Here is a 120,793-nt window from a genome sequence, read left to right on the forward strand (position 1 = left end):
GGTTAGTGAGTGGCAGGAACAGGAGAGGAGCTCATGGTGGGCTGGTAAGGATGTTCTGTTTCTTGAGATCTGCAGTTGAGCTACTGGTTACATGGATGTGTTTATCCGGTGAAATCTATCCAGCTGGCAATGTGTACCCTTATCATGTATACTTCTTCAATTTATTTTTTATTTTTTTAATTTGTATTTATTTATATAAGACACACAGAGAGAGAGCACAGGGAAGGGGCATGGGAAGAGGGAGAAGCGGACTCCCTGCTGAGCAGAAAGCCCGATGCAGGACTCGATACAAGGATCCTGAGATCATGACCTGACCTGAAGACAGATGCTTAACTGACTGAGCCACCCAGGTGACCCTAACTGTATACTTTTTAAAAATGCATAGTTTAATAAAAGGTTAGAAACACATTAGCCAACTTTGATCCAATTGTTTTGCCTCTTTAGGCTTGGTTTCCTTATCTATAAAATAAGGATAATGCAGCCTTTGTTACATTACTATTGCTCTACAGAGATTTAATAAAGGTGAATGTGGTAGTGAACTGCCCAAAAATGTTAGGTGCTTCATGAATTATGGCTGTCATTACTGTTACTATTTTTTGTTACTAATAATCTCTTTTTCTTAGATCTTTCTGAATGCCTGTGTTTTGTTTTGTTTTTTTTTTAACAATCTGGGGGAAATGTCATTATTCTTCAGCTGAGGAAGAAATTTTAAAAACATGCTTAAACAGGTCTTTCTGTGGGTTGAAGTTGTTTTGTGATAGGTGTCAAGTCCCCGCAGAAAATGAAAAATAGCTCCCTCTTTTGAAAATGCTCATTTTCTTTCTATGTTCTTCAAATCCCCTTTTCTAAGTCTACTCTGAGGGTAAAAACTTTGGGGTGAGAATGTCATACCACCTGGAAGAAATTTCCCCCTTGTCCTTTCTCCACACATTTAGAGAACGTGACCAAGAGCAGATTCTTCAATTCCTCAGGAACCAAGAACATGTTGTAATAAAGTTCATACCTCTTGGCCAGAATTTTCCCTCCCTTTCACGGGGCCGTGTGTCCTGAAAGGGTTTAGCCATGCAGACCATGCTCTACCATGGTCTAAACGCGATCTTCGGCCCCTGGAGAACTGCCCCATGCTTCACTGCTGGGAGAAGTCGAAAGCTTTTACACTGTGGATATTACATTTCATCAACTTAGAAAGTGTAATCCTGGAATTAGCCATTGGCGGCTGAAAAACAGACCAGCTGGTCACAGCTGAGGGTGATGGAAGGCCATGGAAGGAGGCCTGGGCTGCATCTCTGGGAGACCCAAGGAAGCATCCCTGCCAGACCAGCCCTTGCTCGGGAGGGATGCCACTGGTCGCGGATGCGCTGAGAGACAGAGCCAGGCAGGAGGCAGGGGCGGCCTCTGCAGGCCCCGGGATAGAGATGCCCGAATATTCTGCTGATACGCTTTGGCAGACGTGACTCCAGCGCTCAAGCAAGGTTAATGTGGTTTAGTCACAGAGTGAGAGAGGGTGGATGCTTCCCTGCCCCTCCGGGACACCAGCCGTCTTGCTCTTTCCTACAGAGATGTGACTCCAGAGGCCTCACCTTTGTGGCCTCAAGGAATTGTTCTGACAGTTCCAGGCTTTCCCTGCCAAGAGTGGGACAGATTAGCTCAGGAAGCACCTGTTTTTGAGGGCCAAGAGAAAGCAGAATTCTTTTTTTTTTAAAGATTTATTTATTTATTTATTTATTTATGAGCGAGAGAGAGGCAGAGACACGGGCAGAGGGAGAAGCAGGCTCCATGCAGGGAGCCCGACATGGGACTTGATCCCGGGACTCCAGCATCGCACCCTGTGCCAAAGGCAGACGCTAAACAGCTGAGCCACCCAGGGATCCCCAGAAACCAGAATTCTTATATCTTGTGGGTGGTAACAGCATTGCTGGAGGCTAACTGGACAGCATGAATGAAGTCCTTAAGAGTGTGGCCCTTCTGACCTTAGGAACTTAGGGGGAGTCTTGGCTAATGTGCAACGACATTTAGTGACATTTCAGTTCACTAAAGATTTGGTAAGTGCCTGGTAAGTGACCAAGCCCAACAGGTGCCAGGCACCCCGCTGAGACTTCATGCATTCTCTCACACACAGCTCAGGGGTCCCCATTTTACAGACAGGAACCCGCGGCCTTTGGCAGTTCATTAGCTGCCCCAAGTCACAGAGCTAATGAGTGGAGCTGGAGGGGAAGCCAGCGGATCTGACCTGAGAGTGTAAACCCGTGACCATTGGGTCTCTGAGACTCAGCACTGCAGGTGAGGCTGACCCAGCAAAGCCTATCCGTGCCCACTGTCACTGCGGGAAAAGTGCAGGGCACCCCAGGAACTCAGATATTCCCGCGAGTGTCGTCATCAGCCGGCCAGAAAGGAAATAGCCTGAATGTCTGACGATTAGGGTTTGGCTGATAGCATTATGTCCATACTTTGGAATACCGAGTAGCATGAAAATGAATGTTACAGGGCTGTGTTTACTGACACAGCAAGATGTTCCTGTCACATTATTAAAGGGAAAACGGTGATTACGGTAGAAGAAAAAAAATTAAAAATGTGTGTGTGTGTGTGTGTGTGTGTGTGTGTGTGTGTGTGTGTAGGCATAGAAACTACACATTACGAGTTATTTTCTCTGGGTTGGGGGATTATTCATAGTTTTTTTTTTTCTTTCCATCTCTGACCTTTCTGATTTGGGGGATGGTAATTAGCATGTTTTACACATCTAATTGGAATAACAAGCTATTTCCATTTGAGGGAAAAATAGCTGCTGCCTCTTCAGACACACAGATGGCTTGGTGGCACACAAGTGTCTTACTTCTTGTTTCTCACCAAAGGGAAAGGAGTTGCCTGCAGGTAAGGAAGGCTGGTCCGAGTATTTGTAGATCTGTGGTTCTCCAAGTGCGGCCTGTGGATCTTCTGCTTCCGAATCACCCAGGGCTGCTTATCAGTCACCCTGGGCTTCCTGGATTCCACTGTGATATTAAGTCACATTTATTGAACATGTATCATGTGCTGGCCACTGTTCTAAGTGCTTTATACTTAATAGCTCATTTTCTCCTCACAAACCCTAGGGTTTGTACATGATTGTACCCACTTCCCTGATGATAAGGCTGAGGCACAGAGGATTAACTGGCGTGGTCTCAGTTACAGAGGGGACACCAGACTCTGTCCTTGGCCCCAGGCCCCAACTCAAAGTCACTACCCTCAGAGTATAGGATCTCAGGAATCTGGATTTTTAATAAGCTGCTGAGGGATCTGTGTGCACAGTAAAGTGAAGTACTGCTGCTCTGAAGAATCTTTTTTTGTTAAAGATTTATTTATTTATTTTAGAGAGAGAAAGAGCAAGGAAGGGGCAGAGGGAGAGTCTCAAGCAGACTCCCTGCTGAGCACAAAGCCCAGTGCAGGGCTAGATCCCGTGATCCTGAGATCATGACCCAAGGTGAAACCAAGAGTTCAACACTTAACCCACTGTACCACCCAGGCACCCTGCTCTGAGGAGCCTTTTACCTCAGAACCACCTGCATTGTTTTGGATTAAGAAACAGCTGATCCGGGACACCTGGGTGGCTCAGCAGTTGAGCGTCTGCCTTCGGCTCAGGTTGTGATCCCGGAGTCCTGGGATCGAGTCCCATATCTGATTCCTCGAAGGAAGCCTGCTTCTCCCTCTGCCTGTGTCTCTGCCTCTCTCTCTCTCTCTCTCTCTCTCTGTGTGTGTGTGTCTTTCATAATAAATAGATAAATAAATCTTAAGAGAGAGAGAGAGAGAGAAACAGCTGATCCATTTACCCTACATCAGCCGTGAAAGGACTTTCTTTCCTTGAAGTCATTAGAACAAAAGTGTCAGTCAGAGGTTCTTGGCTAAGGGCGAGTCATCAAACATAAAAAGGAGATGAGCTTTAGCAACCCACTAGCCTAATCATCTGCCCTGCTTCCTCTCCTCTTTCCTTTCTTTGAGACACATCCTTATTTAGAATCCCACTTCTAAACTGTTGAGGAGTTGGGGTGTTCTCCCTGAAGTTAGGATGTGGAGGGGGCTGTGTAGGCAGGGCCCACCTGGACATCCTGCCTCTCTCTGGGACTCCGACACAACCTTGGAAACGCCATTTGGAAAGCCAGCGATGGCTGAAGAGCAGAGGCCAAGATTGCCCATGGGCCCTCAGCCTTGGCTTCCCAACTCCTACTTTTAAAGACCAACCTAGTGTTGCTTCTCGGGGTTGCCCTGATGTGTTAAAAGGCCCACTGGCTCAAATGGTGGTGGCAGAGCTCTGCAGAGTAGCTGTGTTCACGTATCAGGCCTCAGCTGAATGGCACAATTCCAGGGAAGCCATTCACATCATGTCAACAGAGTCGGCCTGCAGAAGTGGTTCGCATGTATTACAAAGTGGATAATGAAGCACCAAGGATCCGTCCCAGCTCCTCCATTTTGGAATCAAGGTGTTGGTGCTGGTGGCTGAGTTTCTCCCAGAGGAGCAATTCAGCATCAAGCAGTGGAAACTATGGCCTGAAATGCAAGTCTTCCCAACCTGAGGTGGTGAACCACAGCAATGACCCTTCCACTTAGCTATGTTGGCCTAGAGTGTGCTATGGAAGCTTCCATGCTGGACACAAGATCAGGGCACAGTAAAGAGGGGATGAGGAGATTCGGACCCTTTGCTTGGGGCTGGAGAAAGGGGCCTGAGGACCACTATTGAGCTAAGGTGTGCCATCACGGGTCCTGACTCGATAGAACCTGCCTGTCAGCACATTCACTGACCGTAAAGCCTCTGGTGCTCCCCTGGGCCCGCTGAGGTAGTTCACTTAGTCAGATTTTATTATTCTCATTTCACAGATTAGGAAGCTGAGGCTCAGAGCCTTGTTTGAGACCACATAGCTAGGAAGAGACAATGGCATGGGGACATTTGAACCTGGAGGTTTTCTCCCTTCTGTGTCAGCAAATGATGCCAGAGAACAAACATCCCTGGGCCAGATTAGGAGAGAGCAGAGAGGCGTTTTTCTCTGAGGAGGTGTAGGTTCCACATTTCCTGGAGGGTTTGCCCCACGTACAGCGTCTCTTGTCTGCACTGATGACCTGCACTGGGCCAAGAGTTCGTTATATCCCTCCCCTCCTCACGACCTGACTCAACTGCTCCAATTAACACAGAGAATGAAGGAATGAAAAAGAAAACACTCCTGAACATGAAAGAAATCACAGTCTTTCTCCAGAAATAAAGGCTTTTACAGGAGCAGGAAAAAAAAAACAAAAAACAAATAACAAAAAGCCCTGATCGTTCTTGGCAGCTTTTGAACAAATTAGTGTACTGGAAGAATGGATTAAAGAGTGAGGGGTGTGTCAGAGAGAAAGGAAATCGGCAAGCTCCCCAAGCGAGCCCTGCTTCCTGCGCTGTCTGGGAAGCCAAAGGGTAGTGGAGGCGTCCACTTGGGAAACATAGCCATTTCCTTTCTCATCCCAGCTGGAACCACACCACCCCAGGGGGACCTCTCGGAGTCCAGATCAGATTGGCCCTTCCGTCTTATGTGGTGTGCCAGGCCTCTGCACTTGACCTTTGTCACTCAGATTATACATGCAATTTCTTGCTCAGAACCTGCCTCCTGACTTTGAACTCCATTAGGGCAGGGACTGGGTCTGCCTTGTTCACCACTTGTATCTCCTGGGAAACTTTTGGTTGCAAAGAACAGAAGACCCGACCCAACCCAATCTCGATTAAGCAAAAAGGGACTTTTTTGTTTCTTGCCCAAGTTTAGAGTTGGCTTTGGGAAAGCCTGGATTCAGGGGTTCTGAGTTCAGATTTGATCTCTCAACCACTCTTTATTCCACTTCATTTGCCCCCTTGTGATAGTTTTACTTTCATGCTCCTTATGATGCTAGGATGGCTGTCACAACTCTGGCCTAAGATGTTTTCAGGGAGTAAGCCCCCCTTCCAGGTGACTAAAGTGGTATTCTCAGGATTAACTCTGATTGGCTTGGCTTGCGTAATATGCCCATCTGTGAATCAATCACTGTAGTCCAGAGAGCTTGGTGCTTTGTGATTGGTTAATACCACACGCATAGCTCATTGCCCACCCCAAAGCTGTTCCCTCTTCTTCCTTGCTAACAAAAACCCATCAGATTCCAAGCAGGTGGGCAAGATGCTCAGGAAAAGCGACCCCTCCTCCATCCAGATAACCAATTACAGTAATTCCGTCCTCCTGGCAGTGATTGGTTTAAAAGTGAGCACTGACCTAATTCTAGCAAATAGGACATGATGCCAAGTTGGAGGCTTCCAGGAGAAATCTTCCTTCCTCTGACAAGTCACATTTGTAGGGGGATAGCTTCTTTCCTGTCCTTCTAGCCTTTGGATATTGTCGTGATCAGGTGGGAAGTTTGGAGCTGCTACAGCCATCTTGCAACCATGAGGTGAGATATTGCTGATATACTGCGAATGGCAGGATGGAACACATCTGCTCTTGGCTTCTGTGGTGTTTCACTTCTGCTGGCCTGCACTGGTGACTTTTTGAAGGACTGTCCACAGGCTATTGGAGCTACTTTGCCTGCATGCACAGAGTACCAGATTGCCTGGGACTTCTGATCCTGCGGGGAGAGGGGGGGCAACCCATACCAATATCAGATGCAGAGGTGTGAAAGCCCAGCTCCTTGGCTTTGAATTGGGACAAATCCTGAGGCATGCTTTTTACTTCAGAGCTCCCTGAAGGACCAGGCTGAGGTTTGGACTTGCTTGAAATCAACCTTCATTTGGCATCTTTCTCCCTGTCCTGCCCTCCCTCCATCTCCCCACCAGATGCCCGTGGGAGCACTTCCGTAATCAATCGCTTGCACACAAATCGTTAGCTCCTTCTGGGGGACCTGTCGTATCACCAGGGCTTGCACATCACAGCTGCTCTGTAAATATTTGTTGCCTGAGTGAATGAATACATGAATGGATGAACAAGCTGGGGAAATCACAGGCAGGTGGAATCCGAACAGGTTATTATACTAATTACAGGCTGTCTACTTTTTTCCCTTTGCTCTGTGAAACAGGTTGGCCCCTTGGGGAATTTCCCCAAAGCTTTTGAAGCGGACAGGGTGTCTTCTTAACAGTCTCATGTGCTTCCTAATTGGGCAGTCCATTAGAAGGTGAGGTCATCTCCCTGGGGAAGAAGGAAAGGCCTTATCACTGAGGACGAGGGGCCCCGGGGGTGGGGACAAACCCTACCTCAACATCTGCAGTGTCTGTCTGTTACTGGAGCGGCTGTAGGGAATGACCATTCTGGAATGAATCAACTAAACCTTTGACCTGAACTCCAGTTTAATTCACTCTTTCCCCTCCATTAGCTAGTATAAGGGATGAGGGAGGCAGAAGGGGAGGGATAACATATTTTATTTTTATGGCATTTTTATTCCAAATGACCTGCTGGGTCAAACCCACTTTTCTTTCATGAATTATACATTAGAGGAATCTTTTTGTTTTTCTAATGGCTTGAGTTGAGTTCACCCTCTAGAAAGATTTTTAGACAAAATCAGGAATTTCAATTAAAGAGTTCACCTCTTGCCATATCAACTGACATGGTTTTGATTGGGTCATCCCATAAATGAATCTCCGTTAGAGTTTTCAAGCTTCCTAGGGTCTTCAAAATCATCCAGCCCCATCCCCTTACTTTATACATGGGAAGGCTAAGAACCCAGAGATGGGAAATGACATGCCCAAGTTCACACAGCCAATGCATAGCAATAGCTATTAAAAGACAGAAATGGTGATGTATTTTACTCTCTCTTTATTTCTAGCCCAGTATTCTTTTCTGCAAGTAAGCCTAGAGAAATAATATAGTTGCCATGGCTGCAGAACAAATTGCTCCGAAACCTGGTGGCATAAAGCAATCACTTGTTATGCTCATGGATTCTGTGGATTGGGAATTTGACAGAGCACAATGAGGATGGCTTCTTTCTGCTCCGTGGTGTCAGCTGGAAGAGCCAAAGGCTTATGGGTGGGTTCATCTAAAGTCTCACTCATTCAAACGAGTAGAGGGTAATGCTGTCTGTGGCCTGAGACCTGTTGTTGGCTAGAACATCCATACATGGCCTCTCCATGTGTTGTGGGCCTTCTTGCAAACATAGTGGGCTGGGTTCCAAAGGAAGAGTTGAGAGAGGGTGATGAGGGGAGCGGGGAGAGATACATGGATTGAGGAATTGGTGGAAATTGTGTCGCTTTTAATAGACCTGAAAGTCACTCTGTATTGCTTCTACAACATTCTATTGGTCAAAGCTTTACAAAGTCCACCTGGTTTTAAGAGGAGAGAGGATAGAACCCACATTTCAATGGAGGAGTGTCAGTTACATTGTGAGGTTGAAGGGAATATGTATTGGTACAGCCATCTTTGGAAAATTCACTCTGTTACAAGAGGGTTAAGGCTAGTACACATTAAGTTTTGCTGAATTGTTTACTTAGGATCTATCTTTTCTGCTCAATTATAATTTCCTAAAGGGCAAGATATGTGTCTGTCCCATTTGCTAATATATCTCAGTGTCCAGCACAGCTGCAACTGACTCAGGGTATGAACTTAGTACATTTTTGTTTGGAAAATAAGTGTCAAAGAGAAAGTATTTATTGGCTAAAAATAGACTCGTAGATTTCCTTTCTCCTCTTGTGACCTTTCCTTTTCATCAAGAACTTGAATACCAGCACCATCTTCTCTAGAGAGTTGATTGATTGACTGATTAATTTGTTCATTCATTTATTCATTCATGTTTGGGCCCCATGGAAGAGGTGCTTACCTAAGTCTTGAAGTGGTCAGAGAAGTTGTGCTGGAGGGAGTGATGGATGTAAGAGGAGACCTAGAGGATGAGCAAGAGGAAGCTCAGTGAAGAGGCAGGAGGAAAGGCACTCCAGACAGAGGGAACAGCCTATGCAAATTGGAGGCAAGTCATTTGGTGTGGCAGATAGGTAGAGTCTGAGAGAAGAATGGCAAAAGGTAAGTGAGGCTAGAGGGGCAAGCAGGACCTGAGTTTTGACCAGGCCTTCAGTGCCACCCCAAGGAGTCTGACTTACCCCTTAAGGACAGTAGGAAGCCACTAAGGAAGCAACCCAGTCAAATTTGTGTTTAGAAGGGCATATCTGCAGGGTGGGTGATGGATTGGAGTGGGACAATGTGGTAGGCTAGCTGGAGCATGGTTGGCAAAATCCTGATAGGAAAATGATGGAGACCACCGCCTCAGTGTGGATGGCGAGAAGTGGATGGATATTCCCAAGGAACCCTGATTGATGAAGTGGATGTGGGACTGGGAGAGGGACTGGGCCAGTTCTTGGTCTCTGGGTTAGGCAAGTGGGTAGGTGGCGGTACCTGGCCCCAAGCCATGAAACCCTAGGAAAGGAGTAGCCTTGAGGTGGGGCTTCGAGGAATTCAGTATTTGGGGGATGATGAGTCCAAGATGCCAGGGGGATCACCTGAGTGAAAGTTCCAGGAGGCACTTGAATCACAAAACCAAAACTCAGCAGAGTGGTCTGAGCCGTGAATCTGGACTGGGGACCGATGGAGAGATGGAAACTGAAGCCACAGGAGTACACGTGCTCGCGGCGGAAAAATGAGTGCAACAGAGGGGCAGAGAGCCATGGAGAAGGCAGCTTTCGAGAAGGAGGCAGTCAGTGGTACCCAGTCATCTGAGAAATCACGGAAGGAAAGGAACAACATTGTCCACAGGATTGAACAAAAAAGTCATTGGCAACTTTCACAAGGACAGTTCCCCTGAAAAAGACAGGAAGAAGCCAGATGACAGAGCCGTGGGATAAAGAGGTGAGGGTAATGAATTGAAAGCATGAATGAATAGCCTTCTGGTGAACTCCTGACTTGCCTCCTTCCAGGTCTGGTAATTCTGGAAACGCTGGGATGGATTTGTCAAATCACCTCCCAAAGAAGAGCAGCCAGGAAGGATCTTTTCCACTCAACTCTCACTGTCCCAGAAAATAACCTATGTGTGGGCTGTCCGCGGCATCCCTCCCTAGCAACCAGCATTTGTATTTAAATTCTTGGGGGAGGGGTGCTCTCATTTTTCAGCCATCAACGCAGTTCTGTGGTCACATCTGTTGTTTTTGTCTGCACAATAGCCATTTATCAGCATTTGGCTAATAGCATCCCAATCTGGGGAAGGCTGACCCCTTCTTGCTTCCACGGGTGGCACATGTCCCAAGCCCAATCAATAAGAGTCAGGCCTGAGATTTTTTGGGAACTACTGGGAAAGAAAAGCACTCTTTAGGCAGGAGGGGCTTTTACTTGGAGACAGCCTGCCAGCACAGAGGAAAGCAAATAAATCAGAGACACAGAGAGAAACACAATCTCAGTGACAATTCTTGGACTCCTGGATCCAGCCTCGCCTGAAGACATTTAATCCCTGGACTTTTCAGTTACCTGCGCCAGTAAATTCTCCCCATCTTTTTTTTTTTCCTTTTTTTTTTTTTTTTTTTGTTAGAAAGGGCTATAAGAGTTCTGGTGCTAGATGAGTGGTCCCAACAGGAGCAAACTGCCAGAAAGAAATGGGGGCTGTGGGATGGGGTTGGTGGAAGAGGTTTACTTGATTTTCTCTCAGGCATTTCACTGGACACTTCACTCACCACGTTGCTCCTGCTTTAGGAATCTCCCCCTCCTTTTTGCAGTCAGCCGCTTCATTGTTTGGACTTGTATTCCTACCTTTTTGTAAACCCATGGCTTCTCAGAAACATTACTGAAGTGCACGGATGCTGCGCTGGAGGCCCTCTCTCATCCCCAGAGGCAATACACATGCTTATTATTTTCCACAGGAGATGCTCCCAGAGAGCATGTTGGGGGATGGGGCATTTGCAGGGACTGCCTCGGTGCTCAGTGTCTGTGCCTCCAGTGACGTGCTGACAGCCCGTGCCCATTCCAGATCCCCCGCCCTCTGGCCCCACCACCCCCAGTGTACAACGGCCACTCCAACAGTGCAAACTCGTGTTCATTTGTTCAGAACACAAATTAATCATGCCAGGGAGATTCCCAGCTGCTGGACCACGTTTTGCTGTGTTAGCAATAAACATCCCTTCATCCTGTCAACACGACCCGAAGGAAAAACAGAGGTCCAGGAGGCCATGAGGGGACTCCATGGGTCACCCATGGCAGAGGGAGGAAATGACACATTCCAATTTCTTCCTCCTCCCTCCCCTATCAGCTGTGATCTTGGTTTCCTTTCTTTCTTTCTTTCTTTTTTTTCTTTTGAGTCTACTTCCTACCTAAAGGCTTCAGTTCCATGGATCACATTTTCTGTCCAGCCTCCAGTTTGAAGACTTGCCATTGGCAGGGACCCACAGCGTGACGTCTCCTGGAGGGTGGGGCTTGCACGCTGCAGTGCCAGGCTTCCCACACCCCACATGATTTCCTATCCCTGCTCATTCAGAACCATCAGGTTTAGGTGGGTTCCTCCCTCCTCCCTCTTCCCTCCTTTCTTTCCTTCCTCCCTCTGACTTACTCTACTTACCTCCTCTGGCCCCCTCCTTCCTCTCCCTGTCTCCATCTCCCTCCCGCCTCCTCTTCCTTGCTCATTTCTTCCTCCCCCTCATCCTCCTTCCCTCTTTCCCTCCCCCTATTTATTTTTCCTCCCTGTCCTCTTCTGTCTTTCCTTCTTTTCCTCCTTCTTCCTCCGCTTGCCTCCTCTCCCTACAACTTTCACCCTGTGGTTCTAATGAAACAAGAAGGAAGGAAATCATACTGAAAAGCAGCCAGGCTCAGCCAATAAATCCTCTAATGCTTGTAATAGTTTCATGTTCTTCACGTTCATCCTAGTTTAAGAGTTTAATCAACATCTTCGAAATACTTGTGATTTACTCTGTGAGCTTTAATTTGAGGCTTGGCAAGTCCCTCCCTTCCTCCTCCCTCCCTCCCTCCCTCCTCCCTCTCTCCCTTCCTTCCTTCCCTCTCTTATTTCATTTATTCAATAATGTTTTTTGAGGGCCTTTTCACATCAAGCCCTGGGCTGTTAGACATAGTAAATAGAAAAAAGGACATCATCTGTGCTCTGATGAGTTGACAGTCTAGTGTGAGAGACAGATTTTCACCATAGATCAGAAATGAATGTATTCTCATGACTTCAGTGAAAGCTCTGAATTTCCATGGGGATTTGGGCAGAGGGAGTGACTCTGACTATGGAGATGTGGAGGCTTCCTTGAGGAGCTGATTTGAAGGATGGCTTCTCTAGGCAGAAGAGGAATGACAATGCTAAGTAGAGGGATCAATATGCAAAGGCCCTGGGGTGAGAGGAAGCAAGGCACTTTCACAGATTTTGACAAAAATAGTGTGGCTGGGACAGAGAGTGGAAAAAAATGAGCCAGAGGTTGGCAGTTGGCAGATGTCTGTAGCTCTTACCTGGGGTGAGAGTTGGGGTCTTAACTTCAAAAGCAAGGGGATGTTATTGAAGAATTTCACTTGGAGATGGAGATGTCATAATCGGTTTGGCTGCTGGTGCAGTCAAGGTCGGGACAGAAGATTCTTTGGGTGAGCCTTCTGTAGCCTCAGGGGATCTAGGTAGGCTGGGAAGAAGCAGATTGAGTCAGATGCAGCATTAGTCTCAGGGCCTGGATTGGGGTCAGGTAACAGCTCTGGCTTCCCCAAAGGGAGATTATCCTGCCTGCAGACCTCCTGTGTGGGTCAGAGGACACTATCAGATGAGGAAGGTGGAGGAGCATAGCTAAGAACTGTGGACCTGGAGTCAGCCAGATCTGGCTTTGCTGTTTACCAGCTACGAGACCCTGCAGGTTTGTATCTTTGTGGAGACTGTTTTCTTCTCTGTAAAATGAGGATAATAATAATAATAAATGTGGGAGGGTTTTTTGTCTATCATCCCTTTCTCATGGTAATTAGGCAATTACCATTGCATGTGGTTCTGGTGGGACTGGCAATCGCTGTGTCCCATCTACCCATTGGACACATGATCCAGGCCCAACCAATCATTGAGCCCCATCTCCTTGTCCCCAGGGATTGGTCTAAGGGAGTGGCCCAAGTAGGGCCAATTGGAGACCTTCCATGGGATCTGATATGGGCTGTTGGAGGAGAAGAGTGTCTTGGTTTTAGAGTATGAGCTACAAGATGGGGCACCTGAGTGACTCAATCCGACTCTTGATTTCGGCTCAGGTTATGATCTCAGCATCATGAGATCACACCCTGTGTTGGGCTCTGCACTGGGTGTGGAGCCTGCTTAAGATTCTCTCTCTCCCTCTCTCTCTGGCCTTCACTCTCTTTCTACCCTCCTCTCTAAAAAAAAAAAAAAAATATATATATATATATATATATATATATATATAATAGTTCATATATATATGAACTATAAGAGCATAGACTTGAACTACTGGAGTTTAACTTTCCTGGGAAAAAAATCAGGGGGATGAGTAGGGGAGGGATAGAGGAGAATGAGAATAAGGCAGGGGAGAGGAGAATAAGAGAGAGAAAGAACTTTCATACCCTGGAGGCAACAGTTCCTGAAGCCTAAAACACCCTTTGCACTACTCAGTTAATGAACTCATCATAGCCCATTCTGGTTTAAGTCAATTTGAGTTGGGTTTTGTCACTCACAATGGGTGTGTTGTAACCAATGCACCATGTCACTGCAGCAAAAGCAAACGTAAAGTGCCTACTATGTAGAGTACTCAGTAATTACTAGCTAGGGTTTTTGTTTTGAGAGCAATTCATAGCTCTAAGATACATAACTAGAGTGTGTACTGCTTCCCCCTCTGGTGTGTGGTCTCATATTGTCCCATTTCATGTAAAGATCCTGTAGAAAAGCCTCAGTAGTGACCTGAGTTCTCCTTCTCCCTCTGAAATTTGTGACTCCTGTGTCCCTTGGGGCTTTCTTAGAATGACAGTGATAGCAACAAGAGAACACAATGTCCTGAAGGATATGACTATGTTTAGACCATTCACCTTCTACTTCATAGCAGCTTTTTCCCATGATCTTTCTTTTACAAAATATATTATCTGTTGCTGTATAATAAACCCCAAACTTTGTGGCTTAAAGCAAACAGATTTGTTATCTCATGGCTTCTGGGGGTAAAGGATGCAATGGAACAGCTTTGCTGGGTGGTTCTTCTCATGAAGCAGAAGTGAAAACATTGGCCAAGGCTGCTGTCATCTGAAGGCTTGAGTGGGGCTGGAGGATCCACTTAGAAGATGGCCTAGTCACATGGCTATTGGAAGAAGACTTTAGGTCCTGGCCACATGAACCTATCCACAGAGTTGCTTGAGTGTTCTTACGATATGGCCACTGGCTTCCCCCAGAGTGAGTGATCTAAGAGAGAGGAAGATGGAAGTAATATTTTTATGACCCCATCTTTGAAATCATGAACATCATTTCTGCAATATTCTGCTGATTATACAGGACAGCTCTATTCATTGTGGGAGAGAGTACATAAAGATGTGAATACTGGGAGGTAGGGGTCATTGGTGAAGGCTGTGGTGGTATTTTTTTTATAAGATTTTAAAATCTTAAAAAATTAAAAAAAAAAGATTTTATTTATTTATTCATGAGAGACACACAGAGAGAGGCAGAGACATAGGTAGAGGGAGAAGCAGGTGCCCTTCTGGGAACCTGATGTGGGACTTGATCCTAGGATCCCTGGATCACCACCTGAGCTGAAGGCAGGTGCTCAACCACTGAGCCACACAGGTGCCCCTGTGATGGTATTTTTAAGTGTCACTAAAGTTTCTTCTTAGTCTCATGGGAATTCTCTTCCTCAAGGAGGCCTTTGGATGCTCAAGATAATGTGGCATCTTCAAGGCACCAAAAATACCCCCTCCAACTTGTGCTTGAAAGGCCTTTTCTTCAGAGCTTGCAAAGAGTTCCTTAAACTAGTGAAACGACTAAACTAATTTGCTGGTCTGTAATTTCCTGGCACGTCTGGAGATTTCCTAATAAATACTAGCTTCAGGTTGGCAACCTGCCAGTGTTACAGCCTTCTCCTGAGTGACAAACAAGGGATGTGCAAAGCATCTTAGAGGGTTGGGAAGGTTGGTGCATTGCAGGGGTAGAGCACAGGACCTGGAGGCTGAATGTTTGGGTCTGAGAGCCGGCCCTGCCTCTTACCTACCATAATTCCTACTGTCCCTACCAATACCTATCATATTTCACACTTGCTTCTCTATGCCTCAGTTTCTCCTTCTGGGAAATGTGGCAACAACCCTGGTTTTCCATGAATCACATGGCTATGACTAGGTTCAAATGAGCTGCTGTAGCATTTCTAAGACGGAGGTCCATGGGACACTGGCACCATGGGCTGTTAGCCCCCAAAGGGGTTCTATGCTGAAGTGAGTATGGAGAACTGCACTGAGTAAAGTCCAGCTGTTTTCCACTTTCCACGACTACAGATAGGACCAGCTCCATGGCTGTGCGGCCAGAGCAGCCACACAGGACCCCTTGCTAAGAAGGACTCTGCACTTGGGGTTTCATGCCCTGCAGCTGCTGTCTTGAAACTCTTAATAATTTTATCTTTGAAGATGTGGGGTTTTTAAAAATATTATTTATTTATTTATTTGAGAGAGAGAGAGAGAGCAGAGCAAGCAGGAGAGAACATGAATCAGAGTGGAGGAGCAGCAGAGGGAAAGGCAGGCTCCACACTGAGCAGGGAGCCCAATGCAGGATTCGATCCCAGGATCCTAGGATCATGACCTGAGCTGAAGGCAGATGCGTAACCAACAGAGCCACCCAGGTGCCCCTGAAGAGATGTTTTGTAAGTGAAACTTGATGGGACAATAGAGCCTGTGCCAGGGGCTTGGCATCTCAGCTCACAAGTGTGCACCTCTCCTGCCTCCTTAGGGTGAGCTCTCACCTGCCAGCTTCCCTCCCCTGGCTCCCCTCTGCCCTGCCCAGAGACCATGTCACCAGGATACCCAGATCCCAGAGCTCAGAACAGCGACTGGTTTGCATTGGTGAGGGCATAGGAGGGAGGCCCCACTCTTTTTTTTTTTTTTTTTTAAACATTTGACTTATTTATTCATGAGAGACACAGAGAGAGAAGCAGAGACGTAGGCAGAGAGAGAAGCAGGCTCCATGCAGGGAGCCCAACCTGGGACTTGATCCTGGGTCTCCAGGATCACTCCCTGGGCTGAAGGCTAAACCGCTGAACCACCCGGGCTGCCCGGGAGTCCCCACTCTGTTGCCACCCTCTGCCCCCCTCCTCCCCCACAGGGGCCAGGGGCTGGAGTCAGTGCCTGTCCCATGGTGTCACAGGGCAGGGCAAGGCAGCAGCTATCCCAGTGCTGGGCTGGCAGCACCATGGCACGTTTAGCAGGCAGCTTGGTGGGGGTCTGTCACCTACTTCTGACCCAGGTACCAAGAAGGTTGGAATTCCTTGGGGTCACTCATCTGCTGTGGGTTGGAGCGCCATGGGAAGGGGAGATCCACTTCCCCACCACCAGCCAGTCCTTGCGTTGGGTCCCGCACATTGTGTAGCTGGTCCTGCCTGCGGAATTAGTCAGATCCTTTAATATAAGCGAGACGAAACTGTAGTGGGACAGGGTGCAGACCTGAGAGCTAGACTCTGGGTCTGGATCCTGGCTCCACTCCTTCCCGGCATTGTCACCTCGGCCCATTTGCGTCTCTGTTTCCTCATCTCTGAAATAATGATCATGTAATTCCTACTTCAGAGGTTGCTGTAAAGATGAAATGAGGATCCAAAGCATCTAGACTAGCTCCCCACCGCGTCGCGGATGTTAGCTGATATATTTAATGCTCGCTTTGTGAGGACAAAGGACTGCAGTGCTGTTGGGGCAGGAGCATCATCCGTAGCCTGCTGGGGTCCTGTGTACAGCACCGAGCGCACAGCACACTCCACGAACACTTGTTGAATGACTGAGTCCCCAAGATGGGCTTCCCACAGAGCACCCGCCCTGTCCCCTTTTATTCCAGAGAATCAGAAGCAATCAGTGGTCCAGCCTCAAAGGCCATAGAGACACAGCATCTTGTCCCCACTCATGCACAGTCTCCTGACAATGGGGGCAGAGCAGACACCCCAGAGACTCTCTCCGGGCCTCCTCTCTGGGCCCATCTATCCTGCTGGGAATAGCTTTCCTCGACCCCCCACAGGCCACGCCATAACTCACTCCACCTCCCTAGCTTCTCCGTCCTTAATTGGGCCAATCTGTCTGCCTGACACCCCGCTCTGGTTCGCTTTCTTCCCAAAGCTCTCTCTTGTCAGTTGACAGATTCTCAACTGTCTTGAGCGCATTTTTCAATTTGTGCTCTTCCAGTGATTTCCCAACCAGGTTTCTGCTCTTTTTAAAGCTACTTAATTTTATAATTTCTAAATGATTTTCCTCACTTGCCATGATTCTTCTCCACCCCCACTCCTTGGCTTTCTTCCCATGACTTTCATTTTCTTAGCCCCGAAGCCATGCAGGTGTGTGGGGCACCCTTGAAGGGAGCCTGATTTTTTTTTTCAGCTAGAGGGAGGATTACCGTCTTAATTGGGGGGTCCCACCAAAAGCTGGCCCTGAGATGGGTGCACTAGTTTATTTGGGAAGTGATCCAGGAAGCAGGAAAGAGGGGGAGTGAGGGGGAAGGGAGAGGACCTGAGAATATGCCTTATTTTTTGGTGATCCACTGGGTAATGTGCAGGGAACCGTGGACACGGAATGTACCCCCTGCATTGTCCCACGGGAGGGAGGGGACACTGACTGCCACTCCTGTCCCCGCATTGGAAAATTTGAGCTTCTGTCTATGCCTGTGCAACAAGTAGGCTCTCCTGGCTTTGGAGAAAAGCGTGGTTATAGTGCTAGAGCTTCAGTAATAGCTGTGGAACGTTCCATCAGAGCCACAGAAGTTTGCTACAGCCAGTGACATGTTCCAGACGCCCCGGAGTGGAGATTGTCACTTGGGGTGTGGACTTCTTCATTTCTTTATCTTCTTTTGAAGTCTCTGATTATTAAGGTGTTTTGCTGCCCTCAGGACAGGCTCCAGCCGGGGGGGGGGGTCCCTCCCAGAGGGAAGGCTGGGTCCCCTGTAAGAAAGGGACATTCAGCCAGGGAGTTCTATGGTGCGTTTCTGTCTCTGGAGATCCATTTATCAAGAGGCGGATGTTGATGTTTTCAAGTGAGACGAAGGAATCTTTCTCCCCGTGACTTCCAGGGCCCCTGACTGCCTTTGGGTGGTGTCTAAACTGCAAAATTAATGAAAGGCACGGGACTCCGTGTACTGACAAGTCCAAAGATGATGAAGCGCAAACATGAATTTGATCATCTTGCTCCAACCCATCTGACTCCTTCCATGTCCCTTAATGACGCCCTGGATGGATCCCAAATGTCTCTGCTCAATTTGGATACAGAAAGGTCCAGTTTAAATTTCTAGTCTCATCTCTGCCCCCCTGCCCTGCACAGGTTTGACTCAGCCTGAAGGGTTTGAAGAGAGAGCCTGGTCTGTCCCAAGGATCCCTCCTCCTCCTCCCCCTTCTCCACCCCTCCTCTCTGGTCAGGCAGCTCCCGAGAGCATCCCTGACCCTGTGGCTCAGCCCCGGGACAGCCTTCGCACAGAAGACACGGTGAAGACTGTTCCCTGGAGTTTGTGGCAGCCCTGTGTCCTGGGACAGGGGAAAGTGCTGGAGGAAAGAAACAGGTTTGTTTTCACTCAAGCAAAACTGCAGGAGTCCTCTCTCAGGAAACACTGGTTCTTCTGCAGGCCCGGTGAACTCCACATGACTCCATTTGTGACTTTTCTGAAGTGTGTCTGGGTGTATGTGGGCAGAGTGGGATGTGGGGGGCTTCTCCTCAATGCACAGTTTTCCAACATTGGAGAACCACCCTTGCTTGACATCCTCCTACTTCCCCTTCAGCCTCTGCCCCCAGAGGACCCTTCTGGGGTCCTGCCTGGGGGCTGCCTTCCTGGTTAAGACTCAAGCCTATGGGGTCCTCTTCGCCAAAGGAGATTCCCCCTTCGTCCCCCTTGGTGGTGGGAGGGTTGACTTTACCCTTTCTCCACCTCCCTGTCTCCAGTTCTTTCCCTACCCTTCTTGAATAGATCTGAAATTCCTTTTGTTCATGGCAGTCCAACCAGGAAATGAGGCCCCCAGCTCCCCTTGCAAGCACACTCTATCTCTATAAGCTACTCTCCTGGAGCATTGCTCCCTTGACTTCATGAAGGAGACACACTCCCCCTTCCAGAAATCACAGTCCTGCTTAGATTCCCTATGTCCGTTTGTACAAAGTAGAGAGAAGGAAGGAAGGAAGGAAGGAAGGAAGGAAGGAATGATGGCCAAGTTGGGCATCTTTTAATATGCCCAGATGCCCTCCTGGGCTCTTTCTGGCTCTCCCTAGGAAAGAGGTTCTTACCTTGGGCAGGGAAAAAGCCTTATTATTTATTTATTTTTAATGTTTGCTAATCTAGAAATGAAAGTTGGCATTTCTTTCTGTTCAAGATTATATTAACAGTGCCGATGACTTTGCCATACATTGAAGTCAGAGATATTTTCATATCACATTATAGGTGTCACAAATATTAGAAAATGACATTTGATGCTCATCTCTATTTAAAAATGACAGTAGTACTTAGACCTGCTGCTGGATCTTGTTTTTTTTTTTTTTTTTTAAATGTGTGAATAAAGGAGTACCAGTATTATATCGCACATTTGTTTAATATTTTGATAGCCATATAACTGTTTTTCTCTGTAATCTGATGTATTTTATTTTGTACGTTTAACTATTCTGAAAGGGACCATCACTTCAATGGATGCCACAGGAAAGCTCAGAAGCTCTGGTCTGGAATATATTCTTTGTGCCTAATGTCTAGCTTTGAGGCTTTGAATGCCAGAACTAACATATCCTTCTAGATAATATTCTACTCTGGCTTTCTTTTTAACCAGGATCCTGTTGTCCCCAATCAGAGCCAATAATAGCTAACATATTTTTAAGTCTTCTCTGTGCAGGCACAGTGCAAAGCGCTCTGCATGCATTAGCTCATTTAATTCTCATTTATTAAGGAGGCACAGAGAGGTTCAGTGACTTGCCCAAAGTAACACAGCTAATAAGTGGGGGAACTGGGATTTGAACCTGGACAGTCTGACCCCAGAACCCACATTCTTAAACCTGGAGAGTGTAAATGAGGTAAGAGATAGCTAGTTTCCCCAAACGCCCATGTTCTTGGCTTTAGTGTGGGGCCAGCTAGTTCACTATCACTGCAGTGGAGCCAAAAAAACCTTTTCAGCTCCCCAACTAAGAAATGAACATTGAATCACAGCGCCCCCTAGCTTACATAGCAATTCTGATTGCTCACTCGAGGGTCAAGCTGGTGCACAGAAATTTAAGACAAACCTTTATTAGGTACCCACAGTATGGCAAGCCCTACTGTCGGGCACTGGGGATAAAGAGCAGAATGGTTTCCACCTTCCAGGAATTCCTTCCAAGTCAGGAGAGCCAGAGCCAGAAGTTGTGTTGGAATAACGAGAGCTAAGATCTGGTGGAAGATGTGGATGCAGAGCCCCTGGGACCCTGTGGGGGGAAGGGATTTTCACAGGATCAGGAAAATGCTTCAGCTCTCCTCAGGCTCCCTACCCTGATGCCATGGTGAGCCCTCCTGCCTGGTCCCAGTGCCTTTGGCCCTTCCTCCAAAGTTTGGCGCTTGCAACTTACGTGTCTCCCTGCCTCTTCCCTCAGTATGCTCCCCTGTGGCTGCTTAGCTAATCTCAGAGCCTCATTCAAAGCCAGGGGCTAATAACTCCTGAATTTTTAACAAGAGTTCTCATGCTGTAAACCAGGGATCACAAACATGAACGGCTGAGGGTCAGGGAGATAATGTCAGTGAACTAAGCAGGCCAATATTTGCATGTTAAACATGCAGGAATATCCTTTACTCCCACAAAGACAGACTCTCCCCTATTTTTTTCTGAAACACATTGTCTTCCAGAATGATTTTTCTCTTTTCTTTTCACTTTTAATAAAAATCAAATACAGAAAAATATTTCTTCAGCAGAAGAAAAATGACAGTACATGGTGATAAAGGCTTACTTTCACATGGAAGACTAAAGGGGCTGGTGACTTAGGCTGCCCCAGAAGCAGGTTCTGAGAGTAGGATTTGAGAGCAGGTAGTTTATTTGGAAGATGACTCTGGGACATGTTGGGAGGGAACTGGGAACCAGGACAGAGAAGGGAAGGCAGCCAGTCAATAAAAGGGGCATTATGGAGTGAGTTCCCGCTCTGGACAGCTGGGACGCAACCTCTGGGAAAGGTGCCCTCCAGGTATCCCATCTAAAAATGGGAAACTGGGATATTTATACATCAACTCCTATCAGTTGTTGTTTGGGGTCTTTTGGAGGTAGTAGTGCTTTCACTCTCTAGCCCCTCTGGCTAGGCAGTTTTCAGAGGACCAGAGAAAGCTCTCAGGCAAAGAGACATAAGTTCTGGGACTTAGAAGTCAGGTCATTGGGCCCCAAATCAGCGAGACCCAAGGGTACAACAATGTGTGTGACAGGCATGGACCATGATGAACTGAAGCAGGCTAGCAGCCGAATGTTTCCAAGCAAGAATGTGGCCCAAGGTTGCCAGACCTTCTGATTTCTCAAGAAAAGCTGAACATTTCGATTTTTAGGTGAAACTTCTCAATTCTCAAAATGTTGACAACAAATCTAAAATTTTAAAAATCCACCGTAGGAATAAATCAAAGCATGCCTGTGGGCTGGATCTGGTTTACAAGTGGCCAGATTATGAAATCTGATCTATCTATCCTAAAGGTAGATCAGATCTTGGCTCCAGATGGTTTTTGCTCAAGGCAAGTTGTAAAGATGAATTCGGAGAAGGTAAAGTGGTTGTATTAGTTAGGGAGTAGAGCAAATTGATGTAGTAAGAGACTCCTCCAGTAGAGAATTTGTAACCAGACAGAAGTGTGTTTCTTTCTCATGCAACATGAGAAGTAGGTGGATGGTCCAGGACAGCTGGGTTGCATGAAGTTGTCCAGAGACCCAGGTTCCTTCTATCTTGTTGCTCAGTTCATTGTCTTCATCTATGTGGTCAGGGCCAGCTAACCAGCACCTTATTCACATTCTAGCTAGTAGGGAAGAGAAAAGAGAAGCCCAGTCAGTCTCAGTAAGTGCACAGTTCACTTCTTCTCACATCCCATTGGTGAGAACTTCACCACATGGTCATCTTTAAGGGATGCTCAGAAATGTAGTCTCTCTCATTGGCCATCTGTTCAGTGTACAGTTGGTGTGTTTGTGAGGATTGTATAATTATAGAATTAGAGGAGGGCTGATATTAGGGAACAGTGAGAAGCCTCTGCCACATTGAGGGGAGGATCTGGAAAAGAGATTGAACTTCAAGCCACATTGAGGCAGGATCTAACCGGGGGAGATTTTTTTCCCCACAGGAATGAGGAAAGTCTGGCTTTCCTCATTAGCTCTCTTTGTTTTGCATTGGTCAGTCATGAAACCTTAGAAGAAACCCTCTGAAACCTTAAGAGAAGATTAGCCCAACCTGGGAAAAGTCCGTTATAATGTGAAAGAAGCAAACATAATAAGCACCTACCAGATACAAGGGGCTTTCACATATGGGATCTCAGGTAATCTTCACAATTATCCTATGAAAACAGTATTATTATTATTTCCTCACTTTGCAGAAGAAAAACTGAGGACCAAAGAAGCAGGTTGACATTCAGGCTCTCTCACTAGGGTTAGAGCATGGGCACTGACCAATCAGAGCTGCCGTACAGATTTGTCCCATCTAAGAAGTAAAGGGCCTTGGCCAGGTTTTGAAATAAGGCCCATATGACTGCAAAGCTCACATTCTTTTCACTGCAATCTGATTTCCTTACACCAGCTGCTTCCCCAGAGACAGCAACAGCAAATCTACTGGGTTGTTGAGAGGGTAAACAAACCATGATGAATGAATCTCCTCTCCTAATATGAATGCCTTATTGTTGTTATTCCTCATGCCCTGACAGAGTATTTACAGCCTCTGCTGCTGCTCTGCTTCTATCTGGTGGATTAAGGAAACTCAGAACGCCAGGCCCCAGCAGAAAGTTACAACTGGGATTTGAGTTAATGAAGAGTTGAAGGTTCAGCAAGTGGCACTTGGCTTCACTATTAACCTGGACAAGGCCATTAACTCTCCTGTAATTAATTGGCTTCTTCCCTGACACCCTATTGCCAGAGAAATAGTCATATGGGTGTACCCCACAGTAAGCAAGCCTACCTATGAAAACAGACTTGGTGAAAAGAAAAGTAGAAGATAATCACTTAATTAACTACAAAAGATTTTGTTTTTGCAGAATGGGATTTCTGTATATCTAGTTTCCAAATAATATCGAAAGTCTGATTCTGGAAGAAGGGGAGGTTACAAAGATGCATTCGTTCCCTCCAGGTCCATCTGAGAATGTTCTGGAATAGATTAGATTTCTATTTCTAGATTTCTAAGAACTCTGTGATGATGTATAAGAGGGGACTTGTGAAATCTGAATTAGGTTGGGAGTGGTTTGTGGTGGATACATTCAGGGTAGCTGCCATGCCCTGCCTCTCCTCTGAGTATCTAGTCACTCACAACCCCACTGGAAGAAAGAGGTGAGTCTAAGCAACCATGCCTATACCATGTGACTCTCACACCCCACCCCTCACCACTAACTGGATCCCAGGTAAACTGAACTGGTATCAATCCATAGGCTCCAACCAACTTCTGCCTTTTAAAAATCTGAACTGAGAGACATACCCCTCCAGTTAGATAATGGTCAGTATTTGGACTAAGAACACAGAGAGGCTGGGCAGCCTGGGTGGCTCAGTGGTTTAGCACCTGCCTTCGGCCCAGGGCGTGATCCTGGAGACCCGCGATCAAGTCCCACGTCAGGCTCCCTGCATGGAGCCTGCTTCTCCTTCTGCCTGTGTCTCTTCCTTTCTCTCTCTCTCTCTCTCTGTGTCTCTCGTGAATAAATAAATAAAATCTTTAAAATAAAAAAAAGAACACGGAGAAGGAGGTTGAGGGACTCTCATGCCATGTTCACTTTCTTAAGAAAGGGGAACGAGAGTATGCAAGGCTGTAAAGGGAAAGGGGAAATGAGCTGACACCCAAGCAGCGGCAGGGCCTGGCTTCCTTAATTTCCTGTTGTTGGGTGTCTGTCCGTGGGATTACCTGTTGCAGCCTTAGAATGAGCATGTTCTCCAAGTTCCCACTCGGGGGATTCCAAACTGGTCCTAGCTTGTCCACCTTGGTCAGAGGTGGAGACCTGTTTTTATGCCACTGCCTGCTTTCAGTAGATCTAAAGGTCCCCATGGCCCCTCTGTCCTGAGAAGCTTTTGTCCTGGCCATTGGTTGGAGAAAGGGTGTTGTCCCTGGGACACATCCTTGCAAAGTGGATGATCAATAGGGTTTGGTGGTCTTTGTCAGATAAGGGAAATGCCTCGATGTCGACTCAAGGAACTCTCAGGTCTTTGGAGCAATGCTGGTAGAGGCTGTGATCTTCATTTCCCCACTGTGCTGCCCTGAGTAAAAGAGGCCTTTGCTGTGTTTCCTGATGGAATAAGCAGCTCAAGTGTGGCTGAGTTGGATTGGGAAGTGGAGGTAGGGAATGCAGTCCTCGGGATGCAGCAGGGATAAATCTGTTGTATACAGAAGGGCTGAGTGAACTGCAGTTAATGACTCGAATGTTAACCCACCCCACTAAGCTTGGGTGGATTTCTGTTACTTGCAACCAAATGTGGTGTGCAACATACAACGTGGTAGTCTGCCCATTGCTTGTCCCTCTCTTCCTTCCTGAATTTCTACAGGAAAAAGAAGCCCTATCTGGCTATCCAGGAGCCTTGGAAACACCATATCCAGATTTACTGCATGGCATCAGTAATCCATCAATCAATCAAAATCCATCATGCCTTGGGATTTAGCACTTGTCCTTGGTAAATTCATAGGTCTTTATAGACATAACTAACTTGCATTTCAATATTAAGTTTCTTATCAAGGGGGTTAGCTGTCCCCTTGACCTCTTTATCTGATCCCTTCCTCCTTTTATCTCTTCTGGTTGAGCAGCCTCTCTCGCCAGTCCTTGCCAGTCCTTTACCCTTCCGTTAACAGCATTCATTGCGTAGGCTTTGGTCGGTACTTGCTATGTGCCAGCCACTGTGGTAAATGATTTACAGAAAACATGCTGTTTAATTGTCACAAACCCCTAGGTGGTAGCTACTAATGATTATCCCCATTTTACAGATGGTGAAATTGAGAGGCTAGGTCACTGATCTGATTCCACTGCCTGAGAGTTTTACCACCTTGCTTTGTTGTCACTCTGGCTTCCCTGGAGTGATAGTGAAATTTCTTCCCTTTATTCTCAGTGGCTGAGGGGGAGAAGGCCCAGGTGTCCTGCCTGGCAGCAGGGCCCCCAGAACTTGGCTTTTCTCTTTCCTCCTTCCCAGCCAGCACAGCTGCCAACCTGGAACGTAGCCCTTTCCAAGAAAGCCCAGGAGAGAAGCCAAATGTTGACTCACCTGCCAGACACAGGGATACCGCAGCCAAGATGCCCCGGGGCCCAGGCAGGAGGATTGGCAGGGCAGGCCCATGGTGGGGCTCAGAGACGCAGCTTTATGGGGCCCTTCAAAGGGCCAGGCCCTCTTTCCTGACTGCTTTAAGTTCCAGCGGCTAAAGAGATCCAGATGGGCTCGTCCCCCTACCCCCCTGCTCCATCCTGCAGCCTTGGAAGTTTCTGAAAGAGACTGTCTCCTCCTCATTTCCATTTGGGTAGCAGAGAGGATTCCAGGAAAGCCCCCATGATTTTCTGCCCACACCTCCCACCCCGGTGTGCACTCCCCACAGGATCCCTAGGACTGAGAATGTAATGGATGACACCACCACAATTAGACCGAGTTACATGATACAGTTAAAAAGGAGGTAATCCTGGTGGTCCCATTCAATCACAAGGGCCCTTTAAAGGCAAAGTTTTCTCTGGCTGGTGGCAGGAGAGCACATGAGAGGCTCAAAGCTGGAAGGTTTGACCCACCCTTTCTGGCTTGGAGATGGAGGGACCCCAGTAGCAAGGGATGCAGGCAGCTTCTAGAAGGTAAGAGTGGCCATCGGCTCACAGCCAGCAGAGAACCAGGGACTTCAGGCCTACAACAGGAAGGAGTTGAATTCTCCCAATGACGAACATGAACTTGCAGGTGGATTCTTCCTTGGAGCCTCCGACAAGAACATGGTCCAATGGGCACTTCGACTTCAACGTTTTAGCCTGAGCAGCAAACCCAGCTGAGGTGCTCCTGGACCGAGACCTACAGAACTGTCTGGTGATGGTGTTGCTTCAAGCTGGTCAATTTGTGCTAATTTGTTACAAAACAATAGGAAACCAATACATGGGGGATACTTAATAGGCTTCTCAAACTTCACAAGGCTGGCTGTTCCCCCTCAGACCTGCTCTTCATAACCCTCCCCATCTGGTTGAGGGCAACTGGCTTCTTCTTGGCTCAGGCCCCAAATCTTAAGGTCTGCCTTGACTTCTCTCTTCTTGGAGACCCTATGTTGATCCATCAGCAAATTCTTTTGACTCTCTTTTCGTAAAGTATCCAGCCGTTGATGGTGCTTCACCACCCCGCCCCAGTGTGTTGTCTTTCCTCTCTGCCCTGGCAACGCCCAGGTTTATTGTAGCCATTGGGAGGGAGGGTGTTCCTGGGCTGTGACTGACTCCCCTCCTCCTCAGCTTCAGTGCCTCACCCCTTGGGGCAACTTGATGTGTTCAAATTCAGACACCAAGCCAAGGGTGGCAGAAGGGGAGACTTCTATGCTGAGGCCTAACAGGTAAAGGAGGGCAGGACTCAAACTCTGGCCACCCTGGCCTGACAGCTGGCTCTGACAGCTCCCCTATACGTTTCTGGGTAGAACACAGTTATCACCCCGGAGGAGTTCCCAAGCCTGCTTCAAAACCAATTATGCTCAGAAGTCATGCTGTGCACTATTTCCCAGGGATTGGGATTTTATTTATTGTTCAAAGTTTTGAGCCAAGAATGAAAAAATATTGTTGATGATGACTGAGGAATTCCCAGGAGGCCTAGAGGAACTTACAGGCAGCCAGTCTCCTGGAGGGGTTAAGATTCATAGCTGTCAAGTCAGCCAGAGTATGAGTCCAGCTCATCCTTTCTAGTTGGGTTTCTTGGGGCCTCAGTTTCAGTGACAATTAAATGAGATCAGTTTTCTTTCTGTTCAAACCTTTAGCACAGTACCTGGAATACAGTTAGTGCTTATTCAGTGGTGGCTATTATGCTGATATGTTGTCTAGAATTTATTTCTAAAGCTAAAGCATAGATAAGATGTTGCGTGTGCTTGCATGCGCGTGCAAGAATGCGTGTGTGCATGTGTGTGTTAGCTTTCATTGATATTGTAGGAGCAGTTAGCTAACATTTGAAAGATCACAGTCCCACAGTCCAGAGGAAGTTACCATAAGTGCTCCAATTATCTGTCTTAGCCTAGCACCCATGGGTGTGTTAATTAGCATAATGGATTTCTAACATGGTTTTTCATTGATGAAAATAATGACATTCAGGAAAAGTAGATGGCTAGAAAGGTTTATGGTGTATTTGCTTTGCCTGAACTTTGCAAATGAATCTAGCAAGACCAGTTGCTTGCTCTCTTGGAAAGGCACTGTGCTCGGACGTCCAACCAGTCCAGTGCCTGGTTGTTAAAAGGTTGATTTTATCACCTGCCTGAGTAGGTTAGCTAAATACTGCACTGACAGTACTGTCACATCTGCCTCAAATGAACTTTTCATGTGAGAGGCTGTTGAAGTGTCTAAAAGGACAGCTCCCTGAGATGTCCCCAGGCTCACAGAACGGGTCGAAGGGCTGTGTATGTGTCTGCTTGCTAATCACTATTTACTTTTTGGTGGAATTCAGGCTGAGATGGGCTCTGTTTGTATCACATCATCTGGTGAGGAGATCAGAGGAGCAAACCTGTAGCCTCCGTGGACTTCTGACTAGTGGAGCATGTGGACACCACCATCAAATAACTTGTAACTCGAATAGCCAAATTGCTTAGGATGGTTTGCAGTGATTGCTTTCAAATAAGTAAGAGAATTACAGTGGAATCAAGGAATAACTGGTTTCCTATAGCTTAGGAAAGACATGTTATAACAAGAAGTCAGAAAATTGTGAGAATAAACCTCTGTATAGAATGTCCTGGGGGTAGAATTCTGGTACTGTTTTAGATGCAGGTAAAACTTAAAAGAGGGTATGTGCATGTGTGTGTGCACGGGTGGGCACACACACGCATATACACACACAAGCACGTGTAGAATGGAGGAGCAGTTAGATGATAGGAAGTGAAGAAGGTGAGTGGAGAATTCTGGTACCATTTTTCTCCCAGGAAAAGGAAGGAAAAAAGCCATGGAACTTTCCAGAAATGGTTTAGCTAATTGAGATGAGCTAGCGTTTGAGCCTTAGACCAGGATTCCAATGCTGCTTCTTTTTCTTTCCAAGTGATTTTAGACAAGTTTCTTAACCTTGCTGAATCTGTTTCATTATTGACAAAATGAATAGAAGCATACTTTGAGTAGTAATTAAGGTGAATGGACTTGAAACCACTTAGCAAAATGAGGCACAGAGTGAGCTTCCAATAAATAGTTGCCTCCCTGGATAGTTAGAGCACCGGGGGTTGTGCACACAGTGTCTAGGTTACACCAGCCAACAGGCATATACATTTCTTACCTAGAACTTAAAACCTAGCTGTGATGATGAACTTCATGGAGGTGTCTCATGAGAATCCTCTGGAGTGTCTGTTAAAAATGCAGGTCCTAAGTGCCATTCAGGAGGTGTCAGGGAATCAGTGGGTAGGGCCAGGAACCTGATTTTCTTGAGGAGGGGGAGGGACAGAGGGAGAGGAAGACAGAGAATCCCCAACAGGCTCCACATCTAGTAGCAGAGCCCACTGCGAGGCTCAGTCTCATAACCCTGAGATCATGACCTGAGTAGAAATCAGGAGTCGAATGCTTAACCCACTGAACCACCCAGGCATGCAGGGGACCCAATTTTTATTTTTTATTTTTTATTTTTTAAAATTTATTTATTTATTTATGATAGTCACACACACAGAGAGAGAGAGAGAGAGAGAGAGGCAGAGACACAGGCAGAGGGAGAAGCAGGCTCCATGAACCGGGAGCTCGACGTGGGATTCGATCCTGGGTCTCTAGGATCGCGCCCTGGGCCAAAGGCAGGCGCCAAACCGCTGCGCCACCCAGGGATCCCGGGACCCAATTTTTAAAAAAGATTTTATTTATTTATTTGAGAGAGAGAAAGTGCAGGGAGGAGGGGCAGAGAGAGAAGAGAGAAGCAGACTTCCCAGGGAAGTCTCCCCAGGAGGGAACTGGACATAGGGCTCATCCTAGGACCCCACAATCATGACCTGAGCCAAGGGCAGACGCTTAGCTAACTGAGTCACCCAGGTGCCCCCGCAGAAACTCGACCTTGTGAAGCTCCCCAGGTGACTCTGATGGGCAGCCAAGTGGGGGAAATACACACCCACAAATTCTCTACTATAGCCTCGGGTTTGAAAAAGGCTCCTTAGTCATATGTCTGACTTGACTGCACCCACATTTGTGGGAGGCACTGCCTACTGCATAGCCTGAGCCACTCCATTGCAATGGGGGCAGGAGAGTTACCCCTTGTTTTGCTTATTTTATAGGCAGTGCTCATCTATCATTATCAGAAACTTCAAAGACCTTGCTGAGCTTGAAATTGACAGGCTATAACTTGCATTACGCAGTCTTCAGTGGCTAAACCCTCTAAACCTGAGTAATGCCCTTCTCTTCAGATCAGGGACTAAGAATGATGAAAATCTAGTCGATGCTGCTATTGTTTGGATGAGATTTTAGACTAATATTTCCTGCTCTCCTCCCCTCCTTAAAATCATGTGTTGTGTCTTCATTTGCCTAAAAAATAATTCCTACTCATTGTAGGAAATGGAGGTAATACAGCTTTGGCACAGAATAGAGTGTGAAAAGATCCTGGGGATAACCATCATGAATGTCTTTGCTGTATTTCCTTCTAGCCTTTTCTCAAGGTATATGAATACAGTGTTATTTTCTCCCCCACAAACTTGAGATAGCATTTGTGTGCTGATTTTTGACCTGCCTTTCTCATGTTTTGTTTTTTTTTTAAAGATTTATTTATTTATTTATTTATTTATTTATTTATTTATTTTAGAAGAAGAGAGAAAGAGAGCAACTGAGGGGAGGGGAAAAGGGAGAGAGTCTTCAAGCAGGTTCTCTGCTGAGTGTGGAACCTGACGAGGGACTTGATCTCACAACCCTTGAGATCACTACCTGAGTGGTGACCAAGAGTCTGGTGCTTAGCCAACTGAGCCACCCAGGTGCCCCTCATATTATAACAGGTTTTAAAGTAAAAAAGTTAGTGATATTGTTTCATGCCAGTAAATAATCCCCTACCACAGTGGTTTTCACAAAGGGGTCCCGCAAAAGCCTCAGGGTTCTTAGGAAGTGCTTAGTGGTCACCTGATGTGGGGAGGAGGTTGGGGTGCTGGAGGGAACAGCTAAATAGATGGGGCTCCAGCCCCAGAACCCAGTTTTAGTTAAGGCAGCTCCCTGGTTTCTGTCTATCACTGGAGGAGCCATGTAGGTTTGCATCACAAAAAGATTTGGAGGCTTAAAAACTGTGAAAAGCACTGCCCTAAAATCATAACAAAACACTTTCAAAAATCTGGCTTCTGGGATCCCTGGGTGGCGCAGCGGTTTAGCGCCTGCCTTTGGCCCAGGGCGTGATCCTGGAGACCCGGGATTGAATCCCATGTCAGGCTCCTGGTGCATGGAGCCTGCATCTCCCTCTGCCTGTGTCTCTGCCTCTCTCTCTCTCTCTGTGTGACTATCATAAATAAATAAAAATCAAAAAAAAAATCTGGCTTCTTTCCTTCCTTTTAAAAAATTTAAATGAAAATGATTCCTTAAAAATTAGAAAACAAATATTTGCTAATTGTTCTTAAAAGCCCAAGTTTTTATTATGTGCTTTTTAAAAAGTAAACAAACGATATATCCAGTACAAGTTTGGTGAAAAACCCATTCTCATATATTCCTACCCCTAAATATCTAAGGAACTCAGTACTGCCCAACTCCAGGGGGCTCTATTCACAAAGAATACCCAGATAAGAGGCACATCTCATTCCAGACTCTTCTGTCAGTATGAATTGCCTTGAGTTGAGGTACTATGGAAACCAACCCTGGGACTAGGATTTGAGTACAAATGGGTTTTTTGTTTTTTTGTTTTTTGGGAAGGTAATGTATCCTACTTTGTGCCTGGTTTATCTGGGACTTGGGGGGTTCCTAGGATGAACGAACTGGTCACTGTATGGTGGGAGGTAATGCCAGGGAGCACTGATCAAGCAAGGAGGAAATGAGATGAGCCAGGAAGAGCAGCTGATAAATAGGTTAGCTCTGTGGACAGCTAGGACTCAGGCCTTTTTGGGACCTGTAGGGAGCACTATCAAACACCCATGAGAGGTATCCCACTTGGGGGGCTTTTCTCCACCAACATGAGTCCCTCACTGGCTGATACTGGGAGTGCTAATTCTGACTTGGGCCTGCCCACCTCCCGAAGGCTTGGAAAGGCCTGGGCAGGAAGGCAAAGGCACAGGAATGCCAAGGAACAGGGGCAGAGCAGCAGAGCATCTGTTATGAGACTATTTCTGTGCATATATTTTTTAAAAGCAATAATAAGATCACTTCATTGTTGATTTACTGGCACCTTGATTTATGTAAGGTGTCTAAAGGAAAGCCATTATACGCCACAAATCTAATAATGCAGTCACTTCAAGGGACCAGGCTTGGAACTGCCCTTAGGTTGGTATCCCAAGGCTCAACATGTAAATAACCAGCCTTGGAACCGGATGAAATATAATAATAGTAGTAGTAGTAATAATAATAACAATAATAATACCTCAGATGAGTTCTCTCCTGGATTCATATCAAAACTGCTGCTGAACCATTAGAAGAAACTACTAACAAGGCAAGTCTGGAGACTCTAATTGGTCCAGCGCTGCGGTCAGCCCAACTCCCCCAGGAGCGCGCTAATCCCCGGGACTGACAGCGGCTGGACCAGCCCTGGCTGCGGCCCTGACCACCCTGGAGCCGCCCAGCAGCAGGTGCGTGCAGCCGCAGGCAGCGCTGCCTCCTCCCTCCGCGCTCAGCAGCTTCTAGATTGCTCTGTCTAAACAAGGGAGCAAGGAATAAGTGTTCCTTTTGTAACCGCGTCTCCATGGTTATTTGACACGTGATCGTCTTTTTGGAATTCTTGGCAAAACCGGCTGTGGGTTTGGCTATGACGTTCCTATCTGTGAAAAGGGAGGGATGGAATTATTCAACCGGACAGGCTCAGGCTGTTCCCTAAAACAATTTGCAAAGTGCAAATATCATCCTTGATGTATCAAGACTGGATGCTGCTAAAAAAAAAAAAAAAAAAAAAAAAGAAAGAAAGAAAAGAAAAAAGAAAAGAGAAAAGAAAGAAAAGTGGAACACTGATTGGCTTTTTTGATGATATTAAGGAATCATCGTTACTTTTCCCTCTGTAAGTTGTGGTAATGGTACTACGTTGTAAAAGAGCGTTCCCTTGTCTTTAGAAACACAGTGGTATTTGCAGATGAAATGATATGATCTCTGAGGTTTGCTTCAAAATACATGAGTAGGGATGGATGAAGCGGGATTGGCCATGAGTTGAAAATAACGAGTGCCTGGACATTTGTAGTCTTGGTGGGTCTGCTTTCATATATATTTGAAGTTTTCTGTAATGCAAAAAAGATTATTTTAGCAGATTTGATTACAGGGGCAATATGTTTACACGTTGGACATATGGCCAAGAGATACACATGGCCGAACTCCATTCTAATCTGTATACGTGCCTCCGTAGAATGGAAAACTCAAGTGTCACAATTACGAACAAATTTGTGAGTACGCGCAATCTTGCTAAAAGAAAAAGGATGGTAGCTGAGAGGCAATTCAGATTTTTTTTTCCTTCTTTTTTCCCCAAGATCCATGACAAAGATCCAATGAATGGGTGTGACTGCAAGATAAACTGTGTCAGTTGTTGGAGGGGAGTTATAGGCCATAGACTTCTACCCTGTAGACAGAGCTGGTGGTGGTAGTGACGGATGTGGAGGGGTTGGAAGGCGGTGGGAATTGCGGGGTTACTGCGGGACAACTCGGAGGGTCTTGAACAGAACTGTCCACCTGTGACTAGGCAGGGTGGGTTTTTGAGACGTTAAACCCCATGCTACCCCCAAGCTCCCCAATTTTGTGAAACCAGACAATTTGCCTTTATTGTCTAAGAGAAGAAGGGGTGCTACAGAATCCAGGGAATTGAAGAGTTGAAGTTTCAGCATTTTGAATTTTAAAGCTACTGTCCAAGCGTAAGACAAAGACTAGCTCACTGAGAGTCAGTGTTTTCTTCCTTCCCATCCCCAAAGACAGTTAACTTTAGTCAAGCATTTGTGATGGGCCAGCCACTATTCTGAGCATTCTACAAATATTTTATTTTCTAGTCCTCTAACATCCATTGATTTTACAGATAGGGAAACTGAGGCACAAAGCAGCATCACATAACTAATATGGTTCCAGAGGCTGAGTCCCTAGCCATTCCCTGGATAGATGAGGGAAGACCCCAAGGTTCCCATGCCCAGCTTAGTGTAGAATCAGTTAGGTAGAGTTGGTGCATCGGGGAGTTTAGGCAGAAAGAACCCAAGAAAGACTCAGGGTGCCCGGGAGAGCACGGAATGGAGCATGGAAGCCTCGGGGAGGCTGTAACCACACCTGCCTCTTGCGCCTTGGCACTCTTGAGGGCTCTCCAGAGCTGGCAGTCAGCCTGGGGGCGAGTCAAGAAATTCCTAAAAGAGAGCCATCTTGTTTCTGCCACCTCCAGGATTGGAGGCCTGACAAAGAAATTAATTTGGGTTGTCAAAAAACCTGGAGAAATAGTCTTTCAATTGCAGCCTGCAATTTTACATGCTTAATAGCGTGCTCTGGTTTCTGCTGTTGTGATTAAATAAGGCATTCTGAAGGAAGCAGGGTTAAAAGATTAGATTTTCAAGTCACACTACCCTGTGCTTGAACCTTAACTCTGTCATGTAGTTGCTATGTGGCCTTGGCGTGAGCCTCCATTTCTCATCAACAGAACAGAGATGACAGTAGAAATGGCTCTGACTGTGTGGACCAGACAGGGTGGTGTGAGGATGAGGCCCCTCTCAGGCCCTGACACGGGGCCGCTCCTCACTACCGTGTAACTTGTGTTTTTGAAGTCTCCGTTCAATGGCAGGATGAGTAAAAAATGACTTTATTGTTTCTAATCATTGCCCCTACCCCAGCTACCTGACATTTTCCATGGGGAAACATGTCTTTAGAAGTTCAGCTGATTTCTGTAATTTACCACTTCCTTTACTAAAACCATCACTTTAGGTTTTTTAAAGCTCTGTCCTGTACATTTCAAAATGTCAGTCGCATTTTGGATTGAAAGCCCTTTTCCTGTTCTTGTCCTGGATCAGAACTATGATGTTAAGGGCCTAGAGGGAAAGGGAGGATGTTCTCTCCTAACCTTTGCCCTCACCACTCCCTCCCTGCATTGGCTTGTGTAGGGGGAGGGGCAGGAGGAAGGAGAGGAAGCACGGCCCTTGCCTCTTCCCTGCACCTGGTGAACCTGCAGACTTCTCCCTGGTTGCTCAGTGCTGCCATCACCCCAGAGTTCAATGTGGGCTTTGTCCAGTTAGCCTGGCAAGGAGCCTATTTCTCAGCATCCCCCTGCAGGCTGTTGGTCTCTTCCTGGATCTGGCCACAACTTTTAGTTGACTCCATCATAGTACACTGTATGGTGACCTTTTGGTCCCTATGGTAAAGAATCCTTGCTTCTTTACCTCCCTTGGCAAACTTCGGGGCCTCTGGGCATGTATGACATCCAACTGCTGTACTTCTCAAGAACTAGGGACCTAGAGCAATGTGTTCCTGGCCCCATCTTTCCTGGTAGACTCTACTATGCCATCCTACTCCAACTCTATCATCCTCTTTCTGTACACAAAGGAATGCCAGCAGATCCTCCAATTAGCAAATGGAATACTAATCTCTTTCTTTCGCCTACAGAGACTTGCAGTCACCAGGAGGTCTTCTGTCTAGGGCTTCCTTTCCTGGCTCTGGAGGTGGGAACAAAACTCCTCACTGAGAGGAAGAAAAGGAAAGGGCCTCTCTTCAAAAATCCTGCACTGCCCCACAAAATTACTTCCTCTCTCTCTCTGCAGCAGTGGTAGTAGTAACGGTGGTGGCATTGAGGGAGATGAAGGTGATGGAAGTGATGAAGGTGGTGATAGAGGTTATGAAGGTGGTAATGGGGGTATTGGAGGTGATGGTAGAGATGGTGAAGGTGATGGTGATGGAAGTGATGAACTTGGTGATGGAGGTTATGAAGGTGGTGATGGAGGTACTGGAGGTGATGAAAGTGATGAGGCAGGTGATGGTGGGGGAGATGAAGGTTACGGAGTTGGAGGTGGTGAAAGGTGATGGTGATGGAGGTGATGAAGGTGATGGTGGAGCTGACAATGGTGGAGGTGATGGTGGTGTTGTGGAGATGGTAATTTTCCTGAGAATTGCCCCAAAGGTAGCCCTGAGGTGGCTGTTCCTTTTGACTCTCAAAGATCAAAGAGTTATTCTCGGTCAGCCAGTCCCAACACCTCCATCTAGCGACATGTACTTTTGACTCTCTCTCTCCAAAACATGACGTGAATCAGTTCACTGACATTCCACTGCAACCATCTTGGTTCAGTTTGCCTGTTTTCTCACAGTGGCTGCCTGTCTGACGTCTCCTTGCTTCTCTTATTCTCCCCACTCCACTAGTCATTCACCACACAACAGCCAGAATAAGCTTTAAAAATATATACACCATCAGATGTCATGCCCCTTAAACCTTCCAGTAGCACCCGATCACATGGGTGACCTCCCCACTGCTTACCCTGACTCATGGGTCCCATAAGATCTAGCTCTTGGTGGAGAATGACGTCCAGCTTCATCTCTGTCACCCCCCTTTGTTCCACTTAAGCCCAGTCACACTGGCTGCTTTAATGATGTGGTGCTGCACAGGAAACCATCCTGGAGCGTGCTGACTGGCAACAGCCACCATGGTTCTTTCCCACAGTTCTGTGGGTTAGCGGGGTTCATCTGGGAGGCTCCTGTCTGCCCCACTGAGGTGTCAGTTGGGGTTGCGCAGGTAGCTGCATTTGGCTGGGAGCTCTGCTGGGGCTGAAGACCTTCTCCCACATGCCTGACTCCTTAGCTGGGGGCCAGCCTGGTGGGTTTTCTCTCTGGAAGGTCTCTCCCGCAATGTAGCTGGATCTCTTTACATGTTGGGTCAGAGGCTCCGGGAGGTTGAAAGAGGAAATTGCCAGAACCCTAGGCTCAGAACCAAAATGCTGTCACTGTCACATTCTAATGGTCAAAGTGAGTCAGGAGGTGCACACAGATTCAAGGGAAGGAAAATAGATGAAGAGGAGAGGCAGGTGCAGAGTTTCTGTTTATTCCTCGGGGCTTCTGCACCTGTCTTCCCCTTGGCGCTGAGTGTCCCTCTCCTTAAACTCAGCATAACTGGCACCTTCTTCCCGTTCAGATCTCAGCTCATATGCCCTCTCTTAAGAGTTGACCACTCAAAAAAAAAAAAGAGTTGACCACTCAATGAATGAAAGATGCCACCAGTCACTCTCACAGTACTCTTTGGTTTTTTGTTTGTTTTGTTTTGTTTTGTTTTGTTTTTCACAGTACTCTTTGAACACTCTCTGCAGAGCAGTATCCCTCTGACTTTATCAAGTTATTTACTTCTCACTAAAGCCCTGCTCTGGAGTGATAGTCCCATGAGGGCAAGAGCCTGGCTGTTTGGTTTGCCCTGGATCTTTAGCCCTGGAACACCTAGTACAGAGGAGGCAAAGGCCCCCAGTTGATACATATTGAATAAATGAATGCAAGAGGCCTCTCCATCCTGCAGAGGTGAAGAACTCATCTTTCTGAATGACACAGACTTGGGTTTTGCCCCTCCCTTGCTGTGTGACTCTGGGAGAAATGACCTAACTTCTCTGTGCTTCGGTGTCTCAAACAGGGTGAGAATTAAGGGAACCCACCTACTTCTCATGGGAATTGTAAGGATAAATGAGAATGATCAAACTTATCAAGGGACCTAGAAGTCCCCATTATTTTAATGGAAAATCTAATTGAGTCCCTCCTATTTCCTTCCTTTCCCTGAGCTCCAGAACCAGGAGAGAAAAATTTCAAGTAACTCTAGAAGGTAGGAATCACATTACATTGAGATCCTTAAAATACTTTCACGTGGCTGCCTGCTGGCTCCAGGCAAGAGCAGATCCTTATCTTGCGGGTGGTGGTGCCGGCTGCCTGGCCGAGGTCGGGGAAGAACCAGAAGGTGTTAAGCCCACTCTCTGCTTTTCAAAGGAGCTCTGTGCTCCTCCTGCGGCAAGGGCCACCAGACCACTGAGCAGTTCTTCTCAGATCCGCATCCTGCCACAGGCTGCACCTGACCCTGGCTTCCTCACTTTTATGAAACTGTTGGGCCCATCCCAATTAGAGCCTTTGGAAACCACTGTACTCAATTTACCACCTAATTACTCTTACCTTGTTTGTTTAATGAAGCTTACCTAATGATTCTGGTGATTTTTATGAAATGTAAGGTGGAGATTTTACTTTTCACTTTATAATTTGTGATTTTTATATTAATGTTTTATAACCTTGGGCTCTTAATCATAAAGTCATAAGGAGCTTAATTGATTTGAAACTAACCATGCCCTGAAGTGTGTACATGTCAAATTGATTCAGATTGATCCAGTGAGTTTAAATAAAGCTTAGGCCAGAGAACATGATGGCACCTGATGGAGATTTTCCTAAAGTGCTTAACTTGGGTGACTCAATTATGCTGCCATCTCAACACAGTAAATTATTGGAGAGATACTTATTTTTTTTTATTTCTTTGCATTTATCACAGGCTGAGAAGATAGGACAGTTAAAAAAAAAAAGCCTAGGAAAAGTTAGACAAGTGTAAAATGTTCTATTCATAGTTCTTCCTTCTGGAAAGCTGAGGGGAGCTCACATTTTGAGGGCATGATGATATATATATATTTCAAATAGATATATATATTTACATGTTTTGTTTCAAAGCCTGACAGTCAATATCACCGTCTTACGTTGAAAATGGTTGGAAATTAAGGGCTGATACTAGAAACACTGGAAAAACACAAAAGTCATTTGGGATGAGTTTGCTTTTTAAAAAAATTTCCCTAAGGGATGATGGATAGCAGCACTTTTCTGTAGAAAATGTGAGGGAATGAACTCATGGGAGAAATCCTCAGTTATCCAGAACAGGGTGCGTTCTATTTTGCACGGCTGCCAAATGACCGGTCAGTTTAGTCCTAAGTGGCCCTAATAGGCACCCTTTCCCTCCAGAGGCGGCATTCTTTTGCCTGCCTCCCAGCAGCCCTCACAAAGGTGTGAAACCCTTTATGGGCTTTGGAAAATATCAGACATAATTTCCCAGGGGATCCCTCGAAAGCAAATGACACTGATTACTGGGTACAGAGAGAAGAGCATGACTGCAGGGAAGGTGCAGTTCCCAGGGCTTGGGGCTCCCGAAGGTCCCAGCAGTCACGCTGAATTTTTCTCTATCCGATCTCTCCAAAACCGTTTTTCTTTTGCAAGCAGTTCCAATGGTTCCTGACTTGCTTTTATAGCTATCGTTCCAGTTCTTGCGAAGTCTGTCATTTTGCTTTACTCTCTCTTTTTAAGAGTCTTTGATGAAGTGCTTCTTGGACTTGACCGTCTGTAGACATCCTTGTATGCCCCAGGCTCACTGCCACTCCTCGCCTCAGCGGGGACACTACGGGTTGTGTTCCAGACCGTGCTTCCTGCTGCCCTTGGGGACAGCATCCCTGTCTGCTCTAGTCGCCCCTGCCTGCCCACGGCTGAGCACATGTGCATTTGATAGCACTTGCTCAGTACGAACTTATTTTTTTCTACAAAGTGCACAGCCTTAGGTGGTACCCTGAAAGGTATTTTTTTTAAGATTTTATTTTTTTATTCATGAGAGACACACAGAAAGAGAGAGAGAGAGCCACAGGCAGAGGGAGAAGCAGGCTCCATGCAGGGAGCCCAACCTGGGACTCCATCCCGGGTCTACAGGATCAGGCCCTGGGCTGAAGGCGGTGCTAAACCGCTGAACCACCCGGGCTGCCCGAAAGGTATTTACTCCGTAATCGCCATCCCCCATCAAGACAGTGAAGGCTTCCAGCCAGCCCACAAGGCCTCCTCGTGCTCTCTCCCTCATAGCCCCGACCATACTCATTCTGGAAGTAACCACCGTTCTTTTATCACTGAGCATTGATTTTCCTTGTTCTGCCATCAAAATGCATCTCTCGGATCTTTGACTGTAGAGATTGACCTACAGCCGATTCTGTTGGGCTTTGAAATATATCACCTTCTGTTTGGGAGAACACACTTCCCGCGGGCTGCTCCTTCCTTTGACTGGGTGTGGCGGGAACCTCCTGCAGGGTGGTTCCTGGGAGATCGGGATCTCCCCTGACCGCAGTTTTGGCTCAAGGACTCCCAACCAGCCTTGCCCAGCTTCCTTAGACCTACATGGTCCCAGCCTTCCCTCCATGGAGGCCAACACGAACACAACTGTTTACTCATCTCTGTAGGCTTCTTTTGCTCATCATTAGGGCTCTGATTTATCATGTCGGTGCGTGTGGTAACAATTCACTCTTCTTCTTTACTGCTATGTAGTATTCCATTGCATGAAGATGCCAGCAAGTCAGTTGGCTCTTCTCGCTTTTTTTTTTTAAAGATTTTATTTTATTAATGAGACACACACACACACACACACACACACACACACAGAGAGAGAGAGAGAGAGAGAGAGAGAGAGGCAGAGGGAGAAGCAGGCTCCATGCAGGGAGCCCGATGTGGGACTTGATCCCAAGTCTCCAGGATCAGGCCCTGGGCTACAGGCAGCGCTAAACCGCTGAGCCACCGAGGCTGCCCAGCTCTTCTCGCCTTGATGGGCATTTGGGTTACTTCTCAGCTCTGGCTATTATGGGTAAAGCTGTTATGGACATACTTGGAGTTCTACTCTTGTGGCCATGTGACTTCATTTCTCTTGGATATGTACTTAGCTGTGGGATTGCTGGGGTGTAGAGGAGTGGATGTTTAGTTTTTTTTTAAAGATTTTTAAAAAAATTATTCATTAATGAGAGAGAGAGAGAGAGAGAGAGATGCAGAGACAGAGGCAGAGAGAGAAGCAGGCTCCCCACAGGGAGCCCGATGTGGGACTTGATCCCTCACCACAGGATCACACCCTGAGCCAAAGGCAGATGCTCAACTGCTGAGCCGCCCAGGGGTCCCGTGGATGTTTGGTGTTAATAGATTCTTCAATACAATTTTCCAAAGGGGTTCTACCGATTTCCTTTTCCATGCTCATAAAGTACTTACTGAATGAATGAACTCATTCCAGAAGGGTCTTTTTATTTATTTATTTTTTCAGAAGGGTCTTTTTATTTTTTATTTTAAAAGATTTTATTTATTCATGAAAGACAGAGAGAGAGAAAGGCAGAGACACAGGCAGAGGGAGAAGCAGGCTCCATGCAGGAACCTGATGTGGGACTCAATCCTGTGTCTCCAGGATCACACCCTGAGCTGAAGGTGGCACTAAACTGCTGAGCCATCCAGGCAGGCCAGAAAGGGCTTTTTAGAACATAACTTTATTTCAGTTGTTCACACACACAAGACTCCATGTGCCCCATTGTTATGGATAATGTCCATATTCTAAACTAACAAGCTGTAAAAGGCTCTGCATGTGTAGCCATGTATGATTCTCCAGTGTCATTCTCACTACAACTAGCAATCAGCACCCAGCACCCAGCACAGGTACTCAGCACCAGCACCAACAACATATACATCATTTACATTGAACCTCTCATCTTCAAATATACTGTCATCATTCTTTCCTCCAAGTTTTGCATACTGGACCCTCTGTCTTGAATACCTCATCCTTTTTTGTAATTATTTTCCTACTTTGTCTAGTAGATGAGTTAGAAATCCTTTTGATTGCAAGTCATGAAAAAAAATTGGACTTAGGAGTTCAAATAGAGGCTCATTTTTGGTTGCATAACAAGAGGTAGGCAGCCCCTAGCATGCTTCAGCAGCATGACGATGACAGGGCTGGTTCTGTGCCATTTTCTTTCCTTTTGTCTCCACCTTGTTGCCTCATGGTCATAAAGTGGCTACTGCAGCTCCAGGCATTACACCCACATTCAAGGCAGGAAGAATGGGGAAGGACTAAACTAGCCCTTTCTGTCTCTTTCATGAGAGAAAAGGAAAACCTTCTTTCCAGAAAAACCTCCAACAGACTTCTGTTGGAGTTGCATTGGCTGAAATTGGTCATGTCGACCCCTCTGGCTTCAGCAGAGACTGGAAAGCTATTAGCTCTTGTGGAAGACAAGAGGAGAAAGGGTTTGGAAATGGCTATGGAGTGAACCTACCCATGGTGTGTTCCTCATTAAGCCAAATCCGACTCACCCTTCTGGTCTCAGTATGGCTGTCCCTTCCTCTTAGAAGACTTCCTTGATCTCTCACCTTTTGAGGACTGATTTAAATGGTTCACCATTATTTTGATATCTTGAGATTTCTCCAGTCTTTAATTTATTTGCTAAACCTCACCTTGAGGTATGTGTCAAATCAAGTCCTCCAAAAGAAACCATGAAATGACTAAAGCATGATAAAATATATACATGGATCCCAGCTGAATCCTCACCTCTGCCAAAGCTTTATCTGTTTTATTGTCGACTCCTTATGCAACCACAAAGCCCACATGGCTCTTGCAGGAGTCCTCAATGCCTTCCTCCCCCCTGGATGAACTCCCAGTAAAGTGTTGGTAAACTGGTACCCAACATTTGTACCCGTTAAATACCCACCAACCCAGACTAGATGATTCCAGCCTTTCTGTCTAATTGCTATTTGAATGCTTTAAAATCCTTTTTTAGGGACTGTCTAGTTTAGCAGGTAAGTCCTTGGATTCTGGACTCAGAATGTTGGGCTTCAAATCCTGACTCTGCATTACCATGGCTATGGGCAAGTCACTGAACCCCTCTGGGTCTCAGTTGCTTCATCTGTAAAATGAGGATAATAATAGCACTTACCTCCCAGGGTTGTGGGGAGGAGTAAATGAGTTAGTCCTGGAATCTCTGGCACAGGACAAGCGCTCAGTCTGCATTGGCTCCCTTATTCCCTCTGAGCCATCTTTCCATCTGCTGCCCCTACACTCCCGTCTCTCCTCTCTTCTTCTTTAAACTCAGTTAGTGAAATGCCTAATGCAATCACTGCCTAAATCAGTGACTATTACATTTCCTTGGAGAAATTTGCAGTCAGGTGGGAGAGCTCAAACAGGCAGCCAAGGAACTAGAACACAGTAGCCGACATGAATCGCGTGCTTGCTCTGTGCCCTGCATATATTAGCTCTTGGCTTGCTCACATCAGGTCATTTCATTTTTCCTCAGATGAAGAATCTGGATCTTGGAGTGGTTTGTCAATTAAGGTGTCCCAGCAGGGGAATAAGTACAGGTGTGTCTCATCATTTAAAACCAAGATGCCTAACCATCATGCTTGGCTGAATTTATGACACAGAATGGGCTGGGCAACCCCAGAAGGCGCCAGGGTTCCTGGAGTTCAGAGGTGGCACCAACCAATCGGGGGGTTTCCCAAAGGGCTCCACGGACACATAAGACACGGGGAGGTGGGGCTTATTTTTGTCAGGTTCCTGGGAGGAAAGGTAGGAATAGCAAGAAAGGCTTTATAGACGGACGGAACAACAAAAGCAAAGACACAACTTCCAAAAGTGCATGCAGGGTATTTGGAGGGAAATAATGGTTAGGAGTACAGGCTCTGGCATTGGCAGAACTTTGGTTCAAATCCCAGCTCTGCCCAGTTACTAGCTGTGTGACCCTGGCTCAGTCACTTCACTTCTCTGCCTCGTCTCCTCATTTGTGAAATGACAACAGTTAAGAGCACGTCCCTTGAAGCGGTTGGGGAAGATGACATAAGATGAGGACCGTGTAAATGCTCAACCAGGGCTTCACCCAGGCTGGTGGTCCACAGTGTCACCTGCTTTCAAGAGATTAGCTTAAGAACGGAGGAAACTGCTTTTGAGGTTTCTCTGTGATGTAAGTAAAAATGTTGGAAGCACTTGTGCCTCTTGATTTCCTCTCCCAGCAAATGACAGTGTGAATCATGCTGCGTGCAGTCTCTTAGTCTGTCTGCTACAACTTGCCCAGATCAGCAAAATGCAGATAGAAATACAACCATTAAAAAAAAAAAAAAAAAAAAAAAAGGAGGACTGACACTCATCTAAGTACCTGATTACAAATATTTGGCTTCAGCAGATATTTCAGACTCTTTCCTCAGGGAAAGACTTGAGAGGTTGCTTTCTGGGAGAAATTACACAAACTTCATGTCCAGCCACGACTCTTTCTCAGTCCCTGACAAGACCCCAACGTCAGCCCCTTAGGGGAGGGAATACCAGAAGAAAAGAAACAGGAGTGTTGAAAAAAAAAAAAACCTTTCATATTTCCTTCTCTTTTGAGTCAGCTGGCATGTGGTCAACAAACTGCTTTGAAGGACCTGCTACATCCCAGACCATCCTTCATGAACTAGCTCTGTGTTCATAAAAATCGATGCTGAATTTTCCAGCCATCCCTACCCTTACCCTGCTCCCGCCCCCTTTCTCCCCTAGGAGATCTAAGGAGAATTTAATCCATATGGTTTTGATTCCCTCACTCATCAAAATGCAGTTTTCCAAGAGCCATTTGATCTCCAAGATGTTATGTGAGTGTCTTTTTGTATTTTATTTTTTCCCTTAGAAAAGAAAAGGCGACAGTTTGCCAAAAGAAAATGAACTCCAAACCCCCAGGGTCTGAACTAGGTTCAAGCATTAGTTCCAGGGGAGCTAAGGGGGATGTTGCTTAGTCAGAGGGCTCGAATATTCTCTTCAGAAGTCAGGTGAATCCAGGCAAAAGGAGGAGACTCCTTTTGCTGTCTTTTTTCGTGTGTGTGTGCGTGTGTGTGCACGTGTGTGCTCGCACACACTATCCACTCTTCTATCCTAATAACTGAATAATTAATACCATGTATTAAGTATTTCCTGAGTGCCAGGCATTGTGCTAAGTGGTTTATGAGAATTTCCTAATTGGATCTTTATAATCACCCTTTGAAGGATGTGCTCTCTGTCTCCCACCTCCCTCCTCCCTCCGGTCCCCCCCTTCTTTCCTTCCTTCTTTTATTTATCAAATATTTATTGAGCACTTATCATGTGTCAGGCTCTATTCTAGGGTCCGGAGACACATTAGTGAATAAGACAAATTACATCCCTGCGTCTGTAGAGCATACATTCTAGTTTACGTGCAATTAAGCAAACAAATAGTTTCAAGTAGTCTCAAGTTGTCTTATTGTGAAGACAATAAAACAGGCAGAGGTGGCAGATTGACTCCAGTCCTGTTTTATTTGCATGGTGGTCAGGGAAGGCCTCACCGAGCTGAGGGGCACCAAGGATCCAGCTGCAAAGATACAGGGGGAAGGATGAGGGCTAAGTCCCAAAGGGGGAACACATATGGCACTTGTAGGGCTCAGACTAAGGGCCAGCACGCTGGGGCCATGGTATGCACTGGCAGAGAAGGGAGGTGAAAGGAGCTAGGCCAGGCACCCAAGGCTTTGTGGGCCACGGTGGAAGCCTCTGGAGCTTAGGCAGCAGGGGCCAGGCCCAGATTCTGTGTTACCCTATCGGTCTAGGGTCTGGGTGCAGAAGAGGTTGGAAGGATAAGATAGGAAGCAAGGAGTCGATGGCAGACCCCAGGGTGTGCATCTCCTTCCCCTTCCAAATGCGGGAACCAACAGACAACTGTTTGCAGTGGGACTCCACCACTCACCAATGACACCTCAGGAAATGGATGCCAAGGGTACTGCTCAGAGTAAACGGTGGCTCAGACCCATCTGTCAGCAGGGAAGTAGGAGAGATGTGCTTGGATTCCGGAAATCTTTTGCTGGTGGGCTTGCACATGAGGGAGGAGAGGGAGGAATCAGGGACAGCAGGGAGATTAGGGCTTGAGCCCCCTGGGCAGCTCAGGGGTAATCATTCCCATTTTGCAGGTGAGGACATGGAGGCCCAGAGTAGTTGAATCACCTGACAGATCCTGTTGTATGGGGCAGAGTTAAGACTCAAACCCAGGACTTTCTGTCTCTTCGAGGGGATCTCTTAGTTGTCCTTTCACACTCATGGGTATGCCCTCGGACCATGCTGGGCATTTGTGTTCAAGGGAATGAACTTAGCAAATATTTTTCCAGATATCTCTGTGTCTTCTTAGCCCTTTTGGGTGTGCTTTTCCCTCGCTGCTGGTTTTACTTCCTCATGAGAATCTATGAACAATGCCTATTGTCTTTATTTCAAGGTTTTTCTATTTTTTTAATTTTTTAATTTTTTTTGGTTTTTCTATTTTAAAACAAGCAGAATATGCATATGATTGCACCTCCCTAACTGACTTAATTTTATTTTCAATAATTTGCTTGTGCCTGTTGTATACACAATAGGAGTTTGCTAAATAATATTGATGGTCTAAATGCCCACCTGAGTGCTGCTACTTGTATTTGATGGTCAAGAGCTGTAGAAACCATTCATTCACCCATCAGTCCATCCATCCATCCATCCATCCATCCATCCATCCATCCATCATTTCTGAATAGCATTCCAGATGCTAAACAACATGTTAGGGACTCCGAATGAACCAAACAAGTTTCTGCTCTCAAACAGCTTCTAATTGATTAGGTGTGAGTGTGAATGTAAATTATGAGATGTAAATAAAGAATCTTGATACATGAAAAAACACTTTATTTTTATTTTTATTTTTTGAAAAAACACTTTAATGGAGATAATGTATGTACAAAGTACTGTGAGTCCAGAGAAGAGAATTTTTGTTTTTGGTGCAGCTGTGGGGGAGTGTGGGGATTTCTTTAGAAATGGCTGGCTTCGGGACACCTGGGTGGCTCAGCGATTGAGCATCTGCTTTCAACTCCGGGCGTGATCCTAGGATCTGGGATCAAGTCTGACATCAGGCCCCCTGCGAGGAGCCTGCTTCTCCCTCTGCCTATGTCTCTGCCTCTCTCTCTGTGCCTGTCTCTCATGAATAAATAAATAAATCTTAAAAAAAAAAAAAAGAAATGGCTAGCTTCATGGAGAAGGTGACATCCCAACTCAGTCTGAGGACAAGGAAAGTTCTCTGGGAATCGAATGGAAACTTGTGGGTGACTGTGTTGAGGGGCATGTATTCCACCTTTGCACACCTTCCCCAAGTTAGAAGGAAGGCACTGGCAGGAGGGGACAGCTGGGGGAGGTGGAGAGAGCAGGTATCATACATGTCCCCAAATCCTGTGTTCATCTTTCTGACGATGGTATTGATGATTATGGTGGACGGGGGCTGTCCTTCCCGGTGTTCTTCCCCCTTCTTTGAGCAACAGTCCAGATACTTCTGTGGGATCTTCCTTTACCCAGCCTTGGCCCGCATGTAGGAGGAGCCAACCCCACCCTGGCTGATTGGAAGACTACATTCCCTTGGCCATAGAGACCATATGATCCTTTCCATGCCAGGCAAAGCCCAAAAGACTTAATTCTAGGATTTTCATTAGAATTACTGAAGAAGTGGAATTCTGCTTTTCTGGCGATTTGCTGTTGGAAGTGACTGCCGATGTCACTTTGCAATCACATGGAGTTTAGAATGGGGCTCACAGCAGGGAGCAGAGCCAACACCAAGAGGGAAGCTGCTTCCTTGTCGCATCCTCTGGGCCCCAAATCAATCTATACCTGACGATGTCAGCCTTAGCACAGGTCGTGAGCCAATAGATTTCCTTTTTTGCTTTAGCCGCTTTGAGTTGGATTTCTACTAGTTGTACCAACAGAATTCCAACTAATGCGATGGCCAATAATACTTGAAGTGTCATGGCTCTAAGGAAAGTTTTTGCTTTTCACACCAAAAAAGTTTTGGATGTAAAGCAGGATGAAAAGCAGAATTTAGGACATGATGGATGGCAGTGCACTTGGGAGGGCCGAATATGGTGGTGCCTGATTTTAGATTACCTGCTCTTCTTACTAATGTCAACAACTTCAGTGTCCCTGAATAGAAGAACTAACTGCAGTGGTACATTTTGCTGGAAAGAGTCTTATAATTTCAGCACAGATTCCTGTTGATGGTGGAGACTTTTTTTTTTTTTTATGACTATAGTATGATATCAATGCCAAGAAATTGACATTGGTACAAGCTGTGTTCAGTTCTAAGCCATTTTATCCTGTGCAGAGTCCTGTAAGTACCACTGCAATCAACATATAAGACTGATTGGTCACTCATTCATCAGAACAATCTCTCTTATGCTACCTTTTTAGTCACATTTCCCCACCTTCCTGCCATCCCTAAACTCTGGCAACCATTAATCTATCCTCATCTCTATAATTTCATCACTTCAAGAATGTTATGTATATGGAAGTATATTGTATATAACCTTTTGAAGTTGTCTCTTCTCACTTAGCACAGTGCCCTTGAGATCCATCTAAATTGTTTGATGTGTCAATTAAGTAGTATTCCAGGGTATGGATATAACACAATTTGTTTTACTGCTCACCTATTAGGGGAGATTTTAGTTGTTTCCAGTTTTTGACTATTAGGAATAAAGCTGCTGTCATTATGAATGGAGCTGCTACAGGCTTTTCTGTGGACATAAGTTTTTATTTCTGAGATCAGTCAGAAAGAGTATAATTGTTGGGTTGTGTGGTAGTTGAACGTTTAATTTTAGAAGAAACCGCCAAACTTTTCCAGAGTGTCTCTGCTATTTTATATTCCCAACAGCACTGAATACATGTTCTAGTTTCTCTACATTCTTGCCAACAACTGGTATTGTCACTATTTTTTATTTTAGCCACTCTGATAGGTGTGTAGTGATGTCTTATTGTGGTTTTAATTTCATTTCCCTAATGGCTAGTTATATTGAACATCCTTTCATGTGTTTATTTGACACCCATATATCATCTTCAGTGAAATTTCTCTTTATGTCTTTAGCCCATTTTTTAATTGGCTTATTTATTCTTTTACTGTTGACTTTTGAAAATTCTTTAATATATTCCAGATAGGAGTTTTTGTCTGAAATGTGGCTTGTATTTCCCTCTAGCCTGTGGTTTGTCTTTTTCATCCTCTTCACAAGGTCTTTCCCAGACCAAACGTTTTAAATTTTATGAAGCCCAGTGTATTGATTTTTTTTTCTTTTATGAATTGTGCTTTTCATCTCAAGTTTAAGAACTCTTCTCCAAGCTTACGTCCTGAAGATTTTCTCCTAATAGTTTTAGAGTTTTCTGAGATCCATTTGAGTTCATTTTTATATAAGGTATGAGATACAGATCAAGGTCTTTTTTTTTTCTTTTCTTTTTTTTTTTTTTTTTTTTTTTTGCCTATTGGTATGCAATTACCCCGGCACTATCTGTAAAGAATTCTCTCTCCAATGAATTGCTTTTGTGCCTATGTAAAAAATCAGTTGGCCATATCTATGTTGGTCTATTTCTGGATTTCCTATTTTGTTCCATTGATCTATGGATCAATAAAGCACATGGTGTTGATATAGATATATATCTTCAAATGTTGATATAGATATATCAACACCATAGGTGCTATATATAGATATATAATGAGTCATATTGTCAGAGTGATTCCTCTCTCTGTATCTTTTTCCAAATTGATTTATCTTTCTAGTTTCTTTGCCTTTCCATATCAATTTTAAAATAAGCTTGCCTTTATCTATAAAAAGTCTTCCTGGGATTTTGATAGAGGTTGCATTATCCCTGTGTATCCTTTTGGAGAGAATTGATATTTTTACTACATTGAGTCTCCCAATCCATGAACATGGTATGTCCCCCATTTATGTAGATGTTCTTTGATTTCTTTCCTCAGTGTTTCATAGTTTCACATAAAAGCTCTGTACATGTTTAGTTGTATTTATACTAAGTATTTCTTTTTTTAGTTATTTACATTTATATTTTAAATTTTGATTTACATGTCTTTGTTGCTAGTATATAGAAATACAATTTATTTTGTATGTTTATCTTTTATCCTGTGAAGTTGCTGAACTCATTTACTAATTGTAGGAGGTTTTTCTAGATTCCTTAGGATTTTCTACATAGCCCATCATGTCTTCTAAAAATAGTGACAGTTTTATTTCTTCCATTTTGATCTGTGAGTGGGGCTTTTTGTAATTTTCTTTTATAAAGCCAAAGTAATGGTTTAAGTAATGACTGAATTAAAGACTCTTTTGATTCCAGAGGATCCTAGAAGTCACCTGATTTACCTAACCTCATTAAGCCTCTGCTTCTTTAAAGTTAAATAGAGATAATCAGGGTGTGCATCTCATAAGGGTAAGTGTTGTTAAACTCTGATGTAGACCTGTGTATGTTTCCATAGAAATACCTTATTTTGGGTAGCTTAAGTAATAGGAGTTTACTGTCTCGTTCTGGGGAATCCAAGTTGTATGTCTTTACAAAATTGTATGTTTAAAGTATATAAATGGTTCTCTCCCTTTCTCTTTCTTTCAATTTCCTCTTCTGTAAAATGGAGGTAATAATGAAAGATGAAAAGAATAAGGCCATGGCCCCTCCAAACTCACTCTCCACCCTTTTGCATCCTGCTGTGTCTGGAAGATTGACCTGAATGGTCATGGGTGACACTGCTTTTAGGTTTCTGAAAGGTTTCAGCCCATGAGAAACATGAGGTTGGAGCAGAAGAGGAGTGAGGTCAGGTTCATTTCTGCAGGGTCAGTGTGAGGTGATTGTGTCCTGCTATTAAAGACCCTGGCTTTTGCCTGGTGGCCTTCTTTTTTTTTTTTTTTTTATAAATTTTTTTTTAATTTTTATTTATTTGTGATAGTCACAGAGAGAGAGAGAGAGAGGCAGAGACACAGGCAGAGGGAGAAGCAGGCTCCATGCACTGGGAGCCCGACGTGGGATTCGATCCCGGGTCTCCAGGATCGCGCCCTGGGCCAAAGGCAGGCGCTAAACCGCTGCGCCACCCAGGGATCCCGGCTGGTGGCCTTCTTTACGGGATCTGGTAACTACTTTGTGTCCTTATAGCTTTAGACTAGGGGAAGGGAGTGACAGCCCCATTGTTATTGACTCCCAGGGGCTGCACTCTCTCTGTGGTTTCTCTATATCTTGCCCACACCTTTGCAAATGGTCTTTCTATTGAATTCTCAAAATTCCTATGTTGAATGTGCACTCTGCTTTTGATGGCCTGAATGACTCACTCCAAGGCAAGACCTAGAACAGAGCCCAGCACACAGCAAGTACTCCATACAGTCTCCTGCTGTTGTTTTGGTCATCTACAAAGCAAAGAAGGAAACACAAGATGGATGTGTGTGGTTTGACCATTGATTTCATTATTTGAGTTCTTCTTTCTTTAATCAGATGATGTGGTTTTACTCTCATGAATTAGTAGTGGCCTTGATGAATGGTGAGCCCTCCCATCTAAGTGCCGGTAGGAAGAATGGCTTATGGACACAATCTCCAATCCCCAGTCATTACATTGAACTTTCACTTATCCAGGATCCTGACTTCCCTTTATCATAACCTCATGACTCTTAACTATAATCTAGGAGGTTTCCTATTCATGTTAATCTAATTTAAGCAAACCAGCTGTAATTAAAGCTCCTGGTAGGATCCATGTGTGTTATGAACTGATGTCCAAGAAATTCATAACCCCCAATGTCGTGATATTAGACATGCAGGCTTTGGAAGATCATTAGTTTTAGATGAAGTCTTGAGAGTGTGGCCCTCATGAGAGGATTGGTGTCCTTATAAGAAGAGGAAGAGAGACCAGAACTCTCTCCTTCTCTCTACCATGTGAGGCTACAGTAAGAAATCTGCAAGCCATCTGCAAGCCATCTGCAAGCCATCTGCAAGCCAGGAAGAGGACTTTCACCAGAAATCAAATTGGCCAGCACATTGACCTTGGAATTCCCAGGTGCCAGCACTCTAAGAAATTAATGCCTGTTGTATAAACCACTCAGTCTAGTATTTTGTTATAGCACCCCGAGCTGGCCAAGACAAGGTAAATATTTCCTATGTGTGTAACAACAGTGTGAACTCTCCTGCTCTGAGAGCTCACTGTGGGTAAGGCACTGAGCTCACTGCTCTACATGAAAGGCTTCCTTCAATTCCCATAGTAATACTTATAGCTACTTGTATTAGGAATTGCCTTCAGTTTCTTAGTAAGAGACCAGAAACAATAGTTATTTTAAAACATACAGATTTTTGTCACACACACTTGGTAGCCATGAGCTTAATAGTAGTTCCATGATCATCAGAGTCTCAGGTTTTCTGTTTTTCTTCATTGGTTTCAACTTCAAGGTTACTACTTGGTCCAGGATGGTTGCTATAGCACCTACCATTATGTCTATATTCCTAACAATGAGAAAAAGGAGGAAATCCAACAGGTTTTTTTTTTTTTTTAAGTGCCAGCTTGCTATATGAACATGCTTTTCAGCCAGCACTTTCCCAGAAATTCTCAACAACTTTCCTTTATATCTCATGGGCCAGAGATTGCTCCCATGGCCACACCTAGCTACAAGGGAAGCTGGTCAAGGTAGTCTTTTAGCTGGGCTCACTGTGCCCTTAGTAATGCCAAGACTCTGTTACTAAGAAAAAAGGGAAGAATAATATGAAGTAGGTAATCTCTGCTATGCTACTGCCTTTGTCCTCATTTTACCAATGAGGAAACAGGTCTGCAAGTCAGGCATCTTGCCCAAGACCATACCGATGGTCAGACAGAGCCAATACTCAGGCAGAGGTCTGCCTAACTCCACTGCCCACGTTCTTCACCTCTACATGCTAATCGTAAAGTTGGCCTAAGAAGAAAGGCGGGAGCCTAACTAGGCAGCCCTGTATGTGCTCAGACAGCTCCACTGCCGCTCTATGGACACCTGCTGAATGGGTCCAGAGTTATAAATGATTCTGGCTTATGTCCAAAACTGACTCACAGAAGATTTTCCAGAGGGAGTCCTTATGTAAATGGAAAACTGTCTTAACTTGTTTGCCTGTCTCTCCTTCCTGGTAGACTGTAGGCTTTGAGGGGGGCTATCCTATTCACCGTTGTATGTCTAGCAGCCAAAACCGTGCCTTGCATGCCTCCAGGGATCTCATAAACATTTGCTGAATAAACGAAGGGAGCAAATGAGTGAACTAATGAACTTGTATACAGCTAACAATCTTGAAAGCAAGTCAACTTGTTTTTCCTGTATGGTATTTACTACCAGCTGACCAATTGTGTCAAAACCACCCTGTAAGAGGTAAAATCTCCCGGAGAAAACCACCCATTGCCATCTGTGAGTCCCAAGAGTGTTGATCTGTGAGAATTAGCATGTGTGGCCCCCGTGAGACCTTTTTATTTCTGACAGATTTCTGAATATCCTTTTTTTCTGATTGGCCTATAAAGTACACTAAGGAATTATGTTAATGCTGGTATCTCTCCAACCACATCCTACTGAGGATTGAATCTATTTTTCAAAGACAAAACTGAGTTTTAATTTAGTGTCCCCATGACATTTTCCTTTTTAAGCACATGAAGGATGCTCTGCAAAGGGAGAGGTCTTGGGAAATCTTTCACGGATGGCTACACTTCACGCCTGGGTGGAGTAACCCTCAGCACGCCAGCTTTCAATTAGAAGTAAATAAATGGAGACAGCTTTGCAGTGTGCCCGACAGTCTGAAAGATCAACTCGGGGCCTTGGGCCTGGATTTCTCCCACTGTGGCTGAAAATTTTCATTTACATTTTTTTGGCATTTTCTGAGGAACTTTAATGTGCTGGATTTAACCTTTAAGACTTTCTATCCTTCTCTCTGCCACTTATTCCCCCACCCGAGGCTTTGAGAATGCCATGAGCCTGGAAGCACCTTTGGAAAACAGGGATATTCTCTTTTTCCACATAGGTGGATTCTGAACAGAATTCTCTAGATGGAAGTTTAGCCCTGTTGGGGCCAAGTAATGGAGTTTGTTAGGGTTTTTCTCTCTATGATTGTAATTCTGTTTGAAGTTAGAGCAGATGGGGACATGTGTCTCTACCTATCACATCCTAGGGCCTAGGTGAATTGGTAATGCTAGGGCATTGCTCTGGGGAGGACTCCTTGCTGTACCATTTCCCCATGTTTTGAGACTGGAGAGGAAGGTCATGGCATCATTTTGAGATTTTTCCATAGGGAACTGTATCAGTTAGTTGTTGCTGCATAACAAACCACTCCAAAACTTATTAGTAGCTTAAAATAAGACTATTTACATAGCTCACAATTTGGTACATCAGCATTTTGGGCATCCATCGCCTGATTGTCCCCTGGTCTGGGCTGGGCTTGGCTAATCTCAGGTGGGCATGGTCAGCTGGTGAGTTGGCTTGTGATGACCTTGGTTGGGATGACTGAAGCCACATGGGCTCTGTCATCCAGTTGCCAGCATGAACTTGCTCTTGTGGTGGTGGAAGGATTGCAAGAGCAAATACAGGAGAATGTAGTCTCGTAAGGCCTAGACTGAGAACTAGCATGACATTACTTCCACAGAATTCTGTTGCTGAAAGCAAGTCTAGCTCCAATTCTAAGAGCAGAGAAATAGACTCCACCTCTTGATGGAAAGAGCATCATCCTACACTCTCTGTGGTTTTTAATCGCTGCTCTTCTTGTATTAATTAATGTATTTGTAGGATCATTATTAAGTTTTGCTTTTGGAGATCATCTGAGTCTGCATTTTTTGCATTTTAATTGTTGGTTTATTTCTCTTAAGTTCTGTTTGTTGTCACTGAGTTCTTCCTCCCCCAGAAAGTGAGAATGGTAGATCTGAGAGCCATGGAATCTTTTGCAGAGTCTAAGTGGTCTGTGGCAAGATTTCAGAACCCCATGCCTACTAGTTCATGCTGTGGGCTCTGGAAACAGACAGCTCTGGTTTGAATTCTCACTTTGTTACATCTTTGCTGTTGCACCCTGAGCAAATTACTCCACTCCTCTGGGTTATAGTCTAATCTATAACAGGGAGTCATTTTCAAAATGTGCTTCTCAAGTTGTAGGGGTTCCGTAGAAGAGTCTCAGGAGCCAAAGTAAGATCAAGATTTAAGTTTGGGCTGCCTTTCCCACCTTCAACCAGAGTAACTCCCCCCACCCTTTTTTTTTCAGAGTAACTCACTTCTATCTGCAGATTATATTGGATGTCCAAGTAACATTTCACTTGAACAAAAGTTGTCATGGTAAAAAGACATTTAAATACTGATTACATAGAAGTAACTGTCAGGATCTCTGCTTCCCTGTTCCCTCTGTGACTCATAGAACTGCACTTTCTGCTTTCTGGTGAAAGAGAAATCATGCCGAGAAGGAAGAAGAGTCTGGACTTGGCCATTCACTCATCATTCTTCCCAGCTCCAATCCCATGCAATCTCGGTTTAAAGAGTAGGTGGAAGACAATAACGCATAATAGAAGAGCCTAGAGACTGAAGTCACACTTTCAGGGTTCAAACCTTAGCTTCCTTAGTGGCACTCTAGCCTTAGGAAAATTTCTTAACCTCTCCAAGCACCTCTCCAAGTTTTTCATCTATCAAAAGGAAATGAGAATCACGGCATCTAACTTCCTAACGTTGTATGGATTGAATCAAATAAATTGGTATAGCATAAAAATTATTCAATATATGTTTACTATTGTTGTTGTTGTTGTTATTAATATGTAGTCTCTAAATTCCCTTAAAGTTTCAATAGGCTATGTGTCTGTGAGATTCTAGTTGGCAGTGTTTGTTTTTACTCTAATTGAGGACCCAGTTGTCTGTTGCTAGGTGATCTGGTTTGGGATTTTTTTTTTCTACGAAGGCATTAAACAAAACAAAGCAAACCTCTGCCTACTGACCTGCCACCAAATGGTAAAATTTAGCTGTTGGAGATTCACTCCTTTGGCTTAATAAATTAGATGTTCTTATTCATTAATACTTAGTATGAACTGGTTGATTAGATCTTTTTCTTCTGTGAATATCAGGCTCAACCTAGGCACTGAGAAAATGTGCAATTTGAAAATTTTGAAGAGGGAGATACAATGTATATGTGTAAGAATGGGATAGGTTAGACTGGACACTTGGGGGAATGGAGGGGGATCAAGGAGCAAGGAGGTTGGTGCCTGGATGAAGGAACAGACCCATTGGTTTGGTGCAAGGAGAGCCAAGAGGCACTTGGGCCTGCTTTCCTACTGTGTCTGGAGCTGAGGGTCGTTGTGTCTGGTGCACAATAATGCATCCTCCAAACTCACCCCACTCATCGTGATCCTCAGATGATTCAAGCCCCCCTAGACTGTGCAGGAATATTCAAAAACCACCATGGTCACCATCCAGCAGGAAGGAACTCTGTGGCCCTGGATGATGGAGGAGCTGGGATTTTCCCATACTCCCATGGGGCACATAGCTTTGGTTTCTCAGGGGGAAGAATCTACCCCATAGTGACACTAAGCACGTTGACTATCAGGTTGGCCCTGCCCAACAGGATCTGTCACAATCACTCAGCCATCAAGGCTTCCACTCAGTGAGGCTTTGGTGAACAGGCTCCAGCTTGCTACACTGGGCCCCAGATTGCAGGTCTGATGGGAAAGGTAGGGCAAGATGGGCCTCAGACTGATTCTTTGGATGTTACATCTAGACGGGGGGCACACAGAGTGGTGCCTTATCTTGAGATGACAAGGGGTAACCAGGAGAACAGCTTAGACTAGGGGGTTGTATGTCTGCCGAACCCAGCAATTATTTGGCTTTCTCAGGTAACAGGTAGAGGTGCACCTGGCTGTAAGCCAACTGTCGGAATGGAAATATCTCACCCCTCTTTAAAACTCTATTTTTTTTTTTTACCAAACATAAACTGGGGAGCCATGCTGACCTAATTGGAGGGGCTTCTGTTTTTCAGAATGATTTGCCTTAGAATTCCTTTATCTGGCAAATTCTCCTATAACTTTTAAGAACTGAACTTTTTCCTTTTTTGAGAATGCCCATCATTTTTGTCAAGCAAGTAATCTGTGTGCATTATGGGAAAATCTGAAAAAAAAAAAAAAAAAAGAGCCGATAGGTAAAAGTTTTGTCTGGTGTGAAAAATTACTTGTAAATAATTACTATTAAATTCTTTCTTTCTCTGTGGCTTTCAGTTGAGAGCATAGCCTTTCATTTGTTTATATAATCCCCTATTGTTGGGCATTTAGGAGTGTGGTTTTTGTAGGCTTTCAGCACCTGCAGAAATCCCTGTGGGATCAAGCTTCAGTTGCCTACCATGGTTGCTGACGGATAACTCACCCTTTATTAACTGCCTGCCCTGCCTGTCTCATTTCTCCACTTCCCTGCTCATTTCCCCTTCACCTCCCAACCAACCACTTGCACTTAAGTCCTTGTCTCAGGGGTTGCTTCTCAGAGAACCCACACCAGTGCAGTGATCCACTCACTTCGGGTTTATAATATGCCTCCTTTTTTCTAGTTTGACTTGCATTCCACTTTTCAGGAACAAGTCTCTTGTTTGACGTGAGGTAACCAGAGGTCAGGCTCTGCGAATTCTCTGAGGCCAGTTTGGCTGTGCCTCCTGGGTTTGGCAACTCAACCTTTGGCCTCCAAGTTTCTCATTCTTTTGCTGCCCAGTTTATGTGAGACTTCCGCCAAGGCCGACTTGTCACTGATGGCTAATCCTTGTTTTTCCTCTTGTCACTCTGTCCCTGAGTTAATCCTCTCTTCCAATCCTGTCATCTCCTCTCTAGGCTACTCTTACCAATAAATCTTTAGCAGCGTCTGCTCCTCAGCCTTAGCCTAGAAGCTATGATGTAGCTGAAGTTTGTTTGGGGATTCTCTTTACCCTTCTCCAAGAGTCCTGCTTTTTCTTGTAATCCTCCTAGGAAGGAATGTTTTGTAATTGGGCTGTCCCATGAGGTGTTGTCTCATCTAAGCAGAGAGTTTTGGGCTTCCTTTTTAAATCCTTTTCATTTTTTACAAAGCATTGTTCATATTCTTTAACTTTGGTCCAAGGATAGATGCTTTCCCTTCCAGGTGCCCATACTTGTCACTTTGACGGTCCAAAGTCTCAGAACCCTGCCAGAGTGTGCAAAGTAGAATGTACTAACATACGTGAGAGCTTGCCATGGTCTTGAAGCTGTCCTTGTTAAAGGACATTTATAATCTGGGGACCTTGATCCAAAGACATGAATGCAAAGGTGGGAACTTCAGACACTACGGTAGGAAAAGTTTTTAGTGACCCTCCAAATAACAACATTCACATTTCAGCAGGGGAGTGCCTTGGCATGGGATAAAAATTACAATGCATTCCCTTTCTTCCCTCCCTCCTCCTTCCCTTTTGTCAAGAAAGAGAATGTGGTGGACTCTACCAGTTACTCGCTCTGTGATTTTGGATAAATCATTCTTTATGTCTCTTTTCCCACCCGTAAAATGGAGATTATTTTTATCCTGCTTTGTGGGGTTTCTGTGAGGATTAAATGAGCCAATACTTGTAAAGCATTTAGGACAGTACCTGGCACAGAGCAGTCCTTCAAAACCAATTTGCTCTTATTATCAATTCACTGGTAAAATAAATAAGGCACCCACATCATGGCAGGTCCTGAGGCAACAGGATGAATAAGTAAAACCCATAGAATCTAGTGAGGAAAAAAATTTAGAACACATTTATTCAACTTGCCCTCAGAAAACCACAACTTTATGCTTTTCTTTTTCTTTACTACATTAGAAGAATTTGGCCTGTTTTAGGAAGGAAGGCAAGCCCTTCTCCAGGAAGCCACTCATTACTGAGTGCAGGCAAGTATGTCATCTCAGTGCAAGAGTTGTGGGAGGAAGCCATATGATAATTGTCTTTCTCTGATGAACTTATTTGGCTCAGCATAATACCCTCCAGTTCCATCCGGGGCGATATAAATGGTAGGTATTCATCCTTTCTGATGGCTGAGTTATATTCCACACAACTGATAAATTATTGAGCACTACATCTGAAACGAATGACTTACTATGGGTTGGCTAACTGAATTTGAATAAAATTTTTTTAAAAAGAGTGGTAGAAGAAGGGAAAGCAGGGATAGCTTTCCGATAACTAATGATTTTGATTCTGGTTTCAATAGTTCCCAAGGTCTATTGGGGAAAAGAAACAACAATAAACAAACAGGATTAGGATGTGGTTAAAAGAGAGATGCTAGGACAGATTGGAGTGAACTTGGGGCCCTGGGATGGATGTTCAGGAGAGGAGTTCGGGTGGTGTTGGGTAGACAAGAGATGGAGCCCTGCAAGGGGCACTGGTCCTATATTCAGTGCTCCTTGAGCTCTGTTAGCCTGCAGTTCTCTCCAGCCAACTGCTCTCCTTCTCTGGAGCAAGTGCAACTGGTTGGTTAAGAGCATCAACTCCAGAGCCTGATTATTAGGTCACATCTCTGCTTTATCCCTTACGGTGTTGGATTATATCTTCCCCAAATGACTGCAACCCCGCTCCTACTCCTCAGGCTCTTTTCACAATGTGACTGGAACTTCTACCAAGAAGGATGACTCTCTTCCCTCTCCTTGGACACAAACAGAGACTTGTGACTGCCCTGGCCAAGGGAGTAGGCAGATGGGATGCTGTGTGATTTCTAAGGGTAAGTCATAAGAAGGATCTAGATTCCACCTGGTAATTTCTTTCTCTAGGGACATTTGTTCTTGGAACCCAGCCACCATGTTGTAAGGAAGCTGAGGCCACATGCAGAGGCTGTATCCGGGCATTCCAGCTGACAGTCCTCACTAGGCCCCAGGCAGCAGCCGGCATTAATTGTCAGGCATGTGAGTGAACAAGCCTTCAAATCATTCCAGGCCGCAGCTTTCTGGGCTTCTATCTGAGGCCCCAGTCAGCATGGGGCAGAGATAAGCCACCCTTACTAGGCCCTGTCTGAACTCCTGACCCACAGAAACTCTAAGAAATGATAATTATTTTCGTGTGAAGTCATGAGATTTGGGGACAATTTGTCATGCAGCACTGGATAACTGTCATACTGGCTATGTGACCTCCAGCAAGGTAGATAATTTTCCTATGTCCTAGTTTCCTCATTTATAAAATGGGGTTAATAACAATATCCAGCATGCTGGTAAATCAGTTCTCCTCCCCCTTCCCCCTCCCCCAAAGCCGTAATTTTTAGCATTTGCTGATTTCTGTGGTATAAATACTCCCACAGTGGTCAATTGCAAGCAATCAATGGTTTAAACACCAGATGGTGAAATTCATAAATATTTAACAATTGGCTCTCGTGAACCAGTACAAGTCACCTCCAACACATTACCAAAATATCTACCTCATAGCAGTAAATGATTTATTATTGGTAAATAATTTAGACATAGCACAGAGTAAGTGCTATGTGCCTACTATTAAAACTCCTGCTCTTGTTTTTGTCATCATCACACATACTTCAGTTGATCTACGGTTATCTGCAGCATTGTTCCATCTACAGAGGGCTTCCCTGGTATTGGCTAGCCATGCCCCCTCTGACAGAACCCAGAGAGCTCTGTCCTATAATGCCCCAGGTTAGCCCTAAGTCAAAGAGGGGCCCTCGGCATGTAGTGGTTGATGTTGTGGTAGAGGGCTAGCGTGCAAACCTTCGTGTCCATACTTGTTAGTGGATGCCTGACTTGTGCAGATGCGAGAGTCCTGAGTAGGGTAATTCAGCAATTTCTCATCACACAGACAGCCCAGTACAGTTTGGTAGATGTTCAGATAGGCTACATTTGGGGAGCTATGGGAGACCACTGAGGGAGCTTCTGTCTAAGCCTTAGGGGGCCATAGGAGAGGCCTCAGAGAAGGTTGAATGGGGATTTCCCACTGAAAGAGAAAAGAAAGGGCATTCCAGGGGTGGAGGGGCTAGCTCAAACAAAAGCCTAGTGGAAAGAAAACATCATTTCTGGGGATTTGTGCAAATCTGAGTGTGGCAAGAGTGTAGAGTGACAACTCCAAGGGCATTCTCTGGATGTGTAAATTTGAGCGTGGTAAGAGTATAGAATGGCAAGTCCAAGGGCATTCTGGGGAAGTACTGGTCTGCCCTCTTCAAAAATGTCACTATTATTAAAGAGAAAGAAAGGCCCAAATGCTATTTCTGATGAAAAGAGACTATGCAAAAATGACAAGTAAAAGCAATGCATGCCTCCGAACCAGTCCTGGGTGGGGAGAAGCAGGAGTACTATAACAGATTATTCAGACAATCAGTGAAATTTGAATGTAGGCTGTATATTAAATAATTGTGTTGCATTGTTATTAGATAAAATCCCATTTTCTCTTAATTGATGTGAAGTGTTAGGAGTAATGGAGCATGGTGTCTACAATGAACTCTCAAATGTTTCTGGGAAAAATTCTGGTTAGACAGAAAGGGTAATAAAACAAAAATGGCAAAATGTTAACCATGGAACCTAGGAACACAGGATAAGGGAGTTTCTTCTATTTTTGCAATTCTTCCATAAGATTAAAATGATTTCAAAATAAAAAGATTCTTTAAATGAGTGGAGAAAAAGAAACTATAGGCTAAGGGTTAGGGAGGGGAAACAGAGAAGTCTGAAGGTTGGGCTGCTCATTTTATTAGAAAGGGCACTGAGGCATGAACAGGCTAAATGGCTGATCGAGGGTCAGTGAGCAAGTAGCATGGACATTGTGCCCCATCCCATATTTCTGAGATCCAGGTCTTGGCTCTTTTCAGTAAACCTGAGGGTCCCAGAGGGGAAGTGAGTGTGTTGATATATGGCCTCTGAAGTAGAGAAGACCTCAGGGGTACAATTTCTGCTTGCCATGCAGGAGTTATCCACATAGCTCCTATTATTTTAGGTTATCATTAATGTGAGTTGTGACCTGAATTCCCTGTACACTGCCCTGAAATTTGCCCCATATGTTTGTAAAGGTTGATTATATCTTTGGGACCTTTTTCTAATGTGAGCAGAAGCTATAAAGTTTCAATTGTCGCAGCTTGTTGGGATCAAGTGTCTTTTCTTGTGTGCCATAAAAAGGCTCTGCATCTGATATCCGATGTCAAACAAACATGCACGGGCAATCTATTGATTTCAGATGATGTGTAGTGTCATCATCTCTTAGATAGGAAGTTAGTAACAAATCTTTCCTTCCCATTTTTAAAAGAGAACAACTCAGTACAGAATAATGGAAGCCTGGCTAGCTATGTGACTGGAATAAAAAGGAGTCCTCACTCTTGGGGTGTGTGGGTGGCTCAGTTGGTTAAACATCTGCCTTCTGCTCAAGTCATGATCTCAGGGTCCTGGGATCCAGCCCCTCACTGGGCTCCCTGCTCAGCAGGGAGTCTGCTTCTCCCTCTCCCTCTGCCCCTCCTCCCTGCTTGTGCTCTCTCTCTCAAATAAATAAATAACATCTTAAAAAAAAAAAAGGAGTCATCACTCTCACTTGCTTTTGGTGTAAGTATAAATTGACAAAGCCACTCTGGGCAACTATTTGACAGTACACTGTCACACTACTGTATGCTGAATAAAGCAATTTGATACTTGTGCACTTACCTAAGAGAACATGAGTATGCTTGTCCACTTGAACACATGTACAAAAATGGCCATAGCATCTTTAAAAATAATAGCAAAAAAAACCAAAAACAACCAAACATCTATCAACACTAGAATAGAAAAGTAAACTGGTATATACTACTAAGCAATGGCAAGGAATGAAATGCTGAGATAACAATCTCATGGCTACATGGACACAGGAGAAAACATTCTGCATCATTCTGTTTATTTGAAGGTCAAAGACAGGTGAAGTGGACTTAGGATGATAGTGGTCAGAAGAATGAATATTAAGGAAGGTGTTGATTGGGCCAGGGAGCTGTCTAGGGTGCTGGAAGTGTTTGATAGCTTCATCTGGGTGGTAGTTACAAAACTAAAATGTGAGCGCTTTGCTACATGTAAATTATACATTGTTAGAAAAATAATTAAAAAAGAAAAAAGGGAGTTTCTTTCCACTGGTAGGGTTATCTTGAGGGGCTGCTGAAAGAGCCATCCCATTAACAATGCCTGATAGTTGCAACCCAGGGACTGTTGTATTTTTAGGCTCCAATCACATGTGCTTTTGCTAACATGTGCTGAGTAAAAGTCACCAGTCAGCTGCTGGTCAGCTGATTCAATACATCATCAAGTGATGCTGGTATGCCAAGCCAATGGTCTCAGGACTGCATCCTTCTACAGATCAGAAGTTCAATATGCAGATCAAATTCCAATATGAAAGAATCACCTGGTCATGTTGAAAGGCAGATTCTGATCCATGTCTTATGTGGGGCCTGAGAATTGGCATTTACGGTAAGTTCCCAGGTGATGCTGATGCTGTAAGACCAGGCTCTAGAGGCAGACAGGCCAGGATAAGAACTTGGTTCTGCTACTTATAAGCTCTTCGATCTCTGCCAAACTTCTCCATTTCTCCAAAGATCTCTTAATTTCTTCTGTAAACTGGAGGAGCGGGGATAGGTGAGACAATTTCCCTGAATGGTGTGGGTTCAAAGGGGTAAGATGCAAAAAGTGCTTCACACAGTGCCTGGCCTATAGTAAATACTCGCTGATTGGCAGCTCTTGTTATATTTATTATTGCTAGTAAAGAAGAAGATTGGGACCATGATTTGGAGAAAGGTGAGTGAGTGTGGCTTCTAAGGGCAGGACCTCACCAGCATTTTCCTAATAGCCTATTGAAGGAGGACATTTTTTTTTCTCATGTTCTTTCCCAATTCATCCCATAATCCTTCCTTTAGTCTCTATTATCAAGATAGATTTTTTTCATCACTCTTCTTCCCACTCCAATCCACTTTAGATATAGTAAAGATGGGAAAGCTTAAGCAGAACTTAAGCCTGAAATCAGCAGGTTGTCAAATTGTCAGATTGTGCCTGGAGGTGATTTTGTTAAAGAAATATCCTCCCCACTTGGCTCTTTCTAGAGGAGTGGGATTGGTCTCTGGGAGTTGAGGTCCACAGCTGGGTCTCCACACATGCCCATGCTTCTCAGTGTACAGGGGCCCCTCTGGAGGAAGACATATGTTCCTCAATCTGTGGGGCTGTCAGTTGGTGTCTTTTTCAAGAACCGAATTAACTTGTAAAAAAAGAAAAATGGAAATGCTTGGTTCTGTGTTGTCTGGACAATAACAGGCCTGGACTGAGTCTGGATTTCAGGGAAGCGCTCTTCAGTTGGGAGGTGAGAGCACCATTTGTTTGGGGCCTTGAGTAGACTGGAGGTGGGTTGAGCTCTAGATCACAGCCTATAGTTCAAGTCCATAAAGCAAAGCTGTGATCCTCGAGGTCCAGTCACTAAACCAGACGCCAAAGGTTCAAAACTAACCAACCAACCAAAGGTACTCAGAGTAGAGCAGGGAGACAAAAAAGAAGGCATGCATAGTGCCATGAGAGAGATGCTGAGTGAGGGATATACATGGACCCCATGGGAACACAGAGAAGGGGAGAGACAGGAGAGGTGTGGTAGCCAGTTTTCAAGATAGCCTCTCAATGACCTTCACTTATTGGCATTCACACCCTTGTGTAGGCCCTCCATGTATTGAATCTGGGCTGGCCAGTGTAAGCAATAGAAGTTAGGGGAAGTGGACCTGTGTGACTTCTGAGGCTGGGACGAAAAAAAAACTAGCTTGTGCAATGGTCTTGTGGAACACATGCTCTGGGAGAGACCAGCTGTCATGTAAAAAGTCTGAGTATGCTGAGACCACCATGCTGCAAGGGAGCCCGGCTAGCCCTGTGAAGGCCCCACAGGAAGATTGAGATACCCACCAAGCAGCCATCTCAGCAAGCAATGGACAGGTGCATGAAGGAGCCATCTTGGGTGCTCAGGCCAGCTGAGCCTTCAGACAGAGCCAACCTGAGTCATCTGGCTGCCACTGCATAAAAGACCCCAAGAGAGACCACTTGGCTGAGCTCAGACAATCCACTGCCCATGAACAATAGTAATAAATGATTGCTTTGAACTGCTAATTTTGGGAGTAGTTTGTTATGCAACAGTAGATTTCTGGAAGAGAGGGGTATCTGGTAGCAAGGGCACCTGAGAGCAGGAAGTTGAAAAGCAGATGGCTAGCTGAGGAGGAGGAACATCCCACAGAGAGGTATGTCTTGAAAAACCACATAGAAAGGAAAAACAGAATGGTCTACTGAGGAATTAGGAGCAGTTAAATATCGATAGAAAGCAAAAGGCCAGCAGAGAGAAACGGGCTGAGCTGTGAGAGGTGGGTGGAGGCCGGACTCAGATCCAGTGCAAAGGCTTCTGAATGATATGCCACGTGCTTTGCAGGAGCTTGGTATTTACCATTTTGAGAGGTGGAGATGCGAACATCCTCTAGAAATCTCTCCATGGCTGCTGCTATTGTCCTCGTAGCTGTGACAAAAACCACTCCAAAAGCTGGGTGAAAGCAAGCACTCACTGGCTTCAATGGCTCAAAGAAAGAGGGGAAAGGGTTAAGCTCTATTCACAGCTCTTCAACTGCTCTTGCCAAGTCTGAGAAATGTGATGTACCCAGGAAGTCCTAGATTCTATTTTAGCAGCAGCCAGAAACCACTTTCCTTGGATTGGTGATGTATCCACAAAGTACCTACCCACAGAATTGGGAAATGTGTGAATTAATTTGTACTAACACCAAGCCGGGTTTTCCCTGAAGTCCGGGGTGTCTCTCACTTATGTCCACTTCCACCTCCACCTCCAGCTAAAATGGAAAGAGCCAAAGGGAGGACAATCCGTCCCCTCTACCATTACATCGGCTGGGAAATGGGAATAATAATGCTTATCTTGCCACTGACTTGAGAGAATTAAACAAAATAGTGAGTCAGGTAAGCAGCCCAGAACCCCTCCACACGGTATACTCAGCAAAGGCAGGCTATTGTCAATGTCATCCTCCTCTCGGGTGTGCTGGTCTTACCCTGAGCCTCTTCTTGGGGTAGCAGATATAGAATTAATGAGCTGTCATTGGCCAACATTGCTAATGGACCAGGTCACTCTTTGCCCTCGTATGCAGACAGCCTCTCAGTCTCTGGCAGCCACTAATATTAATTAATAGCTAATATTTCTTGAGATCTCACTGTGCTACAAATGAGTTTTTCCCTTTAATCCTCATAAAGATCCTGCACTCTGGGAACATTTTACATTTATAGAAGTTGAGGTGGAGTGAGGGTAGCTTGCCTAAAGTGTCACAGCCTGGAAGACCCAGGCTGGAATCTGAACACTCTGGAGTCTGCTGCCTAACTACAGCCCTGCACTGCTTCCCAAAGGAGCCCATCCGAGAAGGGAGCCCCAGAGGATGGAAATGTGTGCTGCCTCTCATTGTTCTCAGAAACTGAAATGAACTGCGCTTTGGCTTTGCTTGGGCACAGCCCTTTCAACAAGCATGTCCAGTGACTCTGTCTTTTCCTCCAAAGTCCAAGTATAAAAGGAACAAAGAAAGAATCCTTCTAATCCTTGTTCCCTGTAATTACTAGAGGGAAAAAAAAATCCTCAGAAAACTCCATTCCTTCTTTGGAAGTTTTGAGGAATGATCAGAGCTTATGCTAGAAAATTAGCCCAGTGACGGGACTCTGTTTTCTCACCATTGTATAATCAGTACTTAGAGAAGGGTTCGGCTCATTGTAGATGCTCAATAAATATTTATGTAATGGGTGCAGGGCTGACCTCTCCATTAGGCCCAGTAGATGTAGTAGCTAGGGCCCAGAAACTGTTAGGGGCCCATGATAATGCTGCAACTTGAATAAAAACAGAAGAGAGGAATAAATAATATTAAATATATAATGATGAATCCAGCCCAAATTATATTCATCTTGATAATAAGTTATATGCTATGCAGTTATAAAGTACAACAAAGTTATATGCTATGCAGTTATAAAGTACAACTCATAGCATTTTTTAAAATGGAGGAATGGTCAACAAGAGTTCTAATGCAGGCCCAAATGCGTGAAGATTATGTGTAAATGCCCAGGGTCTGGTATAGGGTGGAACCCAGACAAGGTTCATATTCTTCCATCTGTGCTTTAGGAAGTAGAAGTGAAGAACAGGCATCTGTGATACTGCACATACATAAGGGCTCAATTCATGCCCACCGGCTCCTTCTCCCTTATCTCCACCCCGCTAAGGGGCATGGCAATGGGTGTACCACAGGTGCCCTGTCCTGTGTGCCATGGCTGATTGGACCAAAGTGCACTCTTGACAAGGGACAGCCAATAGGAGCTGCTCAGGTGAAGGAAATGCTGTCTAAGAGATGCTGCCATGAGCCATGGCCAATCCAAAGGACTTGAAGGAGAAATATAAGGAAAGATTCAGTGGGTAGTGAGAGGAGAACCTAGAGAAGACACAGAGAAATGGAGATAGAGTAAATGAGTAGTGGAAATGGTGGTAATGAATGAGGATCCATCAACTCACACTGTGGTTAGGGCTAGATGATCTGGTTCCTGGATGAACTTCAAGCACAAAACCTACTTACATTTACTGAGCACCTTCCATTTTCCAGGTACCAGGCTAAGTAGCTTACATATATCATTGCATTTAGCCTCCCAACAACCCTATAGAGTCTGTTTTATCTTTATCCTCTATGGATACGTAGAGGATGTGGAAAGGAAACATAATTCATTTGCCCAAGCTCAGACAACCAGTAAGTGGAAGAACTAGATATCAAACCCAGCCCATTGGACTTCAAAGCCCACAGTTTAACCAATAAATCATCTTGTTTTGCCAAATGTCAAAGTCCATTCCAATCTCCATGAGGTTCAACAGTTCACCTTTCCTGGGCTCTCTTAAGATCCCTGGCTCCCATTGTGCCATATGTGTCTTTGCAAGGCACTCCCCACCTACCATGGCTTGGCATAGTCAAGTTCTTTGTCTTCAAAAGACAACAGTCCAGGGGAATGTCAAGAGGGAGAGAGTACATGGGATAAACAAGAGAGAATAGACATGAAAAGAGAAGCCGATGAGAAATAGTGTGTTAGTGAAGAGAAATAGCCCCAGTTTGCCAGGTTGTGGTGAGAATGAGCTTCAGTGGTTAGAAAATGCCAGATCACAGAAAGGCTGCAGGGCAAGCAAGACAAAAGTTTCCCTGCCCCCCCCCACCCATAGACAAGTGGCTTAAATGGGAAGAAAAGTGTACAAAGTGGTGTTTAAGAAGCTTCAACTAGTGGTTTAATGAGGATGAATTTGCCACAGAAGGGATGAGGCAAGAGGTAATTTTTACAACAGGAGAAAAAGAATGAACTTGGGCAGTAATATGGAATGGGGACATAGTAGTGGGGAATAAGGGACATGGAAGAGAAAGACTGCCCAGGAGTAATTAGATGTCACCAGAGTGGGAAGCAGAGGGAGGAATCTTCTGTGAATATATCCAGAAGAGTGCTCTAAACTTTGGGAAGAACCAGATAACAATGACCGAGATTCGTGGCTGTCCACGGTATCCTTTTGCCTCTTCTTTAGTATAAAAGCTCAACATTTCAAGCCAGGCCCATGGTTGCCCAGGAGACACACCATATTCTTCAGCCTCCCTTGCAGGGTGATGTGGCAATGGGCCCCTATTCCACAAAAATGGGCCCATACTAGTGTCCCAGCCATGCCAGCCATGGGCTTGGAGCAGCCATGTGAAGGGAGGTCTTGGCACAAGGTGGTGGTTGATTCAGAGAGCAGTAGCTGGCCCATCAGTCCATGGCCTTCCTCACAGGAGGGGATCTGAGTGGAGCACTTTCATAGCCACTACATGCTTTCCCTTTTTTCCGTTTTGCTGTTCCTATGTTGGTTCCGTACTCAGGCAGCTTGCGCCCCACACGATGAGAAGAGGGCTGCTGCGGTTCCAGCATCACACCTCACCACATATACCAATGGGAAAGAGTATTTGCCATCTTCCCAGCAGGCCTGGAGAAAGCTCTATTGTGTATCATTAGTTCTGTGTCACGTGTCCACCTGTGATCCAATCATTATTACTAGGGAAATACGCCTTGCTGATTGGCTGAGGCCCAGACCACAAGCTCCATTCAGGAAGGAGGAATGACACCACAGTCAGGTTCCTTAGTAGGTCCCAAATCAACAATTGAAGAGGGACGCCTGGGTGGCTCAGTGGTTGAGTATTGCCTTTGGTTCAGGTCGTAATTCAGGGGTCCTGGGATCAAGTCCTGCATCCCAGGGAGCCTGCTTTTCCCTCTGCCTATGTCTCTGCCTCTGTGTGTCTCTCATGAATAAATAAATAAAAACTTAAAAAAAAAATAGAAGAGTGGAGAATAGATGCTGGAGAGACAACCACAAAATGTTCTCGGTAATAGCATTCAATGTCCTAACACTTGTTTCATCCTAGAACCCTGTTTTCAGAAAGCATTTTGCAGAGTTATGTCTGCAGAGCAGAAAGTGAGAAATGCTGCGTCTTAGAAATATAAGAAGTGTATTTTATCTGCATAATTACACCTTCTGGTTATTCTTTGGAAATGGGTCATTTGAGTTAGGGATGTTAGCAAAGAGAAAAAAAGAATATCCAAATTAAATGAGGTCACATGGTAAGTTGAAACGTTCAGTTGTCTTTTCTTGATATATTCTATTCTCTTGGAGATTGCATTACAAAACAGATGCAAAATTTGCCAGATTTTATGTATTTTTAGGAGAAAGGATACTTTGACCCCATACCTTTCCTCCATGGTGTCCTTAATCACTTTTCCATTGCATCCTGAAGTCTCCAAAGTAGGAATCAATTAGGGGCCTTCATTCTCCTCTTATCACAGATGACACCAATGGGAAAAAGGGTCATGCCCTTCCCCTCCCTCCTTCCCCTAGGGATTAATGCCCAGATGAGTTCCTAACAGAAAGAAGCAATTTTGATCCAGCAGATATAAGCCAGTATTTCAAGATACTATGTCCTAGGCATGTGTGAAATTTTATTTTCATTAACTCTGAAAAGTTACATGAGCATAAAAAAGTATTCAAAAATATTCATCCCAAAGAATGGTACTCAGCAGACTCTGAGTCTGAGACAAAAGATATAACATTCTTTATTTTCTATAGTTTCTCTTTAAAATAAATGGTAAGAGGGATCCTTGGGTGGCTCAGTGGTTTAGCGCCTGCCTTTGGCCCAGGGTGTGATCCTGGAGACCCGGGATCGAGTCCCACATCGGGCTCCCTGCATGGAGCCTGCTTCTCCCTCTGCCTGTGTCTCTGCCTCTCTCTCTCTCTCTCTCTCTCTCTCTGTGCCTCTCATGAATAAATAAAATAAAAAATAATAAATGGTAAGATTATCAATAATAAGAAAAAGGATACAAGCAATAGCTATCATTTATGGAGTCTTTTTCTATGTATCAGGAACACCTCTAAGTACTTTATATGTATTATCTTATTTAATATTCACAGCCATCTAATGGAGTAAGTAATGTTATTGTTGCTGTTTTAAAGATGAGGAAATTGAGACCTAACAAAATTAAGGGGCAAGTTCAAGACCACATAACTAATAACCAATAGAGTCAAATTTGAACTCAGGTCTGTATAATTTCAACATATGTATTCTTTAACAGGCTGCCCTGCCACTTACTGATGGGCTCTTGTTTCCACCTTGCATAGCTTCTCATGGAGTTGCTGGGAGGATCAAATGCATTAATATGCATGGAGACATTAGATACTTACTTACCTGCAGGGATTGAACCTTTGGAAGCTGTGGTTTTACTGGAACTAACCACGTTTTCTTTATTATCATCATCTTTAACTTATGTGGAATGGCATTGCCAAAGATCGCTGATGCTCATGTCTGCCTTCAGCTGCCAGGCCAGCAGTAGCGAAAGGTACCAGGGTTTTATTAGCTCTGGCCCCTGTTTATAAGTCAGGACCCTACTTCTTACAGAATCTTCTCCTAAGAAGCATTCATAGAAATCACCATGTACATGTGCTCATGAATATGAGCAGTCAGTACTTCATAGCATAAGCCATTTTATGTCCCTTCTGCTCTGGGCCCCTTTTCCTGGGCACCATTGGAGTACGAGGTACCATTGTTGCTTCCTCCTGGTGAGTGGAGGGTGCTCTTACCCCTATGTCTGGTTTGCTGGTGTTCTCCAAGGAAGCAAAGCTGCTGCGTTTTCCACAGTCCTTAAAGGGCCAAATGGAAGTGGAGAGTGTGAAGATAACATCTTTGGGGTAATCTTTACTGAAGTGTAGCATGCATATGGGGAAGTACACAAACTAAATGTTCAGCTCCAGAATTTTTTATAAAATGAACCCACCATATAACCAGCACTGAGATCCAGAACCAGAACCTTTCTGGAGCCACAGACCCTTCTTCAGGTCCCCTTCCAGTTAGTGAGCTTATCCTCTGCCCAGCTGTAACCACTATTATGACATCTAACACTAGACATTCATGTTGTCTCTTGATGAACTTGATCTAAAGAGGAATCATCGAGCATAGACTTTTAAAAGTTGAATTTCTTTTTTTTTTTTAAGATTTTATTTATTTATTCATGAGAGACACACAGAGAGAGGCAGAGACACAGGCAGAGAGAGAAGCAGGCTCCATGCAGGGAGCCCGATGTGGGACTCGATTCCGGGACTCCGGGATCATGCTCTGAGCCAAAGGCAGACGCTCAACTGCTGAGCCACCCAGGCGTCCCAAAAGTCGAATTTCTTTTGTTCACAAACTGTGTTTGTGAAATGTATCTATATCAATGAGTATAGCTGTAGTTTATCCTTCTCATTTCTGTATAGTATACTATTGTATGAATAACACAATTTAGTTATCCATTCTGCTGTAGATGGATATTTGGATAGATTCCACTTTTGGACTCTATTATGAATGGTACTGCTATGATAATCATATCTTTAGCTGGATATTGCATATATATATATGCAAATGTATGCATTTTGTGTGTGTGAAGGGGTGGAATTTCTGGGTCATGGGCTATGCATATATTCAGCTTTAGTGGACACTGCCAAACTTAGTATCCACTAAGTTTGAGTGCTTGTATCCACTAAGTTTGGCAAGGCTTTCAAAGTGATTGTACCAATTTACATTCTCAGTGGTATAGGAATTTGGGGAAAAAATTGTATAATATTAGGATCTGTTTTTATTTTTGTTCAGGGGTCCCTCAAATACCTACATCTGCCCCAGACCAAACTGGCCCTCTCCCTCAGCCTCTTGAGTTTATCAGTTTCAGTTTGTGATTGCAAGCAACAGGAATCATTTCTATCTAACATATAGGAGAATGATGGAAGGTAAATCTCCAAAGGCAAATCTGGATGTTGTTAAAATGGAAAATGGATTCCGAGCCAAAGGATAAGATGTGGATATGGACACAGAGTGGGGCCTGGTAGCATGAATTACAAGAGCAATCTCCAAGCAGGGGCTGTGTTAACATGCCACTCTGCATCAGATGGTCTCCCTCTTAATCCTTCATATGCAGTAGCTCAAGAAAGAAAATCCAATGGACTGAGCTTACACAGTGGGCCTGTGCTCTGGCCACATTAGGATAGCAAGAGGGAAGCCTATCCCTTTGACTTTTGTAGTGGGTACTGATTACCAGGAATTTCCCTGCATCAAGGAGAAGATGAAATCTTGGTGTGCCTAGAATGAAAGATGTATACTGGGCAGCCAGAAATTGATGTCTATTCATGAATTTAAGAAAGATATATGCATGAAGAATAATGGCCAATAGGAAGCAAAGTCGTACTTTTTGGTACCTGGGGCTTATGTTCCAAACTATAACACAGACCACTCTAGCAGCTCAGCTGGACCATATGGAACATCTTCTTTTTTTTCTAAACTGGTGGATTAGTTTCTCAGGGCTGCTTAAAAAAAAAAAAAAAAAAAAAAAAGACCACAAACTAAGGGGCTTAAAGCAACAGAAATTTGTTCTATCAGAGCTCTGGAGACTTCACAGGAATATGAAATCAAAGTGTCAGCAGACCATACCTCCTCTGAAGGCTTTAGGAGGAGATCCTTCCTTGCCTCCATGTCTCCTTCTAGCTTCTGGAGTTTCCAGTAGTGCTTGGCATTCTTTGGCTTACAGCAACATCACTCCCATCCCTGCGTCTGTCTGCACTTGGTCTTTTGGCCTGTGTGTATCTTGGAGCGTCCTCTCCTGTTCTACAAGGACAACCAGTTATTGTATGTCGGGTCCAACCCAATCCAGTATGACCTCACGTTAACTAATTACACCTGCAAAGACCCTAGTTCCAAATAACTTTGTAGTCTGAGGCTTTGGTAGATATGAATATGGGGGGAAACACTATTTAAGTTTCAAACTCCTTAGGTTTCAAACCAGAACAACTGGTGGGTTCTCCCCCTTTTAATTCTCCTCACTACTTACTGGTACCCACGTCTGATATATTTTTTTAAAAGATTTCTTTATTTGGGGGAGAGGGCAGGTAGAGCTTAGAGGGAGAGAGAGAATCCTCAAGCACCTCCCCACTGAGCACCAAGCCTGACATGGGGCTTGATCCCAGGACCCTGAGAAATCAAGAGCTGACCGCTTCACTGACTGAGCCACCTGGGCGCCCCCCAAGTCTGATATTTTTTCGCATCCTTGCTACATGAAAGGAAAGAAAGATAGGAATTACAATCGTGTCCTGATCTTTTAATGATCTATTGTAAACCCACTGGACTGTAAATCAGACCTGGGCATATCCTAGAGCTGACCAATCAGATCTGTATGGCTCAGTGGCTGTAGCCAGACTGCCCAGGTTCAAACCCTGGTCTGACCTTCCTACTATTTGGGTGACACTCTCTGTGCCTTGGTTTCCTCCTCCTCCATACTTAATGAAAAAAGTACCATTTCATAAGGTTGTAGGAGTAAAAGTTAAATGAGGAAATGGGACTGCATTCTTAGCTGAGTGCCGGACACAGTGTCAGCATTAACTAAATGTTCTTCATTTGTGTCTTCTGAGGGAGGTAGGTATGAAAAAGGAGGCTTAAAAAGAATTTCCCCACAGAAAGGCCTTACCCCGACAGCCGTTACCCCCTCCCCGCTCCTATCCCAGGACTGACACAAACCCATGGGATGCCCGGCTGGAATACGAAACCTACAAGACCTCCCGGTCTCCGTGCCCTTCTGAACAATCAAAGCTTTGTCCTGGGGCCAGACTTAAGGCTCCCAGCTCTGTTGTCCCTTTGGGTGGGTCATCTCCCAGAGGCTCTCAGAGCTCAGGACCAAATAGACTTCCAGAGGCCCATCCCATCAATTTACCAAGCACACTCAGACGGGGCTGGGGCTCAAGCCTGGGCCATGGTTACACCCACCAACAGCTAAACACATATCCCTCCATTCCCCCTAGGACAGGAGACACAGCCCAGCAAGGGCACCTGAGGCCAGAACAGCTCCCAAAGTTGTAAATCAGGCCATGCTGGGATCACCCAGGAAGAGAATTTGGGGCTGCCTCCTGTCTGAAGGCTCCCACCCTCTGCCTTCATTTGGTGGATGGCAAAGCAGACTGGCTTCTCCAGAGTAATGGGAGGCTGGCCAGGGGCCAAATTGCTATTGATTTTTCTTGCTAGGGTCTAGGCTGAGACAAGAGACTGCTTTTTGCATCAGCTGCGTGGGCCAGCTCGGGAAGATTGGGGGCGGGGATCGTGTGGGGGAACTCCTTTGCAAGAGCCTGGGCCCTGGGCTGATGTCAGTGGAGGAGAGGGCACAGGGCACGTGTCAGAAGCAAGAAAATGACTCTGCAGCCATCCTGAGTCTTGTGCAGTGGAGAATGGCTGTGAAGAAGCTGCCCTGCTGCTCTCCAACCAAGGGGCCGGTGGGTTTTTTTGTTTTTTATAGCTCACAAAATACCCTTCAGTGTCTAGCCTCACAGTGGGAAAAGGATTGACACTTCCACTGCCCTTCCTTCTCCTGCCAGGATGATGGCAGCTGAGCAGAGCAGAGCAGAACCACAAGCTCTGTGTCCAGGCTGGGCCCCTGATAGTGTGGATCCTGGAGCAAGACTACAAATGACGGCCCGCATGCAGTATGTCTGAGCGTTCTAAAAATGTAAATCTCACTAGCAAAATGTTATGTAAAATACATGCTACCCTCCGACCTTGACAGATAATGCCTTCCTGAAGCCCTGCAGCACTGAATTTAGATTTCTCAGGATCCTTGGCTTGTTCCATGCCAGAATATGGAACTAGGGAAGAACCAATCCCTAGCGCCCCACCCACTCATCTTGTTTCACCCCTGGCCCCATCCCACATGGTGAGGAGAGCCTCGCTCATGCGCTTGCTTGCTTGTGGACACTCCCAGCGGCTCTGTAACCAACCCAGGCTTGGAGGGTCCTTGTTGGTTGGCAGGTTGGTCTCCCAAAAAAGAAAGAAGGGAAGGGTGCACTCACATCCCAGAAATAGGATGAGGGCCCCTGGGTGGGAAATCCTAGAATCCCAGATACCCAGAGTGGGGAGTGGAAGGAGCAGGACACATATGGGCACATCCGCTTATTCCCATGGATTCTGGGGGGGGGGGGAGGCAGGAGGCCAGAGGGGCCCTTTAACCTAGAGCTGGGGCAGGACCCTCCTGCCTGATTTAAAAGACTGTTCTGTCCATGCTGACATCACTGCGAAATTCCAACTGCATGCCAGTGTGGAGACAAGGCTCATATGGCAGGGCGCGGGATTTCTGCAGTTTGGGGAACACGACTCTTTGACTTCCCTTCCTCTCAAGGGAAAAGTTCACCAGGACAGTGGGGACCACTTCAGAATCAGGGAAGCCAGAGGCCAATATAGCAGCTGCAGGCCAGAAAGCACCCCGAGAATGGCCCGTGCCTTCATTTTGGTCTGCTCTGGTTGAAAGATCCAAGACAGTGCTTCCTTCCACCATCCATGTGTTTTCTGTTGTTTCCTAATCCTCAGCTTGGCAGGCCCTGAGCGCTGCATCCATAGTTTTGTCTGCTCTTTTGTCTGATGAGTTTCTTCCTACATGCCTCAGCTGGCAGCAGTGAGCCTGCGAAATGAAGCCCCTGCTCCTTCACAAAAAGATTCATCATGTTCTTCTCTGAAAAGGCCTTTCCAGCCTTCATTTTTCTCCCTCTTGCCTGCCATTTCCCTTTTCTCTGGGTCCTATTATATATTTTTTAGCAGCCCTGGTGTTCCTGCATTTTTTACCACGAAGTTGACTGTTACATAACAGTCTCATGGACCTGCCTCCCAGAAGCTGAAGTGTCTGTTGCTATAACTACAATGCTCATAAATTCAGCCTCACTTAAAATTATGCATTTTCCAAACTCCCCAAGTAAAGACTCAGAAGGGTTGGGCTAGCTGGATTTTTAACCGTAAAGTTCACGTCCAGACCCCCAGATCTGAACTGTTTAAAGGGGTGTGGGTTTCTTTTCATTCCTGCAGATGCCTTAAAGGCGAAGTTTCATTTCCGCCTCTGGAATCCCAGACGTTCCACGCTGTCCAGGAAATAGATGTCACTTCTCCACCGGATCCTACAAGAAATGAGATCAATAGGGTGGAAAAAGAGGAAAGGCATGATTTTGAACTAGCCACGGCTGTGTGTCCACAGTTTTCCTGCTACACCTGTGTTTCTTCTTTGAGCTCCTGTTCAGACACTCTGTGCCGGAACCAGGTCATGTAGGAGAGGGACTGAGGAGACCTTGCAGACTGGTAATAAGCAGTTGTTATTGAGCTAAAGGAATCCAGTTCTAAAAGTAGTAAGGGGTCAGGAATCCATTTGCTACCTGTCATTCCCGCTGCCACAGTCCCAATCTACGATGTCAGCTTCTCCTCTCAGGAATATTTCCATGGCTTCTAGGAGACAACTGCTACTTGACCAAAAATATGCTTTCTCCTCTTCGTTTATTGATAACCGAAAGCCAGTTGGTACTGGCAACATGCCAAACTAAAAACTGCTTTCCCAGCCTCCCTTGGAGATTGGGGAATGCATTAGCTATCTGTTGCTGTGTAACAAATCCCCACAAGATTGGCCTAAAACAACACACAGTTGTTATCATAGAGTTCCAATGGGTCAGGGACCTGAGCATATTTTCCTGGGTCCTTTCCCTCATGCTCTTTCACCAGGCTGCGGTCAAGGTGTCAGCCAAAGCTGGGGTCAATGGAAGGTTCCACTGGGGCAGACTGTGCTTCCAGACTCACGTGGTTGTTGGCAGAACTCAGTTCCCTTGGGGGCCGTTTTATTGAGGGACTCAGTTCCTCGCTGACTGTTGGCCAGAGGGTGCCACACAAAGAAGGAAATATTCTCTCCAGTAGGGCTGCTTATACCATCCAAGTGTGCAAGGGGAAAAGGCAGTAGAGTCTGTTAGCAAGGCAGAGGGTACAGTCTCTTGTAACGTAATCGTGGAAGTGACTCAACCTTTGCTGCGTTCCGTTGTTTAGAAGCACGTCGCGTCTAGCCACATGGCAGAGGGTGCTATTGTCTGAGCTTCTGGGCTCAGCTTTGCTTATGGTACAATCCTTGGACTTTCCAGCTACAGGAGATAATAATCTTCTTCCCTCTTTTTGGCTTAAGCCCACCTGAGCTGAATTTTCCATCACTTGCAACCGAAAGAGAGTATCCTCATACTGTAGGCTTTAATAAATATTTGATGAGTGAATTTAAAGGAAGTGCTGAAGAATTGATAAGCAATTTTAGAACTCTGAAGGCTGGAGATCCTAGAAATAACACCCAGAGGTTGGCAAACTTTTTCTGTAAACAGCCAGCTAGTAAATATTTTAGGCTTTGCGGACCACACAGTCTCTGTCACGTCTAATCAACTCTGCCACTGCAGCGCGAAAGCTGCTATTGATGATATGCAGATGAGCATGGCTATGTTCCAATAAAACTTTACTTACAAGATTAGGCAGCAGGTGAGACTCATCCCACAGGCTGGAGGTTACTAACCCCTGGCTTAGGGCACTGGCGCATGTGGCTGGGAGCATTCATTGTAGCACATTAAAAAAAAAAAAAAAAAATCAGGGGCACTTGTGTTGTTCAGTGGTTGAGTGTCTAGGATCCTGGGATCGAGTCGTGCATCAGGCTCCCCGCAGGGAGCTTCTCTCTCTGCCTGTGTCTCTGCCTCTCTCTGTGTGTCTCTCATGAATGAATAAGTTTTTAAAATCCTAAAAAAAAAATCTGAGTGGACTAGTGACCTTGGGGAATGTAGCTGCAAGGTTAGGTTATGCTTCTTCTCAGTCCCCTCCTGTCCAGCACCCTCTCTTCCATTCTTAATGCGCTCGGTACCTGGAGAGGTTTGTCAGAAGGGAGAGGGCAGCCAGTCCTCACGTTCAGCTTCCATCAGCAAGTTGGCCACAAGAGCCATCATCCTGAGCCTTTGTTTCCTGTCCTTTCTCTCACACTCCACTGTTTTCCTTTCTTCCCTCTCTCTGCGTGCACATTGTTCTCCTTCCCCTCCTCTCCCCCTCTTCTTCCATCCAGATAGGAAGAGGGAGGCCCTCCCCAGGGCCTGACCAAACCTGTGTGCTTCCCCAAAGAGCTGGGGGAGAGAAGAGGCATCTGAGCTGTTCTCCAGGGGAGAGCAGGACAGAAGACCGACACCCCAAGGGGAAGCATATGGCAAAGTTGGGATTCCTGACAGAGTGGGCACTTTCCCCTAGAGCATAGGCTCCAAGAGGGCAGGGGCCATGCCCCTAGTCTATCCCCAGGGCCCGGTGCAGTGCCCACACTGGGTAGATGTGCGGCAAGTAGTTGGCGAATGAATCAATGAACTGAGCCCTTGCAGCTGGTATTCTGAGTGATTTCTCAAATGAAGGCTCACTTTATTTTCAGGCTGCTAAAGACTCTGCTTCCTTAGCTTAGCTCCAGGCCAGCTGCAAAGTCTCCCTAAGCTGGAGGCGGGAGGGGCAATCCTGTCCTCTGTAATCTTTTTAAGTGACTTCTTTGGAAAAGGCTTTGCATGCATTAAACACTGGGTTGGCAGAGTCTTAAGCATCTTTCAGAGACAGTGTCAGGCAGCTGCTGCCAATAGGGACCACAGGAGGCTGGGTAAAGATGGATGAGGGATTATCTCCTCTCCGTGGAGCCAAGGAGGGGCAGAGCCAAAGGCTGCTCAGAGCGCTGTCCAGAGTGATCAGGCCCCTTACGGTTTCCGGAAAGTACCGAATGCCCCTCTTTCTTCTGCATCAAGCACAGTGTGGCCCTGCGATCAGGAACACAGTGCTGGTACCTACTTGGCCACAGTTTACAATTCTGTTGTCTCCCTGATGAGCTGTGTGACCCTGACCAGGTTACATCCCCTCTCTGTGCCTGTGTTCTCTTATCTTTGTGCTGAAATACTGACTGTGCCACAGACTTACTTTTTAACATGGGGTTGGATTCTAAAGTCAGCTGGAAATCATGTATAGTCCAAAATACCCTTGAAAAATGACTTAAATCGCCATAAAATTTAGTCTATGTGACTTTGTGTATCTACAAGGCTGCACAGAATTTTCCAAGCCCGTTAAAGGACCAATGGAAAATCTGAGTGCAAGTTTTTGGGAAGTCAAATCATTCTGCCTTCCAGATAATTATCAAAACGCTGGCAATGAGTGGAGGTCTGTAGGGTGGGTGGGGTGAAGATTTCTCAAGTGCTCTGGCTTGCCTGAAGACTTTTCTCCATTCTGGTTTCATAGTAAGCTTCTACAGTCGTCATACATGTTAATTGTTTTGTTTACAATTGGCAAGATCAAAGAAATAGTGGCCTTGTGTGGGCTGGGGGTGGGATGGGAGTTAGGAAAGTTGAACAGCCCTCAGAGATTAAATGAGGAACTGTGTAGTTACTATGTAGGGCAGTGCTTGGCACAAAGCAAGTGCTCAATAAAGGAGAAGTTTCAGTTTAATGTTATTATAGTTATTATGCCCTAAGAACCTCGGTTGAGCCTGGCCTGTAATTACTTAGAGAGCAGAGTGGTGGTAGTCATGCGATCTCCATACACCCGGTTTCTTTGCAGTTCTCCTGAACTCCAGTGAGGTCCCTGGTCTCACTGCCCCCAACCTGCCCCAGAGCCCTCACAGGGCTCCTGGGCTGTCCTCAGGCTGCTAGAGTCAGCTTTGTCTGGGCCATCAGAGAGCTGGAAGTGCTTGGGAACCTCTGGCGAACCTCTGGCCCACCTTGCTCCCTCACCTGGCAGTCCCAATAAGGACAGTAAGGACAGCCCTGAGAGGCTCCTTGCAAGACAGAGTTGCTTTGTTTCCGGTCCCATTTCCCACCGCCTCCACTTCCTCATAAGTCACTTTCACATGAATCTTCATTTCGTGGTCTGCTTCTGGGAACCCAGTCTAAGACAGAGAAGGATGGGATTTTCCCTGCTGTAGGGAAGAAAACTGGAGCAAAAGGTAGTGGGGGAGGAGTGGAGAGGGAAGACAGAAATGCTGGGAAAGAAAGAAAGTGGGGAACAGAAATGTTTGCGGTGGAGGCGACTTTGGGTAATAAGGCACAATGGTCTGGATTTGACAAATGAAGACAACTTGAAGACCAAGAGAGAAGGTGACATGCCTGAGGGCTCACACCATCACTAGGGCAGAACTTGGCATGGCATCTGGCCCATAAAAATGCCTCCCAAAAGTTTGTGGAGTAAAAGAGTAAGCAGGTGAATGGCCAAGACTGCATCCCAGTCCCCTAAGCCAGCAGGCTCAAATGCAGCATCAGAGAATATTCTGTCCCGAAATAGCTGCCCTCCAGTGCCCCTGGGGCTCTACGCCCCACACGCCTGGTTCTGGGAGCACACCCCAGCCAAAGACCTGCCGTGTTGCCTTTGCCGTTAGCCCAAACATGCAGGGGGATCATCCCTCCTTCCTTCCTTTTTTTTGCAAAAGGGCATTTCACAGAGATGAGAGATCACCAGGCTTGAGCTCCTCAAACCCATCTGCACCTGCACCTCCTGGTTGTTCAAATGCAGATTCTGATCCAGTGGTTCTAGGTGGCCCTGAGAATCTGCATTTCAAACAAGCTCCCAGGGGCTGCTTGTCCAGGAAGCCGACTTTGCCAAGCAACAGTTCTAAGAATATGGCTTTATTTGCACCATCCCCTCCTCCCAAAAAAGACCCTTTCTCCTTACGCATCCTTTGAGGTTCAGCTCAAATGTCACTCCCAATCCCCTTGTCTTACTTCTTCTTTCAGTGGGAAGAAATCTCTTGCCATGCCAGTTCTCCTGTGCCTCTCATAACATTAATATCCTCCTTTACGGCATAGTTATTTGTGTCCTAAACCATGAGCCTCCTCAAAGAGCTCTGTGATTTTTTTTTTTTTTTGAGCTCTGTGATTTTGATTTGAAATTCCTGTAGCACTTATTTTACTCCCTGACACACTGCTGCAATGCTCACTTGTGTATGCCAGGCACCAAGCTCAGTCCCTAGGGGGCATTATCTCAATAGTCCGAATACCCAGAGGCTCCCAGAGGTTGGGTGAATTGCCTGAGGTCATAGCTGGGAAGTGACCAAACCCTGGGAACGCATCTGTCAACTCCCAAAGCCCAAGCTTTCACACATTTTGTACATGTTGAATGAGTGAATAAGTGGGTGGGTGGGTGGGCGGATGGATGGATGGATGGATGGGCCGTTCAGATGCAAGAACTGATCCTGAGTAAAATGTTCCACGTGAAGTTAGGAAATTCACATGCTTTGGCTTGGGGCAGGGCTGGGTCTCCCCAGTCCCTCCTTCTTCCTTCCAGTGGCAAGATTCTCAGGACATTCTAATTCACAATCGAGGCCCCGCCTACGAGGGAGAAAAGGAGCCCACATGCCCAGCCCCTGTTGCACTTTCCGACCCCCTCAGGTTTAGTCCTCAGTATCTCATGTGTCACCAGATCGGGCCTCCCACCCCCCTGAAGGGTGCCAAGCGCTCCCTGCCTCCTGGGGGTGGGGCGGGTGGGGGCGGCCCCAAGCACAGAGCAGCCTTTGAGAAAAGCGCAGCGGCTGACGTGGAAGCAGGCAGCTGTTGGCCTTTATTTCACTGGAGCAGCTTATCTCACATCATCTCCTCAATCACAGGCCCTTAAACAGCTTCTGACAATCAATTCATATCCCTGCTGCTGGGACTGGGGAGGTGGATGGAAAGAATTACCGCATTTACCTGTGTATAAGCTGCAGGCTCCGTGTGGCCAGGGGCTCCCTGAGGGGACCCACCTGCTGCCCCCGCAGGTTGGTAGGGAAGCCAGGGCATTCCTCTTCCTCTTCGCCCATCCTCTTAGATCCTGCCCATTTCCTCATGATGGGCATAGAACTCCTAGCAGACGAAGGTGGAGGTGAGGACTGAGATCAGGCGGGGAAGGGGTCTGTGCTTCCCAGGCCAGATGAGGAAGGTACTCGGTAAAGGGAAGGCGTGCTTGAGACTGATTTCCCTGACATCCCAGTGCATCAGGGCAGCTTCCTTGCATTCATCCCTGTGCTTTCTGCTCATACTCCAGGAGTCTTCCTCCAGGGGGTTCCTCGAGTTGGGGTCAAGTGGCTCCTACGGCGGAGTTTCTGTCTGCACTTCAGAGCGGCTCTCTTGGTCTCTCTTGCTTCTCTCTGCTTCCCGCTACGGTCTCCTCCTTCAAGCCCATGTGGGATGCATTGTGGTGTCGCCATAGATAGTTGTGTAAAGCCTGTCGGGTAGCGGATAGAGGGCAGAGGCACAGGGAGAAGCACACACCCAGGGAAGGCACTTTGGGTGCCAGCAGGTGGAGGATGAGGCTGGAAAGGCCTTTGCCACCAGATCACGAGGGCCAGACAGACACCTGTACGGAGGTAGGACTTGGCGCCTGGGAGGATGAAAGGAGGCCAGTGAGAAGCTCAGCTCAGGGTTTCGGGAGCTCTTGGCAGCTGTGTGAACGACAGACTACAGGGCATGAAGGACAGAGTGAAGAGGGAGAACAGATGGGAAACTATTGCTAGAACCAGGATGAAGTCTGAAATATTGAACTGTTGGCCGCAGAGCGAGGAGACGGTAGATTATGAGATCAGCCAATCAGAAGGGGCTGGAATGAGGTCTTGGTGGCCCTGCTGTGTTCGGCATGAACTCCTGATTGGCTAGACGACTGCAGTCTGGGGATTCCAGGAGAGGGGCCTGGGGTGGCCTGGGTCGGAGGACTCGGGCCTGTGGCTACTTACCCCAGATAGAGCAATAGTGCAATAATGTAACAATGACAATGGCTGTATCAGTGCATATGTGGTGGTGGGCAGCACTGGCTGGTGCCCGGGGCTTGGAGAGGCAGAGGCAGATTGCAGAGAAGTTGCTCAGATAACATTGACAGGAAGGTTCAGTGACTGCTTTGGTTCCCACTTCATCATAAGGAAGGAAACTGCCTTATTCAGAGCTCTCAGGTAGGCTGAAGGCATGGCGTCACCCCCGTGGCCATGTTGGCTGTTTACTTTGGCCTTTTCATATCCATGCTTCCTTCTTCTGATACCAGCCCCTCATTTACCTTTGGGGGAACATGCTTCTCCCACTCTCAATCCACTTGGTTTCAGAGTTCACCCGGTACTAGGTCTGGCAGCCAACCCCTGGACAGAGTGACTGGTTTTAGCAATGAGGTTGTGATCCTGGCCCACTCAACGAGAGTCAGTCCAAGGAATTTGATTGGACCTTCTGGCAGAAAGAAGTCCTCTTTCTCCTGAGACTGCCACACTGGAGGATCCAAACTTAGAGGGAGCTTGCCTGAGAATGGAACCCACACAAAGCAAAATAGGGCTAAGAGTCCAGAGTTGCCAGTGAAAGAGTTTGAGCCCTTGGATCGTGAGGCCTACATCTACTGCTAAGTTACTTGAGCCAATTAATTTGCTTTTGTCCTAAAGCCAGTTTGAGTTGGTTCTTCTATTATTTACCAATCAGATTACTCTCTCCTGAGAATTAGGAATTGAGGCAAAGACTAACGTCCATTTATATTGGCTTAAACTAAAGCCAGTGATGCGAGGTCAGAGTGGCCATGTGCTCACCTCCACAGAAATCCCAGAGAGAGAGAAGAAAGGAATAAGAGCAAGAGAGAGATGGAACAAATGGACAGGGAGAAGGGTAAGACGAGAGTCCAGGGGGCATCAGAGAAAAATGAAAAAGGTCTGCTTTCTCCTCTTAGGGGTCTTCGTGGTTCCTGCTTCTGAACCTTCAGGCAGCTAGACTGCATTTCCTGCCCTCAGTTTCTTCCCCAGCCCTTGTTCCTGCCAATAAGTTGGCCTCCTGGACTTGAGTTAGTTTGAGTAGACATCTTTCCCTTGCCCTGAATTAATCCATAAGCAACAGAGCAGCCGATTTGATGAGGCTTGAGAAATTGGACAGGCAAGAGAAATGGACCAAGGATGATGTCAAGGATGATATCATGGGGAGAGGAGAGAGGAGGCATGAGGTTGGGGCTGGGGGAGTGACCCAGAATTAAAGCTGGTTCAGAATAGCCCGTTAAACTTCTTCATGAACCTGCTGCAAATAACGCAAATTCCTCCCTCCTGGAAACCCAAGAGCCCAGCAAGCTCAAACAGCCAGAATTCCACAATCCTGCCCTGCATCGACACCCAGAGGGGTGTTGCTGGGCCCCTGCACCCCTCTGGCTTACTCTGAGCCTGTGCTTTCAGCCTCCTCCCTAGTTGCTCACGCTCTCCACCAGCACATGTGAGGTTGCCCTCCTCCCCTTGGTGGTTCCCCTTGCCTCCTCACTGCCATCCCACCCATCATCCCACACTCACCAGCCTCTCCCAGGAGTAATCGGCCTCAATCTTTCATTCCCTAACTCCTCGGATAAAGACCTAGTCACAGCACTGTGGCAGCTCTGCACGTATCCCCTTGGCACTCCCTGTTCTCACATACACGGATGGCTTCCTATAGCTCGTGCTTGGGACTCTCTGCCAGGGGCTTTCTTTGGCCAGAGTGTTCTCGAAAACAGGGGCAGGGCAAGCCAGAATGCTGGGGAGTTAACTCCACAAGGAGCAGCCTTGGACTAATGCCAGACAGGAGTCGGTGGGTAAATACCCCAGCTTCTTTGTTCCTTAGGTGGGACAACTCTGACACCTCCCTACACTGTCTTTCATGATCTGCTCCTGGGACTGCCCTACCCAAGTCAGACCAATACACCGCTCGTTCCAGCCACGGTCATTTCTCACCTGGATTCCAGTCTGGCTGCCCTCCAACCCACTCTGTAGCCGTGGGGCTTTCTAAAATGCAAAGCTGGTAATTTCCCTTCTTTGCTCCCCCTTGACCTGGGGCAAGTTCAAAGCCCTTATGTGGATGACAGACCCTAGCAGTCCCTGTGCAGTTACCCTTCCAGTTCAGTCCCCCTCGTCCCCTCCAGCTTCTCTCCCTCTAAACTCCAGCCACACGCAATTCCTGGAAAGTCTACTTGTGATGCTCACCTTCAGCACTGTTCCCATCTCCTAGAATCTTCTTCCCCTTTTTCTTTTCCCAATACCTTGGTCCGGCCCATATGGACTTTGTCTTTTCAGGTCTTGGTTCCTCCAGAGAACTTTCCTCACTCCAGTCGTAGTTAGACCCCACTACTCCTTAGATGTACAATCCCTTGCTCCTGCCCTCTTCACCCTGGGGTGTAGCTGTTTGCTGTCTACCCTTCCCTGGAGAGTGGTGCTTCTTAGGCCCGATCAAGCATCGGAAAGAATGCAGACCAATTAAATTGGAATCACTGGGGATAGGGCCCAGCATCAACTTTTCTTAAAAGCTCCTTTGGTGATTCCAATGTGTTGGCTGGGTAGAAAACCACATTCTGGTAGCACGATCTCCATGAAGATAGGGGCCAGGTCTCATTTATTTGGCACCCAGTAGGAGGTCCCTGGTACATGCTGGCTGTGAATGACACCTACAGATGCGCTGTCCTTGAGTGCCAGGCACCCGTCTAAGATGAGTGAATGCACAAAAGGCCTACCGCATGCATCTGGGAACTGGAGGCTCCAAAGAAATGGCTGTCACTAAGACGTCTCATTGTCTAGCAGGCAGCAAATAGCCGCTTGCCAAAGCAGAGGTTCAGTAGTCATCTAGCAACTCACCTCCGGTAGCAACCACACAGAGATGGAGGGGCTGGGAGGTAGGGGCTGGGAGTGGGGGAAGGGAGCCAAAGGGAGCCATTTAGAAGTGAGTTTTTGGGGAAGAGGTCTTTCCAATGCATTGTTTCTTGGGTTGCAACACAGTTGGCTCCAGCCGCGGCTCCATGGGATTGGAGCTGGCTAATTGGGGGGACAGGGCTGGTTCTGCAGGCCCCTGCCAGTGCAGACACACTGGGAAAGTACACCAGAGAGGCTCGAAAGTCCTCTCCCGGCTTTGCTGGCAAGAATGAAAATATATGGTTTAATAAAAACGGCTGATTCAATTTCAAACAAGTGGCTCGTACCCACCTCTAAGTAGCTGCTGTTAAAAATGCAGGCTCTGGCCTTGTTTTAAATGAAGCCTGAGAAAGGAAAAAAAAAAAAAAAAAGACCAAGGAAGGGAGGTCATGGATCTTTGGTGAAGCCTGTTTTAGCTTGGGCTTTTAAAATGGAGTCAAAGCCAGGGCTTCGTGTTGTTTATTATTTTTCCTCCTGCACAAAGCAGGCTCTAAATGGCATTAGCTGTAATGAGGTGGCCCCCTGTGCTGCCAGGTGGGGGGCCTGGTGGGGAAGTGGTTATGGGCTGGGGTCCCTATGGGCTGGTTGCAGTCCTGGGAGCCAGGGCTCTAAAGTGCTGGGGGGGTGGGGGCGTGGGGGACAGGAGGTGGGGGCGCTGCCTCCCTTTGTTCTGGCTCCCAGGCCAGACGGCCCTGGCTGAGCAGGGTGGCATTCCGAGGCCTCTAGCCCCAGCTGCCAGTTCCCTGGTTATCTGAATTGAAGAGGTCAGAGGTTAAGTGAGAGATCAGAGTCCTCGGGTCAGGGGAAGAAAAACAAATCCCCAGAGCCTTCGGCTGTGCTCTTGAAGCGTGTAAGCCGTGCCCTCCCGTACAGATGGGGGAATATTTTATACATGACCCTGTCCTTTTCTGTTACCATGTAAATTGATTGATTTTTTTTTTCTCTTTAATCGAGTTAGGGGAATTTCATGGAGGAAAAACAAGGATTGGCCGGGCACTTCGATTTTGCTGGAGGCCAGGAGTAGGAACTCCAGTTCTGGCTCCCACTGCGTGAGGGGGAGCCATCCACAGTTGCGTGCCTCAGTTTCCCTGTTTGCAAACAAAGTCTCAGAGGTGATAGGGTAAGAAAGGATCTGAGAAGCACGGGAGCTGGTTCAGAAAGCGGGAGATAAAACGGGCCATTATGAAGGAAGGAGGCACATTTAAGAGCTTGTTATTCTGTGGGTCTAATAAGCTCCTCGCCGCCGCTAAGGCTCATCAGTCAGGAAGCAGTTGGGGAATCTCCACTGGGTTCTTAGCCTCGTGCAAAGGGCTGGAAGGGGTCCTGAAGGATAAGACAGGATAACACCTCTCGAGGGGCATGTTACGTTGCTTTAGAGCCAGAAAGACTCCAGCAAGTGTCAGCGCTGACGCTTCCTAGCCATGTGCCTTTGGGCCAGCTACCCCAAGCCTCAGTTTCCTTATCTGTAATATGGGAGCAAAAAGCCCACCTTGGTGCACCCGGTGCTTGTGTTTCTTTGTCTGAGGGCTTTCTCTGACTGCCCACCCTCACTTCACCTGCTCTGCAGGGGCTGGAAGTGCCCAGGAATTAAGGCCCACCCGGCCTCCACTCACAGCTCTCCACCAACCAACGTCTGATGGGAATTGGTGAGTAGGTACCCCGACTCCCTGCTCCCTTGCGTATGATGACCCTGAGGTGTGTGCATTCCACACGATTTCCCAGCGGGATTAAGCTCCAGCTTCCCAGGAGGTTAACTTGCTTGATAACCACACCTTTTACTCACTGTCTTCTCCACTGCTCTGCCCCTGTTTCTTCCAACTGCTGAATAAACTACTTGTACCCAAGTCCCTGCTCAGGATCGGCTGAGGCAGTGAGGGGGGCAATGATGAGGAGAAGCAGGGTTACTGTGAGGGTTGTTGTAATTAGTGAGCAATGCTGATGCATATGGAGAACCTGACACAGAATGAGCCCTCAGATTAATAACTATTATTAACAAGACTCTTAAAATTGATCTGTGAAAGACGGTGCTTTACAGTAAGAAAGCAAGGCTGCGGATGATTTGAGTGGTTTAGATGCTTGGAGAAGGACACGGAGGACCCAAAAGGCAGGATTGTGTAGAGCCCGTGAAGAAAGTGGGGTATGAAGACAGGGGGCAGTTGAAATAAGCAGCCATATCCATGGCCTTCCAAGAGTGCCCAGCTCCTGGAGGTGCTTGGTACTGCTCCGTTGGGTGTTTTTAAAGCTCTCAACACACCTTGAGGCTCCCTGGTCAAAGTTTTGGCAAACATTTGAATAATGTCTATGTTTCTTATTAGACTTTAAGACTCTAAAGGGGCAGACAGGCCAGGTTTGGTCAGCACTGTGTCCCCAGCACCTAGCACACAGCCTCATGTATGGTAGGTCTGTAGTAAATGAGCAGATGAGTAAGGGAAAGAAGGAAGAATGAATGGATAGGCATGGTCAAGCAGCTAAGCCGAGCTAGTCTAGAAGCAGGCTGGAACAGCCCACATAAGCTGGGACTGGCAAAAGGAGCAGTTCGGCAGGAGTGAAGAAGGAAGCATTGTGAAAAAAGGAGACTCAGGGCAAATAGCACACGGCTACATGCTGACTTAGGATGCCGGGCTTTTATTCTGACCATAGGTGGGAACCATCAGGGGTGTGTGAGGTAGGAGGCAACATGGGTGAAACAATTTTTGTAGGAAGACTTCCAGCATTTTATTTGACTATAAAATGAAGTTTATTATTTTTTAAAAGATTTTATTTATTTACTTATTCATGAGAGATGCAGAGAGAGGCAGAGACACAGGCAGAGGGAGAAGCAGGATCCATGCAGGGAGCCTGATACGGGCTCGTTCCCAGGACCCCAGGATCACGACCTGAACCAAAGGCAGATAGATGCTCAACCACTGAGCCATTCACATGCCCCTAAAATGAAGTTTAAATGCCACTGAAACCCTTGGGTTTCTGAGAACCTAAATGAAATGATATATGGGTAGTGATGAGTGCAGTGCCTGCCATCTATCATAACAGGCACCCAATACATGTTAGCTAGTGTTCCTGGTTGGTTCTCCTTGATAGTGATTTACAGAAAGGAGATTGAGAACAGAGAAGAGCAGAAGACCATAGGCGGCCAGGGTTAAGGGATCAACCATGACCAGGAAGCAGCAGCTGGAGAGAAGATAGGTACAGTGGAAGCTGTCCTGTACCACCCACATCCCCCCCATTAGGGAAGACTTGCTTCTCCCCGCTGCTGGGATTGCTGCCAGAATGGCCTGTAGCTAAAAAACACTGCTCACTCAAGCCCCTGCTTGCTTTCAGAGGCCGCCCCCAGCCAGCGGTTGATCTATAGGGACTGTAAGGACTTGGCTCTTCTGCTTCACCTTGAGGCCCTGAATGTCTGCACCAGCTCCCTAGTGCCCTATGGGGCTGGCTGAGGACTTTGCTGAGCCTAATTACAGATCCACTTCTCTCTCGGTCTAATCCTTCTCCCCAACCCCTCCCTTCCAGGAGGGCTGGTGTTGAGAGCACTCCCTCATCCTCTTCACCTCAGAGTCTGGCTTCCCAGGGCCATCGGCCTGTGGGCGTAGAACTAGGTAGGAGGACAGTGGCTGCAGGCCTTGGGAAGAGAGGAGGGGTTAGGTGGCAGGACCAAATGATGCCATGAGACCAGGAGAACCAGCTCTGAGAAAGTTGATTGGACTGAGCCACCAGAGCCAGTGATTCCAACTAATAGGAGAGGTAGGGAAAAGTGACTGAAGGTGCAGAGGGTCTGGAAGGTGGGCCAGGGAGGAGGGTGGGCTGTGCATGAGAAGAGAGCCTGGCAAGTCGCCTCTTTATTTGGCTTATTTTGTGTTACATCTGATTGTGGATTCTCATCAGAAAACCCACTGACCACATGCTCCAGAGACATCGAATACCTCTTTAACCGTGAGATTTAAAAACAGCAATTTGTTTGGCAGGACTGAGAACACAAGCCTTCGGGATGTCACTTCCCCAGCATTGCAAAGGCGCTGCAATCCTGATGCAAGGCACTTTGTCAAATGACAGTTGGTGTCAGCCCTGCCAATGAGTTTCCACTCCTCTCTCTCACGGGCTCTTTTCCTCTGTCTTCAGAACCCGAGCCCTCTACCTCATCCTGTTCAGCCTCCCCTGATGCTCAGTTATTAATTCCACAAATATTTATTGACACCAGCAACACTACATTGTTGGAATTCTCATGCCTGTCCACTTCCACATGTGCATGCACGCTGGGCTCACAGGAGCATGGCCTGGATGCAGGGCCCACCACCCCACTGGTTCCCTCCTAACCATTTTAGCCCCTTTCTACCCGGCTCTACTCTTCAAGATGCTTAGGCACAGGGCAACCCTCCTAGGGACTTCTACCTGGATTTAAAATAAAGTCAAGGGCAGCCTGGGTGGCTCAGTGGTTTAGCACCACCTTCAGCCCAGGGCGTGATCCTGGAGACCCAGATAGAGTCCTACGTCGGCATCCCTGCATGGAGCCTGCTTCTCCCTCTGCCTGTGTCTCTGCCTCTCTCTCTGTGTGTCTCTCATGGATAAATAAATAAAATCTTTTTAAAAAATAAATAAAAGTCAAGGGCGCCTAGGTGGCTAGGTCAGTTAAGCATCTGTTTTTGGCTCAGCTCATGATCCCCAGGGTCCTGGGATCGAGTCTTGCATTGAGCCTGCTTCTCCTTCCTCTGCTTGCTGCTCTCCCTGCCTGTGCTTGCTCTGTCAAATAAATAAATAAAATCTTTACCAAAGATTTTACAAAGTCAAGACATTCACACTCTGCAGTTTGGCAGTTTCTTAAGAAGTTAAACACACTTACCATATGATCTGGCCATTCTACTCCTATCTGTTCACACAAAGACCTGTGTATGAATGTTATAGCAGCTTTTCTTCTTCTTCTTCTTCTTCTTCTTCTTCTTCTTCTTCTTCTTCTTCTTTTTGGTAAGATTTTTATATTTATTTGAGAGAGAGAGAGAGAGAGCAGGGGGAGGGGCAGAGGAAGGAAGAAGGAAAGAGAGAATTTCAAGCAGGCTCCTGGCTGAGCACAGAGGCCAATGCAGGGCTCCATTCCAGGACCCTGAGATCATGACCTGAACCAAAATTCAGAGTCGGATGCTCAACAGACTGAGCCACCCAGGTGCCCCTAGCAGCTTTGCTTCTAATAGTCCCTAACTAGAAATAATCCAATTGTCCATCAACCAGTGCATACATAAATAAAAGGTGGTGCATCCCTATGAGGTACCAGTATGCTGCAATCAAAAGCAATGAATTGCTGACACTGGCAACAATATAAAATTCCAGAGGAAACACACTAATCTATAGTGACAGAAAGCAGATCAGTGGTTGCCTGAAGGAGTGGAGAGGAGAGAATAGACGGTCATGAGGAAACTCTTGGAGGGAATGGATATGTTCCTTATCTTGACAGTAATTACAGTTACACAGTATACCAAGAGATCAAAACTCATCAGATGCGTGGTTTATTGTAGGTCAGCTATACCTCAATAAAGCTGTTCAAAAAAATCTTTTGAACCGAAGTCCAGGAGGAGGAGGGCATTATGGCTTATTTAAAGAGTGAAATCTCTCTCAGGGAGAAAGCACTTCATTCCTGGGTTGACACAAGTGGACTCTTCAGCCTCTTCTTCCTGGAGACCTGACTGGGTGGTATATCCTTGGAATCACCCTTATCCTTTCAGCACTAAGTGGATTTGCTTTCCACTTGATACTTACGTTCTGAAACAGCCAGCCTGATGGGGAATAATTAGGCTTGATGAACTGAATAAACAGTAGAAACGTGAGTGATTTTTAAGAGAAGACAGTGTCTGTCACTTTTGGCCAAAGTCCTAGAGTTGGCCTCATGGTCAACTGTTTTGGGCTTATTTGTACCTGTAACTGCTTCTTCAATGTTTACAAGGATTCACTTCCTCCTCTCAAAATCAATGTGTATTTACACTCCTTTAAACGCACACATGGCACGCGTACTGACGAGCCATGATTTATGTCGCTTTCTTTACTAACCTTGCTGGATGTTTTAGGTTATCTCAGATTATTTTACTATTATACATCAGAGCAGACAATTTGGTCAGAAGCAATGTGGCAAAAAGTAAATTCATTAAGCTGCCAGCGTGGTTAGGATGTTGAATTCTCTGATAATGAAAAGTTTTAGTCATTATGTTTATGCAAAGATTTTTGTGTGCCACGGGGAAATTTTGCCTGGCATGATTTTGCAGCTTTTTATGCATCTCTCAGCAATTCTTCTCTGTACTATTTTTTTTTATGTGAAGTTTTTTGTTTGTTTCATACTTTTCTACTTTTAAATGTCTCCATATTTCCAATCAAGGATGCTCTGTTTGCGATTGGATTAAGAAGGAAACAACATAAACTACCATCACCTGCATGCTGGAAACAATTTAAGTGTTCATCATTGTATGCCTTGTGTAGAGCCCTCAAAGTTTATGATGTGTGCACCAGTGATCCAAAAATTAGCCATGGTGTTCAGTTTGCTAAATAAAAACTTTCAGGAAAATACGGCTAAACAAGCAGAGAAAGAATCAGTGGCTAAAAATAAACCTGATCTTTTTTTAAAAGTGCAAATAAAGCTCCTACTCTCTTCCTTATCTGGGTTGAAAAAAAGAAAAGAAAGCAATTCTGACATCCGGGAACTGGTCTGACATTTACAGCTAGGCTATATTGTTCTCCTGTTGGACAGACACAAGCTCACAGAACACAATATCAGACGAGGTCACCCTGTGACCATAATAAAGTCAATCAAAACACATGGTCACTGTGCAACCCACAAAATGCCGAACATGTCCCTCTCTCAGCTAACAGGAGTGACTGCTGCTGCTTTATCCATTATAGCTTTTGTCCACCTTCCATAGAGATAGGATTTATTGTCATGCCCAATGATAGAGTTGCCTCTGCTCTCTGAGGGAGCCGGCTTCCTTCACCTTCCCTCAAATCACCCATCTGAAGCCCAGATCCTACACTAGGTTCTTTCTTTTTTTTTCTTTTTAAAGATTTTATTTATTCATTCATGAGAGACACAAAGAAAGAAGCAGAGGAAGAAGCAGACTCCATGCAGGGAGCCCTACGTGGGACTCCATCCCGGAACGCCGGGATCATGCCCTGAGCCAAAGGCAGACGCTCAACTGCTAAGCCACCCAGGCGTCCCCACTAGGTTCTTTCTAACACCCACAGTCTGCGTTTCTCCTCACTGCAATGGTAGACGCACCTTATTTTTTTTTTTTTTAAGGATTTTATGTATTTATTCACAAGAGACACAGAGGGAGACAGAGACATAAGCAGAGGGAGAAGCAGGCTCCCTGCAAGGAGCCTGATGTGGGGCTTGATCCCTGGACCCCAGGATCACACCCTGAGCCAAGAGGCAGACGCTCAACCACTGAGCCATCCAAGGGTAGATGCACCGTCTTCAGTGACAGTTATGTTCCTGGTGGGCTATGGATAAAAGACATTGGCAAGATTCTTTAATTCAGAGTTTCTTTTATGTATTTGTTGTCCTTCAGTAGCAAAGCCTTCTCTTTACTGGCAAGACAAAACAAAAAACTAACAACAACAACAACAAACCAGACCAGGAAAAAAGAGAGACCAACAACTATCCAACCCTCCCTGAGACGACAATTGTTGACATATTTGTGTTCACCTTTCCTGGTTTCTTTTCTGTATGTATATGTTATTATTTTAAGCTTTAAAAATAGGTCTGATTTATTCTATTTGGTAACTTGATTTTTTTTTCAACTTACATCATGACAGTGATGATTTCATTTGATATGTTAACTTAGCCTGTGGAGCCCAGGTGTTTGGTCAAATACTAGTCTAGATGCTGCTCTGAAGGGATTTTGTAGTTGTGATTCATATCTGCAAGGACTTGACTTTAAGGAGATTTCCCCTGATAATTTGGGTGGGCCTTATCCAATCAGTTGAAAGGTTTCAGAGCAAAAACTGAGATTTCCTGAAGAAGAAGGAACTCTGTCTTGAGGCTCTAATGTAGAAATCTTGCCTCGGTTCTCAGCCTGCCAGCCCGGCCTACAAATTTCAGACTTGGCAACCTCCCACAGATCACGTGAAACAACTCCTTAAAAACCTCTCACTCTCCACTCCCTTCTTTCCTCTCTTCTGTTTCTCTGGCAACTTTGATTATCTTTTGATGTAAACAGAGGCACGTTTACCCACCACAGCTCTACCATGGTATATATAATGATACACATTCATTTTATGACTGTGTGGTCTTTTAAATCCTAACTGAGGGCAATCCCGGGTGGCGGGTGGCTCAGCGGTTTAGCACCGCCTTCTGCCCAGGGTGTGATCCTAGAGACCCAGGATCGAGTCCCACGTCAGGCTCCCTGCATGGAGCCTGCTTCTCCCTCGGTCTGTGTGTCTCTGCCTCTCTCTCTCTCTCTCTCTCTGTCTCTGCCTCTCATGAATAAATGAATAGAATCTTTAAAAAAATAAAATAAAATAAATCCTAACTGATAGACACAGAATGTGCTTTTCTGCTTCATCTTATTAGCAGCCCAGGAAGCATGATTAATTGGCTGAAAAGGAATTAGAAATTTTAAAAGTAGAAAAAAAATAAGACCCTAATATTTCTGAAAAAATATTTACATATTTTGTGTCTACAGATACACAAAAGTCAAAAAGCTACCTTATTGTGAATCAAAGTTATCCTTACTCATGATTGGTGATATTCTTTTCAACCAAATTGTCAGAGATGAAACCACAATTGGAACCAATATGTTTTCAACCAAATCAAATGAAGCTACTGTAAACAAGGCTATGATAGGACATTTTTGTAATTAAATTTTTGCACACATCAGAAAATATTCCCTTAAATTCTCACAAGTGGAACTGCTGAGTCAAGCAATATGTGCTTTTAAAGTTTGGGATCTATAATTCTCCCCCTGGGATTCATTCCAAGTCGTGTATTTATAAGACAAAGTTTTTGTACATTAGGCCCAAGATACAGATACAAATAAGCTACATCCTTGGTTTCAAAAGGTTCATGGCTGAAGCTCACTTGCCTCTGTGCTTAGCACAGTAATCCCACAGGAGACACTCAACAAATATTTGTCAACTAAATAAATGGACAAATGAATGAATGAATGATTGTGTATCAGTTAGCTTTTGCTAGGTAACAAAGGACCTGACTGGCTTAAAACAACAAACAGTTGTTATTTTGTATGATTCTGTGAGTCGGTTGGGTGGTTCATCTTGTCTGGGCTGGCCTGACTACTCTCCCAAGGCTCTTCTGGGGTTAGCATGGCCTCACACATATCTAGCAGAGCTCAGGCTAGTTGATCTTGAAGGGCTTTGCCTGGGATGGTTCATCTCTGCTCCACATGGCCTCATAGCCTCCCGTGGGCTAGCCTGGGCTTGTTTACGTGGGACTAGCCTATGTGTTCTAAAGTGCAGCAGAAGAAAGCAAGTGTCAAGACACAGGCACTTTTAAGATCTTTAGTTGGGTCACACTTGTTCCTGTCCTGTTGGTCAAATCAAGTGTCAGTGCCACACCCAGATTAGGACAGACCAATGTGGATATAGGACTGGGAAAGGCAGCCTATTGGGAATAGCATTGCATCGGATTCCAAGCTCATGCTCCGTGTCCATTTACCTAAATGCCTGAGTTGGAAACTTGGTTCAGAGTTTCTAAAATTACACGTTGGGCCTTGAACTTTTCCACTAACATGTGTTTAACCCAATGTGTCTGATTCTGGAGGCTATAGCTAAGAAAAGCATTTCTGAGGAGACTGAACGTGAGCCTCGAATGCATGATCACTACCTTGTGTTCTGACCTTTTTCTTAACAAGTGTGAAGAATGATAACTCAGTGTTTCTGGGGCCACCAGTGACTCATTCCATCTCTCCTCACGAACACAGATAAAGTTCATCCGTTACCTGGGTCCCCAACCACATAGCCTCTCAGCTCCATGGACATCATTTTTCTACTTGCTCAGCACTTGGAAGGTGATTTAATGTGAAATGCCTTAGCATCAATTAAATGCTGGCCTCGGGATGGAACCATGAGGGACCACCTGGAGAGCAAAGAGGTGCCTCTCATTACAAAAATTTTGTGCGGATTTTCAAAGAAGCGATGCCTTCGCTACCACTTCTGTCCTGGAAATCTCTGCCTCCTTTTAAATGCACATGGCATGTTCAAAACAGGAGAAAATAGTTGGTGGAAATCTCCTGCATTCTTTACTTGCAAGGGCACAGAGGTTAATTTGGGAAATAGTTCTCTAATGGAAGCCAGATTTGGGGAAAGTGAGGAAACAAATTTAAAAATCATGTCTCTGGTGTGGTTGAGAGGGACCCATTTTGATGGTGTGGGTCCCCTGACATGGGGCAGTCTGGGTCAGTTAGTGGAATAGGATGATCTTAATAGCCACAATTTATTCTTCCTTTTGGGGCTCAGGGTTCAGCAGACTGTTCTATGAGCTGTTTGTTGTCTGAACTGTTGGAGTCTGAGAAACTTTCTTTGATGGCATCATATGGGAAAAGCATTCCCTGCAAACTCATATTCAGTCAGGTTGATTCTTCCCTTTCCTATTGTTTCCCCACCCCACAAGCACCCCAGAAGCACCCACACACACAGACACACACCACATTATCTGCCCCCTTCCCGCTTCCATGTCATCATCCCCAGAAGGATGTAGAACAGTGCCCCTCAAAATATCTGCATAAAGAATTTTTTTTTAGATTCTATCCATTGCAGAAAAAAATCCATAAAATAGAAAATAAAATAAAATAGAAAAAAATATATATATGAATATACATAACAAAGGCATGCAAAATACAAGCTGGACATTTTTGCTGTTAGATTGAACAGGCACTACAGTGCTCAGTTAAATTGTTGTAAAGGTTTCTGAACACTTATTCTCAGTTTCTATACTTAATTTGTTGTTTTTTTAATTTTTAAAGATTTTATTTATTTATTCATGAGAACGCAGAGAGAGAGGCAGAGACACAGGCAGAGGGAGAAGCAGGCTCCATGAGGAGAACCTGATGTGGGACTCTATCCTGGATCCCAGGATCACACCCTGGGCCGAAGGCAGGCGCTCAACTGCTGAGCCACCCAGGTGTCCCTTTATACTTAATTTGTTGCAAACTGGTAACCAGTGGGCAGAGCACAGTCCACTCAACACTGACGTAGAACCCTCATTTCAGCGGTGGACTGAATGCCTACCCTTCATTCATTTATGCACCCATTTATCCTGCACATGTTTATGGAGCCTGTGTTCCACACCAGGAGCTCTTTGAAACAGTGCCAGTTAAAAATAAGACAGAGCCCATCAAGTGGAGGGTGGACACGGGAACAAGCATGCTCTACTCATGGGGCAAGGCCACTGTGACCAGATAGTGAGCGTTGGTGGGAGGAGCATCTCACCCAAGTGTAAGGGCTCAGGAAAGGCTAGCTGGAGGAGGTGGCATCTAAGCCAAGTCTCAAAAGAAGAGGAAAAATTGGTTCAATGGAAAGAGCGGTCTAGGGTGGAAAGAGGGACTGGAAGGGAGGAGTCCTTTCCTGGTAGAGGGAAGGGCATTTGCAGATGTCTTGGTGTGCTTGGGGCAGAGCAGGGAGTTAGGTTTGTCTGAGTGCAGAGGTGGAGAAAGGGAGCTAGAGCACAGGCATGGGTGGGGGGCACTTCAAGGCTGTGCCAAGGAGTAAGGGCTTCATCCCAAGGAGCACAGGAAATGCTGGAGGTGTTTGGCAGGGAAGCCCCCAGAAGCGGCTGTGCATTTCCAGAGGCTCCCCAGACTGCTGTGCGCAGAGGTTAGAGGGAGGTGAGGCCCAGCTGGGGGCTGCTGCTGACACTCAGCTCCAGGTGACAGGTCCTGTCTCAGCGTCGTCGGGGTGGCCCTGGACAGGTAGATGCAGGGCCCCCAGGACTCAAGGCAAATTGTTTGCCAAAGGAAGGGGAAAAGCTTTGAGGAGACCACTGAGCCCAAAACAACGTTGGGTGAGGGCTGCTGCTTGTCCCGCCACCAGCCCAGCACAGGCGGAGACCACTGCCTGACCCAGACGGATGGCTCTCCCCAAGATTCTTTTTCAAAACTGCTAGATCCCTCCCACCTCCACTCCAGACGATGGCAAAGCATGGAAGACGTGACCGAAAGAAAGCAAAGGATTCGCTCCACACCACGCGGGGGAAAAAAACCAACTCAAATAGGTCTGCAATCCTCGAAGCTGTACCTTCTGCTTCTCTTTTGTTGTTGTTGAATAACAACCTAAAGCCCAGGGTTTGATGTCTGTAATGTGTGCCCCAGGGGTAACTGTCTTTGTTTCCCGAAGGACAGATGCTATGACCGAAGACTAGCAGTGGATGCTGCAATCACATCACATTCTGCCAACACCAGTTAAATGACAAATCTCATACAAATAATTTATTTGGTGTTGAGGAGGGCATTGAGCCAGATTGTGTGGATGTCTCCATTTTTTAAAAAAACACACTAAGGGGGCAACATTCAGGGCTGCCGGAGGTAGCTGGGCAGAAATGGAAGGGGGTGTGATTCCTGCAGGTGGACCCAGGCACCCTCTTCCCTCTGGGGGCATCAGGGCTCTGCAGGGGCCACACCACCCAGAAAAGCCAAGGCCTCAGAACTGGAGCCACAGTGCATCCTTCTGCTGCATTTCTTTCTGGGGCATGCAGTTTATTGAAGGACATTCCTCAGGGTCAGTTCACAGGCTGAGTTAACATTCTGGGTACAGTGAGGGTAAGGGGAGAGGGAAGAGAGGGGCTTCTCTAACCGTATGTAAATGATGGGCTCGTTTGTTAGTTTCCCTACAGCTGGATTTCAAAGCCTCATCACCCATCTGGAGCAGTAAGGACTTCTTTTCCTTAATTAAAAAAAAAAAAAAATCCTATAAACTGAAAAAACCAACAGTTGCCTGAAGACTCATAATTTTTGCTTCATCCCCATGTTAAGAATTGTGACCACCACATGGTAGGTGCTTAGTAAAAGTTTGAGGACCAGATGAATGGATGGATTGTAATTTCCCCACTGTTGTAAATCTCTGTATGCTTAGTTTCTGTCTCCCCCCACCTTCATATTCCCCTGGGGGAGTGGGGATTATACCTGCCTTAATGAATATTATTTCCCCAGCGCCTAGCACAGGGGCCTGACCCCGAGGTTGAGTGACCGGGTGGTTGGATGGCCGAGGGGGGGAAGCCAGGCCTCCCGGTGAGTGGCCGTGCCCAACCCGCATGCTGACTCCTGCGGAGCCTCTCTTGGGCTGCTGTGGCCTCCCCTGCCCACACCCATGGGGCAGCCCACAACCTGTGACTGCCCTAGCGTAGATACACCCCGGCTCTCTTCTGGGATGTTCTACTTGGCTCCAGTGTCCCCCAGTAAGGTTTGGCTTGGTAACATTCTTTTTAATGGCCTCCTCCCGTCGTCTTGCTTCCCTTCCCCCACGATCACCCCCAATGAATGACTTGCACTTGAAGCTTTATCTCAGGATCTACTTCTGGGGAGACCCAAAGGAAGACAGATGGACGCCGTCCTGCCTCCCTGTGATGATAACCTCACCGGGATAGATAGTGCACTTTCCCTCCCAACATTTCATCTAGAAAAATAGCAAACCAAAGGAAAATTGAACATTTTCAACCGGTTTCACCAATCAATAACATTTTCCCACAATTGCTTTATCTCTTCTTTGCTCTCTCCCTCTATCTTAATCTTTCTCAATATATAGGTTTGTATTTTTATAAATACTATAATTATATAACATATAACTATATTATACTTTTATTTTGTTCATTGTAACTATATAATACTTTTCTTATGTCATATAATATATTCAGGAGAAACAGGTATTTAGACTCCGGGAAACGTTAGTATGATAAACATGCCTTTTTATTACAAAACACTGATACCTTTTATGTCTCTATGTACATATATGTAAATATTTTTTTCCTTTGGAATCATCTGAAAATCAGATGCAGATTTCATGAAACTTCCCCTGTAAATTCTTTAGCACGTGTCTACCAGGAAGAGGGGCACTCTCCTTCGTAACCAGACATTCCATGATCACACCCAAGAAACTTAACACTGGTATAATAATACTATCTCACAAACAGTTTATACTCAAATTCCACCACTTGTTCCAATAACATCCTTTGTAGCCGTGGGACTGTGTATATCCCATACCACTGGTCCCTCCCCTCCTGGCCCTAACACAGTATCCTGTGGACACAGTGAATAGCCATTAAATTCAGGCCAAATGGACAGAATGGAATAGATTCCCAAACATTAGGAGGTGGAGAAGTTTCAGTCAGTCATGTGCTTCTGGTGGAGGACAAATGTTGCCACCAGAGTATGGGGCCTTGGAGGGCTCCCTGAATCCTACAAAGATACCTGAGGGTGCACAGCTGGATCCCATCATAGCCCCCAACCTTGGTTCCTTGGACTCCTTTCCCAGAGAGCCCTGGAGGCAGGCCAGGGGACGATTCTTCTCTCTGGGCCCACCATGCTTGGACCTGTCGGTCCAGTTACTAATTTTTGTTGGTCCCGCTACTTCCAGAATTTTGTTTTAATGGGAAGGAAACAAAGACATCATCAGAAAGCGAGGTCAGGGAAGTCCGATGACTATTGGTTTTCAAGACTGGCTACATCACTTGCAGGGCCCGATATAAACTGAAAATATAAGCCGCTTGTTCAAAACTTATTAGGAATTTCAAACAGCGACAGTAGAGCATTTCACCAAGCTGCAGGGCCTTTCTAACAGTGGGGCCCTGCACAGAACACCTGCATGTGGATGTGGCCTGTTGGCACTCGGGCTGGATTTACTGAAGGCCCTTCTGAGCTTGAAGGTGAACACCAAAAGCAAAGAGTATTGACCAAAGGCTTAAAAGTCTTGCAGAATTAAAACTCAATGATTTAACCCAAAGCCCAACTGATCAGCAGCAGTTGTACCCCAGAACCACTATGGTTCTTATAAAGGCCTCTGCGGTTGTCACATACTCTGTCACCTTGGAGCCCGGGGCAGATCTGAGGCTGTTTCCTGCTGTTACCTTGATCCTCTGTATCCTCATTGGACAAATGTTCTCCTGCATACCATTACGGCCCCTTCCAGCAGGGCTGGTTTGACACAAGGCCCTTCCTCCTGCTACTCCTCAGCAAGCTGCATCCTGTTCCCTTCCCTCTACATTGCTTTGAATGTCTCAGAAGCAGGGCAGCAGCAGTGTCAGGGGAAGATGAGGTGTTCCGTCTCCCCAGTTCCTTTCTGCACGGATAAGGTTCCCAGAAAGGGAGACTGCAGAGTCTGTCTGCACAGTAACACGCCCCGCAGTTTGGTAAAAGAAAGGCACGTCTCTCCTTGGAGCTGTTTTCCCTCCAAGGACTCTAAAGGACAGAATTGCTGCCACTACTTCAGTGTGAAGCCAGGACGCAGGGAGGGGGGAGATAGAAAAAGGGGGGGGGTAACTGGGGGGCCTGGCAGGGCTGGGAGCGGAAGCAAGAGGGGGTGGGGTGGGAGGGGATCCAGGGAGACCAGAGTGATAAGGGGTTCCAAATGTCCCTTTCTATGCACCAGAGGATGATGTGCTGGGGAAAAGAATGTTTTGCTCTTCCTCTGGACACTGCACGTGATCGTAAGACTGCCTTTCTTGTAACAGCCTTCATGCAAAATCACTCCCCGCACCCCCAGACTTGCTGCTCATAACCAAGAAGCAGAGACCCGCGGTAGTAGCCAAAATAAATGTTACCCGCACCCCTGCCCTGATCAGACTCTGAGGAGGGCTGGAGGCCAGCACCCTCATGCAGGTGTGTGGTCCAAAAGCAACTGTGAGTTCCTGTCACAAGTCCCTGTCCTCAACACGGAGCCATACGAATCAGAGATTTCAACAAAAGTCTGGAAAAAGTACACATTGCCAGCAGGAGAAACTCAAAACGTCTTCTCGTCCACAGGAAACGTTTCCTTTTTGGTCGGTCAGAAGCAGTCAGGAGCAGTGTGCAGAGCCCTCATTTTTCTTGTCTTGGGATGTCATAAAAATAGCCATTCTTTGGGTGTAAAGAAATGACTCTTCCTCCCCGCGTCATCACCACTATTTAGAGAAATAATCAACCGAAGGCTGCTCTGAGCTGGAATTTTGCAAAGTCGCGTTACTGTTTTCTCCAACACGTTATCCTTCTCCCCGGGACGGGAAGGAATTGGTGTCTGGAACAGAGAAGGGGAGGCCTCCAGGAATTCAGAGTGAAGAGAGACTTGGGGACAAACATATGTGATCACTGGATCCACAGCAAGACCTTCCCAGGCCTCTAGACTCTTCCTTTGGAGCCTCTACCCACAGGGTTACTTTCTGGCCCCTGGCCGACCTCCACAATACCTGAGAGTCCTTTGCCTCTGCAAGTCAGTTGACTTCAGGAAAGGTGGGCAGTTAAGCCCTGGAGAGCGAGAGCAGACAAGTTCATAGCTGATGTGTGAGTGAGAGCCAGGGTTGTGCTAGGAGAGACCGTACAGTGGAAAGAGAAGTCCATCCTATGAAAGGAGAGGCGTGCTCCCCATCTGAACTCCAGCACTGAGAAACCCAACAGCCCTCAGAAGACCCAGAGGCTGCAGAGGACAAAGGTGCAAGCAGAGAGGAAGTGAGGTGGGGAGGAGGAGGCAGGGATGCCACGAAAAGATGGCACGCGCAGTCATTAGCTCCAGATTCCCACATATGTAAAGGCCATGTTAACCAGAGTCCTGTGTTTCTTGGGCACCTAGCAGGGCCACGCTGGTGCTCTAAGGTAAACTTCAAAAAGCAAGGCAGGCTCCTTGCCCTTAAAGTTCTTATACTCTGGGAGAGGGAGGGTAGGGAAGCCAACGTCAAATGAAAGCTGAACCCCAACACTCAATCTGCTGGTTATCCCAAACTTACTGACACCTCCTATGTGCTGTCCTGGGGAGAGAATGAATGCAGGGTACGGTGTGGAAATGGTTAATAAATATTTTACAGATTTTTAAATAATAAATATTTTAAATAGTAAATGTTTAAAACAATAAATATTTAAAATTTCAAAAGATTATTGTATCCCTGTCTCACCTGGATAGAAAGATGGTGTCCAGTTAACATGCTGAGGCAGGTGGGCCCCAGACCAGTCTGGAAACAGAAGCAGAGCTCATTTTGAGTGCACTTGTACATAGCCTGTGTCCTGGGAATTTGCTTCTGTTCCCAGGCCAGCCCTGAGGATGTGCTCCGTGCCTGGATGCTGGTGATAGGTGGGTGCCAGGGCAGGAGAGATTGAGGGTAAAGCCCTGCACTTCAGTTAATCATGGTTTTGCTCTGCTTTTACTTTTGTACAATCCATGTGTGTATCACCAAAGTCTCTTCCATTCTTTACCTGGTCTTTGCAAGTAACCAAATAGATGCAGATTCCAGAAGTTGAAGTTTATGCTCATTGAAACCAAGAAGTCTGGGGGGCAGTGGGTAGCTCAGTCAGTTAAGCATCCAGCTCTTGGTTTCTGCTCAAGTCATGATCTCAGGGTCATGAGATGGAGTCCCGCATCGGCTCCATGCTCAGCCGGGACTGTGCTTGAAGAGTCTCTCTCCCTCTCTCTGTCTACCCCTCACCCTCATCACATTCTCTCTCTTTCCTCTCTCTCTCTCTCTCTCTCACTCACAAATTAATAAATAAAATATTTAAAGTTAACCAGAAACAAACAAAAAAACAAGGAATCTGAAGGACCTGGGCCCCCTCTCAACCTGGCTCCAAGGGTGGGGGGTGGCATGGAGGTTTTAGCCTCTTAATCAAAAGATGGTGAGAAGAAAAACAGCATGAGCACTGCTGGGAAAGTGTTAGACACGCAGCGTGCTGAGCCCCACCCCAGACTTGCAGAATCACAATCTGCCTCTTAACAAGATCCCTCTGTGATTTAGGTACACATTAAAATGAGACACGCGGGATCCCCGGGTGCCTTAACAGTTTAGCACTAGCCTTTGGCCCAGGGCTTGATCCTGGAGACCCAGGATCAGTTCCCACGTCTGGCTCCCTGCATGGAGCCTGCTTCTCCCTCTGCCTGTGTCTCTGCCTCTCTGTCTCTCATGAATAAATAAATAAAATATTTTTTTAAATCTTAATAATTTAAAAAATAAAATAAAATGAGACACGCTGGTTAGACACATTGGTTGCCAGTGGAAAAGCCATGGACTGTGGACAATCTAAGCTTTCTGAGCTTCAGTTTCCACATCTGTAAAATGGACGTACAAGATCTATCTGATCGTGCTGTCCTCAGAGTGAAATAAATGACCCACGTGCAGCTTTCACCACAGGGTCCCCAGAATAAGTGCTTAAAATATTGTCATTATTAACCAGATTATTACCCTCTGGGCATGGACTGACCTTGGGCCACTGAGTCCTTGTATTGCCTTCTTGCTTCCTCACAGCCCATTCTCCTTAGCTTAATGATTCGCAGAATTACTAAGGGCTAGAGCTGGAAAGAAAGGAAGTTTGCCTTTCTAGGGAGTCTACCCTATTTCCTTCCCCCTCGAGGAAGCTGGGGCCCAAGACTTGTCCTGCCTGGAATCACAGGTCTGACTAGCAGAGCCCCAGGACCATGTTTCTGAATTCCCTGTTCAAAAGCTCTCACCATAATAAAAACAACAGCTTCTTGCTTTGGCACCTACTTGGTACCAGACACCAGACTCTGGACTTTATCAAAAGAAGCATCTCATTTAATCTACATAACAATCTTCCACTTCAAAGACAAGAAACCGAAAGGTTCTCCAAGCGAAGCTCTCACAGTTAAGTAATGTGCCCAAGGCCTCAGAACCTCAAAGGGCAAGCAGGGGCAGAATGGAATTCAGGGTGGGATCTGGATTGCTGACTCCACTTTTCCCAGTGGACCCGCCCCTCTGCTCCATACTCCTTGGAGAAAGCTCCCCGCAGGAAAGACAAGCTTGACGGGATGAGCACTGGGTGTTATACTATATGTTGGCAAATCGAACACCAATAAACAATATATATATTCGATTATATTAAATATATAATATATTTATATATACTAAATATATGTACATATATTATACTGAACACATATATTTAGTATGTATATAAACATATATATACACTAAAAAAATTAATAATCTTTGGCAATTTCATAGACCAAAAAAAAAAAAAAAAGAAAGAAAGAAAGACAAACATGTGCCTTGGTGCTTCTGGGTATCGAATGTACTATTTCTTGGCCTGGGTGATAGATACAGGAATATTCATTTTACTGTTCCTCGGTAGACTGGGCAAATATGGGGGATCCCTGGGTGGCTCAGTGGCTCAGTGCCTACCTTTGGCCCAGGGCATGATCCTGGACTCCCAGGATGGAGTCCCGCGTCGGGCTCCCTGCATGGAGCCTGCTTCTCCCTCTGCCTGTGTCTCTGCCTCTCTCTCTCTCTCTCTTTCTCTCTATGTCTATCATGAATGAATAAATAAAATCTTAAAAAAAAAAAAAGAGAGACTGGGCAAATATGTTTTCACACACACACGTGCACATACATTGTATACATCAAAATATTTCACATCCATAACTTAAAAACAGAAAAGAATAGTGGTGCTTGGGTGGCTTAGTCTGTTGAACGTCTGACTCTTGATTTTGGCTCAGGTCATGATCTCAGGTTTGTGGGATCAAGGCCCACGTCAGGCTCTGAGCTCCATGCAGTGTCTGCTTGGGTTTGTCTCCTTTCCCCTCTGCCCCTCCGCCTGCTGTATGCTCTCTTTCTCTCAACTAAATAGTTAAAATCTTAAAAAAAAAAAAAAAAATAGAAGAGGAATCTCACAGGTGTTTGCATACAACCCCTGGGGTATCTCAAGGCAGGAAAAAAGGGGGCTTAGGCTTGATATAAAAGCAGGAAAAAAAAAATCCTGGGTTTAGCCTAAGAGCCTGGAGTTAGCACTTTGACTAGGGACCAGATTGGCTAATAATGCCTGGCCGGGCCTGAAGGTCACGGTGGGTGGGGCTTAACATTTAGAAATGTTTCTAAAACCAGGCCACGAAAACAATGATTTGTCTTTTGTTTTGTAGGTTCCTGGTTAGGACAGGTGGCTCAGCTTATTCTCTTTCATTGGTTCCCCAAGATGTCAAGGAAAACTATGATTATATTAATGGCAAGGTCACTTATGATCCTGGAAATTAGGAAACCACCTTAAAGTCCATCAATAGGGACAAATCTAATAACATATGGTGGCTCTATGTGAAGGATGGGCACTGAAAGTCATTTAAAAACCAGGACATAGGGATCCCTGGGTGGCTCAGTGGTTTAGCGCCGCCTTCGACCCGGGGCATTATCCTGGAGACCCGGATCGAGTCCCATATCAGGCTCCCTGCGTGGAACCTGCTTCTCCCTCTGCCTGTGTCTCTGCCTCTCTCTCTGTGTCTGTCATGGATAAATAAATAAAATCTTTAAAAAAAAAACAAACGACATAGTAAACATAGTAAGCGTAACAAGGATTTTACCTACAGCTGTAGCCCTGGGTTGAGGGCCTTCTGCATGTGGGGCACAGGTACCCATTCTGATAACTCATTTTCACAGCACGTCCCCATTCTACAGATGAAGAGATGGAGTTTCAGAGAGGTGGGATAATTTGGCCAACAGCTGTGATGTGCAAAGACGTTTGTGACATCTTAAATTTAAAAAGCAACTTAGAACTCAGGACATGTGGGATCATTTAAGTTTTAAACACAAGGTCCCGTAATGGGGGATTGGTAATATAGATTGTGTCACATAAGAGCCAGCTCATGAACAGCCCTACCACCATTACAAGTGCTGCTGTGGATTTCTAACAGTTGATATGGAAGGAGTTTATGGGATAGTCAATTTAAAAAGGAAGAAGAAGAAAAAAGGCACAATTTGCAATATGATTGCATTCTGTGTGTTTGTGTGTATGTGTGTGCATGTAATCAGTGATTTTAAACTGAGGGTGATATGCCCCTCGGGGGACATTTGGCAATGTCTAGAGATATATTTGGTTATCACAAATGTAGAGGTCAGGGATGCTGCTAAATATCCTATAATGCACAGCATTAAGTCCCACAACAATGAATCATCCCATGCAAAATGTCAATAGTATTACACACTCATACATACACGAACATGTATACACATGCAGAGAGAAAAAAAGTCTACAAGGAATATTTCAGAATAACGATTGTTACCTTTAGGTACAAGGTGAATTTTTTTCCCATCTATTTTCTAACTTATTTGGTAAACAAGGAACGTGATTAAGTGTGTGTGCGCGCATCGGGGTGGAGGGTGTCATCTAGTGACAATTGTCTGAGAAACAGTTCAGTTGAAGATGCGCAGCAGAGGGGAAGGGGGTTTGGGGGAAGTTTTCCGGGGGGTTCAAGCCTCGCCTCTAAGGGTTCCTCTGATCCGAAGCCTGGGTAAAAGCCCAGCCCGGGGCCCCCTGCGGGGAGATGAGTCTTTGGGCTGGAGTCCCGCAGGGGCGGCCGCCCAGCCTGGGGAGGTCGGGGCGCAGCGGTGGAGGTGAACTTGCAGAGGCGCTTCCCCAGCACAGGGCGCGAGGCCAGGGTTTTGTTGCCTCGCTCATGACCTCATGACGGGCGGCAGTCCCCTCACCTGCTCCTCACGCTGTGTGATGGCTCTGTTTGCTCTTTGCCCCATTCCGCACTGAGCGGCAGTTCTGTAGCCACCTGGGTCACGGCTCCTTATGGGAAATAAAGAGAGACACAATAGTGTCCCAGCTTAAAACAGAAAGGCCCCGACAGCTGCTGAGCAGCTCTTGTGTAGGCTCCCTCCCAGGGCTGAGGAGCAGACATAAACCATCCCATATAAAGAGGGCAAGAGGGGCCCCAGACAATGGCTGGAAACTCAGAGGGGCTCCTGGCAAGTTTCCTGAAAGCCCGGGTGAAGAACCAGACAGCACTAAACAAAGGGCCACCCCCAGGGCCACCTCATAAACCCTGCTCCTCATCAAGAGGGAAGCATGTGCCTCTGTGCCGAGCCCCTTTCTGGAGTGTTCGAACCTTTGAATCAGACCACAGGTTCCCAGGGCTAAGTGCTGGTCAGCTGCCCCTCCCCGTTCCCATCCCACCATCCCCATTCAATTACGGAATAGATAATAGCTATGCTCAGCGCTTTCCCCGTGCATGCTGGAGAAATCTCTTGCTTGCCAAGATTTTCCAAATCAGTGTTCTGCGTCTGAACTAAGCAGATTCCCGGACCTGTGGCTGTAGATCAAGTAAAGCACATAGGCTTCTCGTCTCTGAGTGACGGGAGGTGGCTGTCTGCTGTGCTGGGTCAGGAAGCGCCCTGGGACTCTGTCCAAGAGAGTGAGGAATGAGCTGTGATTGCTGAGCTCTGCCTGTCACCGGGGTACATCTGGGGAACTGTGCCCCAGTGTACCCCCCTGCCTGCTTTAGCCCTTGACCAGACTATCCACGTGGTTATTCCCAGTTGCATTGGAATTTCTGATGCTGTCATTCCACTGGGCAGTTATTACCAATTCCAGGGGCAGGAATATGACAGCTCACCAGCATCAGAATAACTCTAGGGACTTGTCAAATGCAGATTCCCGGACCTCAGTAACCTGTGTTAGAGGATCCTGGGGGGAATTACCCTGAAATGCCAGTTTCTGGGCCTCACTCCAGAGCTCCTAATATGGAATTTCTTGGAGGTGGATGCAGAAATCTTTACTCTTCACAGGCATACTCTCAATGACCTGTATGTACACCAGAATCTGAGGACCATTTATCTAGAGATATTGTTTCTACCTGGAACAACTAGGAACATTCTCAAAATCCCTATTGGGTTATGGTGGTTTTAAAATATGTACAGTATTCTTTTTTTTTAAAGATTTACTTATTTGAGGGAGACAGAGAGAGAGAGAATGAGCAAGAGTTGGGGGTGGGGCAGAGGGAAAGGGAGAGAGAGAATCTCCAGTAGATTCCCCACTGAGCATGGAGCCCAACGCAGGGCTTGACCCCATGATCTTGAGATCATGACTTGAGCTGAAGTCAAGAGTTGGATGCTTGACCAACTGAGCCACCCAGGTGTCCCTAAAATATGTTCAATATTCTTTAATATTCCTCCCTTGAAAAGGTGAAGCTTAATTCCCACCCCTTAAGTGTGGGCCAGACTCAGAGACTGACCTAAAATGAATAGAATGTGGAGGATGTAATTAGATGAGTGCATAGTGGCACATGGCCTCTTCCTTGTTCTCTTGGCTCACATCTTTGAAGGAAGCCAGCTGTCAGGTCATAAGAACAGCCCTACAGAGAGGCCCCTGTGAGGAGAAACTGAGGCCTGCCATGCAGAGCCATGTGAGCGAGCCATCAGGAGGCCCCGGTCAAGCCTTCAGATGATAGCAGCCCCAGGAGAGGTCTTGAGTGCGACTCATGAGACTCTGAGCCAGAAGCACTTAGCTGAGCGGCTCTCAAGCTCCTGACCCACAGAGTCTGCGAGATAGTAAACATGTCTTGTTTGAATTCTCCAAGGCTGAGGGCTTTTTGTGATGCAACAATAGAAAACAATCATGTGAGTAAATAGTCTCCACACTGATCTTTCACAGGGCTACACTGTTCACTTAGTAACCAAGCCCTGGACAAGCGAGCTTGACTTCTTCCAGAAGAAGATGTTGTTTTCTTGCAGCCAGTCCTCTGGTCAGAGCCAGCCAGACTCTGCGGGCAGCTGTCCCCAGGCCATCTGAGATTCCACAAGGCTGAGGCCCTTGCTGGAGGCCCTGAACTATGTTTGCGCAGAGGAGTTCTGTTTGACGTTCCACCTGTGCATAGGTACCCTTTGCCCTGCCTCCCCACAGGGGCTCTAAGCCCTTAACAAAGCTCACAAAACCTGAAATGTTTAGCCTCACCCCTCCCCCTGCTCCCATCTTCCAGCATTTTGCTTCTTTACACACAGAATGTTTCCCTTTCCCCACCCCCCAGCACCCAAAAATCCATACCTGCATGCCTCTGCCTAGGATGGCCTTCCACACCCTCGTATCACCTGCTCTAGAGCTTTTCTCAGCTTCCCCATGTCCCTTCCACTAGTGTTGGGGCTTGTCCTCTACTGAGCAGAGCACTGAATGTGGAATCCAGGTGGGAAGCCCCTCTATAAAAATGAAGATGAGATGACTTCAAACCACCCCCCTTCCTGTTCTGATTTTCTGTGATTCTAAAACATTGAGTTGGCATACTTCAGTGTCAGATTCACAACTCAAAAGAGGACCAGGCAGGACTCACAGGGGCTCAATCATGCCTGGAGAAGGAGTTGGAAGAAAATTCTGGAAATACAGCATGGCCCATATCAAACTAGGACTTCTGAGAAATACAAGATTGTTTCAATGCTGGTAGATCGCGCCACAGCCTCTGAAATCCACCGAATGAGCACTGTGGCTGCCTCCCCACCACCTGTCCACTCAGCTCTGCTGTGTGACAGCTCGGGCTTGCATGGGATCGAGACAGCCCCAGCCCCTTGGTGTAATGTCATCTCCCCTGCCGCAGGGATTCATTCAAGTACTGATTAGAGTGATAACCCGGACTTTTGCTCAGTGATTAGAGAAAGAAAGGCTACCTGTTTTGCATTTGTTCTTGAGAACATGGTATAGAATAGAGGTTGCAAAGCCTCTCAAGTCCTGGACTCAGATCTGACCCACTGTCACATCGGTCCCTTCCATTGATCCAAGCAGATCCCAAGCCCTGATTCAGGGGTGAGGAAATAGACTTTGGTTCTTGATGGGAGCAGCAACAAACCATTGTGGCCCTTTTGCCATCTCCCGTAATGACACTGCAGGGAAAAGAAAGGGAGAAGGGAGGTTGTGTCCCTGCAGAACCGTTACCAGAGGAGAATGTTCCCTGGGAAAGGAGGCAGCAAGGCCGCAACCTGTTCAGGAATGGCCTTGGGGTGGCTAATTATTCTTGTACTCTCCGTGAAGCACAACGCATTAGCATATTTCTTTCTCTCTGTGCTAAAATGCCAGGCCCCAAGATCTCTATTATAAATGACACAATTAAGTCCTTGGCAAGAAAAAGTCAAGTTCACCAACCTCTCTTCTCTTTTTCAGGAAGCTTGTGAGGACAAGCAGAGCAAGTACATGGAAGTCTGCACAAGTGACAAAAGAATATACATTTTGAGACATTAAGAGAGGTCATTGGAACACTAGGTTTCCTTAAAACAAAGGCTTCTGTTTCTCACGGGCAAACATGAGTGGAAAAAAAAAAAGCAGGATATGAAGCAGTTGATCCAGCCTTACCTTATCCCAACTTTTTAAAGAGAAAAATATTTCATTATACAGAAACCTAGAAAAACAGCTGAGGAAGACAGGTACACCACAATATTAACAGCAGTTGGTCATCTTTGCTGGGAGTAGAGGTGATTTTAATTTTTTTTTCTTCTACATCTCTGAACTTGCCAATTTTCTCTAGTAAACCTGAGTTACTTTAGAATGGGGGGGGGCGGGAATGTAATTTAAAAAATCCACAAAGGTTGCTTCTAATTGCTTCAACATTTAAAAACAAAGCTCTAAGTTATTTGATTGTGTTGTTAATGGCATTTGCTGGAATTGGGGCTTCCATCTTGTTTCCTTTAAAGTGATCCTGGGTCACTCTCTTTGGTAGATCCCCCTTGTACACCTTATGAGGAGGTTTGGTTTCCATGATGCATGGCTGTACTTCCTGTTAGGAAACAGTGAAATGAGGTTATTTATCTTGGATGCTCTTTGCCTTTGCTGCTGGGAAGCTTAGAATCAAATTTTGTGCTCAATTAAGGGAACCTCCTTCAGCCAACTTTTTCTATCTCGTTAAATAGTACCACCATCCATTTATCTGGCTGTAGCCAGAAATCCCAGACAACATTCTAGGATTTTCTGTCTCACTGTGGCAGTTGCCTATCAGGGAGCTTTCTGCCTTTGAAATTCTCTCTAATCTGTCCACCTGCCATTTTGTGCCTGTATTGCTCAAGTAGCCTAACTGGACTTCCTGAATCATTCCTTACCCTGCTCCTCCATGCACCACCTGCAAGGCCCCCTCCACTGCCCGGAGCCAAAACCAATTGCCCATCTCCTGCACTGATGGGTAAGTGGTCTTTCTAACGCGCCATCCTGTTCTTGTCATCCCCTAGTTAAAAAAAAATCTTTCCGTGGGGGGACACCTGGGTGGCTCAGTGGTTGAGCACCTGCCTTTGGCTCAGGGCGTGATCCCGGGGTCCTGGGATCGAGTCCTGCATCAGGCTCCCTGCATGGAGACCGCTTCTCCCTCTGCCTGTCTCTCTCTCATGAATAAATAAATAAAATCTTTATAATAAATAAATAAAGGGTGGATTTCTTAAAAAAAAAAAAAAAAAAACAACCAAACCTTTCCTTGTGAAGTCTCGACTCCTTGGCCTCTCTTGCACACGTCTCCATCCGTCTCTCTCCACTGCCATCTTCCTTCTCTCCAGCCACACTGGTCAGCGAGGCCAGATGTGCAGATGCAGATGCCCCTGTCTGGCATCTGGATTCTGCACATCCTTCTCCTCCGCCTCGGGCGCCCCTGCTCCCCCACGTCTCTTTGCCTCGGTCAGTGCCCAGAGGCTTGCCTCGGAGCTCGCCTCCCTCAGGCCATCCCGGGATCCTTCCCCCACCCCGACTGGTCAGGGTCCCCGCCGTGAGGGGTGTCTGACGGTCCTCGTCGGTCTCTGGCCCTCACATGTCACCCCGAGAGGGGCCCGACCCCGGGTCTGTCTCTCGCTGTGCGGTCCCCGGCCTGACCCGCCGCAGATGCTCTCTGACCACTCGTTCGAGGGACGAATCAGCTCGTTTTCTGGCACAGGAGGTCTTCCTCCCGCCCGCCCCCTCTCGCTCACCCCCATTATTCACCTATTGCTTGGCCCTAGTGCTTCACATAGGGCGCCTCAGTCACCCAAGCCCAACCTGTAGTAGGTGGTTTTTCAAAACTGGACACCATGTCCCCTGCTTTGTGGCACATCCGATGGAGGAGGCACTTGCCCACCCCCGGAGCCCAGAGCCCGGGCGGCCACCTGAGTAATAGCATGCACCCATGGGCCCGGGCTGCCTTTGCTCTGGCTCAGCCAGCCCCAGGGCTTCCGTTCCCCCCTTGGAACATGGGACCCCCAGCCCCAGGGCCCATCCCCTGCGCCCCGGCCTCCAGACACGCAGGCCGCCACAGGCTCAGCTCAGGCGGCCCCACACAGACGGCCTGAGCGGGCCCAGGGAGATCGGCTGGCCTGGGCCCAGATCGCCGGGCACGCCTCGTTTGGACAAACAGGCTGAGTGGCCAGTGACAAAGGCTTGTTGTCATAAACCCTCACGTGTGAAGGTGCTTTGTTACAGTACGTCTTGGCGCTGTACCCGGTTGCTGACCTCAACTGCCACACTCTCCCTCCAGCCACAGGTGACTACTTCGAAGTCTCCAGAGGGTGAGGGTCAGTCTTGTCTTCTTTTTGTCGAGCACCTTAGGCTGCATGATCCAAATCCGTTTTTAAGGGCAGAATGATAAAGCGTACCCCAACTTTTAGGTCACCAGAACCCTCATACATCCTTCTTTCACTAATCTTCTTCCAGCATCTCCCACCTCCACCCTTAAAAACAAAGCACATTTTAATTACATTCCTCTTCCCTGGACTCTACCTAAAGTATCCACATGTTGCTTTTGCACTGCCATCCTTTGAACTAGCCCAGTGACTGGCTCTGAAGTCTGGGTGACCTGGTGCTCATAACTGGGTCCTCCATGACCTCCAAGGAGTCACTTAACTTCTCTGAGTTTCAATTTTCCCGTCTGTAAAATGGGTGCTATAATTCTGCCTGTATCCAGAGGCCTTGAAAATTTGTCCATTCCATGAATATTTACTGTGTGCCAGGCGTTGTTCTAGGCACTGGGGACATGTCAGCAAGCAAACGCAGGGGAAATAGTCTTTGTCCTATGAAGCTTACATTCTTCCAGAGGGATACAGACAATGAAGAATGAATAGAAGAAAATTATGTAGGGTGATTGAAAATAAGTGCAATCACAAAAGATATATCTGGATAAGGAGGATCGGGAGGGTAGAGGGGGGCTGGTAGTGTGGGTCCTGGTTGCAGTTTTACATGTTATCTTGTTGGGGTAAGTCTTAATGAAATGATATTTGAAGCAAGACTTTAAAGAGGTGGCATGTAGCATTGAGGGTGTCTGAGGGAAGAGTATGCAGGTAGGGGACAGCCAGGACGAAGGCCCTGAGATGGGAATGTGCCTGGTGTGTTTGAGAAGATGAGAAGCCCCAGTGTCTGGAGGAGAGAATGAGGCAAGAGCTGCAGGAGAAGCAGACAGAGAGAAATGGCAGGGAGATTGCTTGGGGACACCAGTCTCGGGTTTTACTTGGAGTAGAATGGGCAGCCATTGGAGGGCTTCAGTCAGAGAGATAAAGCTTGTGGTTGGATCAGCAGCGTGCCTGGCCTGGAATAAGGCCTCCAGAGTTTTATAGCAGGCAGCACCGTGTCTGGAAGGAGACAGGAGGGCCCATCTGAAGAATGTAAAGCATGGACCGCATGCCCCTGCCAGGGCTGAGCCAGAGCCTTTGTGTGACAGGTAACGTGTGCCCCCCTCTGCACTTCTCAGCACACTCAGCTCCAGGGAGTGGGTAGGCACATTTGCATGAGGGCCTATGGAGCCTCTTGGGAGAATGAGAGACTTAGCAGTGGTAAACATTATGTTGATGGCAGCGGTACCACCTGAGGTCAGTTCCCAGGAAAGATGCCAAGGGCCCCCCAAAAGGAAATCCTCTTGGGGCAAGAGGGGTTGTCAGCCACTTTATGAGTTTAAGTTTCGGTTCTATAAACGTGGAATCCCGACTTGGGGCTCTCTGCCCAGGAGTGACTGCATGGACACTGCGATACTACCTTTCACCAATGGGGGAGGCTGGTGCGGGCGCCTGGATCACCAAGGCCTCTTTCTAGCAGCAGCCAAAGACACAGCCCATTGGGCAGGACTGTCTTTCTACATCAACCCCCCAAGAGAAAACTGTGCCACCTGGACTCGCAGAGACGGGTCAGTTTCTGTATCCTCCCCCCTCCTGCCCCCCCGGGGGCTTAGGCACAGGTTTGATCCCTCTGGAGTGGTTAAGGGCCTGGGGTTCTTAGAGGGGCAGGGGGTTCAGAGAGGGCAACAGAGAGGTTGAGGTAATGGGCATGCTGCTAATCAGACAGGAGGAAGCTTGGAATCAATAATGTGAGTATTAAGAAATGATGTGTCGGGGTGCCTGGGTGGCTCAGATGGTTAAGCCTCCACCTCGGGCTCAGGTCATGATCTCAGGGTCCTGGGATAGAGTCCCACATCAGATTCCCTGCTCCGTGGGGAGTCGGCTTCTCCCTCTCCCTCTGCCTGTCCCCCTGCTTGTGCTTTATCTCTCTCTCAAGTGAATAAATAAAAAATATTTATTAAAAAAATAAAGAACCAATGTGTCCTTATCCATGTCTTAAGCTGCTAGAGATGGTCAGGTCAGCTGATCATTGACGTTCTTGCTCTTGCAAGCATTCTGGAGAGTGAGTCGTGCTATGCCTTCATTACCCCGAGGCCCCCCTTCCAGCCTACATCGCGGTTTATCCAGACTTCAGCCCTCACCGTGAACCAGGCCGTGAACCATGGGGAACTGCTGAGGTAACAGGGAGCTGGCAGCTGTTGCCCTGGTGAGGCTCCAGTAGCCGAGCGCTACTGGCCAAGTCATTTAGATGCAGTCAGCTCCAAGCACTCCTGGGCGGTGCTGCTCAAACAGTGTGCGTGGGAATGCCCGAGGCATGCTGTGTAAAGGCAGGCTCTGGTTCGGGCAGTGGGTCTGAGGGTGGGACCTGAGCTTCCATGTGGGGACTCTCAGGTGCTGCTGTTGCAGAGTAAGAGCATCAGTTGGGGTTGCAACTCCAGCTGCATGTTAGAATCCCCTGGGGGAGCTGGAACTGCATCCAATTCCAGGCCCCACCCCAACAAATATTCCGACTTAATTGGTTCAGGGTGAGGTCTGAGCATTGCAACTTTAATCTCTCCCAGTGATTCTGTTAAGCAACCAGGATTGAAAACCACTGGTTTAGTCCATGCTCCTCACCTTCCACGGCTGAAGATTGAGATTACATATTTTATCTTCCAAGCTGGAACACATTTTTAAAAAAGATTTGTTTATTTATTTGAAAGAGACAGAGACACAGAGACAGAGAGAGGAGAGTGTGAGTGGGGGGAGGGCCAGAGGGAGAAAGAGTCCAGCAGATTCCCTGCTGAGTGCGGAGCCTGATGTGGGGCTCTATCCTGCAACCCTGAGATCACGACCTGAGTTGAAATCAAGAGTCGGACACTTAACCCTCTGAGTCACCCAGGCACCCCTGGAACACCTTTTAGAGTGCAAGGTGTCACAGGTGATAATCACACAGGCTCAGCAGGTATAAACCAGGGTTAGCCTGAGCAAATCCCCTTGTGTGGTCAATTGCACTGTGGCCCGATGGGGCATCAAGCCCTGCCCAAGGTCACAAAGGTGATTAATGATAGAAACCCGACTTGGAACCCAAGCTCCTGACTCTTGAGTTGCTATTTCAATTTTTCAGAACCTTAATTACTCAGTTTGGGAAGTAGGAATAAGAATGCCTATCCTGTCAACTCTAGAGTGAGTATAAAAAGAGTCCATAATCCATGAAAAGGTCCTTTTTTTTTTTTTTTTTTTTTTTGAAAAGGTCCTTTAAAAGGTTGAGTCACTCTATGGAATGGGAAGGCATTTTTATTATTGTGAGCCTGTGGCCACCAGAACCAGGCTGGGATCTACCCATCCTGAGTTAGAGCAACCACGGCTATTTGAATAATAAATAATAAATAATAAATGGGGCATATTAGCTAAAATAACCTTGACAAAGTGGAAAAGTGGGGAGATGGGAATCAGAGAGGCATTTAATAGAGAGGAGTGTCATTCCCTGGATCCAGGTTGAGCAGAGGTGAGGGAAGATAAGAATCTCAGAGTGGCCCATAAGCTCAATGGGAATCAATAATGTTGTCTCTAAAAATAATTAAGTTATAATGACACATAAATAGAAGCATGGTTTCTGTAAACCATGAGATCATCCTAGCAGACCTCTCAGACCTGAGGATGGTGTCACATGAAGAGGGTGGAGATGACATTGGAACTGAAATCGTCGAGGCTTGGGTGGTAGAAGGTGGGGGGCTGCAGATGAAAACCCTGAGGCCCGACAACCAGCAATGTACTGGCGAAGCTCAGACTGGGCTGAAGTTCTGGAAAGTCACTCCAAAGCCTTTCCTCGTGTGTTTATGTCAAAAGAAATGCCAGTTGGGACTTAATCAATAATGCTGACCGCATGCCATTATGATATCCCCCCAAACTAATGGCAGTCCTCTATTATCAGCTAATACCCAGTCCCTCTTCAAATATGCCCGGTCTTCTCAAAAACAGCTTTATGACTGGCTTGTCCAAATCAAGAACTAAATTCCTCTCTCCATCCCCACACTGCATTTGCTCCAGTCTGCTTTAATCGTTAACAGTTTCCTCTTTTTTAATGCTATTCATTAGTTGAAAAAAGAAACCCTGGGGGCAGAGAGGCGCCTGGCTGGCTCAGTCAATGAAGCATGAGACTCTTGATCTAGGGGTTGTGAGTTCAAGCCCCATGTTGGGTGTAGAGAAAGAGAGCTAGGGGGAGGGGTACTCTGCGCTGAGCACCAAGCCCGACCCTGAGATCGTGACCTGAGCTGAAATCAAGAGTGGGACGTAAAGCCCACATTCTCAGCCACGCCATGCCCCACTTTGAGGTCTGGCACGGCACGTTGCCACCACATTTTCTCCCCAGGTTGGGTGAACTTCACAGGAATGTGTAACTGGGAGACAGGTTTGCTGGGAACAGTGAGACAGACTATTAGACGTTGGAAAGATGTTGGAAAGCCTTGTGGTTCTATCTCCCACGATTTTTTGTCTGAGAATCTCCTTGAGTGTTAAGACGCAGAGACTAGAGAAGGGGCCTGGGAATCTATGTTTTTAACAGAACACCTCACAATTCAGCAAGTTTGAATAACTGTGCCTCCCGGCATTGAATGCAGGCCCAGATGGAGCGGATTTTTAAAAATCTAAGCAGAGAAAGGAATCTTAAAGCTTTGTTGATGCCCCATGACCCGCAGCCGCTGGGCGACGAGTCCTGATTACAGTGCACGGTGCACCCATTGACAGGCGGGTCCTCCCGGCGGGCCGGCCGTCCTGCCTGCACCTGGTCACTAACCATCCGGTGACTAACACCTGGTAACTAACCTGGCCCCTCGGCCCACAGGTGATTGGACACCTGATCAGGCTGACCCAGCCAAAACTTTCCTCCCAAGAGCTTTAAATAAAAAATTCTAGCCTGGCTGTTGCTGGGCACCCCATCTCTCAATTCATGTGAAGTTATGGTCAGTACAGCTAAGTGGTGGGGAAGCGCTGAAGAGAAGTCTTATTTTAAAAAGGCAGTGGAGGGGCACCCGGGTGGCTCAGTGGTTGAGCGTCTGCCTTTGGCTCAGGGTGTGATCCCCGGGCCCTGGGATCGAGTCCCGCATCAGGATCCCCATGTGGAAACTGCTTCTCCTCTGCCGGTGTCTCTGCCTCTCTCTGTGTGTCTCTCATAAGCAAATAAGTAAAATCTTTAAAAAGTAAATAAAAAGGCAATGGAGAGTGGTGCCTGGATGGCCTAGTCTGTTAGGAGACTGACACTTGGTTTCGGCTTAGGTCATGATCTCAGGGTTGTGAGATCCAGCCCCACACTCAACGAAGAGTCCTCTTAAGACTCTCTCTCCATGTCTCCCCCACTTCTCTCTGCCCTGCCCTCTCTTTCTTTCTGAAATAAGTCTTTTTTTAAAAAGTTAGAAAAAAATAAAAAGGCAGTGGAGAGAGAGAAGAGCAGGGGGGAGGGGAGGGCAAAGGAAGGAGCAGAGGGCAAAGGAGTGGGGAGATATAAGGTGTGGTGGATATACAAAGTGGGGGGTGGAGAGGAGACAGAGAAAGGGTTTAGTGGCTTAAATAGTAGCCCCAAAAATATACAGTTACTCAGGACCTCAGAATAGGACTTCATTTGGAAAAAGGATATAATTAAGTAAAATATCCAGAGACAAGGTGACCATGGGTTTAGGGGCACTGCTATCCTCCATTGGTTTCCTCCAGGGACTTTGACACTGAGACAGGGGAGGGCGTGCATGTGAAGACAGAGGCAGACTATGAGGGACATGTCCCCCCACCCCTCCCCTGCCAAGGCATAGGGAATGCCAAGGACTGCTGATGGCCTCTAGAAGCTGGGAGAAAGACAAGGCACCCATTCCCCTTCAGAACCCCCAAAATGAACCAACTCTGCAGACACCTTGATTTCAGACTTCTAGCTCCAGAACTGTGAGAGAATAAATTTCTGTTGTTTTAAGCCACAATGTTCGTGGTGAGTTATTACAGCAGCCCTGGGAATCTAACTCATCCTAGGAGACATAAACTCTTAAGCTGGAGAGGGAGAAAGGACCAGTAGGGAGAGGAAGGAAGGGTAAAGGAGAGGGGAGCAGAGTCAAAGGAAGGAGAGAGCCAGAGCAGTGGTATCAGAGGAGCAGGAGCCAGGGAGAGAATGTGCCTGCTCCCTCCTGGCCCTCCCCTTGTGTCCATGCTCCTTGACCCTGATTCGTCTGAGGACTCTGATTCGCCTTAAGTTCCCGAGGAGCCCGCTGCCTCCTGACATGATATCACGGCCATGAGAATACTTTCCACGCCTGCTGGAATACACCAGAACAACAGCAGTGGGGCACACACCTGAGGGTTTTACAAAAGCCAAGTTCCCCTCTTGTTTTCTATCTCATGGGATATATAATTTTTTCTTTTTAATTTTAGAGAGAGAGAGAGAGAGAGCTCATGCATGTGCAAGCAGGAGCCAGGGAGGGGGTGAACACTGGGAGAGGGAGAGAAAGGGAATCTTAAGCAGGCTTCACGCCCAGTGCAGAGTCCCATGTGGGGGTTCCATCTCCGAACCCTGAGATTATGACCTGCGCAAAATCAAGAATCAGACACAACCAACTGGGCTACGTAGGTGCCCCTGGGGTGTTATTTTTTATTAACGATGGGCCAGACACCCAGCCAAATGCCCTACAGGCATCATCTCAGTGGTTTTTCCCAACCACTCCATGAGTAGGTAGTGCTATGATCCCACATTAGAGGGAGTAACTGAGGCAGATCAGGGAAGTAATGACTCTGCACGAGGTCATCACAGGAGAGGGACATTCTTGGGATTCGAACTCACAGGCTGATGGTGAACCACTGGACTCCACTGCTTCTCTCTGTGAGCATATTTTGAATGAGGACAATCAGGAATTCCCAACATGTTTTCACAGTCCTCTGTTAGTGAAACCATAATAGGTTTTTATTGGTATTTCAGTTGGGAGAATAAGGATCTGAGTGGTTCTTACCTGGGCTTCTAGCCCTGGGTGCCTCCCATCGTGTCTACACTCCACTACCTGCACAGGGAGGGCTGGAAGGGCCAAGGAAAATGAGTTGGGAGAAGGAGGCTGAAATTTCCCTTGACTCTGATGTGAAAATCATAATCATGCCCAAACATAAACTCATTTTTTTCATTTGCCGTCTGCTCTTGCCCCAGACTTCAGAACCCATACTGCAGCTCCCCCCAGGCCCCCTGAGTCTTCCTGCCAGCCTGGAGCTCTCCCATCCCAGCCTCCCCAGGGCCATTAGGGTATCACCTATGGTTTCCCATGTGGTAGTTGGAGTGGGGATTGGAGCCAGGGAGCAGGGACTAAGCTGGAGCCCTGGAGGCAAATCTGCCTTCAGGGGTATGGGACCCTGGAAGAGCCAACCTCCCCTCTCTAGGGCCTCAATGTCCTCATTTGACAAATGAAGACAACAATGAAATCCACCTTAAATCTGTGCCATTTGTTGTATGTCAGTTCTCTTGTAACAAAGAGACTTTCAAAAGCACAATCGTCTATTGTTTAGGGATGCATACTTCGGTGGACAGGACATGTTAGGAAAAGGAACAGACCTTGGTCTGGGCTAGTTTCTCAGTGTGGAAAGCAGGGCAGTTTCCTGCCTTCCGACACCTGAATCTGCACTTTCCCCTTTTACTGTCTCCCCTTCGAGCCTCCAAGGATCTGAGTGCTCCACACTTGAGCCATTAGGTCTTAGATCTCTCTTCTACCTTCCAGCTTTGTTTTCTACTAAATAACACAAATAAACCTGGTTTCAAAAAATGATGCATGTAAATGTGAGTATATGTGTACCCCCTGCCTGAGTAGGTATTTGCATCTGAACCAGGCCGTTTGCATGATGAGAATTTCAGGCATTTTAGCCAGTTTTAAGGGATGGTAATACCCGGATGCCTGTTTTCCTGTCAACTTCCCAGGTAGATAGTCCCCCTCTTTACTCCCTTGAGCTTTCCTCTGGCACGGCCACCGGATGTTAGAATGGTCAGTTCAGGTCTCTCTCCCTTGCTAGATTATGAGGTCCTTGAGGGCAGAAGCTTTGAGTTCTTCTTTCCATCTCCCACATGCAAACATGTTTGATGAATGAATGCATGTTTGTTGCTTATCATAGCAACCTCCTTTGGAAGCGTTTGAAAAATCTGCATTTTTTTTCTTTCTCATATCTTGGCAACTCTTCTTGATTCCTTAGAACTCCACCAGCCTATGATAGTTACCATGCACATATGCTACTGAGTCTCATATGCTACTGGCTAGTCTGAATTGACATATAAAACACTAGACATAAAGCACTGGATCTCCTTGACTTAGTATGAAAAAAAAAAGTAAAATATCTCATTGTACTTAAAATTTATACTCATGCATACTTTTATACTGATTCAGGTTCAGATGATATTTTAGCTATATTTAATTAAAATATTATTAAGATTATATTATTAATATTGAATCATTAAGATGATTAAAGCTT

The 120,793-nt window shown here is 46.3% G+C and overlaps 4 long non-coding RNA genes across 5 annotated transcripts; 2 read left to right on the forward strand and 2 right to left on the reverse strand.

Annotated features, from left to right (window-relative positions):
- Nucleotides 1-20,481: 20,481 nt before the first annotated feature.
- LOC140609972 (uncharacterized) lies at nt 20,482-32,123 on the reverse strand. Its single transcript, XR_012011745.1, has 3 exons — nt 31,856-32,123; nt 22,482-22,533; nt 20,482-22,005 (listed from the first exon to the last, which is right to left on the reverse strand). It is a non-coding gene; the product is annotated as an uncharacterized lncRNA (long non-coding RNA).
- A 107-nt stretch (nt 32,124-32,230) lies between these two features.
- On the forward strand, nt 32,231-54,976 carry LOC140609976 (uncharacterized). Its single transcript, XR_012011749.1, has 3 exons — nt 32,231-32,482; nt 49,331-49,423; nt 54,212-54,976. It is a non-coding gene; the product is annotated as an uncharacterized lncRNA (long non-coding RNA).
- A 49,121-nt stretch (nt 54,977-104,097) lies between these two features.
- LOC140609975 (uncharacterized) lies at nt 104,098-108,376 on the reverse strand. Of its 2 annotated transcripts, XR_012011747.1 has the most exons (6): nt 108,046-108,376; nt 107,513-107,615; nt 107,119-107,214; nt 106,514-106,601; nt 105,391-105,478; nt 104,098-104,348 (listed from the first exon to the last, which is right to left on the reverse strand). It is a non-coding gene; the product is annotated as an uncharacterized lncRNA (long non-coding RNA). The 2 variants fall into 2 exon arrangements; XR_012011748.1 differs by lacking the exon at nt 107,513-107,615.
- On the forward strand, nt 108,035-110,421 carry LOC140609974 (uncharacterized). Its single transcript, XR_012011746.1, has 2 exons — nt 108,035-108,687; nt 109,956-110,421. It is a non-coding gene; the product is annotated as an uncharacterized lncRNA (long non-coding RNA).
- Nucleotides 110,422-120,793: the final 10,372 nt, after the last annotated feature.

Source organism: Canis lupus, chromosome 19 (genome assembly GCF_048164855.1).
Source record: "Canis lupus baileyi chromosome 19, mCanLup2.hap1, whole genome shotgun sequence".
In the NCBI taxonomy this organism is placed as follows: Eukaryota; Metazoa; Chordata; class Mammalia; order Carnivora; family Canidae; genus Canis; species Canis lupus.